The 144,179-nt window shown below is 32.8% G+C and overlaps 3 protein-coding genes across 4 annotated transcripts; 1 reads left to right on the plus strand and 2 right to left on the minus strand.

The window, feature by feature from the left end:
• Positions 1-8,879: 8,879 nt before the first annotated feature.
• Positions 8,880-42,032, minus strand: LOC132756160 (calpain-5-like). 2 transcript variants are annotated; one of them, XM_060747157.1, is made up of 12 exons: positions 42,008-42,032; positions 33,537-33,739; positions 32,264-32,598; positions 30,816-31,008; positions 29,896-30,089; positions 27,576-27,653; positions 25,471-25,651; positions 21,453-21,566; positions 17,305-17,507; positions 14,439-14,557; positions 13,386-13,525; positions 8,880-11,106 (listed from the first exon to the last, which is right to left on the minus strand). In XM_060747157.1, exons 2-12 carry the CDS (start codon positions 33,708-33,710, stop codon positions 10,924-10,926), a joined length of 1,914 nt encoding a protein of 637 aa, XP_060603140.1. In that variant the 5' UTR covers positions 33,711-33,739; positions 42,008-42,032; the 3' UTR covers positions 8,880-10,923. The 2 variants fall into 2 exon arrangements, with proteins under 2 accessions (XP_060603140.1, XP_060603139.1); XM_060747156.1 differs by having other exon boundaries at positions 41,932-42,027.
• Positions 42,033-48,875: 6,843 nt separating this feature from the next.
• On the plus strand, positions 48,876-80,068 carry LOC132756161 (von Willebrand factor D and EGF domain-containing protein-like). Its single transcript, XM_060747158.1, has 24 exons — positions 48,876-49,045; positions 49,721-49,861; positions 51,398-51,507; positions 53,193-53,322; positions 53,704-53,766; positions 54,556-54,791; positions 58,043-58,132; positions 60,095-60,230; positions 61,314-61,522; positions 62,242-62,333; positions 62,972-63,041; positions 63,659-63,856; positions 69,768-69,985; positions 70,405-70,555; positions 71,205-71,352; positions 72,590-72,759; positions 73,476-73,732; positions 74,013-74,130; positions 74,824-74,932; positions 75,410-75,540; positions 76,089-76,206; positions 77,382-77,454; positions 78,608-78,744; positions 79,690-80,068. Exons 1-24 carry the CDS (start codon positions 49,006-49,008, stop codon positions 79,908-79,910), a joined length of 3,366 nt encoding a protein of 1,121 aa, XP_060603141.1. The 5' UTR covers positions 48,876-49,005; the 3' UTR covers positions 79,911-80,068.
• Positions 80,069-132,283: 52,215 nt separating this feature from the next.
• Positions 132,284-137,889, minus strand: LOC132756148 (uncharacterized). The gene is made up of 4 exons (XM_060747143.1): positions 137,871-137,889; positions 136,741-137,448; positions 135,566-135,802; positions 132,284-132,417 (listed from the first exon to the last, which is right to left on the minus strand). The coding sequence occupies exons 1-4, from the start codon at positions 137,887-137,889 to the stop codon at positions 132,284-132,286; spliced, it is 1,098 nt and encodes a 365-aa protein (XP_060603126.1).
• Between the last annotated feature and the right edge of the window lie 6,290 nt (positions 137,890-144,179).

Below are 144,179 nucleotides of genomic sequence, written 5' to 3' on the forward strand. Positions count from 1 at the left end.
CCGTTTTCCGGGCGCTTTGATGGCGCCGTTTTCAGGACGCTTTGATGGCGGCGTTTTCAGGACGCTTTGATGGCGACGTTTTCGAGTAAGTAATCGTTGCGACTACTAACCGTTGAAACTTGATTTCTCAAGAATCCAATGTTCAAATGGCTTTTAGCTTTAGTATTATAACATTTTTGATAAGATCCATGTTTGAGTCATAAAATTTCAACATACGTTGCGTTTTATGAGCTGCGCCGCTGTGGCGGTATCATGACTATTTAAGACTGATTGTTCGTTACTTGACAACATGAAACAATTGAGACTTTACGCTTAAATAACTGGAACATTGAACCTACTGAGGGGACGACGTGAAAAGTATAAGAATAATAAACTAATTTCGGTTAAGTCCGGATCATCTCAATAACGACAAAATTGTTTAAATATAGTTTTTTATTATAGGCTCTTTATAGGTCTTAGTAAATCTAAGAGCATACTAGCACTTATTTCAATGGATCAATTGTATTAAACATATTAATTCGATTAGGTCTTTTAACTGAATGTATCATTTTCGTATTTTACAAATCAAATTTGTACTTTACCCTTTCATCTGAATAAATACCACTGGTGCAAACTAAAATGAAATTAAGGAAGTGACATTTTTCCTTACTTTAAAGTGAACACAAAGAAAGGTAAATACATTTTTGTACATTTGTATATATTGCAACATTTCACTCACTTTTCTGGTTAAAATAATAACAGGAAGCCCTTTTTAAATACCAGGATAAAAACAATGTTAAAGTACCAGTGGAGTGCGCTGCTTTCAGAATTTCAAAGATACACTTTAAGCATACTTAAGAGTATTTAATGATTTCCTTAATGCAATTGAATAAAGAAGCTGACAGATAAATGAGCCGTGTCACGAGAAAACCAACATAATGGGTTTGCGACCAGCATGGATCTAGACCAGCCTGCGCATCCGCGCAGTCTGATCAGGATCCAAGCTGTTCGCTTACAACTTTATAACAAGTAGAGAAACTGATAGCGAACAGCATGGATCCTGATCAGACTGCGTGGATGCGCAGGCTGGTCTGGATCCATGCTGGTCGCAAACCTATTATGTTGGTTTTGTCATGACGCGGCTCAAATTATCTTTAAGTACATATACGTGTACCTAAATGTCAGCCTGACCAGTTTAAGAAATTAGACATTATGTATTCAGGAAAAGAATTGAGGTATCCTTATACGCCTTCCTGCCTACTCGACCCACTCAATTTGACTGAAGTGGACAGCCAAAACAATTGGTGTTGCGAATTCAATGCTTAGTGGCTATTTAAAAAAGCACGTTAAAAAGGAAGATATTAAGTATGTACTTTTAATTTTATAGCAGCACGACTTCATATTCATGCAAAGTATCGAGCATATCTAAAAATACAATATTGTTAAGTGAACAATTTTCACATTGCAAATGGCACTTAAAATCCACGTTAGTTAAAATATGCGTTAGTCACGCAGTAGAAATAGTGTGATAAATACTTCAAAAACAACCATAAATCAAAAGTAACATGTAAGTTATTACTTGAATATTTTTACTTTTATTAAAAATTTTAGTACAAATTTCTCAAGTTCGATTTCCTTGAAATATTTTGGCTTGTCTGGAGGCATGAAGCTTTAAAGATCACATGTACATGTATATCGCGCGCTTTTAATTATTCCTTCTATTCAAAATACAATATTTATAGCTAAATTAGAAAGTAGCAAAGGCCAAATGTCGAGCTGGAGTTGAATTTTGGGCTAGCAAGATTCAACCTTTTGTAATGAATGGAGAACCATTAACCTTTTTGTTTATTTCAATACAAGTCCAATTAACCGGGAAACAATTAAACCATTTGTATATTTCAATACAAATACAATGAATTAGGAAACATTAACATCTGTCTATATCTTAATAGAAGTACAATGAATAGGGAGCCATCAACTTCTTTGAGCTTTTCTGTACAAGTGTAGTGAATAAGGGAACCATCAATCTTTGAGTGTACTTTTTACACATGTGCAATGATAGGGAATCTCAACGTGCAATGAATTTGAAATTATCAACATATAATTGTAATGTACAATCACGTGGAATTATTAACATCTTTCTGCATCTTAATAAAGGTACTATAAATGTGGGGACCATCAACCTCTTTCAGTTTTTAATACAAGTATAGGGAATGGGAGAAACACCAACCTCCTTGCATTTTACAGTACAAGTTCCTTTTAATGCGGAACCATCAACCTCTTTGTGTATTTTGATACAAGTGCAATGATCGGGGGAACAGTCAACGTCTTTGTACATATTAACACAAGTACATTGAATGGGGGAACAGTCAACGTCTTTGTACATATTAACACAAGTACATTGAATGGGGGGACCATCAACGTCTTTGTACATATTAACACAAGTACATTGAATGGGGAACCATCAACTTCTTTGTACATATTAACCCAACTACATTGAATGGGGAACCATCAACGTCTTTGTACATATTAACACAAGTACATTGAATGGGGAACCATCAACTTCTTTGTACATATTAACCCAACTACATTGAATGGGGAACCATCAACGTCTTTGTACATATTAACACAAGTACATTGAATGGGGGAACCATCAACGTCTTTGTACATATTAACACAAGTACATTGAATGGGGAACCATCAACTTCTTTGTACATATTAACCCAAGATACATTGAATGGGGGAACCATCAACGTCTTTGTACATATTAACACAAGTACATTGAATGGGGAACCATCAACTTCTTTGTACATATTAAACACAAGTACATTGAATGGGGGAAAACCATCAACGTCTTTGTACATATTAACACAAGTACATTGAATGGGAACCAAAAACGTCTTTGTACATATAACCACAAGTACAGTTGAATGGGGAACCATCAACGTCGAATGGGGAGAACCATCAACTTTCTTTGAACATATTAACACAAGTACATTGAATGGGGGACCATCAACTTCTTTGTACATATGAACACAAGTACATTGAATGGGGAACCATCAACTTCTTTGTACATATGAACACAAGTACATTGAATGGGGAACCATCAACTTCTTTGTACATATTAACACAAGTACATTGAATGGGGAACCATCAACGTCTTTGTACATATTAACACAAGTACATTGAATGGGGGAACCAGCAACGTCTTTGTACATATTAACACTAGTACACTGAATGGGGGAACCATCAACGTCTTTGTACATATTAACACAAGTACATTGAATGGGGGAACCATCAACGTCTGTGTACATATTAACACAAGTACATTGAATGAGGGAACGATCAACGTATTTGTACATATTAACACAAGTACATTGAATGGGGGAACGATCAACGTATTTGTACATATTAACACAAGTACATTGAATGGGGGAACCATCAACGTCTTTGTACATATTAACGGGAACCATCAACGTCTTTGTACATATTAACGGGAACCATCAACGTCTTTGTACATATTAACACAAGAACATTTAATGGGGGAACAATTAGTGTCATTGTACATATTAATACATTCAAGTAATTGTACACTGAATGTCAGCTTTTCACATTTCTTTCAAGATGATCACAATTTGCAAGTTTAAGGTTTCAATTGGTAGAGAAAATCTCCCCATCAGTTCATTATGTATTCAAAGGACTTGAAATATTTTGTTCTAAAATAAGAAATAACAATAGTTTGTTAACTGTAAGCAACTGTATTTATTTCATAAAATATATATAATGTGAACACATGAAATATGCTTTATATGCGATAAAATAACAAAATACAATGTAGTATCAATAGGTAGTTAAATATGGGACCTACATAAAAATAATATAAAAGCAGATAATGTGGTGTATTTTGTGCAATTATCCTACAGATAAAACATAACAGTGTGTGTTCAAACAATACAAAACAGTAGGATGACTTAGATTTAGTAAACTTAACCCTTTTGTCTCTGACATTTAAACAAACCACACCCATAAAGTTTGATTTAGATTAAATGTTTATATATATATATTTATCAAAAGATTTAAACTTTTTGTATTCTCTCTTAAGTTTGCTTTCTGTTTGTTTGTTTGTTTCATTTTACCCCTTTTCTCAACAGTATTTCATTCATATAGGCAGGTAGTTTCCTAACCATCGTTCCTGGAGAGTTACACCAGTAACTATCTTCCTCCGCGCTTAACTACCAAAGCATCTCCCAGGGATCGAACCCCCACCAGAGAGGTAACTGGATTAGAAGTCATCGACTCTAACCCATCGACCACAGAGGCGGTTAAGTTTGCTTCAAGTTTGCTTTCTGAAACAAACCATTAATGTCATTTTAAGGAAACATGGCCTTGACCCTTATATGGCTTGAAATCAGGATCCCTAGATTAACAGGTATACAATTTGGCCATAAGACCATCAAGATAAAGTTTCACCTATAAATAAGTTAGGTGATTTAAATATAAATCCCTCACATAAAATACCTATCTTTGAGTAGTCAACACTTAGTGTAAAGTTGTTCAGTTCCATTTGTAAATTTTTGCGTAATAAACTGTAGGTTACATAACAGAACCAACTTTAATCAATTATTTCCTCAATACCAAATATACAATAGTAACTTGTTTTTTTTCTTTCTTTCTTTTAAAAATACTGTCATTCAGTAGTCAATAAATATAATCATAACAAGAGCTGTCCGTAAGACAGCGCGCTCGACTTTTTTATTGCTTGCCAATAAAAAAAGTTTTTGCAGTAAAAGGCAATACAAGAATCTCTGTATTTTTAAAGTGAACAATGGCCATGAGCATTAAGATATTTAGTGAAGAATTATTTTACTGAATTGTGTAACTTGTCCACCAATCAAATAGGCGAGATAAAATGTGAAATATGCATATACTACTGATTTTAATTTCAAGTACAAAAAGAGAAAAATAACTAGTTGTTTGATACCCTTGAATATTACAGCAATGTTTATATGACATAATTTATGGTAAAGTGAACAAGTGGATAGGAATGAATTTTTTTAGATTTTTTAAGTTTTTCAGTGCTTGCCTATAATACAAAACATTGACAGTTAAGGGCCATAATTCAAATAAAATCTTTGACAGAATTACCTTCTCCTGGACATGTTTGGGAATCATGATTGTAAACAAGTATTCCAACTTTCAAATTAATATCTCAAACAGTTCAGTCAAAAAGTGGACTGGTACTAAAAACTTAACCAAGATTCTAAGTCGATAAAAGGCCTTAATTTTTAAAACAAATCCTTGACAGAGTTACCTTCTCTTGCGTACAGATGGGGGTAATGATGTGAAATAGCATTAAAAGTTTCAAAGCAATATCTCAAAGGGGTTAAGGCAATAAGTGGATTTTACCCATATTCAATGTATTTTCTAAGTCAAAAAGGGGCATAATTCTGTCAAAAACCTTGACAGAGTTATGTCCTCTTGTCTGTTGATGAAGGTCGTGATGGTAAACAAGTATGGTCAGTTTCAAAGCAATACCTCCAATGGTTTTGAAATAAAGTGAGGTGGTACAAAAAACTTAACCAAGCTCAATACACTTTCTAAGTCAAAAAAGGGCCATAATTCTGTCAAAAACCTTGACAGAGTTATGTACTCTTGTCTGTAGATGGAGGTTATGATGGTGAACAAGTATGGTAAGTTTCAAAGCCATACTTGTAATACTTCTGAAATAAAGTGGGGTGGTACGAAAAACTTAACCAAGGTGTGACGCCAACGCCGACGCCGGGGCGAGTAGGATAGCTCCCCTTTTCATAGAAAAGTCGAGCTAAAAACCCGATATCTGTATAGTTTTATAAAAAAAAATGGATTTATCAAGAAAAATGTACTATGAATAGCTTTAAAAAATAATCCCATGAAATAATTAAACCTTAATCTCTTCTCCAATTCCCTTTACACAATGACCATTATTGACTTGTTATCCCAAAAATATCATTAAAAAAAAAAGAAACTTTTCAGTTTCTTCAACTTGATATACATTTTCCTTGCATTTTATCACCTGTGACAAAGTTTTAACTGACATTTTCTAAAATTTCAATAAATTTGTAACAGCCTTACATATGGTTACATGAATAAATCATAATTGCAAAAAAATAAAAAATCTATGCAAAAGCATGAACAATAAAAAAAAAGCAAAAATAATATTAAAAAAATAAATTAGATAAAAAAAAAACACAAAAATATAAACCCTTAGTCAATAATTCAACACACAGTAATGACTCAGACATTGAAAACCCCAGCAAAATTCATATGGATAACAAAGATGATAATTACATAAGGTCATATCTTAATTAACCCTAACCCCACTAGTTATCTTAAATGGAATTCCCCACCTTCAAATCTGGATAAAAACCATTCATCTTTTTTAGGGAAAATTTCAAAAAACTGCAGACTGAATATACAATGAACAGTGCAGACCATGATCAGACTACATGAAGTGCTGGTTTAGGTTAGTCTGCACTTGTTTCATGTATATTTCATGCTTGTAGGATGAGGATTTATAAATATGAATTAACACTCCATCAACAATGAATATATCCTAAAAATCTCAAAATGGTAATGTCATAACTTTTTTCGGATTTTCTTTTTTTCAAAAATATCAAAGTACTTTTTTTCCATACATGTTCAGAGGGAACTTTTGTCCATTCATGCACAAAAAGTGCCTTGTGTCCATACATGTTTAATGCCTAATTTGGTTCAATTTAATTTTACAATTCATGGAAAAGCACATTCTTTGCATTGTACTGACACCACTGTAGTAAGCATGGTTAAAACATACTAATTTTCACCACATTGTTATGAAAGCTTGAAGTATTTTTGAAGCACTCTTGAGTATATTAAAAAGAACAAAGCAGTACTGGAGTCAGACGAGGAATCACGATCGTGACCCCGCTACAACTCAAACCAACAACACCCGTTGGCAAGCACCTTAACAACCAGACCTCCATTACCTGTTATCACTTATAATTTGTAGATGATATTGAGCAGTCTTGAACAATCACAGAAAAATGGAGAATATTGTCACCTTAGTGCAGTAACTGGTTAAGTCCTATTTAGTGTCAATAGTAGTTAACCCATTACTGCACTGAGGTGATGAGATATGCAATCAAATTTTCAAGTAGCACCATCAGGTCGGTCATGAAAATCTCTAACATGCCACTGAAGAAACATTGATAAAACAAACAAGGGCTGTCAAAAGGACAGCATACTCAACTATTCTCAGTGCTTGATAGTAAAACAAGAGCCTGAAAAATGTAGAATTTTCTAAGTTTAAAAAAGGGTTATAATTCTGTTGAAGTCTAAGTTAGTTAGTGTTATGGCTTTTCGCTAGTGACTTAATATATTTTTGAATAAGTGTGTGATGTTTTAACCCATTTCCTTTAGTATTTTTTGAGATAACAACTTGCACATAAAACTTTCACCAAAGTGTGACAGTGACACCCACATCCACCAATGCCAAATATGGGGTGTTCTTATTCCTTGAATATTCGCGGTAAAACATAAATTCTTATTTTCCCTTACATTCATATTACAATGCAGTCATTATAGATACTGAAATAGCTGGACATACTGGCCAAAATCTGGATTTAAATTTTTCAATGATGTGATTAACAATGCATTTTAATTTAAATGTATCAATCATGATAAATATTTGAAAATTAAGGCATAACATTTATATACAACAATTGCATTATAAATATACATTTCCATCAATCACTTCTTACTATCAAATGATAAAAAATCAGAACATTAGATCTATAACTGTTTCAGATCAATTTAAAAATTTCAATATAAAAATAATCTATAAATAATCATATATTTCTTATTCTTATTTTCCCGCCACAAATTGCAGCCATTTTACTTGTATTGTTACATCAACACAAACTTATTGTACAACTTACATTTATGACTAACTCAATATCAATGGACCTTTCCAGTGTTTACAGTTTTATGTAAATTGGTTAAATTGTTATCCGACTGCTATACTGAGATAATTCATAGTCACTAGTTGACCTGGTTTGCACAAAAGAACACATGGTTATGTTTGTGATACTGTTTGTGAGCAGTTGACAATGCAAGTAGAAGGGGTTAAAATTAAAGGATTTTGTTTTTAAGTTAAATAATTATCTTCTCAGATTTTGATGTACAAGTTGACTATCATAATCAATAAAGATACAAAATTCCATGGACGTAACAATGGACAGTAAATATGTGTTAAAATTTTAATTTATACCTGCTAAAATGTGACAAAAAAATTTACACAAAACAATAAAGAGGCAAATTTTGTGGCAATATACACATGTTTCTAGAGATGTCGGATTTGATTTCTTTATGTGTGAAAATCATTTCTTTATATATACAAAAAAATATTTGAAACAGTAGAAAACACATGACAGTAGAAAAATATCAGAAAGTTATAGGATTTTTGTGATGTTTATCAAAATAAAATGAGCTGCGTCACGACAAATCCAACATAGTGCGTTTGCGACCAGCATGGATCCAGACCAGTCTGATCAGGATCCATGCTGTTCGCTATCAGTTTCTCTACTTGTTATAGGGTTTGTAAGCAAACAGCACGGATCCTGATCAGACTGCGCTGATGCGCAGTCTGATCTGGATCCATGCTGGTCGCAAACGCACTATGTTGGTTTTGTCGTGGCGCGGCTCAAATTTCATGCAACATTAAACACCAACATTACTAAAAGCAAATAAAACAAAACACAACAAAGAAGGAGACAAACATCAAACTAAATGATTTGACATTACAAGCATAGTTCTTATGAAAATTTTATGTTTTCAATAAAAAAAATAATCAAATTAAATGATATGGTAATTTTCTTTATGATACCAAAAATATCACAACAAAAGTTTTATCTTATAATCAAAGACTTTATAACCAAAAATATCATAATAAAAGATTTTATGTTACTACAATCAAAAACTTTATTACCAAAGATATTGTAACAAAAGATTTTACCTTATAATCAAAGACTTTATGATCAAAGTTATTATAAAAGAAAGATTTTACATTATAATCAAAGTCTTTATAACCAAAGATGTTATAAGTTTTTTATTAACAAAAGATTTTACCTTATAATCAAAAACTTTACAAATAAAAATTGAACAGAAAAAATTGATTTCCTTCTAAGAAAGAAAATGCGCAAAAACTTAATAAAAGCAGTCAAATCACTAGTTCTGAGTATTAATAAATCACCAGTATCATCAACAACATTATCATCAACATAAAAAGTCTAAAGCTAGCAAATAAAGTAGTAAACCAAATTATACAGATAATGCATGAAGAATCAAAAACATGAACTTACCATATTATTAAATTAAGTGCTGATATATGAATGTTAAATTAATGAGGGAAGACTAGATTGAATAACAAACCAAGACTTGAATATGGAAGTAAAAAGGTTAAAACATTAGTTCCTTCTTTTTTCCATTGTTTAACTATTAAGTAATGTATGGATTTTTATATCAAAATTTTATTTTTCTCTAAATTGATATTTAGAGTCTTAAACAAAAATTGGAATTTCTTCTTTACATTAACAATAAATCTGAAAAAAAAACAACAGAAGAGTAATCCTGATGTACCAATCTATTAAAGAGTCACTGAATAACATCACTGCTTCTAAAATGGTTAAAAAAGTAAGTTTCAATAGCTAAAAATAATACAATTTAAAAAGACCATTAAACAACCCCAATAAAGAGCTATACAATTTCACCAAGTTTATGCTAACAGCATGCATATAAAATACATAATAATAAAAAATTAACAGTGTAATAAAGTGTTTACTTTACAATTACTTCCACCAACTATTGAATAACTAACTATACTAAATAAATACCTTACAAGAATGTGAATATCAATGTAAAAATACTAAGGCAAATATCAGCAGATTAAAGTATGTGAGTTTAATAATAAAATATCTTCATATGCCATCAAAAATGATGTAACCTTATGCATTAGTCATTTGTAGTAACTCAGTACACCTCATCCACTCCCTGTGAATCCCACTCACCTACCCTCTGAAAGGTTATGGGGATAATCAAAGGAAGTGATGACCTTTGCTTTTTACTTTTAACTTGTCCCTACAATGTTCTGGTTTTGTTGTTTTCAACCAAAAAGTAGTAGTGTAGTCTTACCTGCAGCGTGAATTATTACTACAGGGAATTTCATTTTATCTGATTTACTCTGCATGATTTAAATTTTCATCACTTTGGTAATTTCAAAGTGATGATTCCATTTTCTTTGGGGTTGAGCAGATGGGTAGGAGGGGCTCATGGTCTATGGTTACAAATGACTAATGCATTCAACAGTTTGCTAAAATTTTATAAATTCTATGAAAAGTGGATAATCAGAAAACTTTATATGTATGATATAATTACATTCATAACTTGTTTTTAAATAACTGCGGTATTTTTTTATTTTTTTTTTCATTGCACAAATTCATAAATCATTTGACATGAAACCTACATCTACCTTTATCTCATAATATTGATTATAAATATACACAAATCTTTATATATCAACTATATATAAATTTGATCTTTGTCTAAAAAAAACTTTATCAGATCTATATCTTATTGCATCATATCTAAAATTCTCTTATAGGTAGTAAAACTATATAAAAACACAATTATATCAAAACAATTCATTTATATTCCTAAACCCTTTAATTGATATCCAATTAACATCTTCAAGCAAAATGCTTTCATAACTAAATTTAATGATGTCAGATTTTTTTTATAAAAAAATATTTTCGATCCATTAACTTCTGTCTAAAGTATATTGTTATAGTATTCCTTGAATATTGAGAATTAAACAGCCTGTTGTCAAAAATGGCAAGCTACCTTTAAGATAAAACAACTTGATCATCGTGTCTATATGGCAGAGAGGTTTTTTGTCTGAGTAATCTCGACCACGAGTTTACCAGACCGTATCTGGTCCCCCTGCTTGCCACGCCCTACAAGTCCCACTGACTGGACCGACCTGGTACATTCATCAGCACTGATAAACAAATGTTTGCCCATGTATGAATCCCGTAATATGTTATTATTCCAGATCTGAAAATAGAATATAAAGTCAAATCTTAAAATACTGTGAAAAGTTCAGACCTAAAAAAAGAAAAAGAAACAAAAACATAGGGAAGTAAACAACATATTTCATAATCTATTTTTTGCTGATATTTATATCATTTTAAAAAAAAAAAAAAAAAAATAAAAAAATTCCCAAGTCCGTACCTTGTGTTCAAGACTATTCAACTTTCTGATATCTAAACAAGAGCTGTTGGTAGGACAGCACGCTCGACTAAATTCTTAGTGCTTGATAGTAAAAGAACCTTGATAATGAAAAATTCTAAGTTAACAGAAGGACAATTTTTTTTTCTTTAACTCCATGATACAGTTATAATCCTTGGGGAGAGAGTCCTATAATGCTTTCAAAGAAGTGTATAAAATTTTAACTTGTTTCAAAGCCAGATGTCAATGGAATATGAAAATATCAGAGGTGGTATGCAAACTTTAATGTAAATTCTAAGTCAAAAAGGGGCATTCTGTCAAATGCTTGATATATTTTCACCTCTGGTCTACAGATTGGGGGCATGATGGTGACCAAGTGTGCACAGTTTCAAAGCCATATGTAAATGGACTTTGAAAATATTTGAGGTATTACAAAAACTTTAACATAAATTCTAAGTTGAAAAAGAGGCATAATTCTGTCAAAATGCTTGATAGAGTTACCTTCTGCTGTCCACAGGTTGGGGTCATAATGGTGAATAAGTGTGCAAAGTTTCAAAGCCATATGTCCATGGTCAAAATATTTGAGGTGTCACAAATTTTTTAACATAAGTGGTTACGCCGACACTTGGGTGACTAAAATAGCTCTACTTATTCTTATTGAATAGTCAAGCTAATAAAAAGAACATTTTGGGGCAGTTTTTGTAAAAAAATATTTGAAGTCAACACAAACATATTAAAAAGTTTACCAAATTCAAAATGATCATCCTGGTCTGTCCTGCCACTAATTACTAGGTGACCATGTGCTTGTTTGTTTGAAAAAAAGTTAAAGCAGCATGCCTCCAGATTTATGCTTAATCTCATGAACATTTTGAAAATGTATTTGAAAGTAAAATATTGTGTAGTGAATAAAGAAATTAATTTACACCTTGCAAATTGCACTTACAATCCAAGTAATTTACTAAATAGAGGTCAAATTATGCAAAATCAGCCCTCAGTTAGTTGTGTAGTAAACATATGGTGATAAATTATTCAAAATCAGTTATTAATTGCACATAACATGTAAAATATCACTTAAATCTTTATTTTCCTTAAAAAAATTAAATTGTTAGCTAATCCAATAGACCATCACTATTCTTTAAATTGTCTTTATATAAGATCATTAACAAAAATGTCTTGAAAGTATATTTCTAAAATTAGAATTAAAAATTCATATTAAAAATGTAAACCTAGTCAAAATAATAATATTTCAAAACACAATATATTTGAGCTGCTAACAGTTTCTCTACTTGTTATAGGGTTTGTAAGCGAACAGCATGGATCCTGATCAGACTGTGCGGATGCGCAGGCTGGTCTGGATCCATGCTGGTCGCAAACCCATTATGTTGGTTTTGTCGTGACGCGGCTTATTTACAGCTTAATTGAAGTCCAAAAGTCTTAAAAAAAACATCAATATGAAATTTGTAATCAAAACGTTATGCAAAAAATGATAAAAAAGACAATCTTAGAACAAAATCAAAATCAATTTTTTATGCCATAATTTATCAGACTTTTCAATTTTCAATTTTGGGTCATTTTGCATAATTAATTAAAATTACTGTTCTGCAAAAACAGGAGTGAGCTAATGATCTGATATCCTGCATACAAGATATTGATCCAGACTTTCATAAAACGGTACAAAAATTCAGTCCCATCATATGATACAGGGATTTTTTTTTTTTGGGCTTATTTCATAGCCGTTATTGGGTCATATTCCCAATTGAAAATAGTATATCATTTTCCCAATTCACAGGAAAAAATTTCCAATTGAAAGTAACAAAATAAAAATATTGAATAAAAATTCTAAAATCTTTGCAAATAAGGGCTCCTTAACTGTAATAGTGCTTAAATATTTGAAGATGCCATCCTAGACAGTAATTGTTTGCATCCATTGAATCATGTTAAAATTTCAATCATGCATTTTTTCCAAATTTTTAACAAAACACCACTGAAATTCCCAATTCGATGGCCCCTTGGGTATGGGTCATGTTCCCAAAATCCTAAAAAAATTCCTGGATCATAATATCATAAAACTTCCATACTCAATGAAAGCACTGTAATATACAGACCTGAACTTTAATGGGATTTTTGAGGGGATTTTTTCTAAAGAAGATGGCTCCTTGTTTCCACTCCGGGTTACAGGTGTCAGTTTGAACATTTGTAGTCACTTTCTGTCCCTCACATGATATGATACAATATGGATCAGCACCTGAAATTTCAATATAAAAACATCATGTTTTCATACTGACAAGTGGGAAAACTTTTTTCAGTCATTTTTTTTAGCATAAATACATATATATCATGAAAATCTTTTTTTCTTCTTTTTTTTTATCGAGTTTTATGTTGCACAAACATAGTATATTTATTAAGTCATATAGCAACTTTCCAGTTTTACTGGTGGAGGAAGATTTTAGGTGCCCCTCTGTGCATTATTTCAGATATAGAAGGGCAATTGAGTAGAACTACCAAAATTCCATAAGCTAGCTGGATAGCTTTCTCACATGAAAAAATTGGAAGACGTTTTCGTGGCTTGAAACTTACAGCGGTGACTGGCAAGTGGTATCATCATAAAAATAAAATTCTAAAAGATCTTATATTTAATAGTGTGGGGTATAAAGTTCTTACAAGCACAGGCTTAGTACAATTTTGGAATAAAAATATATTTGTGTTAGGAAGCCAATTGACAATTTCATGTAATGGTCAGTAGATACAAATATATTTTCTTTTTATGGGGGGCTTTTATTTTGCACCAACACAGTATAGGTGATTTGGCAGATTTCCCTTCCAGTGCAAAACTGGCACCTGCATAGAACCTTCAAGGTTCCGTAAACTAGCTATATAGACACAAATAGATGACCATATGTATCTAAAATGAAATTATAAGGGACATTTCTCATCCAACAAAGCTGACATAATCCTATTAAATTTTAAATAATAGTTAACTGCAAAAGTAAATCATTCTACCCAGGGGCCCGTTTGTGCCTTGGAGGGGCACCGGAGGTCAGTAAAGCTGAATATTTGCCATATGGCCTCTACTGTGTTAGTGTGACATAAAACCAAACTGAAAAAAAAGAAAACAAAAACTAAGGAACTAAGATTTTAATCAGACTGAGTACACTTACCATCTCTCTCCTGCTTCTCAAGGCCTTCAGCTTTGAGGACTTTAATCTGAGTTAACATTACAGGTTGTTTAGCACAGCAGTTCCAGAAACTTCTCTGAGGCTTATCATGGTGCAGCTCCCTAAAGATAAACAAAACAAATATAGTATGCTCACAGTCGGAACTGATAAAACTTAAAATGATAGAAAATAACAAAAGCTGTTAGTAGGACAGTTTACTTGACTATTTTCAGTGCTTAAAAGTGAAACAAGAGTCTGAAGATGTAAAAATTTCTAAGTTAAAAAAAGGGCCATAATTCTGTCAAAATCCGTGTCAGAGTTATGGGGCAACAACAGTGACCTCATATTATACTCTCAAATAAGTGTAAGCAGTTTCCATCCATTCTCTTCAGTAGTTTTGGAGATACCAACTTGCAAGCAAAAACTTCACCAAAGTGTGACGGTGACACTGACGCCAATGCCAGGTGAGTACAATAGCTCTCCATATTCTTCGAATAATTGAGTAAAAAAAATAATGAGTTAAATATTTTTTCCTTACACTCCTGTTAAAATTATTCCTGCAATTATTCCTGACAAATAGAGATACTAACCAAATTCTAGATTTAAATTTTGCAAAAGTATGCAAAAACTTAACCAAAGTGTGACACGGGCGCCTAGGTGAGTTCAATAGCTCTCCCTATTCTCCTTATAGTTGAGCTAAAAAGCTGACAGTAAAAAAAAGTAATAACAAATTCACAAAACAAATTGTATTAATATTAAGGAAAGACAATAAGTATATTATATTCCTCAAAGTGTAAGAAATATCAGGATAATTAACTCCCTTTAGTACAGATTTTTGTATGAAGAAGAAGGAAAAATTATTTATTATAGTGACTTGCGATACATGTATATAGTACAAACAATATAATACAAATACAGAACATCAAACAAATCGCCCAGCCCCATGGACCTGTTAAGTCACTGTTAATAGAACAAGAGCTGTCCGTAAGACAGCGCGCTCGACTTTTTTATTGCTTGCCAATAAAAAAAGTTTTTGCAGTAAAAGGCAATACAAGAATCTCTGTATTTTTAAAGTGAACAATGGCCATGAGCATTAAGATATTTAGTGAAGAATTATTTTACTGAATTGTGTGATACCCTTGAACACTGCAGCAAAGTTTGAAATGTTTAAGTCAAAAGAGGGCTGGTAAGAAAAGAAAAAAAAACTTTTTTAGTGCTTGCCTATAATACAAAACATTGACAGTTAAGGGCCATAATTCAAATAAAATCTTTGACAGAATTACCTTCTCCTGGACATGTTTGGGAATCATGATTGTAAACAAGTATTCCAACTTTCAAATTAATATCTCAAAACAGTTCAGTCAAAAAGTGGACTGGTACTAAAAACTTAACCAAGATTCTAAGTCGATAAAAGGCCTTAATTTTTAAAACAAATCCTTGACAGAGTTACCTTCTCTTGCGTACAGATGGGGGTAATGATGTGAAATAGCATTAAAAGTTTAAAGCAATATCTCAAAGGGTTAAGGCAATAAGTGGATTTTACCCATATTCAATGTATTTTCTAAGTCAAAAAGGGGCATAATTCTGTCAAAAACCTTGACAGAGTTATGTCCTCTTGTCTGTTGATGAAGGTCGTGATGGTAAACAAGTATGGTCAGTTTCAAAGCAATACCTCCAATGGTTTTGAAATAAAGTGAGGTGGTACAAAAAACTTAACCAAGCTCAATACACTTTCTAAGTAAAAAAAGGGCCATAATTCTGTCAAAAACCTTGACAGAGTTATGTACTCTTGTCTGTAGATGGAGGTTATGATGGTGAACAAGTATGGTAAGTTTCAAAGCCATACTTGTAATACTTCTGAAATAAAGTGGGGTGGTACGAAAAACTTAACCAAGGTGTGACGCCAACGCTAACGCCGACGCCGACGCCGGGGCGAGTAGGATAGCTCCCCTTTTCATAGAAAAGTCGAGCTAAAAACTTCATTTATATAAACATAGACAATCGAGTTGATTTAACGTCTAAAGAATAAGTATATGTGAATGGTTTTAAATTTTTAAAACGTTACACCTGCCTAAACTTATCATTATTGTGTATATAGTTCGATCTTTGAATGGTGATGATAAGCTTTCCAGAAAATCCTGTGAGTTTGAATACTAATGAATATATAAGGACATATTTGGCAATGACACACTGGGTCGGGGGTCAATTTTGACCCTAGGGGTTTCATTTGAAGAAACTTGGTAGACATCCACTAGAAGATGTTTCATGCCAAATATCTAAGCTCTAGCTCTTTTGGATTTTCACAAAAAGAATTTTTAAGTTTTTACTTTATACATATTTGGAAAATCAATGACCCCTGGGGGGGGGGGCCAATTTTTACCCCAGGGCTTTTATTTCAACAAACTTGGTAAACATCCACTAGAAGATATTTCATGCCAAATCTCTAAGCTCTAGCTCTTTCCGTTTTTTACAGAAGACTTTTTGAGATTTTTTGTAAAAAAATATTTTGGTTGTTCATGTGAACAACTTTGGTAGAGCTTTATACAAGAAACATTCCTGCAAAGTTTCATCAAATTCGGTCATGTGGTTTAGGAGGAGAATTTCTTTAAAGAAATTGTTGACGCACGGACAGACGATGGACGACAGACAATGGGCCATCACAAAAGATCACCTTGAGGACATTGTCCTCAGGTGAGCTAAAAATTGTACTGTAAATTTTCAGCAAAAAACTTTTCTGTTTAATGCGAGCTGAATTTGTCAGAAAACATGACTACACATTTACAAACCAATCAAGTTAAGTAATTAATATTCAGAAGTACAAATGGTACAATAATTTTTACCTTACAAACTATATTACAATATTACTTACTTAAACTCATTAGCAGCCCCAGTGTAAATTCTAAACAAGAACCCTTGCTCAACACCTGCTTCGAAAGTACAAGCTAGAATCAGATACCGTCCTTTGTCCAGTTTAAGTTTCTGGAAGATTGAGCGACTATCTCGGAAGACAGTGTTCTTGATGACTTCTTGGTATGTGTAATCATGTATCCGATGATGACGATTTTCTTCAACCTGCAAAAATTACAAACTAAGATCATTACAGTTAATCCGTTTCACTGCCAGTTTTGTTTTTTAAACCGCATCAACACTGTTAAGGTCATATGGCAACTTTTCAGCTTGACAGGTGGAGGAAGACCTCAAATACTTTATTAAGCCATTAATTAAAGATGTTTGTTGTACCACCGATATAAGTCAGTTCGCCATGGCATGTTTAACAAACTGCTTTTATCTCATTTTCAATTGAAATACCAAAGTATTTCCAAACTTTGGAAGTAAATTTTGCTTGTGGAATTATATGTTGGTTCGACTCCTTTTCAACCTTTAAACCTAGTGTATACTATTCAGTGCACTCCGGATACAACAAGATTGTCCGGACTTCACATGATTCCTCGTTATAATCGGGTCTCATTATAACCAAGACAGAACAAATTGAGAAATCCCACACCGTCGAGCATCATTTATTTCTTCTTTTGCTATCACGTACATCCTTTTTGAAGAGTATAAAATGGGAGGTTACTCTTTTCACTCATAAGTTTTTGTTTTATTTAAATATACATGTATATAAATATATCTAGCTAAGTAGCTATCATAGAATTTATACAATAAATATGAAAACACATACTACATCCAACCACGTGGGTTTTTATTAATATGTAGATTTTGTTTTCAAAAGTCACGCAGTGTATTTCTCACAAACACCAAATAACACTGCAAGATATTAGCCGCTTCCTTTGTGCTAATCACTCAATAAAATTGTTTCGTTATGACATTTCGTCACCTACAGGACAATTTAGCCTGGAGCACTGACAAAACAAGGCTGACACATTTGATCGCAAATTGCTCAATTATTTTCACCCTTTATTGACCTTTGTTTTTGGTCACCATTGTTTATCTCAAGGTGACAAACTGATGCAGACGAAGTGCCAATGAAGTGACCTTGTTAAATTTAAAAAAAAAACGATGGGAGGGCAAATTTATGTATGTAACAAGCATTTGATAGTATTGCGGGCAATACAGTAGTCCCCTACCGGTCCCTCAAAAAGTTCTTTAATTGTCATACACTCCTGTGTATTGCCATTTATAATGAATTTGAGGATGAAGTCTGTATTTGAAAATATCAACCACAAAACATAATAAAATAAGTTTGTCTATATCACAGTAATGTGTTAAGTTTCCATGCTTAGTAAGGAAATTATGTTTATACAACCTTGTCATATTATTACGATGTGGGATTTTAAAGTAAATCCTATAAGGAATGAAGAAGTTGGAGTGAAAATACCAGTTTCTCGAAAAAAATCTAAGTTAAAGGGGGACATAATTCTGGAAATAGTCTTGCTAGAGTATTTAACCTTCTCAAAAATGTCGAGTGATAATAAGAAACATATATATGAAGTTTGAAGTAGATACATTAGGAAATAAAGAAGTTATTTAAAAAAGACAACATTTTTTCCCCTAAAAAATCTAAGTTCAAGGGAGGTAATACTGATATTTTTTGTGCTAGAGTTATAAACCTTGTCACATATGATGTGGTTGATGACCAGAAACTTATATTTAAAGTTTGAAGTAAACACCTTAAGAAATAAAGAACATATAGTGAAAAAGCTGAAAAATTTAAATCAGAAATCTTGAAATTCAGGCTATTTGTTGCCATAGCAACCAGAATTTTCAACATAGGAAGAAAAGAAAAAGATGTGCATAATCTCCAGACTGCCATCTACCCATATTTCAAGTTTCATAAAAATATTTTCAGTACTTTTTGAGTTATCACTGGATCCAGTTTATGTGTTAAATTTGCCATATTTTCAGACTATTTGTTAATATTTAAAAAAATCTAAGTTAAAGGGGGACATAATTCTGGAAATAGTCTTGCTAGAGTATTTAACCTTCTCAAAAATGTCGAGTGATAATAAGAAACATATATATGAAGTTTGAAGTAGATACATTAGGAAATAAAGAAGTTATTTAAAAAAGACAACATTTTTTCCCCTAAAAAATCTAAGTTCAAGGGAGGTAATACTGATATTTTTTGTGCTAGAGTTATAAACCTTGTCACATATGATGTGGTTGATGACCAGAAACTTATATTTAAAGTTTGAAGTAAACACCTTAAGAAATAAAGAACTTATAGTGAAAAAGCTGAAAAATTTAAATCAGAAATCTTGAAATTCAGGCTATTTGTTGCCATAGCAACCAGAATTTTCAACATAGGAAGAAAAGAAAAAGATGTGCATAATCTCCAGACTGCCATCTACCCATATTTCAAGTTTCATAAAAATATTTTCAGTACTTTTTGAGTTATCACTGGATCCAGTTTATGTGTTAAATTTGCCATATTTTCAGACTATTTGTTGCCATAGCAACCAGAATTTTCAACATAGGAAGAAAAAAAAAAGACGTGCATAATCTCCATACTGCCATCTATCCATATATCAAGTTTCATAAAAATATTTTCAGTACTTTTTGCGTTATCGCGGGATCCAGTTTTGTGGACGGACGGACTGACGGACTGACGGACAGACAGACAGACGGACAGACAGACGGACAGACAGACAGACGGACGGACGGAGGGTAAACCTAAAGTCCCCTCCGGTTAAACCGGTAGGGGACAAGTTATTTAAACAAGAGCTGTCCGTAAGACAGCGCGCTCGACTTTTTTATTGCTTGCCAATAAAAAAAGTTTTTGCAGTAAAAGGAAATACAAGAATCTCTGTATTTTTAAAGTGAACAATGGCCATGAGCATTAAGATATTTAGTGAAGAATTATTTTTATTATGACATAATTTATGGTAAAGTGAACAAGTGGATAGGAATGAATTTTTTTAGATTTTTTAAGTTTTTTAGTGCTTGCCTATAATACAAAACATTGACAGTTAAGGGCCATAATTCAAATAAAATCTTTGACAGAATTACCTTCTCCTGGACATGTTTGGGAATCATGATTGTAAACAAGTATTCCAACTTTCAAATTAATATCTCAAACAGTTCAGTCAAAAAGTGGACTGGTACTAAAAACTTAACCAAGATTCTAAGTCGATAAAAGGCCTTAATTTTTAAAACAAATCCTTGACAGAGTTACCTTCTCTTGCGTACAGATGGGGGTAATGATGTGAAATAGCATTAAAAGTTTCAAAGCAATATCTCAAAGGGTTAAGGCAATAAGTGGATTTTACCCATATTCAATGTATTTTCTAAGTCAAAAAGGGGCATAATTCTGTCAAAAACCTTGACAGAGTTATGTCCTCTTGTCTGTTGATGAAGGTCGTGATGGTAAACAAGTATGGTCAGTTTCAAAGCAATACCTCCAATGGTTTTGAAATAAAGTGAGGTGGTACAAAAAACTTAACCAAGCTCAATACACTTTCTAAGTCAAAAAAGGGCCATAATTCTGTCAAAAACCTTGACAGAGTTATGTACTCTTGTCTGTAGATGGAGGTTATGATGGTGAACAAGTATGGTAAGTTTCAAAGCCATACTTGTAATACTTCTGAAATAAAGTGGGGTGGTACGAAAAACTTAACCAAGGTGTGACGCCAACGCCGACGCCGGGGCGAGTAGGATAGCTCCCCTTTTCATAGAAAAGTCGAGCTAAAAAATGTAACCAGTATCTCGCTAAACCGATCTCGTTATAAGCAATATAAAATGAAAGGAAATAGAAGGAAAAAGGCCGGGACACAGTAGAATGTACGTTATAAGGGGTACCTTGTTAAAACGGATCTCGTTATAAGTGGAATAGACTGTATTTGCATATATGTTTAATGTAAACATGTTTTCAAAACTAATGTTCATGTTTTTATGGGTGTATTGATAACAAAAGATTTGTGGTTGGATTTGTGTATCATAACGGATGAATCGTGGATCGGATCGTCACTTATCCGACTATCCACACCCGTATTACATTTGGTTCCAGCAGGTTAAAGGTTGAAATCATAAATACCTAATAATTACACAATATTATACCTTCATAATTGTAAAACCTATGGTAGTATTTCCACTGCCTTGTTGACTTCTTACACTTTTCTGCATTAATTGCATCATACAATCTTCTTCATCCTCTGTGATCGAAAACACAAACTGTAAAAACACCAAAATATGGTTAAGATACAACCTATTATTTAATATTACCCATGAAATATGGTGCTATATCAGTCAAATATATTTCATATTTGTAACAAGAGGGCCATGATGGCCCTGAGGTTGCTCACCTGTATATAGCCCCCCCCCCCCCCCCCCGGGCCAATTTTTACCCAAGGGCTTTTATTTGAACAGACTTGGTAGACACCCATAAGAAGATGTTTCTTGCTAAACATCTAAGTTCTAGCTCATTGGTTTTTTAAAAGAAGATTTTTTAAGTTTTTACTATACACATATAGTTAAAAACAATGACACCCCTGGGGCAGGGCCAGTTTTGACCCCCGGGCTTTAATTTGAACAAACTTTGTAGATATTTACTTAAAGATGTTTCATGTATAATATCTAAACTCAAGCTATTTGGGTTTTTTCAAAGAAGATTTTTAAGTTTTTGCTAAACACATATAAGGAAAATCAATGACCCCCGGAGCGGGGCCAGTTTTGATCCCAGGGCTTTTATTTCAACATACTTGGTAGACACCCATTAGAACATGTTTCATGCTAAATATCTTAGCTCTAGCTCTTTGAGTTCTTTAAAAGAAGATTTTTTAAGTTTTTACTATATGCATATAGGGAAAATCAATGACCCCCTGGGGCGGGGCCAATTTTGACCCCAGGGCTTTTATTTGAACAAACTTGGTAGACACTCATTAGAAGATGTTTCATGCTAAATATCTTAGCTCTAGCTCTTTGGGTTCTTTAAAAGGAGATTTTTTAAGTTTTTACTATATGCATATAGGGAAAATCTATGACCCCCTGGGACGGGGCCAATTTTGACCCCAGGGCTTTTATTTGAACAAACTTGGTAGACATTTACTTAAAGATGTTTCATGCCAAATATCTAAGCTCTTGCTCTTAAGGGTTTCTACAAGATTTTTTTTTAAGTTTTTACTATACACATATAGGAAATAACAAAGACCCCCCCACCCTAGCCAGGGCCAAATTTGACCCCAGGGCTTTTATTTGAACAAATTTGGTAGACACTCACTAGAAGATATTTCATGTCAAATATCTTAGCTCTAGCTCTTTGAGTTCTTTAAAAGAAGATTTTTTAAGTTTTTACTATATGCATATAGGGAAAATCTATGACCCCCTGGGGCAGGGCCAATTTTGACCTCAGGGCTTTTATTTGAACAAAATTGGTAGACACTCATTAGAAAATGTTTCATGCTAAATATCTTAGCTCTAGCTCTTTGGGTTCTTTAAAAGAAGATTTTTTAAGTTTTTACTATATGCATATAGGGAAAATCAATGACCCCCTTGGGCGGGGCCAATTTTGACCCGAGAGCTTTTATTTGAACAAACTTGGTAGACATTCACTAGAAGATGTTTCATGCCAAATATCTAAGCTCTAGCTTTTACAGTTCTTTAAAAGGAGATTTTTTAAGTTTTTACTATCATGCATATAGGGAAAATCAATGACCCCCCGGGTCAGGGCCAATTTTGACCCCAGGGCTTTTATTTGAACAAACTTGGTAGACACTCACTAGAAGATGTTTCATGCCAAATATCTTAGCTCTAGCTCTTTGGGTTCTTTAAAAGAAGATTTTTTAAGTTTTTACTATATCCTTTTAGGGAAAATCAATGACCCCCTGGGGCGGGGCCATTTTTGACCCTAGGGCTTTTATTTGAACAAACTTGGTAGACACTCATTAGAAGATGCTTCATGCTTAAAATCTAAGCTCTAGCTCTTACGGTTCTTTAAAAGAAGATATTTAAAGATTTTTCTTTCGGTTGCCATGGCAACCAGAGTTCTGCATGAAATGGAATTCTTTGAACAATCTTGATAGAGCTTCATACAAAGAGTATTCCTGCCAAGTTTCATTAACATTGGCCTTGCGGTATCATAGAAGATGTCCTTAGAATATTTAAAATGTGGACGGACGACTGACGACGGACGCCATTTGGTTGGCCATCCTAAAAGCTCACCTGCACTTTGTGCAAGGTGAGCTAAAAAACAAATATGAAATATAAATATGAAAGTGGGCGGAGTCAAAATTCATAATTGTGTTAAGGGACTACTTTCGCCATTTTGTTTAAATTATCTGATAAATAAAAAACATTTTTTGTTGAATTTTGTTTTGAAAACTATCTAGAATGATAGAAAATGGTCTAAGACAATAAATCCGAACACCAATATCTTTATTCAGTCTGCCGACATTAACGCTGTACAGATGTTTAAAATGTTGTTTACGTGAGGTCACAATGCAGCGCCAAAAAAGCGTGCAAAACAAGACGCGTCTATAAATAAAAGATATATTATTGCGCGCTGTACAATTGCAGTTGCGTAGCAAGCAAAGGGATTTCTTAATAATTTATTATGATAATGATATCAAATAAAAAGTATATTTTTTCTTTTTTCATGAAATATGGTATATATTTTCACTCAACATGATAAAATGCCACATATTTTTATGGCCTTTTATCATGCTTTATGAAAATATATTCCATATTTCACTCAAAAAAATATCCTTTCTTAATATTTAAATTTATAATAAACACTTAAACACAGTAAAAACACATAAATACAGTCTAAATACACAGAAATATAAACACCGGAACACATACAATGAAAACACCTAAATACATAGTAAAATTATCAAAACACAGTCTAAATACACCCTTACATATAACAAACACCAAAACACACAAAACACCTAGAAGCACAGTTAAATTTCTCTAACATACAGTCAAACTACCATAAAGTGGTTACTGTAACTTCGCATTATTATCAGAAGAATGCAACAGTTATGTTGATTATAAAATACATTAATATGCTGTCAACATTAAATTTAAATACCGTAAAATTCCTATTAAACGCCCCAGGGGGCTAAACATTTTCCAAAAGGGGGGCTATCATTAAAATACATTTTTCCTAAATCCAAAAATCACTGTAAATACATTTAGTGTTAGCAAGTGTTGGTAATAACATTAAAAAGTATAAAGGTTTTATAGTTCATATTATACATATTTGTGTTTACTATAAAATAAAATGAATGATTTGAATAATATTATGTATTTAATTATGAGTTCAGCACTGATGAGTAGATTATTTTCATTATTAAAAGACCTGGGGTGCTTTATTAGGGGAGGGGCGTTTATTAGGAATTTAACGGTACCCATTAAACTGTACATGTTGAATACTGGCAATACTAGAAAACCAAAATATAACCTTTAAAAGTTTACATCAGGCACACGTATGGGCACAATAGTAAAACCTTTATCACATGTCACATGGGAAAATAAACCATTACTGTAGCACACAAACATATTAACAGCCCTAAATACACTATCTTTAGACAATACCTGTCAGTAGACAGCATACTCCACTTTCAGTGACGGACAGTTAATAAAGGCTTAATTCTGCAAAACTGAATTTTAGGATTATCTGCCCTTCTGTAATGGTATCACATTTTGATAGTGAACAAGAGAGCATGTATACCAAGTTTAAAGTGCATAAGCTTAACAGTCTGAACATGTATACCAAGTTTGAAGTGAATAATTTTAACAGTTTGAACACGAACACCAAGTTTGAAGTGAACAATTTTAACATGGACATTACCAAAAAGATTTACCAAGGCAAAAAGTTGAAAAAGGGGCATAACTTTTGCTAAAAATATTTTAGGATTAAGTACCTTTTTGAAATAGTGTCTATCTTTTTATGATAATTAATTAAGATGCACTGAATACCAAGTTTAAACCAAATAGCCTTTATAGTTCCTGAGAAAATGGATGCAAACCCAAATACCACTGCCAATAAGAGGGTCCTGACAACAGTTCAATTTATTGTTCTTCAAAAGTGGAGCTCAAAATAAAATATTAAGTGCTTTTATCTCATGCTACATACCTGGGGATTTTTAAGGAAGGTGTCTTTGTTGTTCAGGCAGCCGCCGGCAAGATCTGGTTTTTTCCAGGCACTATGTGCAATCCCTTCATGCCAGGTTTTAGATAAACTGAACATTGATGTGTTAACAACTCGACAGTAAGAAACATTAATGAAATGGTGACAGAAATCATCAAATGTCATCCTGAAAAAAAAAAAAAAATTAAATATAATTGAGCCATGTCATGACAAAACCAACGTAATGTGTTTGCGACCAGCATGGTTCCAGACCAGCCTGCGCATCCACGCAGTCTGATCAGGATCCATGCTATTCGCTATCAGTTTCTCTATTTGTAAAAGAGTTTGTAAGCGAACAGCATGGATCCTGATCAGACTGCGCAGAGGCGCAGGCAGGTCTGGATCCATGCCGATCGCAAACACATTATGTTGGTTTTGTCATGACGCGGCTCATATCATAATTTTTCTACAATTAAGATATCAGAATTCTTCTGCAAAAAAGATATAATAATTCTTCTACAATTAAAATATCAGAATTCTTCTACAAATAAGATAGCACACTTCTTTACAAACAAAATATCACATTTACTTTACATACAATATATTATACTTTCTATAACAACAGGATATTGTATATTCTACACGAACAAGATACAACAATTCCTCTACAAACAGGATATCTTACTATTTCTATAAACAATAAATTTTTTTGTGTATATCATATTTTCTCTGAAAACAAGATATAATAATTAATCAACACAGACATGCTGGCTAGCTGGGTGGCATAGGCCTGTTATTACCTGTAGTAACATTTTAAAAGGCCCATCAAGCCTAAATAATGCAAACATTTTTAGTTTTGGTTTAAACATATTTATTTAAGCTTGATTGCGAAACAAGTTCTTGCAACTTATATTAATCACTTGTGAGTCCGCTTCCTGGAACCAACCAGTACTGGTGTCATATGAATATACATGGTCGTAACCCGATTTGGGCCTCAAACCAATGACCCCTGGGTTGAGAGGCAGACACCTTAACCACAAGGCCACCGCTCCCCTTATAGTTTTAAAAAAATGTGTCATAGGTTGGTGCCCCACTTCTTAATAGTTGACTCTGGAAATATTTTTCTCATTGCCTAAACTTAGGCAAATAATTTTGCAGCTTCTTTTTTTTTCTCACATAAAGTTGTTTTTGGGAAATTTAAGATCTCTTTATAAATTAGTTGCATTCATAAAATTTGCTACCTTTATAGGAAAAAATCATTAACATTTCTGTAAATAAGTTTCGCAGCTAAAAATTCCATTTTTACAACCATAAAAACACGCTAAGGTTGTTCGACTTTATGTCTAAAAAAAGTCTCCCAGTTAAAGGAGGCGATACAAAATTTCTAGCATGTTAAGTGAAAAAATCCATACATAAGATGCTTTAGTAATTCTGTTAAATTTGGTCCATGAACAAATTCTTCCTTTACTACCAATCTACACATTAAGTTAGTCCCATAAGTTAAGCAAAATCTGCCAAAATTACCGGCGTTTGGGAAATTTTGCATTTCCAACAAAAATATCTACATTAGATCAAAAGTGAAAAAACTTAACCAAAAAGGGCCATAATTTGTTAAAAAAATTTGAGCAAGATTCCTTCTCTTGCGTTACACATAAGGGTTGATTGTCATTTAAGTTTAAGCAAAATCTCATAGGTTTAAGGAATTGGTTTCCCAAATTCAATGTACTAAGCATGACAAAAGGCAAGCAATTCCAATTGTGCAAAAACCTGTATATTTGGTCCTTTATGTTCAATGAATCGTTTAACATTTGCCTCAGTTAGCAATTTCTTCTTTTTTGTTTTTACAAAATTATACAATTGATAAGATTTTAAATAAACAAGTTTAATTTGTCAAAAACCTTTGACAGAGATGTATTTGCTGTAAGATGTTTCTTATGGTAAGTATCTAATTTTTTAAAGCCATTTTACAACATTATAAAATAAATATGTGCACTCTAACAAGGTGAAAAACTTTTTTTTGTTGGAGACAAATTATGCATTTAAGACTTGAAATCTCTGTCCAGCATATAACTACACTATAATAAACCATAACAAGACCATTCTTTAATTACCAAAACTCTCCGTCTTCTTCAAACACTATGCCAGCTTTTTCTCTTTCAGTTTGAGGAATCTTTTTCCATTCTGGATCACTGAAACAAAAAGTTAATTTTTTATTGTTTACCTATCTGTGACCACTGATAGAATATAAACAATAAAAAGTCAAGAATGTACAAGTAAAATTTTAAAATCTAAAAAAGAAATCTCTTAGTTTAAAGTAATACAGAATTTCTTTTAGTTTTTTTTGTGTAGGAAACTATCAGCTAACAGATAGTCATGCACTCTCAAACCTGTTCCTGTAACAAATAAGTACTATACCATTGAGTGTAAAGTTCTTCCGAGTGAAACAACGCCCGACTGAATCAACACAGCTAGCAAACCTTCCATTACTAGTCTAACATGTTAACTATTAGACTCTGCTTGCTTATATCTGCACCACTGCCTGACAATGTTTTAGTCATGTACAGAGTGACAGCTACTATAAAGTAGCTTTGATCTGTCACTTGTATTCAGATTTGGTATGTGGATATTTAAGCTCCCAGGGAATTTCCCCCTGTCTAGAAATGAATGAATGGACATTTGCCCCTAGCTTCATGATTTGCTTAATATATATCAAATGCACTGTCAAGCTTCTGTGTAAGTTATAATGCATTTATTTCAATAATAATGCATTTATTGTTGCATTTTTGTTGACACATAAGCTTAAGAATATACAGTCAAACTTGTATTAAGCGACCGCGCAAGGGAAACACCCAAAACAGTCGCTTAATGAAACGGTCTCTTAAGACAAAGCATGATATAATAAAAGTCAAAATTTATAAATGACATCTTTCTTATGCGGTGGGAATGTTTTTCAACTTCATTTTTATATAAATGTTAAATAATTAGTACGTTCCGATAATCTAAATGGATCCTAATATAAAAAATAAATTTACAAAACAGTTTTGATCCATTACGTACATGTTTGACATTTTTTTCAGAATTTTTTAACTTCACCGTTGTTTTTCCTTTACTCCAACATGAAAACCCTATTATAATGTAGTGAAGATACTTTTTGTTGTGCATTTTTTTCATTTGAAATAAACAAACTACATCTAATTGTTACGATTAATTTAATTGCTGATCAAGTTCAAGGTCAATTTAATGCAGTCTAAATGTCAACAAGCGAAACATATACACCATCTCAGTAGGGGCGGAGCGTTGCATTGTTTATTCGATATTATTGGATAATACACGTCACACATATACTAAACTTCATTTGCATACGCTAAAACGGTTTGGGAAATAGAGTTTTTCACACATTCATTTGTTGTGTTTGATTTTTGACACTTGTGACTTTACGAGGCGGCGTTCTCTAAAAACACAATTACTTGACAGGTAAAAGTGGTTGCTTAATGAAAAGATTGATCTCAATTAGGTGACTAATTAGCGGTCGCTGGTTGCGTTGAGCAAAAGTTGCTTAATACATTAAAGATATAGAGAGAAAATGATCGGGGGGAATTTAAAGTGGTCGTTTAAGACAAAAGTCGCTTAATACATGTGGTCGCATGGCCAAGTTAGACTGTACTTTAAGATATAGTAGAACTTCGGTAAGTTGAAGTTGAAGGGACTTGCATAAAAACTTCGACACATTGGGACTTCGACTCATGAATAGGTCTCACTTTGATGACAAAATTTTGAGCTGTTTATGTATACAAGCAAGTTACAAAAGGCGTAACAAAATGAAAGGGAGATCACTAACCCAGCTTATAGTAAATATATCCCCGTGTGATTATCACCCAACACCTGGTCACGGAAGTTCTCAAATGAAAGTAGTTCTTATTGTTTACTTTCAAATACCACTACAGCAATTTGAATGGTAACAATTAAAATATTTTATCACACATTTAAACGCAAACAAAGGCTGTTTGAACACAAGGCTATGTAATTAACACCTGTCATACAAGTTGATCGGAAATCATCTTCGCAGCTAGAAAAGGTGTGAAAAAAGTCTCGAGAATGGAGTTGTCAAAATAAGCGAAGGACTTTGACTTATTTGCGGTAAATTGTACTTTAATTATTCTATACGGACCTCTAAAAAAGTTCTACACATCGAAAAATTCGACACAATATTTCGACCATATAAAGGTTTTTATAAGGAATATATAGGGGGGAAAAAATGGGACTTTCATTTTACTTCGACAAATCAAAGTTCGACTCATAGAAGTTCTACTGTAATTGGTGAAGAGGGGGGGACGGGGTTCTATACTCTCAAAATTATACAAATAAGACATGTACTTCAAAGTCTGTAATTACTTTGTTGTAAAAAGGTCTAAAAAGAAAACCTGCACATACTTATCACTAAACGCTCCGGTCCATTCACCCTGTCCCCAGGGGTTTCTCAGACGAATCATCTGCAGCTTATTCTTGTTTAAGAAGTTGAACATTCCTGATTCCAGATTGATGCTTTTCACAGCTGTTATACCATAGGCATGACCTTTAACTAAACCCATAGCAGTGGACGCTTCCATTTCTTCACTGGACTCGGCCTGTAAAACAAAGCGACTTACATGTAAGTCTCGGTTAAAATTAAAAAGGAAAAAAGAGTCCAAATTATAGTCTCTATTTTACTCAAATTAACAGAATTTTTTTGTCAAAAATATAATGTTTCACTTATTAAAGGCATTACATGGCATGCATATAGATGTTTTTCACATAGCAATTTTTACCTCCCCTGGCTTCCATCCTAAAATCTCTCATAATTTATATATCATCATCTTCATGAAAACTGATAAAAAGCATATTGCTTCTATAGTAACATATAAGAGAATATGACAATTCAAGTAAATCAGCTGTTCACTATATATCGATTTGTTTCATATTTTGTCAATTATATTACATACATGTAGAATTTAGACCAACTTTTGGCAAAAGAGGTAAATATTTGTAAAATTTGGTAACTATTACTAACAGATACAGCAAATTTAATAACTTTCATGTGGGGAAGTGACTTTGCACTTTTCTTATTATCATTTTCTTATTTTGAACTTGGAAATTATTACTTTACACTGTAAAAGTATGATTTATTTGCCCTAAAGTCAGTTAATTTTAGGCAAAAGAAATACAGTTACATAAAAGCATGCCGTTATAGGTACTTAACACTGTAAAAATATTATTGACCTGTCCCAAATTCTAGGCAAAAGAAATACAGATACATAAATGCATGGGCGTATAGGTTACTTCACAAAACTCTAAAATTGAAGTTTACCACTCACAGGTATGGATGCAGCAAGTAAAGACTTTCGTTCAACCTCTTTCTTCAATCGGTCAAAAAATTTGTTCATTTCTTCCGCATTATCCACAACACCAATGTCTGCCATGTTCATCTGTTCAGATACTCCACCCGTAAAATCCTCGAGAGCTTCACCCAGATCTCCACCATCTAAACATTCATAGCAGCCAAACAGCCTATACACAGAAAAACAAGCTGTCAAAACTCTAAATACACTTTGCACCAAAACTAATGTGAGAAGTAGAATTCAAATTATGTGAAATGTGTCTTTCTTCAAATTAACTAAATTAAGTTTCTTATAAGAGGGGAAAATGGAAAAGTTAGAAACGGATAAAACTGCCTATTTTTTGTCAAATTGAGATATAATACCACAATTTTGATGTCCTACTCTGTCTCACTATTGTGTATAAACATAGATCACTAAATTTTTTATTTTTTTCACTTTTGGAGGGGATTTTTTTTTGCAGAAGTAGGGGAAAAAGGCTTACTTTCTGAGGAGGGGAATTGGGCTGAATTGCAGCCCTGAAATGGCCCTAAAAATTACTGGCAGAGATAAATGGACAGACTGATTGACAGTAAAAATCATCATTCTTTACAAGCTATAACTTATAGACTGCCTTCCAGAACAGCTTTTATTCAAGATTGAGGGTAGGAGAAAGGGTGTGGTCACTGAGTTTAGCAAGAAAATTGTTTCTGAAGTGAAATTTGCATAGTGGGTTACAACTTAGTTAACAAATATTTTCAACTTGCAAACATTACGATAAATCAAAGAGACTAAATGTCAAAATAATCAACAATTTATCATTCAATCAGACATAGAATAAGTATGACAATCCACTATTTTGTTTGGTTAGAAAAGCTAAAACATTTCCTACTTCAGTTTGTGTTCAACAGTATTAAAGGAGTCAATATTTGCCAGAAAGCAATAACAAATTAACCCTTACTAGTTCTTACAGATCTTGACATGTACATGTATGGGCAGTAAGCTGCACTCTCTTAATTGATCTAAATTATTGTTGATTAGAGGCCAAATGGATGCACCATTTAAAGGATTAGTGTCAACATTTCTTGTGTATTACTATACTGCCTGGGGACAATATTTTTGATATCAATTTCTTAAAATAATTAATAATAACATGCAAATAAGAAGGGATAAAATTGTAGTAAAGTTCACGCTATAAAATTTTTGTCCTGATAAAAATAGAGATAAAAACTATATTTATAGTATAAATATAGTTTTTATCTCTATTTTTATCAGGACAAAAATTTTGCCTGGGACAACTACATAACAGATGCCCAGATTTCTGGGACAATCCCTAGTGTCTGGGATGTTTGTTATCATTATGGCATGTATGCCTACCTATGTATCCACAAGGGGATAATTATGGGATAAAGAGGGAGAAAAAGGGTAAATAAATTATTTCAACTTACTTGGCATACGCTTTTTCAAGCAGGGCACTCCAGAATTCATTTTTTGACTGGGAGTGTATGAAAACCAGCTCTCCGTTTAAAGTTGGCAACTGATCGTCAATGACTACCTCCGTCCATTTCCCGTAACGCCATAACCTAAACCGAAAAATGCCACAATATTCGTCTGGCTTGTTCTCGTCCCATTCTTGATCGGAAGGAATAACTTGGTCACAAAGCTCCTTGTGTAACGCCAGGCATGAGGAAGCTGCTACGAACCAGCAGTTTCCAAGGCGACCCTGTGATACATCTCCCGAGCTAGTTCCTGCTACAAACAATTTTGGATTTTCGCAAATATCCTGAAAATTGTTATTAAAAATAAAAAAAAAAACATAAAATTTCAAGTGCAAGCAATAAAATACAGCACAGTTCCAGGAAATTTAAGTTTACCATGATTAATTTGAAAGAAAAAATCTTATCTGGTATTTTTTTCAATAAACAAAAAGTCAGAAAATTTGCTTTTAACTTGGGGAAAAAAAGTCAGTGGAAAAGGGACACTGGTCAGTAAAAACAAAATGGGTTGGTGAGTGGTGACTCAGTATTTATTATGGTTAACAAAATATCTATCTTTAATAATAATTTAAGTGGTTAATAAGATATGAAATTTCATGTACAACTCCGTGTTTTTTTTTACCTCTGCATCCTGAGTCCAGAACTCATTGAATTTGCTAAGGATGCAAAGTTTCAAATAATGTGCATCTTTTGGATGCATACTTTATCTGAGTAGGGAGTTTTGTCTGACAGGCATTTGGTAATACATGTAAATACCAAATTGTGTTCAAGTTATGTTAATCATATTCTATGTCTGCAAATCTTCTACAGATGAGAAATAATAATGTGCTATACTATAGATAAGCATAAAAATATTAAGGAAAATGAAGTTTTGATTAACCTCAAACTAAATAAATGGAAATAAACTTATTAAATTTATTTGACAGTTTTCAGAAGCATTGTAATTAATGTAGAAATCAAATTCATTTTTTCTTCATTCCATTGTTAATTTATACCTTTCATATCACTAAAGCAATATTAAGCCTTGTAACTTGGATTTGTCGGCTAAATTTTGGGACTCATAGATTTATAGCCCAGCGAGTCCTACGACTCACACTGATGAGTTTGTAAAAAAATCACTGGACAACTATCAACCAGGAAATATTTTGTTCAACTTCAGTTACTTCACATAGATCAAGGTAATATGCCAATGCAAACTAGTACAGTAGTTAAAAGCTCTTCATACCTTAGGCCTTTTCCATGTAACTCCAGCCAATTTTCCAGCAGTATAAAACAAAGCCTTATCTTGGGCAGGAAATTCTGGGTCAAAGAAAAGATCACCTTTTGACTGACAATCCTTCTTTAGTTTAGAATAGTCTTGATTTTTAAACTTAACCACATCTGTTCCGAAAATCCCCATCTTGTCTTCTGTATAGTATTATACTAATTCTAAAAGATAAAAAAATAGTACTACATTATTAACACTTACTACATGTAGGTAAAAGGAATTATTTTGATTTCTAACTGGTTCTGTTTATTAAGCATTTATATATGTTGAAGTGGAACACACACATCATTACATTGAGCTAAACTACCCTGATTGTGTTAATTTAGTTCGAAAAGAGGTGTGTCAAGATCATGAGACTGTTTATTGGAGGGTACCACTAAAATATGCAATGGAGAATATAAGATATTGAATAAAATTAAGGTTATTAAGGTTTTTTGAATAAATAAATAAATAAAATAAACCAGTATACAAGAGGGCCATGATGGCCCAAGATCGCTCACCTGACCCATCAAACTCATCCGAACAATTACCTAGGCAAGCATTCTGACCAAGTTTCATGACAGGTGAGTCAAAAATGTGACCACTACAGTGTTAACAAGGATTATCCATATTTGAGCAGTGTGACCTAGTTTTTTACCCAGGTGACCCATATTCAAACTTGACCTAGAAATCATCAAAACAAACTTTCAGACCAATTTCCAGGATACTTGGATTAAAACAGTAGCAACTAGAGTGTTAACAAGATTTTTCTATTTTTAGCTCCGGTGACCTAGTTTCACATGCGATTTCAAACTCATCCAAGCAATTACCTAGACAAGCATCCTGACCAAGTTTGATAATAATTGAGTCAAAAATGTGACCACTAGAGTGTTAACAAGGTTTTTCAATATAAGGGCGGTGTGACCTAGTTTTTCATCCGAGATGACCCATGTTCTAACTTGACTTAGAAATCATCAAAACAAAGTTTCAGACCAATTTACAGGATATTTGGATCATACCAGTAGCCACTAGAGTGTTAACAAGATTTTTCTAGCTCTTGTGACCTAGTTTTTCATCCGAGATGACCCATGTTCGAACTCATCCGAGCTATCACTTAGATAAGCATCCTGACCAAGTATGATGATGATTGAGGGAAAAATGCGACCGCTAGAGTGTTAACAACTAAATGTGGACGGACGACGGACAATCATCGATCCTAAAAGCTCACCCTGCGCATGCTCAGGTGAGCTAAAAAACCTGAATCGTATAAAAAAAAATCTGCAATTTTGATGATGTAAAGCAAATTGGACATTTTGTCTGTGCAACGGAGATTTTTAGTATACTTAAGTATATTTTTAGTATGTTTATAAATCACAATTAGTAAACTATAGTTAATGTAATTCTAATATTCAAATAGACAATTTTCGACTTATAATGTTTTAAAAAAATTTATCATGGCAAAATGGACTTATCCTCTGAGTGCCATTTTTTTTTCTCTTTTTTTTTTTTTTGGCGCAACGAAATAAAAAAAAATGTTTGTCCTTAATAAAAGTAATTTGAAGAATAAAATCATTAAAGATATTTACTGAACTTGAAGTGGTTTAATGAAAGTCTGTTTTATAATTAAACAAGAGGGCCATGATGGCCCTGAAGTCGCTCACCTGTATATAGGCCACCGGAGCGGGGCCAGTTTAAAACTCCAGGGCCTTTATTTGAACAAACTTGGTAGACACTCACTAGAAGATGTTTCATGCCAAATATCTAAGCTCTAGCTCTTTGAGTTCTTAAAAGAAGATTTTTTTAAGTTTTTACTATATGCATATAGGGAAAATCAATGACCCCCGGGGCGGGGCCAATTTTCACCCCAGGGCGTTTATTTGAACAAACTTGGTAGACACCCATTAGAACATGTTTTCATGCTAAATATCTTAGCTCTAGCTCTTTGGGTTCTTTAAAAGAAGATTTTTTAAGTTTTTACTATATGCATATAGGGAAAATCAATGACCCCCGGGCGGGGCCAATTTTGACCTCAGGGCTTTTATTTGAACAAACTTGGTAGACACTCACTAGAAGATGTTTCATGCCAAATATCTAAGCTCTAGCTCTTTGAGTTCTTTTAAAAGAAGATTTTTTAAGTTTTTACTATATGCATATAGGGGAAAATCAATGACCCCCCGGGGCGGGGCCAATTTTCACCCCAGGGCTTTTATTTGAACAAACTTGGTAGACACCCATTAGAACATGTTTCATGCTAAATATCTTAACTCTAGCTCTTTGGTTCTTTAAAAGAAGATTTTTAAGTTTTTACTATATGCATATAGGGAAATCAATGACCCCCTGGGGCGGGGCAATTTTGACCCCAGGGCTTTTATTTGAACAAACTTGGTAGACACTCACTAGAAGATGTTTCATGCCAAATATCTAAGCTCTAGCTCTTATGGTTTTTTAAAAGAAGATATTTAAAGTTTTTTCTTTCGGTTGCCATGGCAACCAGAGTTTTGCATGGAATTAAATTCTTTGAACAATTTTTAAAGGTGACCACCAAAGGAACATTCCTGTGAAGTTTGGATGAAATTGGCTTAGTGGTTTATGAGGAGATGTCATTTAAAGTAAAAGTTTACGGACGGACGGACGGACGACGGACGGACGACGGACGAAAAGCGATCACAAAAGCTCACCCTGTCACTTTGTGACAGGTGAGCTAAAAAAGTGGAATTAAATATTGTTTGAAAGATTATATGAAAATGGACTTATCCAAGGCCAACGGAGATACATGTATAATTTAAAGCAACGGAGATTTTTATAAAGGACACATCCTAAATTAAAACGTTGAAAAAAAAATTAAATAAATAAATGAAAGTTATTACAACAATACAATGAATGCTTATATTACAAAAATGCTTTTATTTGATTCTGTAATTTAAAAATATCACTTTATTTAGCATATATTAATACAAATTCAATATAAAAAAAAGAACATTGTTTGCTAGTTTTGAAAAAAAAACAAGATTGCATTTGAGAAAAAATGCTATGCCACTCAGCATTAATACAACACTAATAGTAGTGTAGTTTTTTGTTTCTATACAATTGAAGATTGTCATAACTGGCATATCTAAACTCTTATTATCAGATTAGTGTTTAAATCTACTTTAACTCAATAAAAGATCAAGAGTAGGAATATGTTCAATGCACTTGAGTCTAGTGAATGTTGGTGGGTGAAGGTCATATTTCACACAGCCTAAAATCTTCAATGACTGCAATCAAAGGACAACATGTAATACACTTTGTCAAAAATCTAGGTCAGCTGATATCAAAGTTCACTTTTAATTTTGACACTAGAGGCAAAATTTGAACAACTTTTGGTAGAGTACCTATACATGATATCATTTAACAAAATATTAAAGCTCTAAGCCTTGTACCTTCAGACAATAAGATTTTTTTTATTTTTTACTATATGTATATATTGAAAATCAATGACCCCAGGGCGGAGGTAATTTTGACCCCAGGGCTATTATTTGAACATTCTTGCTAGAGGTTCACTTCACAATGTTTAATGCAAAGTATCTAACCTCTAGCATTTGTCAATTGCTTGTAGAAATTTTTTTAAGGTTTTTACTATAAGTTTTTACTATGTAAATATGAGGAAAATCAATGACCCCCGGGGCTGGGCCGATTTTGACCCAAGGGCTATAATTTGAACAATCTGGGTAGAGGTCTATCAGACAATGCCTTATGCAAAATATCTAAGCTCTAGGCCTTTTGGGTCTTTACAAGAAGGTATTTTAAATATTTACTATATGTACATATAGTGAAAATCCATGACCCCGGGGCAGGGCCGATTTTGACCCCAGGGCTATAATTTGAACAATATTGGTAGAAGTCTACCAGACAATGCCTTATGCAAAATATCTAAGCTCTAGGCCTTTTGGGTCTTTACAAAAAGGTATTTTAAGTTTTTACTATATGTACATATAGTGAAAATCAATGACCGCTGGGGCGGGGCCGATTTTGACCCCAGGGCTATAATTTGAACAATCTTGGTAGAGGTCTACCATACAATGCCTTATGCAAAATATCTAAGCTCTAGGCCTTTTGGGTCTTTACAAGAAGATTTTTTTAATTTATTCTTATAATTTCTTTTGGTTGCCATGGCAACCAGATTTCTGCATGGAATTAAATTCTTTTAACAACTTTGGAAGCCCTTCACCCAAGGATCAATCCTGCCAAGTTTGGTTGAAATTGGACAAGTGGTTTTTCACAAGAAGATTTTTTAAGTTCACTATATAATCTATATAACACACACACACACAAACAAACAAACACACACACACACGCACACACAGGTGAATCGCTGTATGCCACCGCATCGCAGATGCTGCGGTGGCATAAAAAAAAATTATCTGTTGCGCAAAAGTTCATCAGTGCAACGGAGATATGAAAGGTATTACTACAATACAATGCTTATAATAAAGAAATTATTGCTTTTAATTGATTTCTATAGTTTCCAAATATTACTTTATTCAGCACAATCATGCTAATGCAAATTAAGAAAATGCATTGCTAATCTTATTTTATTGTTTTATTTAAGATTTTGCACTCTGTTGGGCCCGATGCGCCAAAATACCTCCATAGCATATTTCAGTGGTACCGTTTATTGGATGTTTACCCCTAAAGATAATTCTGTAAAATAATGATATTTTCTAAAAAATTCAAATCAAAGCAAGGATTTTCTTTCCTTTTCGCCCATATGGCTAGCCAAAAGTTCTAGCCATATGTGAGTCACATACAACTAGCCAGCACACACTGTATTGTCTAGCTGTACGGCACTTTTCAAAATTATATGAGAGTCAAAAATGCAAACGTTATTTTGTGACTTTAAACGAGGATTTTAACCAAGTCCCCGCATTTGTCCTTGTGTGTTCACTTTTATAAAGATGCTCTGTCATTTTGTAAAAAAATGAATTAAAGCAATGCAAGCATTGTTATCTCAATAAAAGTGTCAAAGTAGCATGTTATAAGTTATAAAATCATTTTTTATGCTTATGATTTGTTGTTTTATTTGTATGAAAGATGAATTATTAAATCATGTTTTTATAATTAAGCACATGGATCAAATAAATAATCATAACGGCAAAAGAAGCTTTTTTATAACGGCATGATTGGAGTATAAATAAATAAAAAAATATATATAAATAAATAAATAAATAAAAAGAACATTGAAAAAAAACGGTGAAAAGCAAAAACAATTGTATAATTTTTGAATACAGAAGATAAATATCTAACATAAAAGCACAATCAATTAATTAGCCTTAAGTAATTAAAGCCTATCCAGGTACTGACAGTAGAATTTTAGAATGCATTTCATGGAACATGCAAACTTTCAGTAATTGAAGCATGGGGACCGGTATACAATGTAGATGAATACCGAAAATAACCTATTTTCGCGAAAATAAGATCGCAGCTACCAAAACAAGATTTATTTTTGAAATAGTGCATTTAACTGTTTAAATAATTACGATATTTATGCATTCTTTTAATGAATTACAGCAAAATAAAATTTCAGAACCCAAAAAATATCTAAAAAAGTTTGAGCCGAAAATACATACATAAGAAAATAGCTTAAATTGCCGTGAAAAGCGAAAATAAGATCGGGTCTACGAAAATAAGATTTAATATTTCATTACAAAACATTTCATTCTTTATTATTTCATTCATACAAATCATTTAATAACAACAAAAATGCATTTTTAATACAATTATATCAAAAATGAATCTTATTTTCGTAGACACGATCTTATTATCGCTTTACACGGCAATTTGAGGTATTTTTGTATGATGGTATATATTTTCGGCTCAAACTTTTTAAAATATATCTATAATTTATCATTTCATTCATACAAATCATTTATCAACAACAAAAAAACATTTTTAATACATTATATCAAAAATGAATCTATTTTCTTAGACCCGATCTTTTTCTTACTGTCATACGATGGTATTTTCAGCTCAAACTTCACTTTTTAAAATATTTTTTTTGGTTCTGAAATTTAAATGTGCTGTTAAACCATTCAAAGAATGTAGAGGTGTCATCGATAAGGATTTTTGTATCGATATATCGGTAATGAATTATCGTCGATACAGCGATTTATCGATTGCCAGGCTAAATTTTAGCTTTCAAGTCTTTTTAAATGGTTCCTATGGACACTGACAAAGCAGAAATGCAAAAAAGATGAAAATTATGAAAACTGAACAATTTGTTTCTTTTTTTATCATATAGCTATAAATGAAAACTAATGACTAGTAACTATTAAGTTTAAAGCCTTTTCCATTTTACTTTTGTTGTTGCTATTACGTAGTTACTGATCATGCTAAATCCCGTCCTTGCCGTTCCAATTAAGCCGGTTTAATTGGCAAATTATAGTGTTTAGAACCTGAATAATTATTAAAGTTTAACATTTTGTAATCATAATTTTTACAAAGAAACACTGGCAAATTTTTCTTGACATTTTCCCTTTTTAAAATCTAAATTGAGAGGTCTTGACATCCACTTAGCAGACTTGCGAGATTACAACGAAATTAGGCAGCATTCGTTACAGACACTGGGAGGTAACTTTGGCATTGATTTCTGTTTTCATTTTAGAAAAAAATGTTTCTGGCTTCCATAACTTTATATGTCGCTTTTATTTTGACGTTTTGCGACAGTAAACAGGTCTATCATATAATCAGTTCTATAAAACCTGGTCGCTGAAGTCTCTTTAGCTAGAAATATATGTGCATTCGATAACCGATATTTAAAAAATGGAATCGATATCGAATCAGATAACAAAGATCGTTAATACACAAATATCGATTGAATCGATGACACCCCTAAAAGAATGCATAAATATATAACTAACATAATTATTTAAACAGATAAATGCACTATTTCAAAAGTAAATCTAATTTTTGTAGCCGCGATTTTACTTTCGTGAAAATAACTTATTTTCGGTATCCATCTATACCCCCATGGGGATTATTTTCAGGTCCTTTGTGCCTCCCTAGTAGTCCTTTGTGGCTCCTTAGCAGTGTTTAGTAGGACGGGGATTATACTCTCAAAAGTAAATATACAAAGACAACTGCTGTTTCTTTAATAGTTAAAATCCTTTTTTAATGACACAATTTAACACATTTAATTTCAACTTCCATATAATTTTGAAAAGTGCCGTACCGCCAGCCAACACAGTGTGTCTGGGCTAGCCATACGTGACTAATAGCGAGCTCGACGAGCTGGCCCGAAGGGCCTGCTCCCAAAGCGAGCTTTACGGTAACGCGAGTACCTGCTAAGTGATGGTTTTGAAAACTTTCGTCCGAAGTACCGAATTGGACACATCGCAACCTTTCGAATTTAAAGATAACGATAAAAACTGAGGAATTCTGACTGAAAACGAATGTGTAGACTGGTCACCCGCGCACGTCTATGGGAACCATAATTGGACAGGGAACCAGAATAACGGAAGCTGTGTATAAAAAATGAAAATCGAAGGCGCCATTTTATTTGAAATCTGTGATAAATAAAAACTTTTTTTTTTCGAATTTTGTTGTGAAAACTATCTAGAATGAAAGAAATGGTCTAACTAAGAAAATGAATCCGAACACCAATATCTTTTATTCAGTCGTTAACACTGTACAGACGTTTAAAGTATTGTTTACGTGACGTCACAATGTAGGGCCAAACAGCACGTGCAAAACAAACAAATCAAGTACGCTATTTTAATGTCGCAAACGTTTTAAGTTTTACATTTATTTCACTTTAAATAATCTTTATTTCGCTTGAAAAATTATAGAGTGAAATAAAATAAACAAAGTTTATCAACGTTTTCAAAACTCGTTATTCTTTTCACGACAGGGGCGGAGCCATATTTAACACAGTACGTGTGACGTCACACGCACTCGTTACTGCATTTGAAATAAAAATGAGCGATTATTTCATACTATTTCACGTAAAAAGTACATCGAGCTCGCTTTGATGCTTTGCCTTTTTCATATTATACAGTACCACTAGAACTTTTGGCTACAGCCACTAGTACAGGGCCATACGTTCCAAAATTACTGCATTATTTCCCTCAAACAAGACCTTCCTTAAACAAGTGAAAAATGCCTCGATTCAATTTAAAAACAAAGAACAGTAAACTTTCCGCTTAAGCTGTTAAGATATTGCTTTCTTTCGTTTAACGAGCTAAGAATTACTCAATTGGACAAAAAACATGGGTCGAATATTTAAGTTGCGAATCATTTAAACGTATCCGACGATTTTTGCCGAAAATCACAAGCAAGGCAGCTGAAAATAACAATTGCAAATAAACAATAAATATCTGCTTAACATTGACACTATTACCTTTAATCATACAATCAGATTTAAACTAGATTAAATCATGAAAATGGATAAAAACAAATGTTTTTTTGGACCCCACCTTGTGTTTCATAATAAAATACAACGGTGAGAATTGGTCAGATCAAATCCCTCTAAATCAATATATGGGGTTGAAAACTACTAAAAACAATTATTCGACTTTATACAAAAATTTTAATGTCTTATTGATATCCATATATGCATACTGTATACGATAGAAACTAATCTATACCGCGGATTTATATTAATGTATGCCCTATCCGTGTCTATATATAACAGCTGATCTGGGGTCAGTATCTCGAAGCATAACGACTGTCGTTACAAGCCTCTTTTCTTTTCACTGGTATCTCGAAACTCTCGTAATTAACGAAAAATCGTTAAAATGCCCAATTATTAACGGATGCGTTGAAGGTGTCGTATAGCTCTCGTAACTATCACTTTGGCACAAAAGGAAGAATACTTCGCTTTTAAAATACACAAAAAATGAGAATTATATCAACTTATTGATAAAAATGATGAACCTACATAAATATGATATTTTATTTCTTTTCTCACATATCAAACATATGTAAGAGCTCTTTTAGTTTACATAAAGATGTATATTTAAATGCAGATGAAATAAATCATATCATAACTGAAGCATCGAAAGAAATAAACTTTGTAATTAGGAAATAGATATCAATTTTGAGTGCATTGTTGTAGAATAATGCACGGTTTGAGTTCAAATGCGTAGTAATATAATCACGAAGGCCGATAGGCCTGAGTGATTAATTACAAAGCATTTGAACGAAAAACGTGCATTATTATACAATAATGCACGAAGAATTGATATCTATTTCCATTCTAACACGTCAAGAAAAAATATAATTATTATTATAACGTTGGACTTTTTGTTTGGTGGTTGAATTTGTTTTCGCCTAAGAGTTTCCAATAGAAACGTTCTTTAAAGGCCGTTCCAGTGGGTTGAAAAAAAACTGTCGTTAAATCTACCGTGTGTAGAAACATTTTGAAAATAACGAATTTTGAAAACGTTGATACAACTTTGTTTGTTTATTTATTTCAGTTTATAATTTTCCAAGCGAAATACAAATTTTTAAAAGTGAAATAAATGTAAAACTAAACTCGTTTGCGACATTAAAATAGCGTACTTGATTTGATTGTTTTGCACGTGCTGTTTGGCGCTACATTGTGACGTCACGTAAACAACACTTTAAACGTCTGTACAGCGTTAACGACTGAAAATTTTAAAGATATTGGTGTTCGGATTAATTTTCTTAGTTAGACCATTTTCTTTCATTCTAGATAGTTTTCACAACAAAATTCGACAAAAATTGTTTTAATTTATCAGATTTTTTAAACAAAATGGCGCCTTCAATGTGAAAATACACAGGGAGATAATAAGAACGGCGAGTGCATTGAACATTGTAGAATAATGCACGCTTCCGGCCTTCTTTGTCTTTATAGAAAAAATTCCGACAGTGTTAGAATTAGGAAATAGATATCAATTCTGAGTGCATTGTTGTAGAATAATGCACGGTTTGAGTTCAAATGCGTAGTAATATAATCACGAAGGCCGATAGGCCTGAGTGATTAATTACAAAGCATTTGAACGAAAAACGTGCATTATTATACAATAATGCACGAAGAATTAATATCTATTTCCATTCTAACACGTCAAGAAAAAATATAATTATTATTATAAAGTTGGACTTTATGTTTGGTGGTTAAATTTGTTTTCGCCTCAGAGTTTCCAATAGAAACGTTCTTTAAAGGCTGTTCCAGTGGGTTGAAAAAACTGTCGTTAAATCTACCGTGTGTAGAAACATTTTGAGAATAACGAATTTTGAAAACGTTGATAAAACTTTGTTTGTTTATTTTATTTCACTCTATAATTTTTCAAGCGAAATACAAATTATTAAAAGTGAAATAAATGTAAAACTTAACTCGTTTGCGACATTAAAATAGCGTACTTGATTTGATTGTTTTGCACGTGCTGTTTGGCGCTACATTGTGACGTCACGTAAACAACACTTTAAACGTCTGTACAGCGTTAACGACTGAATTAAAGATATTGGTGTTCGGATTCATTTTCTTAGTTAGACCATTTTCTATCATTCTAGATAGTTTTCACAAATGAATTCGACAAAAAATTGTTTTTATTTATCAGATTTTTAAACAAAATGGCGCCCTCAATGTGAAAATATACAGGGAGATAATAAGAACGGCGAGTGCATTGTTGTAGAATAATGCACGCTTCCGGCCTTCTTTGTCTATATAGGAAAATTTCCGATAGTGTTAGAATGTGTAATTTTGCACAAGACAATATAAATAAATATTTGCATGTAGCCATACATAATGTTAAAAATGTAACAAAATTCGTTACTTTTTACAGAATTATAGTTCGAAAAGTTATCTGTGATTTATTACATGTTTTGCAGTAGATTACTGAATTATAACGGTTAATTATATTCTGATAATTTCACAGTAATGATTACCAAATATAATTTCACAGTAGCCGAACTATATTTGGCGTAAAAATAAAATATTTATCATTAATGAATGTTTTTTTTCAGCGGAAATGTAGTCAATCATAATAAAAAATGTACGTGATAGCTGTAGTTCGTAAATATTTACGAACGTTGTGCTGAAAAACATCTAAAATCTAAAAATAATCATGGAATTATATTTTGCTTCAACATTGTGACGTCATTATTTGGTGACGTCATGAAGATAAGAGCATGACGTTACGCGGCAAAAATCAGTAGAATGGTGTAAAAATCGTTAAAAAATCATGAAATAAACAGAAAATTTGTTTGTTTTACATGTAAGATCAAATAATATTTCACTCGTGAACCCCAGCTATTATATTTTCACTCGTGGCTACGCCACTCGTGGAAAATATTGCATCTGGTGTTCACTCGGTGAAATATTTTTCGATCTTACACTGAAACAAACAAATATCCTCTATGTAATGATTTAATGACATGATGAAAAATACATAACGTTACGCTGCAAAAATCAGTACAACAGATAGGCATGAAATATATGGAAATTTTGTGTGTTTAACATAGCAGATTGAAATATTTTGCTCTTGCCAACACCAGCTGTTATATATATTTGACTTGCTTTATTTTAAGTTGTAATACATAATCCTTTCTTAATCCTTTGTTGAAGACAAAATGAAAATTTATCTATAAATTAACAGAAGATTATACAAGCTTAGTAATTATCCAATGAAAATAATATTTTTTCAATATAAGACAGGTTGCACGACCTTATATAAACGGTTAATTGTTTGTAAATATAACCCGAGCCGCCAGACGAGGTTTATATTGCAAACAACCGTTTATATACGGCCATATAACCTGTCAGGAATATTTATAACGAATTTATAAAGCTTCGAGCTTCCTTTTTAAAGAGTAAAAGTAAGATTTCCAGCTCGTGAAAAAATTTGGAAATTTATCATGTTTCGTGAAAATATTCTACATTTCACTCAAACGAAAAACATCTTAATATTTCTTTAAAACTAAACCCATCGGCGCTGTCGTCGTTGTATCATCAGCAGCATTATCATAGTAATAATCATTGTCACTGGTATATCATGATCGTTTTTTTAACTTACATAAGAAAAAAAGAATTCTAGATTATTTATGGTGAGACCATTTGCATATACGAGTATTTCTTACATGCTTTTCGGTGCTTTATAGAAATATATCAGTGAATTATAAAACTAATAATTTCATTGTTTGAAACAGTGAAATTATCAATTTGATAATTTCACTGTTTTGAATTTAAGCCCCTTACGTTGTTTCAGTGAAATACCAGCGTGCACAGTACTGGGAACCAACTTAATTACGCGACGTCGTAAATGACGTCACGTTGTATTATTATTTGGCGCGCTTTTCATTCAGTATTAGGTTTAATGTCTTTTTAAAACGTTTCTTTGCATATAATAAAAAGAAAATTTGTTAAGTTTAGTGTAAGATCGAAATATATTTCACCTTGTGAACACCAAAAGTTCATATTTCACTCGTGGCTGCGCCACTCGTGAAATATACATTTTGGTGCTCACTCGGTGAAATATATTCCGATCTTACACTGAACTAAACAAATATCCTCTATATAATCCATTTATTAAGCGTTTACATTGTATACTAAGCAAAGTTATGGACTAACTTGAATCTGAATTTATTGTCCTTATATGTGTTTAAATAAACAGACTACTAGTACTCAAAATAGATACTATGACGACTGAATCTTCGCTATTTACATTCATTTAGATATTTGCAATTTCAATATTTTATCCATGAAAGCAACATTTTCAAGTTTGAATCTTGAGAGTATACTTACACCCTGAAACAACACGTTGCTGTAGCTTGAAAAAATGAGGGAGGGTATTGAGAAAAAGCTCGGCCAGAATATTTGCTTTGACTTAGTAAAGTGTTTAAAATATCTGATTTCCACTTGCAACCTTTGTTGCACAATTGCTGTTCTATAAACAGTCGTTTTCCCTCAGTTACTAGTCTTGCAGTTTCTATTTTATGTTTTTACCTTTTAATAGTAATCACGTCAGTTTCATAGGAATTTTCTGCATTTGCAATTCTTCTTGTTACGACCATTTCTTCCTGCTTTAACATATTGTTCGCGGTTTTCAAATGATTACATAATTCAATCGTTTATAACTTACGAGTAAGGAACTAACGATTGCTTAAATATCGCTTTCGAGATACCCGCGCTAGTCTCTCATTCACCAACCTTCCGTCAATCGTTAGCACGTTCGTAAACGTAAATATAACGATAGAGCTCTTCGAGATACTAACCCCTGATTAACTTTTCAGCTCTAAAACCAAATTTAGCATCGTCTTCGATATTTTGATAAAAATAATAAGTGATCCCTCGGAAGCATTAATTAACTCGGTTTGATTGAGTCTGTACATGAGGGATAATGAAAACGTGCAACATCCCTCACGCCCGCTAGCACCGCTTGAAATAATGTAAGCCTTAAAGTTTTGAACGTTACTGTACTCCGCCGAAATTTTGACAAAATGGTTAACAACGGTGACATATACAGTATAGGCACTTGATGGCAAACACTTTGTTCATACTACTTAAAAGTAAATATCTATCAATTTTTTAAAAAAGTCATTTTGTCGGTAGATTTTTATTGATTTGACAAGTGTATGAATAAAAGATTTTATTACATGCTTTTCGGTGGTTTATAGAAATATATCAGTGAATTATAAAACTGATAATTTCACTGTTTGAAACAGTGAATGATTATTTCACTGTTTTGCATTGACGTTGTTTTAGTGTCATACCAGCGTGCACGGTACTGGGAACCAAATTAATGACGTGATGTCGTAAATGACGTCACGTTGTATTATTATTTGGCGCGCTTTTCATTTAGTATTAGATTAAATTTTCGTTGCTGCGCCACTCGTGAAATATACATTTTGGTGCTCACTCGGTGAAATATATTCCGATCTTACACCGAACTAAACAAATATCCTCTATATAATTTTCACGGCGGATAGTCAGTCACAACGTACGTAGTCAGGTTTTTTTTCAAATTTGTAGTAGATAAATAAAAATTTTATCATTAAGTGCCTGTGAACAGTGATAAGAGATTGACATTTCATTCGTGTTAAAGCTGCATGTCTCCAGATGAAAACACATTTTTCAATAAAATCAAACTTGAGAAAAATGTACTACGATTTTAGGTAAAGCAAAATGATTCAAGGTTCAAGTAATCTTTTACATGATATATGCGGTAAATGACTGATTTTTTCAGTATTTATGCACAACTATATTTCTACTGCATTTCTAACACAGTTAGTGCTATTTATGCATATTTAACCACTTTTTTGGTAATTTACGCCGATTGCAAGTGCCATTGATAATGTGTAAATTGCTTCCTTTTGGTTATTTCACAATATTATACATTTAAATACTTTTTCAAAATTTTCATGAAAATTAGGGTAAATCTGGAGGCATGCTGCTTTAAAAAAACATTAGAAACTGTGTCATTTTAAATAAGATAGTTAAGCTAAACTCAGTATATTTTTATCTTAAACGTTTTGACCTTGTCATACGCACTTAAATGAGGTGTTTTGAGTACAATGGCACCAAATTAAATAAGTTTACATCTGAGTAAAGTACATCTTTATTTCTATATCGGTGAGTTATCTTTAAGTTGTCATAGTGCAATAATTTCATAAAATCACTACAAAGCAAATTGTTCTCTTTTGCTATAGGTTTTCTAAAAAGATATACATGAATATTTCATATAATAATTCATTGCAATGCAGAAAGTTAATTAGTTTTTAAATGTATGTCTAATATGGTACATACGAATCGTTCACCCTATACTTTTATTAATCGACGACGAAGCTCATCATGATCAAGTATGCATATGGACAGGTGGACAGCGCTTTTTCCTTGCCTGTATGCTGGGTAATCTCAAAGTAAATGATACTTAAACAATTAAAGTGCTTGTATATAAGCTTCTGATCGTTTATTTATGCCATGTACATGTACTTCATCGTTGGTTTTACTCAGGTTCTCACTTGTGCCTGAAATAATAATGCATAAGGACAAATGAGGTCTCCCTCCACCATTATTAAGTTGAATATTTACTGCTATATTGATGCGACGTAAACCCTAACAAAAATAGTACTTTCAGAGACTGATTGTCCATGATTAAAAATAGGCAACTTGACACAGTTACAAATTCAGATTAAAATGGGTTGTTTGTGTCCCCGTAAAGAGACAATTTATATTTTAAATAAACTTAAAAAGTTAGATATGCATTTCAGAACTTGACCTGACGCAAACTTTACCCAGCAACGAGGAAATGTGACATCGTTGGTATCATATTGATAATCATATGATATGTCGTAAGACGCTAACAATTTTTAATCACCACTTCCTTCGAGACCGAAAAACTTCATTGAAACAAGTTCATACTTCTGTGACATACTTTGATAATGAGGATTTTGGCGTGAGACAACAAACATTGCCGCATAATAATCTATGGTCTATGGTGGCTGATATAACAAAATGTATTTGGGGTTACTTTTACTGACGCTGTTTTCTACAGGTTTGATTTTTTAGCTTATTAGATATTGATATATCTTTAACATTTTACTTGCGAGAAAATTTCTCTATTTTATGCAACTTTTCGTAATTCGATTAATATTCATCGCCCGTATAACAATGAAATATGCATGATGCCGAAAATTACTCCATTAAATTACATGCGCGGGTTTCCTTAACATATCTCTTAAGTGTAAAATTGCATTTTCCCCATCGGTTTATGTCTAATGGATTGAATGCGTAAACATTTTATTTATTTATTTATTTATTTATTTATTTATTTATTTATTTATTTATTTATTTATTTATTTATTTATTTATTTATACGTACGTACATACGTATTTCTTGCTTGTTTGTTTGTTTATTTATTTGTTTGTTTGTTTTATCTTGAATGTCATTCCATGTTATCTTGTGTAAATTTCATACAAACATTTAAACTGCTACGTTGTGCCGCAGTGCAAATGTTCTTTTTCACAGAAATGGCAACATGAATTATATGTATTTTAACAGACATGTTAAACCAATATGCGACCACCGGCGATCTATCAGTCAATACTGCAGTATCAGTATTGAATGAACAGTATGGATCCTGATCAGACTGCGCAGGCTGGTCTGGATTCATGCTGGCCGCAAACCCACTATGATGGTTTTGTCACGGCGCGGCTCATTCCATTTCAGGTTTCTCTGTGGATCCATGCACCCAGAATTCTGTTATAGACGAAAAATACCGCAGTGTAGACTATTTTGTCAAGGACAAGAACTATGAGCATTTGCTGTGTGATAGGACGCTAGCGAAGGGGTGGTATAAGTTTGCTGGAGGTAAATATGGAAACATATCCAATAGATCTTTTCACGACGCGGTCCCAGGTCTGTTGCTTTGAAAAATCAATGGGGTGTAGTATTTTCTCGCGCATGAGCATTTTTCGTAGGGCCGTACATAGTACATAGAATTGTACTAGATGTTAATAGACGTCCCGTAAAAAGTCTAAAATTATAATAAATAACGTTTAACAAAAAAGTAAAGATGGCATGATTGCTATAACAAGATATGGATAGAAAAGAAGATTTGTATTTTAAAGAATTTCCTTTTGTGACCACGTAGGACTTGAAAATCATTGAGATAATTGTTGTAAAAGTATGGTGGTACAGCCATAAGCGAAAAAGGGGGTGTTTTTAATTGTTCTTGAAGTGGTTTATAAAAAAAATGTTACAAATGCAATCAAAGTAAATACAGGTCAGAACATTTTATGAGCAGGGTTTTAGTTTTCATTTGATCTGATTTTATCCGGATCTTTCGTCTGATATGACTGTAATTCGATTAAACAGATCCTTTTAAAGTCATATAAGCATGTGTAAATAATTTTGCAAAATCTTGAGCATAACCGATTGGCAACGGAATAACACACATTATATCCAGTTTATCGTTGCTGTAAAATATGTAAATATACCTACACCACACTGTCACTCCACAGAATTAATTCTAAAAAATGTTCAAATAGGTATATGTAAAAGTTATTTTAAAGATATGCTATGGTTTTCCTTGAGTAAATCATTTTTCACAGAAAAAATTATTCTGAAATCGATGAAATTCTTACCGAATATGTTTAACTTGGAGAAAACTAAGTACGAGTATGTGAAGTTGCATTCTCTGTAAAAGGTCAAGTAAAGTTGATCTTTTCTTTAAAAAAATGCCAGTTTTTAATGACGCAATATATTCATTTTGTGACCATCTATATATAATATGTAGAGTTTACACATAACAAACCTATACTTTGTGTAAAGTTCAAACTTGTTTATTTCATATTTTCATAGAGTCTGTGTAACAATTATTAATATTTTCTGATATCAAAATTGAGCATAGTATATCTTTAAATTACGTTTATCATAATTAGATTATTATAAGGTTATCAACTATGTCATGAAATAATTAAATACTGATAAAATGTATTGTTTCGTAATAGTCTTATTTGCCGCAAATGCGAAATGCTTCTACCGTTTTTGTGTACATATAGTATTGTAAAAAGTTCTATAGAGGGGGTTCATGGAAAGCACTTTGACTTACTTTGCTAGTCACATAGCATATAGTGTATCTCTTACTGAAGAAAGACAATATATGCTTTTGAATCATTTTACAGCTTCTCCAGACACAAGCTTAGATATTTTAAGAATATGCTGAATTGCTGATACAGTAACACTATTACACATTCTATTACCTTATTAAATTCTAACGTGTTATAATACACAATTATTAAGAGAAGACTACATGTTTAAAAACACCATTATACACTTTTTTTAATGAATTAATACTCTAACTGTGATGTATTGTATATATTTATAATGTTTTAATTTTTACAGGCAAAGAAATGCACCATTCTTGCCTTGCGGCATACCACTGCGGAACTCATATCCCTTTGTGGTTAGTTGGGTCAAAGCCCAGTGTGGCTGATGGAATAGTCAGCAGAAAGGTTTAGTCTATTTTCTGAACTTATATTTTGAAAAATTGAGCCAAGCTTCTATATTTTCTTTACTCTGACAAAATGCACATCTGTAAACGTCAGGTAAAGAACATCTAAGCCCTGTATAGGTACCATAATCACGGGGTGGAACCCCATAAGTATCTCAAACATCGTTAAAAGTTATATGTGAATTTCCGCTGCACCAGGTGTGAAGAATAACACCAGATGTGACTCTAAAAATAGGTCAATAGCGGGGTAAGTGTTCATCTTTTTAAACATTTATATAAATTAAAAGAATATCAAAATGTGATTCTACCCTTCTGACTCTTTATTTCCCATATTTGTTTTGAATTTCAATGCAGTCTTCATCAAGATATTCTTTCCGTCGTGGGCTCTGGTGTGGTAAAAACCTGGGTGGCATCTCGGGTTTTCCTTACAGAGTACAGACAATGTTCTCGGCCCATATCCTGTAAAGAGAAACCTTCGATGTCGCACCAGGCCATGATATTTCTTCACATAACAGTCTGTCGCTATAACTATAACTTGTGGAATCTTAAAGTGATATTTTCATATATGTGGTCAATAGTTTTGGAGATGGTTTTTCTACATCACTTATGGATCTCTTCAGCATATATGGAGCTCAAATGCAATTTTGAGCAGCGATTCCCTTCGTTTGTAGCCAAATCTCAATAAAAGTTTAAATCAGGATTTGTCTGAATGTTAAGCATCGGTAGTAGTGAGATTTTGTAAAATCTCTGTTTCTTTAGTCCGTTTAGTGACATTTTCTTCATTCACATTGCATGTTTTGGACACACCAGAACCCACGACGGAAATAATATCTCGATGAAGACTGCATAGAACTCCAAAACAACAATGGGTAATATAGAGGAGAGTCAGGAGGGTAGAATTACATTTCGATTTTCTTATAAAAAAAGTATTGAATTTTATATAAATGTTTAAAAAGATGAAAACTTACCCTGCGATTGACCTATTTTTAGAGTCACATCTGGTGTTATGCTTCACATCTGGTGCAGCGGAAATTCAAATATAATTTTACCCCCGATGCTCATTTTTGAGATACAAATGGGGTCCCCCCGCCGTGATAATGTTCAGCCGGAATCGTACAAAGTTTTACATTGTCTAACTCTTCTGTAAAGGTATGCTTAACTTTCACTATAGTCACGCTTTAATATCAAGAAAAAAACCTTGTGATAAGACCACCTTGCTATGAATGATAACAAATTGTGGAGATATCATTCATTTTTATCCCACATTTTATCCTTTTTTTATTGTACACACGAATCCCACACTTACAAACCAACTCCCCTACATTTGAAATGTACAAAAGGTCACATCAGTTGTCGCTTATGACTGATGATTAAATCTAACAATTTGCAATTGATATTTCTCTCTGATTACACTGGCCATTATGGGATGAGAACCGGACGCTGCAACATCAAAAGTTATTGATAAGATTGTTTTGTACAACACATGGTACATGAAGAGGTAGTTATTTAAAAAATCTTCCTTCCCGTATAACGTTGAAAATCAAAAAGTGCATTAATTGGCCCATGGAACACCTGACATGTCGAACGTGACGTTAGCCCTCTGGTCACGTTAGAGAAAGAAAGGATGAAAAACAATGAAGAAGACATAGCAACAAATGATTAATTCCTTAATGTGAATTTTGTAAGGTTTGTGGAACAGATGGAAAGCATGTGGACTGCTGCCAATATACTGACACGATTAGAATGAAAAATTGTGGAACATTCTATGTGTACGAACTAAAGCCCACTAGAGGATGTTCCTACGCCTATTGTGCAGGTAAACCATGGAACAGGCTTTTGACAACTTGCATTAAGTCCACACAATAACAGAGCAAAGCCATTTTTCTGATAGTTTGCAATAACTCTGGTGTCAATGAGACGATTTTTAGAATAAGATGCCTTTTTTCTCCTTTATTATACACTGAATGTGCGTGCGCAGTTTTTATACAATACTATGTATTCATAGATATAACACCTTTTTACGGGATAGCCATACTTTTAAAAATAATTAAGTTTACAATATTGAAAATGTAACGAGCCAATCAAACGTTCACACTTTCCATCAAATGATTCTTTATTTACGCTTTCCATCAAATGATGCCTTATTTGTATTACTTGACTGAGAAACCACTATACATTGATACATTTTAATTCATAGGCACTGGTGTACCGTGTCCTCCGGACAAATGGTCAGCTACTGGGTATGAACCAGGTTGTAAAGGTGAGAAAATATTCAAAAATTTGAAGATATTTTTCGTCCTTGCAATTTCATTATTCTATCATACTAAATCGAACATTAAAGAAGTTCACTAAATTACAATTTGTTACTAAAATAAATACACCATATTATAAAATACAAACGAAACCCAGGCAAGGTTTGGAAACAATTGCCTATTATTATTATTATTTAGCTTTGTGGCATTTTACTTTAAAGCATACTCTCGACATTTATCTATTCAGACAGAAAAAGTAGATCGCATGCGCATTTGCTAAATGTGTCTGAAATTTACATTTTGTTTGTGTCAAAAGTGAGATACGCATTACCTTAATGACTAGATATCCCTTTATACATGTTTATATCAGAACCAGAACCAAAATATTTGTTTCCTAACTGAAAAAGCTCAGGGCATAATAGACAATGTCCATTGTTAATTAAATCACAGAAAACGATCGGAAATGTATACAACTTTCCTCATTTATCAGGACAAATAGACATGTAATTGTCCAAAATCTTTCCTACATGCACAACATAGAAATTTAACGGTTACCGCAAAGCCTTTAATGGTTTTAGCATAGGAACGATGATGTTTACAACTTAACCTACATTTCAGAATTATTGTTACGCCTTGGTCTTCACTTAAGGCTCAAGCATAGGAAGCATAGGAACGTTGTCCTAAGCCACATCAATGTATAGGTTACGTGTAACAATAAAAGGAAATTCAACTGTGTCTACATTTATTATCAAATTTCCTTAATAATCATTAAAAAATTATTGAATGACTATTTTCAGACATGTTTCCAAAGATGTTGAGCAACCCAACCCTTTCGAATCCTATTGTTAAACCTGACACTTTTGAGTTCAAATGTCACGTGAATTTCGACGCATCACGCAGCGACGTCGGATTTGACGTTGAGTGGATTTTTGACAATAAAACCGTCGCCAGTATTCCGAAAACACACCTGACTGGAACGTCACGAGATGCTGTTTTAGATCAGAAATACCTCGCCGGACACATGGGAGAAACGGTAACTGTCAAATACTTTTGCTATATTTGTACGCATGTCCGGTAGTTAAACGGACCTCTTGTATTGTTCACACCGTATTACCGGCGGCAGTGAAAGCTTTTTAGCAACATGCAGTTACAATACAAAAAGTGATGATTTAGTACGACAAAATTTTACTATAAATAGAGAAATGAACATGAAAAACTTCATTTTTCTATATTCATGCATGTGTGCTTGAACTGTTCATATGAATTGAAAGGTAAAAAAAGAGAAAAAGAATATAACAAATAAAAAAATTCTAGTTTTTTTCCTATAAATACAGGATTTATTTTTATCAAGTGATATGAATCATCGAAAGGTTCATCTTAATAAGTTGTCATGGTTACAACTAAAATGAATAAAAAAACATATAGTTAGATGGGAGCACGTGATGTTAGAACTGTTGTTAATAGTTTAGCATAGTAAATGTAATTCAAAGGCAAACTACAATTAACGCTATTACAGACATGAAAATTTAAAGAAATGAATCCACATTGTCGTGTTTTTCAAGAACTTGATAATATAGGAAAATATTTGAACTGTCAATAATATTATCTTTCCATTTTACATTAACATACATTGTTTTATGATACACTGATGCCAGTTGCGAGGTTAATAGTCTCCCCTTTATTACATCAATTTTATAATTTATAATCTGCGCCGATTAAGTAAATTTCAGCCTTTATTTGTCATAAAGCGATGAACATTATTACCTCGAGAAAATAATGTCATATGCTAGCAAATGAATATCCACTTAAAGAAATTACTTGCTGTAATATGCAATTGGCGTTATGTCTTAAAAAGGGAGTGCGCTGCTAAACTTAAGATACATATAGTATTGTATGCATGTAACTGACAGACACACATGCATGAATATAGAAAAATGAAGTTTTTCATGTTCATTTCTTTATAGTGAAATTTTGTGATACTAAATCATAACTTTTTGTATTGTAACTGCATGTTGCTAATAAGCTTTTTTTCGATGCACATACCGCATTAATGAAAAAAATCAAAATCTACAAAACAGCACTTTTTCTTCAAAATTATATGTGAGGCCTTGTTTTAACATGGAAAAACGCGTTTTTGGGTAATTTCGTTTTTTTTCATCAGTTTCTATTAACCCATTACCAGAGATATACGCCTTTCTACGCCTTTTTCACCCCCCCCTCCTTTTTTGCTTTCTCAAATGGTGAAAAAAATGCCTTATTTAGGCCCCAAAACACTTGTTTTTGTTTGATAAATGTTGTTTAAAAAATTGACCACTTTTTCGGCGCGACCACCCACCCCCATCCAAAAGATACATCAGGGGGTTGCCAGAAGGGGGATGTGCCCCCTTCTGTTTGGGAGGTTTGAAGGGGGGCTGAGTCCCCCTCATCGCCAAGAAAACTTTGGACTTGTGGGAAGCTAAAAATGGCCCCAGGTCGATCATAAGGTAACGTGTAACCAATGCTGAAAAGCCATTGACTCTATCTCAATCCATTGAGAAGTGGCAGCACTTTGAAATCAATTTTGATGGAAAAAATCAACTCAAAATAGTGATTTTTGGCAATTTTGAGATGTCCCCTAGTTGCTATGGTAACAGGAAATTTCAGACTGAACATGTTGTTACAAAGGCAATGGTCCAGTCAACATTTGTGCCAAGTTTGATTAGTATTGAAGCAGTTTTTATAGTTTTATAGCAACTTGAACTTGTAACGGGAGACCTTTCAATGAAAACAGCCATTTTTCACAAGATGCTCATGGGGTAATGGGTTAATAACTTTTCTATCTTGATAAAATATTAGAAATGATAGTTTAACGTCTCAATTCTGACTAAAAGGGCGCAAAGAAAAGAGGAATTGATAAAAGATTGAACTTGATTTTCTGTCAGAATGTTAGCCACTTTCATGGTATTTCTGCCATCGACGGCAGCATTTATAATATGTATCTGCCTACAACGGCAGCATTTTTTCTTCGACCGGACAAGATTGAGCGTCTGTAAAACTTTTAAGAAAAGACTCACGGGGTAGATATTTGGCTTGCGTGACCCCAATGGATGAACGTCTATATTGATAACAGGAAATCCTGCCATTTACTTAAAACTTGAGATATTTTGAACAGAAAACAGACATTTTCACGGATTTTTCTAAGGCTTTCACTTTTAACCTGCTCAAAATAGACTGAAACAGGAAAAAACGAGTCCAAAATTACCTTACAGTATCTCCATTCAATGGACAATAGTTTTATAGCAATGAAATGGGCCGTATTTGTGTCATATAATTAAACCAACCAAATTTATAACCTACCTGTATCGATCGGTAATTTGCAGATATCTGCCATCACTGCAGTGATCTGCCATCACTGCCGCCGGTAATACGGTGTGTTGTTCTATGTTAGGATATTTCTAATAGTTAGGCATAATTTCTCCATTTAAAGATCTTATTATAATTATTAAGCTTACTAGAAACCTATATACCTCAGTTTTCTTTTATTTACCTACATGTATTCCAAAGTGAGAATATAATTAATGTGTGTCTTTGTGGCATTAGGGAACACTTCATGTTTAGCATACTAGCGAACAACTTCATTTGTATCACAGGGAAAACTTCATTTGTTGCATAGACTAGGGAATACTTTATTTTAGTATAGGGAAAACTTTATTTGTTGCATAGGGAACACTTTATTTAAGCATAGGGAAATCTTCATTTATAGCATAGGCAAAATTTCATTTACGCATAGGGAACACTTCATTTTCAGCAAAGGGAACACTTCATTCTTAGCAAAACGACCAATTTATTATAGCATAAGGAATATTTAATGTCTGACACAGAGCACAGTTCATTTCTAGCAAAAAGAAACTTTTTTATTATACCATAAGGAACACTTAACTTGTAGCATAGGGAACACTTTATGTTTAAAAAAGGAACACTTTATTATAGCATTAAGAACACTGAAAATGTAGCATAGGGAAAGCTTCATTTTTAGCAAAGAGAACACTTTATTCATTATAGCAAAAGGAACACTTAATTTGTAGCATAGGGAAAACTTTGTTTGAAAATGGAACACTTTACTATAGAATAAGGAAAACTTAATTTGTAGCATATGGAAAACTTCAGTTGCCTCACAATAAGCATTTTATGATCATTGAAGTTGATACTTTTAGGAGTTACTAAATTTATTCAAACAAAAGTAAGGAAAATGCATATACATGTTTTCTAAAGAAATAAATTAGGTTATCATTACTTTCTTTTAAGCTGAGCTGTCGAGTTCGATCTTACTTCACTGCTACCCCGTTCAGGAAAGGACCGTTGTTACCTAGCAACGGGTACTGGTGCGGTATTAAGGTAATATATAAGCTGTGTTTGACACTGTTAAATTACTAAACAATCTTTCGGATGTGTTTTACATCGAGGTTCCGTGTATGAGCGCCTAAACACTTGGCATGCTAAATAACCAGGAGACGCCTTTGGTAAGGGAGCATCTTTCTGTATCTGTATCTTGCACGATGCTCCAAAATCTATTCTCCTGGAGGACACGCCCGTATTGGGAACCGTGAGGGAGTTACAAATAAACTGAAAAACATACACACATTCACATTGCTAATAAGGTGAGCACTATGTTGTAATTAAACTGTCAATGCAACATTAACCTCAACTTATTTTATTTTTATATCTCATTTCACAACGTAAATTACTTCAAATTACAAAATATCTCTATATTTACAGTTGCAGGTATGTTATTAAGAGGATATTTTTCGTTTGAGTGAAATATGGAATATATTTTCACGAAACATTATAAAATGCCACATATTTTCACGAGCCGGGACGGCGAGTGAAAATATGTGGCATTTTATCATGTTGAGTGAAAATATATACCATATTTCACGAAAAACGAAAAATAACCTTTTTATTTAATTTCATGTACAGCGCGCAGTTATATAATTATTGTCTTGTTTTGCACGTGATATTTAGCGCTACATTGTGACGTCACGTAAACAACTCTTTAAACGTCTGTACAGCGTTAATGACTGAATTAAAAATATTGGTGTTCGGATTTATTTTCTTACTTGGACCGTTTTCTATCATTCTAGATAGTTTACAAAACAAAATAAGACAAAAATTTGTTTTGAATTTTCAGATTTTTCAAACAAAATGGCGAAAGAAGTCCCGTAAAATAAATATGAGTTTTGACTCCTCCCACTTTCATATTTATATTTCATATTTATTTTTAAAAAATATGAAATATATTTGACTGATATAGCACCATATTTCATGTATAAATTAAATAAAGATTTATATTAGTAAATAACTTGCGTCACGACAAAACCAACATAATGGGTTTGCGACCAGCATCGATCCAGACCAGCCTGCGCATCCGCGCAGTCTGATCAGGATCCATACTGTTCGCTTGCAGACCCTATAACAAGTAGAGAAACTGATAGCGAGCAGCATGGATCCTGATCAGACTGCGCTGATGCGCAGGCTGGTCTGGATCCATGCTTGTTGCAAATGCATTGGTTAGTTTTGTCGTGACGCTGCTCAAATATTAAGAGTTATTAATTCAGCTTATTAATTGTTTTAAATATTCATATAAGAAGTTAGACGTGAAGATTTTATGCTATCAACTGCTGGTAAAGAAGTTCTTTCATCTTATGCAGATACCTCAAGAAACTGTGGTTTTCCATAAATATAGAACCTTATTTTTGACGAAAGCTCGTTTGTTGAACATGAAATAAATCATAGATGCACAGTTTGATAATTACAGAATTTATTTTAGCTCGATTGTGTAAGAAGCTATAAGCTTAAAGACACACTTTCGAATCCGTTCCTGGAACCAACCAGTACTGAGCAATGAGTGTAAAGTTTCTTGCTAAAGGACTTGCCCCTGACGGGGTTGGAACCCATGCGGCTGGCGATAATTAGATAACTAGTCCGACATGTTAACCACTCGGCCATGCCGCCACTAGTAGAAATGATAATTTTACTAATTTTACTAATTCTTGTTCCCAAGGATACTAAGCTGTCACAAAAAAGCAATTGAAGATATAATATGCTCATCTTTGAGGAAGATATTTTTAATGCTAAAATTAATTGAAATCTATAAAAAAAATCTTACGGAATATACGATTTATTTGAATAAAAGCATATAAATAAATCATGTAATGAAAGGTGCGTTCCTTATTACGGCTTTTTAAGTGTGTATTGTTTAAAACAAAACATAACTACGTTATATGTATATATTATAAGTCAAATTCAAATATCAAATGGAAGTTAGTATGTATACGTCGAGCATTTATCAAATTCCAGTTCGAACCAACTAGTTTGACCGTCACTTCAAAAGAACCGCCGAAAACTGTCAACATGGTGTCAACTGTACCACTTGTTTGTGACAAACTCGCGCAACCAACCTGCAAATTGGAGCTTTATCTCGATAATAATAACCGTAAGTACACGATTAACATCGGCTGTTTCCGTACTTTGTCGGAATTTACAAAGAACACTTTGTAAAATAGAAATATCTTTAAAGTGAATCGGTCTATCACGACAGGACTGCAATACTAGATCCTTACCCGAAATAACAACTGTATCTCTTGCCTCATTTAAACCTTAAAGGAGCTCCACGTAGGTGAAAATATATAAAGACATAACAACATATATATTTGCAATTCTTACAAAGGTCAAGATAATCACTTACATTGGAATATCCGCAAAACAATGAAATGGGAATATGTATACTCAGAATTAAATGAGCCGCTTCACGACAAAACCACATAATTCGTCTGCGACCAGGATGAATCCAGATCAGACTGCGCATCCGCGAAGTCTAATCAGGATACATGCTGTTCGCTTACCAACCCTATTGCAAGTAGCAAAACTGATAACGAACAGCATGGGTCCTGATCAGACTGGTCTGGATCCATGTTGGTCGCAAACACTGGTTTTGTTATGACGCGGCTCATATTGATTATTGAATTTTTATGCGAATCTTATCCAGCTTTAAGATCTTAGAATGATTTTGCTCAATTGAAAGTGATTTTTCTGGGGAACGGGATGAGGGAAAGATCTGGAAATTTGCACACAGTTTATTGGTCCATTCGACCATCGAATGGTACACACATATTTTTCCAGTCTTGTTATGTTTACAGAAACCTTTACAAATACCGTTTATTATTTAGGCGATTAAAAGTTCGTTGATAATCCGTTTATAATTTTTTAATAAATACACACAACTTACGATTGACAAAATTAAATGTTTAGCTATATTTGTTTTCCTAGAACTGTGATGACTTAATGTGACTGAGAAAAAAAATCATACTTGTTTCTTATATCTGTTGTAGTAGATTTCATTCACAGCTGGTTTGTAAAGAAGATAATAATTATATTCATAACATGCTTTTCGGTGGTTTATAGAAATATATCAGTAAAATATAAAACTGTTATTTCACTGTTTGAAACAGTGAACATATCAATTTGATATTTTTACTGTCGAATTTAAGCCTGTTACGTTGTTTTATTGGTATTCCAGACAACAGTCTAACGACAACTAACTGCACGAAAGTTTTAAAACCAACTGATTGGGATCCTAAAAAAAACCAGGCTGTTATCCCAATTCAAATTCTAGCACAGCGAGATCCTAAGAAAGACCATGATAAAAACCTGGCTTTACATTTCCAGCAGATATTTTCGGGCGATGCTCCTCCAATTTTCAATGGCTACAACATTCCATACCTACCGGTATATCTATTGTTTCTTGTTTTAATTAAATGTGATGATGATGGAAATTCTGCTGATGCAAATTATGATGATGATGTCGAGTTGTTGATATTTTTTGTGATGATGTGCCAGTGATGCAAAAAATGAGAGTAACGGATAACTAGCCAAAGATTTTACAAATGAGTATATTAATGTGGTAGTTTATAAAGATACCAAAAATCATCTAAGACTTAAGTCCCTTCCATTATAACGGGGTTGCGGCAGGTCACACGAAAAAAAGAGAAAAAGGAAAGCACAAAAAAACATTATGTGATAGTACATGTAGTAACATGATTTAATTTGATCAGTCGAAGATGAAACAGTAGCAGCCGTTCTGATTAGTTGTTTAATCGTCAAATTAAAAACATTCATATCGTCTTTACAATGAAGAAAATTTTGATTGCCTTGAACCTCCTGTGCGATAGCTTTTTCTCTACTTGGCATCCATCAAGTATTTAATACATTTTAATCAGACATAATTTCATAAATTTCTTAACAAGTGTATTGGATCAATTCAGTTACTGGTACAGGCAAACACACGTAAAGAACACATTTTATTCCAATTCTTCATTTCCATTGATATTTCTAACGTTTTATTTGGCTTTTGCGAAAATATGCGCCTTTAAAACAATATTAAACTGTGATACAATGAAATTACAAGTCTAAGATTTGCAATTCTTTTCATCTATAACACGATACAGATCCACAGTCAGGACAAGGACACCTCCACCTGTAGCTGTACTGGCGACCCCCATTGTATTACACTTGATACACATTTCACTAAAAAAGGAAGGTAAGTTAGTCATTATATAGTAACAGATGCTATCCATGCGGACTGTACAGTCAAAGATCATACTCATGGCACATTTGTTTACGTGCGTGATAACAGATAATAAAATTAAGTTTAATCATATTTTATTGCTAATATATATATATCATATAACAAATCAGCAGATAAAAATGTTCTAGAACAAAGTATTATTATTCATCAAATTAATGTTCATGTTATGCCACTTAGAACTTTAAAAACATTTTAGAAGCAATATTTAATTAGAATATTCAAATGGTATATTCCTATTATATTATTTTTTTTTTGAAAATGTGCAAATTGTTGACATATCCACTTTAATAATAGACACCGTAAGTAAAAACATATCTTAATGCGTCCCGTGTTCAAGATAATATAAAACATGAATATTATAATTATGATAACTTGTAAAGAGCCAAAACTGTAAGATATGTGAACAACTGTCATGAAAAGAGCCGCGTCACGACAAAACCAACATAGTGCGTTCAATGCTCTTCGCTATCAATTTCTCTACTTGTAATAGACTTGGTAAGCGAACAGCATGAATCCTGATCAGACTGCGCGGATGCGCACTATGTTGGTTTTGTCATGACGCGGCTCAAATGACTTTTCTGTCTGTTTAGTTATATAGATTACTACAAAGTTGGAGAGTTTACTATGTATGAGAGTACAGCAGCTAACCGATTGTTCCAAGTAAGAATTTTTACATACTCGTGTAAATGTAATCACATATGAGCTGCGTCACGACAATACCAACATAAAGCGTTTGCGACACGCATGGATCCAGACCAGCCTGCGCATCCGCACAGTCTGATCAGGATCCATGCTGTTCGCTTTCAGTTTCTCTACATGTAACAGAGTCGGTAAACGAACAGCATGAGGCGCAGGCTGGTCTGGATCCATGCTGGTCGCAAACCGACGATGTTGGTTTTGTAATGGCGCGGCTCATATTTAGTAACATACTTCTCATTTCGACAAAATTACAGAAAAGGAAAAGCCATGTCCTCTGCCTTATAACAATATATCAAACATTTTTTATATAATTTTATAAAAGCTAAAAAAACTCCATTGGTCTTAGGATTTATTTAGCAAAGATATATAATCAGTTTTAAGAGTTCATTTACATTTGAAAAAAAATGCAGTTTTGATGTTATAGTAATTAAAGTATTAATTTAAGACTGCTCATTTTGCTCAGTCTATATGAGCTGCCTACTAGTATAGGCTAAATATTGTTGGCTGAAGTAATTCATATTTCTTAACTATATTGTTAATTAAAAGAAACAATTTTTGACAAAATTTTAATCTAATAGGTTCAGGCTAGAACATGGAAATGTGGTCACGTAACATGTAATTGTGCAATAGCGGCACGTGAAGGTAATGATATAGTTATCATAGACATATGCCATGGTCACTATGGGAAATCATTCGCTCAAGTTATCATTCCGCACAAAGGAACGTTGACACAAGGGATGGTGGTCAGTAGGGATCCTGCAGGCAAACACTTTTTGGTATGTACATTTGATTAAAACAATAAATAAGTTTGTTTGTTTGATTGACTGGGTTAAATTACGTCACATCGACACATTATAGGTCATATGGCGACGTTCCAGCTTTACTGGTGGAGAAAGACCTTAGGTGCACTTTCGTGCAATAATTCAGGCACGAACGGGCACATGAGTAGAACCACCGACGTTCCGTAAGCTTGAATGTATACAATAAATAATTTTAGAATGACTGGTGTCTACAGCACTAAGAAGGTCATGTACATGTATCCTACAAACATTACGTGATTGGGTTAATTTGATTGTTATTGTACAGTAGAATCCCTACTAAAGACCACCTCGGATTTAAGACCACTCCGCTTTAAAGACCAGTTTTTAAAAGAACGGAATTTTCTGTTCTTTATGTCAATGGTTACATGATCCAGAATTAAGACCACCTCACTTATCCACTTTTAAGACCACCAAATTCAGTCCCAATTTATTATTTTGTTCTTTATTTGACCTCACTATTGAGACCACTGATATTAAAATCAACACCTTCCTAGATCTTAAATGTGTTGTTATACTCTGCTTGATTGCTCTTAGGCATAACACTTGATTACACAAGGTGTCAAAAACTGTTATTTATGGGATATTTAACGAAAAAGGTGAGAATTTTAATTTCATAGTGGTTTAATGTTGCTTTATGCACATTTGTTTTGTGACGAAATAATGTCTGATATGATATGTGAATTATAATAATTACTATTGAAATCAGAACAAAGAAAATTTGATTTAAAATTTCTTCAGAAATATGTTTTCTTCCCATCAGATGTAACATTATAACATACTTTCATGTTGTATTTGCAGGTTAAGATACTTATTGTTTGTTCATACAAAATGACCAAAATAGGCCCTGGTCATAACGTGTGTAAGCAATAATAAGAATATCCACAATTAAGACCACCCCGCAATAAAGACCACTTTGGTCCAGTCCCGATGGTGGTCTTAATTGAAGGTTTTTATTGTATTTAGATTATGACATTCTCAGGCTAATCTGTTATGTTGAAACTTTCCTAAAATAAATTTTGAACTCACTCGCTCCGTTACTCCAAGTGATATTTGATTGACATGTGCGGTTTCTTTAAAATCCTGGTATAGTCTTGTCTTTAAGCACTACTGTTTTATTTATTTTTTTTTATCTATTTATTTATTTATTTATTTTACGGTTAACATTATCCATTCTTTTTTCAGACTTGTTAATTTGATAAGTTTACATCCGTTCTATAATGTACACACAGGAAAATTTATCTAACTAGTTTTTCATGACTCTGAGGAAATAAGTACTATCTTTCTTTATTTTAATACCGACTTTTTCCCCTCCAAATATTCGGAACCATTTTTGATGAAGAATATGTGGTTCCTTCTGGACTCGAACACAATTCTTACATCAAGACATTTGTTTTGCGGGATCTTAAAATGCATTTACATGTGTCAGGTTGATTAAGAAACGCTCTTGTATGGAGGCTATTTGTTGCCAAAAATCCAGCCTTGTTGATCTGAGTTGAAGAGTTTGTTAATGGAAAAAAATACAATTGTATTTCTTTGTATGTAAACTCCAATGTTGCATTCTTGGATTGAGTTTGCCGATTTAACATTGTAAACATGCATTTAAACAGAATACATTTTGTTAAACGACAAAACATTAACTGAAAGTAGCAATACCAAGTGTTCGAATACTCATTGTTCGTGTATACGCCGACAAAACAGAAGTTACATTCTTAGCTTTACATTGTCGAACCATCATGATTCGGATCAGCATAATCTAGCTTTACACGTTTTTCAATAGGAGATAAAATAAGCTCCGCCCATTTTTCCGCCCACTACATCATCGTAAATAAACGTATTTATCCGCTCATTTTCGGTATTTACCGTCGGCGACAAGAAGCGGTGTAGTTTCCGTTTACCATACCTTTTAGGTGTTTAGTTATTCACCAAACATAATTCACTTGCAGGATTGCCATTCTATGCCTTTATACAATCAATATCAGCGGACTTTTAAAGATTATAGGTATATAAGTCACATTTCCTAAAAAAAGAAACTAAAAAAACCCCAAAAAACACACACACAAAAAAAAAACAACAAAAAAATAACACCAGGTTCCTTACTGTCTGAGGTTAAATAATTTTCAAGGAATTGAAAACTATTGATAAGACTATATTCAACGACAAAAAAAATTTACTGATGGTATTCCAATTTGCATGGGAATGAGTAACATTTACAGTTAAGCTGCTATCATACCACTTTCAAATTTTCAAGCCAACATCTGATAGAGATTTTGATACGACTAATTACTAATAAAGACCAAATTCTGGCTGTTGTCTTTCCTAGTAGTAGCATTTATTATTATATTAGTAACCTTAATTCTAGCGTATGACTTGACAAGAAAAAAACCCTTTAACAATAGTAAAATTATAACCAAAGTTGTATGTACCCTTTCGTACATAACTTTTAATTTTTACCATATATTTTCCCATTTTTCCCATTTTGTTTTTCAATAAGTAAAATTTAAATGAGTCCAAATGTATGTATGTTGATTATCAATGTATACCTTGTTTATTTTATCTCTTAGAAAGCCATCACTTACAAAACTTAATAAATATTCTGTGTAGTATTTCATGTACATAAAAACAGTTCTCTGCTTTTGATCATATAGACAGCGTTGGTAGGATACACTGAATATTTATTTCAACATTAAAATGAAAATGGGACAAAATCACAAGTTTTGGTTATACAACGGAATTATCGATAGTAAACTTTGAATTGTTTCGTGGTTATACACTTGGTCAAAATATGGGTTTTTCTACAACCCAACATAGTCCTTTAAAGAAAGAAGGCATAGGCTTACTGTTCAGTTCTCTTTATTCGTGTTGCCAAAAGTGCCTTACATGTATCGCATTCTAGTACTATTTGCTGAATGTAAAATATGCGTGCGAGTATTGCCGTGGCACACAAAGTCTATCATTCATATCTATGAATAGTGGTGTGTGTTATTATATATGGGAAACATTCCCTTATGTTAGTTCACCAACTTTAGTTTTTGCATATTATTATGCTCATTATCAGTATATACGTTGTTACATTGTTACATTATATCACAGGAACTTGAAATTCTATCAAAAAACCAATATTAATTATAATATCCAAATATACCCCCTTACGAAAGCCTAATAGTGTCAAATGAAATAAAAAATAAAAATACAAAGGCGTTATAACGCGAATAAAGGCGTTATTAAGCGAATCAAAAGGCGTAATAACGCGATTAAAGGCGTTATAACGCGAATCAAAAGGCGTAATTACGCAAATCAAAAGGCGTAATAACGCGAAAAAAGGCGTAGCAACGCAAATAAAGGCGAAGTAACGCGAATAGAGGCGTTATAACGCGAATCAAAAGGCGTAATAACGCGAATCAGAAGGCGTTATAACGCGAATAAAGGCGTAATAACGCGAATCAAAAGGCGTAATAACGCGAATAAAGGCGTTATAACGCGAATCAAAAGGCGTAATAACGCGAATCAAAAGGCGTAATAACGCGAATAAAGGCGTAATAACGCGAATTAAAAGGCGTAATAACGCGAATAAAGGCGTAATAACGCGAATAAAGGCGTAATAACGCGAATTAAAAGGCGTAATAACGCGAATAAAGGCGTCATGATAATTTGACAAGATAACATGGCATTTGCACAAGTCATCACGATACCTTGACAAGTTAACATGCTGTTTGCACTTGTCATCATGAAATTTGACAAGTTAACATGTCGCTTTCACAAGTCACCAAGATAGCATGTTGTTTGCACATGTTATCACGATGGTTTGACAAGTTAACATACTGTTTGCACATGTCATCATGAAATTTTGACAAGTTAATATGGCATTTGTATAAGTCATCATTACATTTGGACAAGTTAACATGTCGTTTGCACAAGTCATCATGATACTTGGACAAGTTAACATGCTGTATGCACATGTCATAACGATAATTTGACAAGTTAACATGCTGTTTACACATGCCATCATGGAATTTTGACATGTTAGCATGGTATTTGCACAAGTTATCATAATACTTTGACAAGTTAACAGTACGTTTTGACATGTCAGCATGATACAAGATAACAAGTCATTTGCACAAGTCATCACGATTCTTTGACAAGTTCACATGTTGTCTTCACAAGTCATCATGGTAATTTGACATGTTAACATGCTGTTTGCACAAGTCATCATGATACTTTGACAAGTTAACATGCTGTTTGCACATGTCATCACGATAATTCGACAAGTTAACATGTCGTTTGCACAAGTCATCATTATACTTTGACAAGTTAACATGGCGTTTGCACGAGTCATCATGACACTTTGTCAAGTTAACATACTGTTTGCACATGTCATCATGAAATTTTGACAAGTTAACATGGCATTTGCACAAGTCATCATTACACTTGGACAAGTTAACATGTCGTTTGCACAAGTCATCATGATACTTGGACAAGTTAACATGCTGTATGCACATATCATAACGATAATTTGACAAGTTAACATGCTGTTTACACATGTCATCATGGAATTTTGACATGTTAGCATGGTATTTGCACAAGTTATCATAATACTTTGACAAGTTAACAGTACGCTTTGACATGTCAGCATGATACAGATAACATGTCATTTGCACAAGTCATCACGATTCTTTGACAAGTTCACATGTTGTCTTCACAAGTCATCATGGTAATTTGACATGTTAACATGCTGTTTGCACAAGTCATCATGATACTTTGACAAGTAAACATACTGTTTGCACATGTCATCACGATAATTCGACAAGTTAACATGTCGTTTGCACAAGTCATCATTATACTTTGACAAGTTCACATGGCGTTTGCACAAGTCATCACGATTCTTTGACAAGTTAACATGCTGTTTGCACATGTCATCACAATAATTCGACAGGTTAACATGTCGTCTGCACAAGTCATCATTACATGTTGACAAGTTAACATGTTGTTTGCACAAGTCATCACGATACTTTGACAAGTTAGGATGTTGTCTGCACATGTCATCATAATCATTTGACAAGTTAAAATGTTGTTTGTACAAGTCAGCATGTTCCTTTGACAAGACATGATGTAAATTGCACATGTTAACCATCTCAAACGACAAAATAATATCATCGTTTCACAAAATAACAAAAACGTTGATTACATAAGACAGTCACGGCGTTCCATAGTTAAACGTATTGTGTACGTGCTATCGTTTACATTTCTACATGTCGCAAATTTGAAGTTATACATTTATAAATACAGTTTGCAATTTATCTTAAGTTGCATATTAACAGCTTTCATTTTATCAAATCGAGATAATCAAAATGCTTAATACCAGTGCAGTATGTAACTCTCGGCTCGACAATTAGATTTTTACTAATCTGTTTAGTAGAACCGATGTATGCATTGTCAAGTTTCAAAGGCTGGAATTTTGGCAACGAATAGCCTCTATACTTTTGATGTTTGTTTCCAATAAATAGATGTATAATTCTCAATTCTTAAAAATTCGGATAAAAATTGTAAAATGTAGATTTACTTTTCACGTACCTTTTTTTATGTTTAAATTGTAAAAAGTAAAACAATTAAAATGTACGCAATCATTAACATGCTGCATTTCTGAAAAACGTTACTTGACAACAAGTTTAATTATCTAAAAAATGACTAGTTCACCTCAGAGAGCTCCCTCACTCCGTTTTGATGCAAATAAATCAAAGCTAAACCAGACGCTTTTCTGGAATTATTTTGCAGGATCATGACCATGAACATTTCGTTATGATTCAACATTGAATTTTTAAAATTGATAAAATTTAATCCCTTCTCGAACTTATTTCTTATTTTTTGCCAGATTGATTTCCCATCTGGTGCACAAGTGAAAGTGGACGTTTATCTAAACCGCTTATTAAATGTTTGGATTACTGCGCCAGAGGACGACTTTGGAGCTACTCAAGGTCTATGTGGAACATTTGATGGCAATAGAGATAATGATTTAAAACATCCGGATGGAACCGTAGATAAGATTCAGACAGCACGTATGCAGGCTAATTCGTTTGTTGAATCATGGAGGTAAACATGCAAAAAAAAAAAAAAAAAAAAAAAAACAACACAAAAAGCAACGTTTTTTTTTGTTGCATTATTCATTTTCTTTTGGTAGACACTGCATCCTAATCATGAAAGAATAGAAAACAATTTTTATTATACAGTAGATAAACTTATCTTGCTAGTCTATAGAATTCAATGTGTACCCTGTATTGCGATTATATGCACTTGTTTCTTCCGATCTTTGGAGACCTAATATTTTAACCTATTCCTTTCTTGCGGTAGCAGGAAGTTGGCTCGTGAATATACTGTGTTTAAAAAAAAACACACATCTTTTCAATGAAATGCAAAAATGTGTTTCTTGTTTTGCGAGGAAAATGTTTTTATTCAGAAACTTATTAAAATTGAGCTAACAATTTTGTCAATTTGCCTTTTTATCTTTTCAGAATTCCAGTAGGTTCCTCAATGTTTGACCTAAAAGAAAATATTCCGATTGCACCGAAATGGAACAATGATATTTACTATTGTGAATGTACCCAGAAGAAAAGTCAGATTGACTGTTCCATAGATAATAAGAAGAACCTTCCAGCAGTGCACGTATGATTTATTTATTTTCTACCTTACCATTCTTTATAGGCATCAGACCAAGTAGCACGTATGATGCATTTATTTTTCTACGTTACATTTCTTTATAACCATCAAACGTGAGCACATATGATGTAGTTATTTTCCACGTTACCCTTCTTTATATCCATCAGTCCAGGTAGCACCTATGGTGTATTTATTTTCTACGTTACCATTCTTACAAACCATCTGACCCGATAACACGTATGGTGTATTTTTTCCAACTACCATTCTTAATAACCATCAGTCCCGTGGGCACATTTTATTTAATTTTTTTCAACGTTACCAATCTTAATATCCATCAGGATCGAGTGCAGGAATGATTTATTTATTTTCTACGTTACCTTTCTTTATAAACATCAGTTCAGGTAGCACGTACAAAGCATATAATTGTTATGTAGCTTGCAGAGGCCGGCATAAGATTACATTTGGCACGGATCACATTCTTTGTCAAACATGTGATGAGTAAAAACTCAATCGAAATAATTTTTCGAAGTACGACTTCCCAAATAATTTCAACCTACACTGACAACAACAAAACTTTTAATATCTCAAAGTATGATGCTTTTTAGAGGTATTACGGTTCCTGATTTGTATGTACATTTACTAAATTATATTCTAGACCCGTTGTGGTGCAGGATGTACTCCCTTCATACAGAATGGGCATATTGATCTAAATGCATTAAAAATTTCGGGACGTAGGAAACGTTCAACAGGTCAACTTGAAGAAGATAACGCTCCCGTTTACTACTACTTCGATTACGGGTTATGTAAGTGCAGATAAGATAATTATGATAAATAGGTCATCTTAAGGACATAAAAATATCAAAAAACAAAACAAAAAAACAGTGAAAATCAAAACATCTTTATGTTTGTTTAAGACTTTTAAAGCGGATCTCTCATGCCTTCTTACACATGCTAGAGCATCGTTCAATATTCAACGAATTAATTGTTCATTTTCATTTTCAACTTAAAATGAGAGATGATATTTCTGTAGTGATGCCGTATACCATAGGCGACAACCTATTATAATAAATTACTGACTTATTACAATGACTTTCCGGCTTATTAAAGTGAATTGCCGGTTTATTACAGTGAATTGGGCTTTTATTATTGTTAATTACTGTGAATTACCGGCTTATTGCTGTTTAATATTAGTTATTACAGTGAAATATTAGTTAATACAGTTTATTATAGTGACAGTTAATTACAGTGAATTATTAGTTAATTACAGTTTATTACAGTGATTTTTTAGTTAATCACAGTGAATTGTTAATAAATTACAGTGATTTTTTTAGTAAATTACAGTTGATTTCAGTGAATTGCTAGTTCATTACAATTTATTTCAGTTAATTGTTAGTTAATTACAGTAAATTTCAGTAAATTATTGGTTAATTACAGTGAATTGTTAGTTAATTACAGTTTATTACAATGAATTGTTAGTTAATTACAGTTAATTACAGTGAATTGTTAGTTAATTAAAATTTATTACAGTGAATTATTAGTTAATTACAGTTTTTAATACAGTGAATAGTTAGTTAATTACAGTGACTTGTTAGGTTATTACAGAAAATTGTTAGTTAATTACAGATAATGTCACTGAATTGTTAGTTAATTACAGTGAATTGTTAGTTAATTACAGTTAATTACAATTAATTGTTAGTAAATTACAATTAATTACAGTTTATTACATTGAATTAGTAGTTAATTACAGTTAATAACAGAGAATACTTAGTTAATCACAGTTAATTACATTAAATTGTTAGATAATTACAGTTTATTACAGTGAGTTGTTAGTTAATTACATTTAATTACAGTAAATTGTTAGTTATAACAGTGAAATATTAGTTTATTATGGTCAGTTTGTTACAGTGAATTGCTAATGAAGTATTATAAGGTTTTATGTACAGGGACATGCAAATGAAACAATGCACTTGTATTTGTCTGTTTTGCAAAATGAACCGTCATGCATACATAACTTACAAGTCTTGTTTCATGTAATTCCAGCAATTCAACCACAGATAAGAAATTTCCCAACAGAAAACGGCAAAACACAGGCAGATGCCGAGAAAGCGTGTAAGGATGCTTTCAACAAAAACACAATCCTAAGACAGTGCACGACATATATTGGGTTTGACTTTGGCATTCAAATTGACGAATGTGTAGAGGACTTCAAAGTAAGAAAAATTACAAACGAGTGTTGGAGCACCACACTAAATACCGTATTCCGGTATATACCGGACAAGGCGCCCAAATAATCAAATGCGAAAATCTAGCCTTTTCACCCGTCGAACGCAATTTATGACGTATAATTCATCCCTTTACGTACGAATATAGATGAAAAATGTAAAAATAGGCGGAAAAGGCGATATGTTCCTACTTTGTGATCATTATTTAATGCTCAAGCATCTTGAGGTACTGCACTAACACTGAAGTGAATTTAATCCATTACAATCCTCACCTAGTACGGTATAATTTGAGAGACAGACAGTATAAAATCCAAGCAAATTCGAATGATGTGCAGACTGAATTGACTTTAAACTGGCAGTGTACTATGTCATATTGTCATGTAGCATCGAAAGGCTTTTGATGATGGAGCTTATTTCGATCAATGACGGCTCGATTTACCGTGTAGTTCAACGATTGTTATGCCATTAGGTTTTGCCATTTAAGAAATAAGGCTGTAAAATATAACGATAAAGCTGAACTTAAGAATAGGAAGAAAGAAAAAAAGTACACTTAAACAATTTAATAAAGAAAGATAAAATGTTGACTGCAACTGTAATTTTGACATGTCAAGAAGTGTTAAAGACGCAAAGGCTTGTTAAAATAATCATAAATCAGCACTACTATCTGTTCTACTAAAGTATGAACATTCTAATTTTGATTTCAGTATTTCGACGATGGATCATTTATAAAAAGTGCTGTTGATTCTGCAATAACTTTCTGTGTACAAACAATGGCACGTAATGCTTCTAACTACGACATACATGGCGAACTTCCTGCTTTTGTTTCTACTGATCGGTGTCCAAGTGATTGCTCTGACCATGGCACGTGCGTTAAGGGCACGTGTCATTGTGACACGGGCTACGTAGGGGAAGGATGTGATATCGATTCCAGACGCCCGCCGGAAGTATACAGTATTATTGCGTACGTACCGTTTATGATTTCGTCACACCTGTGCCTCGCAGACTTCCAAACATTCTATCTATAGTATATCTTGGAAAGCCTGGTTATGAAATTAAAAAAAAGGTATTATGACAGAGGGAAATCGCGAAAAGTTTTGAGCTAAGGAAGAATTTGTTTAAGTAAACAGAGCTTAGATAAATAAACACATGTAAAGAGTGTTAAAAATTATTCTCATTTTGACACCAATAATGCCCTTTTGACAGAAATGATGATATTACATTGTATTTATAATGATTTACAGTTCCTACGAAGACACCGTTTTATGTGACGTCACAATGAGACCGTGCGAGACGGTGTACATGGCGGGAAACAACTTTTATCAGAACGCAAAATTATCGTGCCGACTGGAGGAACTCAAGGTAAGCTATTTCTCTAACTTTAATTAGTGTTTAATTCTAATGGTAATAGATATCTTGTCTGTTGTACATCACTCTAATAAATCAATTAATTTGTTTGTTGCATATTTATGAAAACACGACTTAATTAAGCTATATTTTCTCATTTACTTCATTTGTAAGCATAATGTACGGTTCACAAGTCTATACGAAATAAGCATACGTGTACATTGATTATCAAAACTTGTTTTGCTTTCATTTTTAAAATTTTAATTAAACATAACCATAACAAAATCTATTTAATTGATACTGAGTTGTAAATGAAGTATGTCTTTACATGGCCGTCTATGACATCCTTTCAAACAATTCGAGTTTTTTTAACTCTTGTTTGTGTAGATCATGGTAAAATGTTGTTAGTTTTCCACTTATTTAATGAAGTCTCTAATTTGTACATACGAAATAAACGACTGAATGACTGAATGAATGAAGGAATGATTGAATGAATGAATGAAATGAATGAATGCATCAATCAATCAATCAATCAATCAATCAATCAATCAATCAATCAATCAATCAATCAACCAATCAGTTTATCAGTTAATCAATACATTATGCAACGGTGATTTTTTTCGTTTCGTTTGAATAACAGCATTTTATGTAAGGTTCATGAGTACAGTGTGTACTGTCTCTTTTTTATTTGATTTTTTTATATATCAGTTTGATGGTACTGGATTTGTAGCCACTGGGAAACACTTCATGACAGCAGCTGTATATAACAGCATGTTCAATGTTGGGTGTAAACTTCCGCTCAAAAGTTCAGTCGGAGGTACATTTATCATTGTTGTTACTGTAATATGCTAGAATTGAAACGTTTATAAATGTATTATTTCATAGAAAGGGATTTTTTTTGGCGTTTTCAGGCTAAATTTTAAAAAAGAAAATAAATAACAACATTCTGTTGGCTCAGCCGCTAAAATGAAGTAAGTAGCACAGTTGACATCTGTGAATACTTTGAAATATTTTGTAGAAACTTTTTGTATATCTATTTAAAACATGTTTATGCCGTATTTTTGTTACTCTTTTAGATCTATGCTTAAGAAATACTGTTATTGGTTTTTGAAGAATCTGTTATTAAAAGTGAATCGTTTATGAAATTTTGATATTTACCTTATTAGCTTTTTGATGTTTTAGCTGTTTGTTGAAACAATATTTGACGCCGCTTCTTATCATAATTCCGCACAGAAAATATACCTTGACGTACAGCCGTTAATTTTTATAGTTTAAAACATTCACTTTGTTTCAGGTCACACGGTGATCGGGTATAATATGTCCGTAACGAATGATGCACATCACTATAGTAGTGAGGTCAAGGTCATTAGGACGGATTCAACGTGCCTAGATTGCAGAGATGATGGTATATCTTGCCAGATTATGGTAAACTGCAATATATTATTATTATATAAGTTTAAAGGGACACCGTTTAACTTATTTACATTCAGAGAGTGGATCGATAGATTCGATGTATCGAGGGGTTTCCTTATTGGTTATGTATTTTAACGGCGGCGAATTTCTGTTTCCACCTTTGACAATTAAAGTTAACGATTTATCTAAAAATAGCACGTTTAACATTTAGACAAGCTGAAGGCCGCATTGATATGCAGAAATATATCTTCTCTGTTGAATTTTTTGATGTGCAAGTCGTTCTGATGTCAACTTTTTCTCATTCAAACTAAAACAAATTTGTATCTAATTAAATACATATTTTTGCATTTACATTTGTTACTTTAATTTGGTCGGAACAGTAAGTACCATAAATACAATCATATGCTCATGAATTACATTACAACGCATTTAAACTTGAGAAGCCTTTATATGCATTTCTTTCTTTTTTATTTGTCAAGAAACTATAATATATGTCTATCTATACATTTTTCATTCTTCACAACGAGTTACAACTTAACCATGCTGTTTTTTATATGTAGTCGGGATATTGTGTGATAGATGGTAAATGCAGGAAACGCGATGAGTTAAATTCTGCCAACCATAATCTGAAATGTGACCCTGCCAAGAACAAGAACGCCTGGACATCAACATCAGCTTGTAAATAAAACTATTATATTTGAGCCGTTTCACGACAAAACCAACAAAGTGCGTTTGCGACCAGCATGGATCCAGACCAGCCTGCGCATCCGCGCAGTCTGATCAGGATCCATGCTGTTCGCTTACCAACTCTATTACAAGTAGAGAAACTGATAGCGAAAGCATAGATCCTGATCAGACTGCGCGGATGCGCAGGCTGGTCTGGATCCATGCTGGTCGCAAATGCACTATGTTGGTTTTGTCATGGCGCGGCTCATTTGTTTTAAAGATACATATCAAGAGTTGAAGTATTTTCACACCTTTTTTGGCGTTTTAGGCAAAAGCTGAATGTAAGAACTAGACGATAATTTGGTTTATTTAAACTTTTGTCTCAAGAAGCAATGCAAAACAATGTACAGTTAAACTTGTGAACCAAGGCTATCAAAGGGTGAAACCAAATATGGCTTTTATTGACAAGGGGAAGTCGTCATTTGAATGTTACTTTATTTAACTTAATTAAGAAAACGTTGTCTTAGAGTGGTCTTTATCTACAGGGTTTTCTTTATTTAGAGGTGACTTTTAATACAGGTTTGATTGTACTTTAGTCATTTATCCTTCATTTGAATGTTACTTTATTTAACTTAATTAAGAAAACGTTGTCTAAGAGTGGTCTTTATCTACAGGGTTTTCTTTATTTAGAGGTGACCTTTAATACAGGTTTGATTGTACTTTAGTCATTTATCCTTTCCTTTGATGGCAAGAGTTTTTTTATTCAATACAGTGCCAATCACCTTTTGAGGTCACACCTGATCAAAGAACAATGACACTATGTCTAATTAATGTTGTTTTGTCTACACTGCTGTTGATTTTTGAATGCTCTTTTATTACTTTTCATTTATTGCATACCTTACATATATCATCGAATTGAAATATAGTTTATAATTTCAAGTTATTATATTATTTACTTATGTGTGTTATCAAGCGTTTGAGTAGCTTAAATTAGCTATTTTACATGGTACGACGTAAATGAAAAATAAATACATGTAGAGGATATTGAATAAGTGTTAGTTTAATACTGAACTTATTGAACGAGTTGATTAAAATTATATCATGCAGTCTCCGTCATGTGATAACATGTTATAAAAGATAATAACTTTGTAAGTCAATTCAAAAATTATATCATATTTTCACTTCAGCCACTGGATTGAACTCAATGCCAACGGCTCCCCTTGGTGGAATTCGATACCAACGGTTCGATATTTGGACAAGGTAGTTATTATTTGTTAAATGACCATTACATTGTATGTCTCAGAAATTATTTAAGCCGCGTCATGACAAAACCAACATAATGGGTTTGCGACCAGCATGGATCCAGCCTGCGCATCTGGATCAGGATCCATACTGTTCGCTATCAGTTTCTCTACTTGTAAAAGAGAGTTATGTTGGTTTTGTCGTGACACGGCTCATTTAAATTTTCCTCCTGTAGAAAGGGCAATGTTTTTTATTATGTTGTTATAAGAGATAGAGAACACGAGGGATGCTTTCCTCCTGAAGAAATTAGTGCTGAAGGTGAAATAATGTGTGATAAAGGTAGCAAAATGTTAACAAAATGGTATTCTGACATCCATACGAAATACTAAATTAGTCTAACTGTACTTATTGACGAAACGCAAAATTAGCAAAAGATGGCTCAACTTTACGATAAATGATAAACTTTTAAGAAAATATAAAAATGCAATAAAAATTAAAAAGCTTTTGAGAAAAAAAATGAATGCATCTCTGAGGCTTATTGGGCTTTTAAGAACGTTAAAGGCAATCCAGTATCTATGTTGCAAGTACACGTGTATTATAATGTCACGTGTTTCATACTAAATTACATTTTATGCAGCTTCCGTTGAAATGTCAGATTGATTTCTAGTCAGATATTGTAAGGCAAAAAGAATATAGTATGTGTTTTCTTTCTTTTGCTTGTCTACTCTCAACATATTTGATGCCCACTTCTCCGCAAGTTGCATGTATTTTTGTGTGTTTTTTAAATCAAGAATTATACTCAAGTTAAATTGAAATTCGATTGCTGCACTATTTTATCAGGATTTGAGTGAAAGGCGGCGCAACTCTTTCTTTTTCATTTTTTCCTTATTTTGCTCGATAAAGATGTATACATGTAATTAGTTTGGACAAAAACAGATCGAGAAAAAGATTTGAAAATTTACATGCAAGTTATAAACCTAAACCTGCATCAAATAACAAGTCTTAAACATATTATAAGTTCCTTTATGTGAAAAAAATCGCAGTGGAATAAAAAGTATTTATTTTAATTATTTATTATATGCGAATTTACCGTAAAATATCTTTTCAATCTTTCATAACTTCCAAGTGAGTAAGTAGATTTGTATTTATTCGAGATTATTTATCTTAACAGTAATAAAACCGGCTGCCCATGTGCTTTGAACTCAAAGTCCAAGGATTGCGCCTGTTGCGACGACGGTGGGTGTCAATGCCCTTCACCAAACCAGCACCAGTGCACTCTTTGTGGATCAACAAAAAATTGCGGAACACGTTAGTATCTTTTTATTTTGATTGCGAATTTGCTTCCGTCTCTGGAAAGTCACTGACTCTGAACAATGTACCATAGCTTGTCTGAGTATCGCGAGATAACAATGCATTGTATCATAGTTTAGGGACCTTTCTGTTGAAAATGAGTGGAGTTAAATCATATATACATACATGCACAGTGCGTTAACTGGAGTGCAGGTATTAGTTACCCACACTCCAGAGCATACCAATCAATAACATTCGGATGCTCGTTCAATGGCTACATTTTCCGGGGTTTTATAATGTGACAACAGGGAACATGTTTTTAATACAACAGAGAAAGGACATCAAAACACTAAGCAATCTGATTTATTCTCGTGGGCTACGCCCCATTGTACAAATCAGATAGCCTCGTGTTTCGATGGTCTTTCTATTGCTAGAAGTTAACTTGTTATTAAATAAGAAGTCTTTTAGCTTTTATATATCGGATAAAATACATATGGCACCAAAACACAGACGGCATATGTATAATAAGATTCAAAAATCGGGTTCAACATATTCTAAAGGTTATCATTTTAAAGAACTTGTCGGACATTTATATACAATTTAATTCATATTTTCTCTTTCATGTCCGTAATTACATTATGACCAATCGACATTCACTTTACAAATTATTTAATCTCTTCGGAGAATCTTCACAAATACAGAAAAAGCCACAAAGTAAAATTGAACACATCATCAAATCAAAATAATAAAAGAGGAAATGACTGGAAATAAAGATGAGTATTATGGGGTTGTTGCTATAAACGAGAGTAATTATTTTATTATCAATATATCGACGGTGAACAAATAACAACAAAACAACAACAACGTAAAATGAATTGAAGATAAAATAAAAACAAATATTTGATGAACAAATCAAGCTGTGAACTAGTTATTCTCATCAAGTGAATATTTTCATTTATACAGCTCAACCAGGACCGGATATGGGCATAGACGGATATACACTCGCCCTCGCCGATTGTCAATGTAACTTTGATCAGATCAAGTACAACTGTGCATGTTGCCATTCGGAACTTAAGAGTTGCCAGTGTGGTCCTAAACACCGGAACCAGTGTGTAGCATGTGATCACATGGATCAGTGTGGGAACAAGCCCTGGATATTCGGACCGGCATTTCCAAGTCACTAGAAGCTTAATAAAACATGAATATTTCAAGTGTCGTGAATATCACGATTAATGCTTGTACAGATTTTTTTCCAGACGCGTGTGTCATTAAAAAAACATATAAAACGTACTTAAATTGATAAAAAGTAGAAGGTAATAAAAGATTTAATATTATAAAACTGCATTGTGTTTAAATTTATAATAAAAGTAGTATAATTGTACTATAAATAACAAAGTAAGTCATGATCGTAATGTCTTATCGATTAGTTGTTCTTGCGCTAATTTGATTATTGCACGATATCTTACAATAGTGTAGGATATCTGAGAATAATTCATTACTTTTATAGATTACCTTCAGATTTTTCTATATATCATTATTAATTAGCTTTACATATTAAATTATCCATGTGGAAACTGCTTTAAGGATACCCCGGTGACTTCTGGGAACACTTGCTTGATTTATAACAGTCATTTAAGGACATTGAACGTTTAATCAACTAATTTATCCACACAGAAGTCAATAATATCTCGTGTTTCTGCTTTGTAGAAATCATTTGTAGTTGCGTTTGTGATAAAAGAAATGTTTTTCTAAAGGCACAACAATGCCTCAGAAATCCATATATTTTTTAATTCTTAAGAAATATCAAATATGTGTTTAATGGTGTTTAAGTAATAAATAAAAATAGCGCTGATTGTAAAGGTAGAAAAACGTAAACAAAGTAGAATTTTTACCTCCATACAAAACACTTTCGTTTTCGTTCACATTCGTTATAATAATTATATTAATTGCCATCAAAGCTAAAGATGTAGAAGATACGTCATGTATATGACAAATGAGTATGCTTTTGAAAATTGTAACAATATACAAAAATAAACAGATTTTGAGAAATATAAATGGTGCCATTTCTGAGGCATAATATGCCTTTCAAAAAAAAAGGTGATGGTACAATGTCAAAAGTTCATTTGTTAAGCAGTATTTTCACCTGTTTAATAGAGATGTCATATAAATTAAACTGAAAAATATAAATTTATATGTAATATATACACAATATAAAAGGCCCATTCTTCATAAAAAATATAACATATTTCATAAGCAACAAGGAAAAATATCCTTTATTTTAATGAGCTGCGTCATGACAAAATCAACATAATGGGTTTTGCGACCAGCATGCATCCAGACCAGCCTGTGCATCCGCGCAGTCTGATCAGGATCCATGATGTTCGGTATCAGTTTCTCTACTTGTTATAGGGTTAGTAAGCGAACAGCATGGATCCTGACCAGAGTGCACGGATGTATAAACGTGAAATAACGACTGTAAGATGTTGAAACAACGATTATACGATAGTGAAAAAAAAGAAGACACGAAGATGAAAATGTGATGGTACGATGGTAAAAACACGATAGTATGGATGGTACGATGATGAAACTGTGATGGCATCATGATGAAAACGCTATATTATTTTCTCCATCGTGTCATCGCATCATCGTGATTTCATCATCGTGCCATCGTTGTTTCATCATCGTGACGTCGTGTTTTCATCATCGTACTATCACGCTTTTACCATATAGTTCCATCGTGTATAGCGGTTCAGAAAAGTGAAGGTTGTGAGATTATAAAACAGTATGATTTGTTTTTGTATAGTGCCACCAATGCTTTCCAGCATTTTAATTGTAGTAGATTGGTTATAAGACTAATTGCATCACTGATATCCAATCCAATGTTTATTTGACTTAAATAATTTGAAAAAGAAATGAGTTGCCTTAACTGGGATTTGAAATCCAGACTTCTCGCTTCCAAAGCAAGCGCGCAAACCCCTCGGCGGACACGGTGAATTTATATGTTAACGGCCTGGAGAAAACCATATTATTCTAAATTAGGGTTTGTAACGACGCTATCTGTTGTTTAACACTTGTGTGTAACACTTGTGTAAATAATCATGGCGCTTAGTATAAATAAGCACGTACATGTATATATATAAAGAATAAAGCAATATTAGAAAACTTCGACCATTCGGGAATTATTTTGCTTGAAAATTAATACGCCTGTCATGTGACCATATTTACGCAGTGATCTCCCCTGAATTTTTCGGCCTGAGTGTTACATATAAAGTGAAGTAACCGCTTTCTCGTTTGAGAAGCACAGACACGAAGCGATGTGCGATATTTTACTGAGACACGAAAAGCGAAACATGAAGCGAGACACGAAGTTCTACCGTGAAATCTCGTGGTACGGGATACTGTTGCGCGCTAGGGGAAGGCCTGTCAGGGTGGCTTATTTAGTGCGCAAACTGAAGTAAACACTAGGGGTTATGCAGGGCCTCTTGATGGCTTGAATTCTATTAAATACCTTGTTAGGATGGCTTGACATAAAGTTATACTCTTTTCCAGCTGATATACCTTCATGGGATGGCTTGACAAATAATAATACCCTTTTCCAGTTATTCAACACACAATAAACGCTTTAATAAACAGTTAATAAGTTTGATAAATAATAATTTCAGCACAGTTCATCATATAATTATCAGCAAATAATCATGTCACACATCAAACATATAGCATATATGTATCAGCTTTCAGAACTCTAATAATTCACAAGTGTACTTGAATGTATCTCAAATCAAACTATTCATAAGACTATTATTAACTCAGCTTGTTAAGCTTAGACTAATCATCAAAGTAGATTTTGTAGAAGTCCCAAAAATATGCACATCTCAGAGCAGTAAATATAAAGCTTGAAACAGTTCTGTTAATTCTTAAAGCGAGCTTCCTCTAAATAAAAAGTACTTCTAAACTTTTAAAATGTAGATCTGTATATAAAAATCCCTTAAAAATAGTTCATGTTGCTAACATTAATAGTGTAAAGAGCTTTTTCCATGTTAGCATCTGATGACAAGCAAAACAGGCTTATGGTACAGTTTCTAAACAGATTCTGACCAAGATTACCAAGATTCGGCCCTTTTATACTAAATCATGAAAAATGACCAACAAAAATGGTCAAAACAGGTCAATTTGGTCATTTACCAAAAAGAAATGGTCAGTGATCATTTTTGTCTGGTCACAGTGACCAAAATATTTGGTCACATTGATCAAGATACAGAAAATTGGTCACTGGGCCACTTTTACATGAAAAACTTTGCTATAATACAAAAAGAAAGATAAAACATTAAATTACGAAAATTTGTAGACGACAACGATATCGGCTGCTAAAGGTTACCATGTAAACATTCCCATAACGCATATCTACAAAATGCTTAGATAGCACTCCACAGTTAATTTCACGTTCCTGCCGTCAATGTCCTACAAGCAAAACGTCTAATAATTCTGATACCAAACTACACAACCTGTAAAAAAAAAACACATTTTGTTGAGAGTATATATGACATAAGATTGCAAATCTACAAAGAAATTATCCCATCTGCAATAGGCAGGCAGTCAAAAATTGTGCATTTCATTCCGTTGAAGCCCAAAATCTACAGTGGCCCGAGACCCAAAACAACACATTTCGTCCCCCTGGCAAAAATATCTGCAAATATACAGGCCAAAGGAACGCCGTCTCTGCTTTAGCAACTCCCTATACATGCAAAATATTACAAAGAAACAAGTCCTCAACCTTGTAGAATTTTTGCTACTGCTAAATGTTTGTATCCCCCTGTAAAATGACTTCTTTTTACCGTGCATGCTCTTTAAAAGCTATGTTTACAAAAATGGCGGCCTTGACATATATTATCAACAGCATGTGATTTCTAGCCATGTTTTCGAATTTGCCAGTGATCATATTAGATGTGACAGAAACAAATTTCATGCTGAAAATGCATTTTAAAGACAACCAGTCATTTAAATTCACTATATCCAAGAAATCATCCCTGGCCATTCGAAGCTGTGGCTAACATTACTGTGGTGTGCTACCCTACTTCCTTGCAGGAAGCGTGGTAATTTATTACAAATAATCGTAAATTGTGCAATATTCAGAAGGACTCACGTGCTGACAGCTATTTAAATCAAACAATAAAAATGTCTGGAGTAATTACATACAATAAATAACAACTCACAAAGACTTACATGCTAAAATCAGGACATCTGTATGAGGAACAGTTACCGGATATGCCGGATAAAAAACAGAACACGTTCGGATTAAAGTTAAACGAGCACGAAGCTGTATTATACGTGGTAGGTTGTTAAAACTATGTTGATCTACACGTATGTGTCACGTATGTGTACAATGTTATGTTTAGTTACTATCAACAATAAAGACAATGGGAAAGATTGGTTCGAATACAGCTCACATCACTATCATTGAACAAGTCGAGTTTACTGCTAATACAAGTACATTTAAATAAGGTAAGATTTTGTTACCCTGACCCTAATGCATTACAATACTTCGACATTTCGAGATCTTGTGTTACAATTTCGTGCCTCGCTTCGGTTGCCGTTGAAATGTCCCGTCTCGCCCAACTATGCGAGTCTCATATTCCATAATTATGGCATTACCCGGATTCTATTAGGAACTCATGCACGTTTTAAGAGTGCTTTTCATTGGCGGATCTGAAAGAAACAATTCTCAGAAAATGGCGATAATTTTATAATTTTAATATATACATTATAATTTTTGTGATGAAAATAAAATACACGTTTGATTGTCATTTTCTTCCTTATATCATTTAGGGGCCTATGTGGCCGAGTGATTTCAAAACACCATTTGATCCTAACCGCTGTAGGTTCGACACTCACTTGACGGTGGGGGGAGGGTGTAACGCAGTAACTATCCCTTTAGGACGTAATAGCTATCGTTTTATGAAGAATGTGAGACAAATGTGTTCCGAGTGTCCTTTCTATTGTGTGTCGAACACATCCGTCTCATTTTCCAATTTGTCGCAAAAATAAACGTTTAAGAGATCATCGGTCACACCCCGTGAGCTAAATGTGCTCAGAAAAAATTCGCACCTACACTGTTTAAAGGAAAAACCTTAAGAATAATGATAGGCATGATCTTTGGCCTGGATGCCGAGCTCTTTTAAAATGCAGGTTAATGAACTTGTTTATTTTATATGACATTTGAAAAACCATAAATAATACCAATTCATTTTTTCTTTGAAATAAATTGAAAGCTAATCTAATTAGAAAATATTTAGATATACGAAGAAGAGAAAATATAAATGACTTTCCTTTTTATATCATCACATTAAGTTATTGGCATGATTGATTAATTGATTTTTATTCCGGTTAAACTCTCGCATAAACATTTACCTAATTAAAATAAAAATAAATCCAATGGAAAGGACGAACTTACAAGTGAAATTCTTCAATCATCGTATGATATTATATCAGAATTTCTGTTAAAACTTTTTAATAGGCTATTCAATAATGGAGAATATCCGTTGATTTGGGGAGAAGGTATAATAACACCAATATTTAAAAAAGGAGATATAAACGATACACAAAATTATCGTGGAATTACTCTAGTAAACATATTGGCAAAAATTTATTCTCAAATTCTACTGAATAGACTTACTAAATGGGTAGAAAATAATGAAAAATTTGTAATAATCAGTTTGGTTTCCCAAAAGGAAAATCTGTAATAGATTGTATTTTCATTCTTCACACTGTAATATCAAAAGTCCTTGGATTCGGGTGAAAAACTTTACTGTGTCTTTATTGACTATGAGAAATGTTTCGATAAAGTAGACCGATCTTTCCTATGGCAGAAAACTACTTACTGAAAACGTTATTTCCAAATTAGTTAAAGCAATAAAATCAATGTATAACAAGGTTAAGTCATGTATAAGGTATAAATCTTCATTTTCAGACTTTTTCGAAACACACATAGGCTTGAAACAGGGGGACCTGAGCTACCTCTTCTCTTCATGCTGTTTTCGTAAATGATATAACGACTGTATAAATACAAATTTAAGTGATATTTTTTACCATAAATGAGCTCAAGGTTTTTCTAAATATTGTTTGCAGACGATCAGACGCTTTTTGCTAAGTCTCCGAAACATTACAGTTTATGTTAAATGATATTCAAAATAACTGTCAACTTTTGTGGGATGAAAATTAATACTTCTAAGACTAAAGCATGATTTTTGAAAAGGCAGACATTCCCAGTATGAATTCTTTATTTACAACACACGAATAGATATCGTCGAATCTTTTAAATATCATGGTATTACACTTTTCAAAAATGGTAACTGGTATAGAACACAAAAAAGAATCGCTCAACATGCGTCATATGCACTCTTTAACCTTATTACAGTTTTTAGACACATACAGCTACCAGTTTATCAGAAATGTAAACTATTCGATTCTTTAGTAGGTTCAATTTTAAATTTTAGTTCAGAAGTTTGGGGTTTACACGATGCACCAGATATCGAGCTAATTCATACAAAATTTTTGCGTAGAATCCTGGGTGTAAAAAAGTCAACGAATCTTGCAGCTCTTTATGGAGAATTAGGTTGAGTTCCGATACAAATCTTTCGTAAAGTAAATATTCTCCGATATTGGATAAAGATACTTAAACAGAATGACTCCTCAATTGTAAAACAATCATACCTTCTCCTCAAATCCGACACGGACTCCGGTCGTAATTATGGTGGAAAAAATTGGGCCTCTTATGTTAAAGATATTCTATCAAGTAACGGATTTAGGTATGTCTGGGATAACCAATTTGGTATTGAAATTCCAATTAACTCTATAAAACAAAGATTATTGGACACATATATGCAGAAATGGTATACCGAAATTAATAATTCTTCAAGATTACAAACTTATTGTCTATTTAAACACAATTTTGTCAGGGAATTATATTTAGACTCCATACATGAAAATAAATATAGTGTAGCACTTACTAGGTTTAGACCCTCTTCACACAATCTTTTTATTGAAACAGGAAGATATGATAATACCCTACGTGAAGATCGAATATGTAAATCATGTAACATGAGAAAAATTGAAAATGAATACCACTTTCTGCTTGTGTGTCCACACTATAGAGAGCTTAGAATAAATTTTTTTAAACCTATATATTGTCATTGGCCAAACATGTATAAATTTGATAATCTTTTATCATCTAGATCAAAGAGAACATTGTTGGCATTGTCTAAATTTTTGTATTTTGCAAATCAGAAACGTATTTCTTGATCACACATAACCATATAACAATATGGACGACATTTAGCAACTTAGGATGTATGAAAATCTAGAATTGTTTATTTTTCTGGCAACTATTAATACTCTCTGGAAAATTGTTCTGTTTCTCATTGTATGTATATGTTTATTTGTATTTCTATGGCTATAAACATTGTACTATGTTTTATGCTTAATAAAGTTCGTATTCGTATAAACATTTACCTAATAAATACATTTACATTTTATAATAAAAGTAAATATATAAAATTGTCCTTAATAAAGATACTATAGGTGGTTTGTTAAAAAATATATCTATCTTTTAAAAACAGAAAAGTAAGTAAATAAATAAATAAATAAATAAATAAATAAATATATATATATATATACTCGTAATGCGTTGTAGTAGATACATGTATTAAATTATTAAATACATACGTATCATGTAATGATGTCAGCAAAAGCATGTATAGAGTGTATTAACCATGAGAATCAGAAGGCTTATTGAATTTGAACAACCAGCCTGTTAAGCTAAAATATCATACCTACTAGTAAGGTCGTTTATAGTTTCTATGTGAGGAAATTTGAGAGCTTTATGTCCATTGTTAACATACTTTTATAGTCATAAATATTATATTAAACCAGATATGTTCAGATAGAAGTTGTCTGTATATATCACCGTTACTGGACGTTTGGGATAACTATCTTGCTTATTTGTTCGACACAACTTAATTATATTTCAGGGTTATAGAACGGAATGAAAAGGAATGTTCACCCTTGACAAGATAGAATTAATGAAGCCTCGGTTAACATGTACTTGTTTGGGTGATCAATCCATTCTACCATCTCCAGTTGGACGTGATATGAACATAGTACCCCTGTTTAAACTTTTCAAAATGATGTTGCGTTAGTAATAATGGAATTTTGTATATCGTGGTTATCATGATCATTTTATCATTTTATATTTTTACACGACACACTGTCGGGTCTCATATAAAACAATTCATCTGTTTTACAGTTAAAAACGGCTCCATGGTTCAATTTTTAAACGAAAAAAAACAATGTTCTCCATTTTTCAACTACATACAAAAAAATAACAAAATACAACAGTCCTAACGCACGAGAAATATACTTTTAGTCTAGTCAATCTGGCACGATGACTAGACTATTCCATTAAAAGAGTTTAAGCTTACCTATTACTTTCTATTACTTTTCTTATACCGGATCTAGCGTATTTCACCAGCATTACTTTTTAGAAGAATAAAATGCATGTAAACGCTCCCAAAGGTGGAAATTGTCCTCTAATGATCTCATGCTGCACTTAATTACACAAGAACTCCTCGAGAATCCAACAAAAGTAAGATATTGTTTTTATGTCGCAGTAATTGCCGTCATTGCGGCCTTTTTCACACGGTTAGGTCATTGCGTATAATTAGTATAACTATACTTCCTACACTTTTCTTTTTTTGTTTTCCATCATAATATCGGCAATTTCAGTAATGGAACCCTTTAAAAGATTATGCCAATTATGTCAGTGCTATGAGGTTGGAGATGAATATCATTTTATTCTTAGATGAAATGCTTTTCATTATTTAAAATCCAATTATTTACCGATTTTAACTATAATCCCTCTATCGTTTTATGGAAGAATGTGAGACAAATGTGTTCCGAGTGTCCTTTCTATTGTGTGTCGAACACATCCGTCTCATTTTCCAATTTGTCGCAAAAATAAACGTTTAAGAGATCATCGGTCACACCCCGTGAGCTAAATGTGCTCAGAAAAAATTCGCACCTACACTGTTTAAAGGAAAAACCTTAAGAATAATGATAGGCATGATCTTTGGCCTGGATGCCGAGCTCTTTTAAAATGCAGGTTAATGAACTTGTTTTATTTTATATGACATTTGAAAAACCATAAATAATACCAATTCATTTTTTCTTTGAAATAAATTGAAAGCTAATCTAATTAGAAAATATTTAGATATACGAAGAAGAGAAAATATAAATGACTTTTCCTTTTTATATCATCACAATTAAGTTATTGGCATGATTGATTAATTGATTTTTATTCCGGTTAAACTCTCGCATAAACATTTACCTAATTAAAATAAAAATAAATCCAATGGAAAGGACGAACTTACAAGTGAAATTCTTCAATCATCGTATGATATTATATCAGAATTTCTGTTAAAACTTTTTAATAGGCTATTCAATAATGGAGAATATCCGTTGATTTGGGGAGAAGGTATAATAACACCAATATTTAAAAAAGGAGATATAAACGATACACAAAATTATCGTGGAATTACTCTAGTAAACATATTGGCAAAAATTTATTCTCAAATTCTACTGAATAGACTTACTAAATGGGTAGAAAATAATGAAAAATTTGTAATAATCAGTTTGGTTTCCCAAAAGGAAAATCTGTAATAGATTGTATTTTCATTCTTCACACTGTAATATCAAAAGTCCTTGATTCGGGTGAAAAACTTTACTGTGTCTTTATTGACTATGAGAAATGTTTCGATAAAGTAGACCGATCTTTCCTATGGCAGAAACTACTTACTGAAAACGTTATTTCCAAATTAGTTAAAGCAATAAAATCAATGTATAACAAGGTTAAGTCATGTATAAGGTATAAATCTTCATTTTCAGACTTTTTCGAAACACACATAGGCTTGAAACAGGGGGACCTGAGCTCACCTCTTCTCTTCATGCTGTTCGTAAATGATATAAACGACTGTATAAATACAAATTTAAGTGATATTTTTACCATAAATGAGCTCAAGGTTTTTCTAATATTGTTTGCAGACGATCAGACGCTTTTTGCTAAGTCTCCCGAAACATTACAGTTTATGTTAAATGATATTCAAAATAACTGTCAACTTTGTGGGATGAAAATTAATACTTCTAAGACTAAAGCCATGATTTTTGAAAAGGCAGACATTCCCAGTATGAATTCTTTATTTACAACACACGAATAGATATCGTCGAATCTTTTAAATATCATGGTATTACACTTTTCAAAAATGGTAACTGGTATAGAACACAAAAAAGAATCGCTCAACATGCGTCATATGCACTCTTTAACCTTTTTACAGTTTTTAGACACATACAGCTACCAGTTTATCAGAAATGTAAACTATTCGATTCTTTAGTAGGTTCAATTTTAAATTTTAGTTCAGAAGTTTGGGGTTTACACGATGCACCAGATATCGAGCTAATTCATACAAAATTTTTGCGTAGAATCCTGGGTGTAAAAAAGTCAACGAATCTTGCAGCTCTTTATGGAGAATTAGGGTTGAGTTCCGATACAAATCTTTCGTAAAGTAAATATTCTCCGATATTGGATAAAGATACTTAAACAGAATGACTCCTCAATTGTAAAACAATCATAACCTTCTCCTCAAATCCGACACGGACTCCGGTCGTAATTATGGTGGAAAAAATTGGGCCTCTTATGTTTAAAGATATTCTATCAAGTAACGGATTTAGGTATGTCTGGGATAACCAATTTGGTATTGAAATTCCAATTAACTCTATAAAACAAAGATTATTGGACACATATATGCAGAAATGGTATACCGAAATTAATAATTCTTCAAGATTACAAACTTATTGTCTATTTAAACACAATTTTGTCAGGGAATTATATTTAGACTCCATACATGAAAATAAATATAGTGTAGCACTTACTAGGTTTAGACCCTCTTCACACAATCTTTTTATTGAAACAGGAAGATATGATAAATACCCTACGTGAAGATCGAATATGTAAATCATGTAACATGAGAAAAATTGAAAATGAATACCACTTTTCTGCTTGTGTGTCACACTATAGAGAGCTTAGAATAAATTTTTTTAAACCATATATTGTCATTGGCCAAACATGTATAAATTTGATAATCTTTTATCATCTAGATCAAAGAGAACATTGTTGGCATTGTCTAAATTTTTGTATTTTGCAAATCAGAAAACGTATTTCTTGATCACACATAACCATATAACAATATGGACGACATTTAGCAAACTTAGGATGTATGAAAATCTAGAATTGTTTATTTTTTTTGGCAACTATTAATACTCTCCTGGAAAATTGTTCTGTTTCTCATTGTATGTATATGTTTATTTGTATTTCTATGGCTATAAACATTGTACTATGTTTTAATGCTTAATAAAGTTCGTATTCGTATAAACTTTTTAACCTAATAAATACATTTACATTTTATAATAAAAGTAAATATATAAAATTGTCCTTAATAAAGATACTATAGGTGGTTTTTAAAAAATATATATCTATCTTTTAAAAACAGAAAAAGTAAGTAAATAAATAAATAAATAAATAAATAAATAAATATATATATATATACTCGTAATGCGTTGTAGTAGATACATGTATTAAATTATTAAATACATACGTATCATGTAATGATGTCAGCAAAAGCATGTATAGAGTGTATTAACCATGCGAATCAGAAGGCTTATTGAATTTGAACAACCAGCCTGTTAAGCTAAAAAATATCATACCTACTAGTAAGGTCGTTTATAGTTTCTATGTGAGGAAATTTGAGAGCTTTATGTCCATTGTTAACATACTTTTATAGTCATAAATATTATATTAAACCAGATATGTTCAGATAGAAGTTGTCTGTATATATCACCGTTACTGGACGTTTGGGATAACTATCTTGCTTATTTGTTCGACACAACTTAATTATATTTCAGGGTTATAGAACGGAATGAAAAAGGAATGTTCACCCTTGACAAGATAGAAATTAATGAAGCCTCGGTTAACATGTACTTGTTTGGGTGATCAATCCATTCTACCATCTCCAGTTGGACGTGATATGAACATAGTACCCTGTTTAAACTTTTCAAAAATGATGTTGCGTTAGTAATAATGGAATTTTGTATATCGTGGTTATCATGATCATTTTATCATTTTATATTTTTACACGACACACTGTCGGGTCTCATATAAAACAATTCATCTGTTTTACAGTTAAAAACGGCTCCATGGTTCAATTTTTAAACGAAAAAAAAACAATGTTCTCCATTTTTCAACTACATACAATAAAAGTACAACAGTCCTAACGCACGAGAATTACACTTCCATTTCAAAAGAGTTTAAGCTTACCTATTACTTTCTATTACTTTTCTTATACCGGATCTAGCGTATTTCATCAGCATTACTTTTTAGAAGAATAAAATGCATGTAAACGCTCACAAAGGAGGAAATTGTCCTCTAATTATCTCATGCTGCACTTAATTACGCGAGAACTCCTCGAGAATCCAACAAAAGTAAGATTTCTTTTCATGTCGCAGTAATTCCCGTCATTCCGGCCTTTTTCACACGTTTAGGTCATTGCGTATAATTAGTATAACTATACTTCCTACACTTTTCTTTTTCTGTTTTCCATCATAATATCGGAAATTTCAGTAATAGAATCCTTAAAAAGATTATGCCAATTATGTCAGTACTAAGAGGTTGGAGATGAATATCATTTTATTCTTAGATGTAATGCTTACCATTATCTAAAATCCAATTATTTAGTGATTTAGTTTAGTCTTGTTTGCACAAATTAATGAGTATGCTCAAAATATGATAAACAAGATCACCAAGGAAAGGCGGCGTTCAAGTCAAACAACAGATCAAATTTATATATTTAGCCAATAAGAAAAGGTATGACCTATTGAAATTATATCCTAAGCTATACTAATGTTCATTATATTCAATATAAGATGCAAATGTACATAATTAGTGAAAGAGTTGCAGTAACTTCTAGTCAATATCTAATTTCATAACACGTAAAGCTTATTCACATTTAAACTGAATGATTTAATATTTTGTTCAATTTAATACCAACTGTGTCAAAAAGTTTGCTATTTACAACTTGTAGACCTTCAAGACCTATCATCGTCCAACTTTCATGTACTGCTTGCAAAGCACAATGAAAAAACAGCGTATTACTAATATTCAGAAGTGTGAAACCAGTAAAATTATGTAACTAATAGTTAACTAATGTAACAAATTTTAATATTTTCTGAGTTTTTTCTCGAAAAATGTAGTTGTTAAGATATTTAACATAATTTATGTTTTGTTCATCAAATCTGCTTTGTACCAAGGTTTATAGATTTGACGCAAGGACAGCTAATTCACTATAACTTTCATGCAAACCTACTTCAGTAAATTTTCATTTTTACGACACTTTTTTGTCCATTAAGTCGTAGAAAATTTTGCATATTATCAATCGTTTGTTTATAAGCAATTGTAACACAATCCCAAAAACTACAGTCAAAAATGTGTAAAAGACCACCTCCGATATAAAGACCGATCTGTAGATGAAAACTACTCATTTAAAAAACTTCACTATAAAAACACAACAGAGTTAACTCTGAATATTGATCATTTGTCTAAAAAGACCTCTACTTAAGATGACCTGTTTTTACAGGTTTGCATGTAACTTGAATTAAATATGATTGTGTCTTTGTAATACATCTACGATATCACAATATCTATTTTTTTTTAATTTATTGAGGGTGCCATTTATTGTGTGTCACTTAACAACAGACATTTTATATCCTCATGTAAAGAAAAAAATATTAACTTGCTCTGGACGGCGTAAAATGAACATTACTAATTGGGCGGATTACACGTAAAAGCCCTCAATTATAATCCTGTATAATAAAGTAAGATGTAGATCACATCGGGATGTACATGTAAAAAGGTCAACGCAGGTAAAAAAAGAAGTATCTTTAAATCACATAACCGGCCGAAGTGAGCATAATGTTATTTCTAAGTATTCGAAACAGATAGAAGTCCAAATAATGCTTGCATAACAATGACATAATTATTCAAAACAACAACATAGAAACCGAATTATAAGCAAACTGATATAAATGTCTCTTTAAAGTAGGACAACTCCTACTTTACTGTATTTATTAAGGTGTCCCTAATACGTTTTATACATTTGACTTTATATTGATTTGTAATCATATGCAATAATGACTGTATTAATGAAAGAGTTGGAAAAGAGAATAAATGGTAATGAATAGTTTAAAATCAAAATCAACAATTTGGCATACAGCTATGATAAAAAAGAAAGGTTTAAATCAAAAGCTTTGTTAACCAGCCTGAACCGGTTACCACCGATTTAACTTGAACGTTTAAGAACTAGACTATCGTTTTTATTTTATAACAATCCTTTACATTTGCTATCATAATGGCAAAGCTATCCATTACTTTTTATTCTAGAATGTCCAATGAGGTTTCTTGATTTAAGTTTGTAATTTTAAAATAACTAATGAAAATTATTCTAATATTCTGTTCTTATCTGTAAATTTTACAGAAAGTCAAACTGCAAAAACTGTATGTTTATCTATATGTTTAGCTTCTTTATCATTCAATGGACATGATTGAAAATACAAAATCTCATAAAAATGAGAACACAAATCAACAAAACAAGGCAACGTTCATAGACACAACCATGCAACACCACTCGGCGCCAAAGAGGCTCCAAACCAGAAACGGGTGAGGACACAATGGCGGTGAAAGGAGGAGAGGGACATGTATGTATCAAGTGAAATGACCGCCAAGAGAGGATAAAATACTGATTTATATTGACATTCAGTCAATATTAACTACACGCACAATTTATTGATACATTTGCAAATTCGGTATGTTTAAATTATTCCAACAATTGTATCTCAGTGACCTAAGCAGTCAAAAATTGCTGACACTTACTTGCTAAAAAACTTAAAACATTCCATGTTTATTAAAGCAGTAAGACTTCGCAACATGTCCAAACTAAGCATGTGAAAAACTCATATGCAAGTACAAAAAATAGTGAGAAATGTGGCAATATATTTTGTAATATCTGGTATAAGTCTGTCAATATAATGTAAAATTTAAAGATGTAAATATCGCAATATTGAAAGATACAAGCAACTTTTCTTTATGTCGGTTCAGCTATAAGCTATAAGCTATTTTACGGAAAACATGTTTGTTGTCTTTGTTTATTAGGTATTTTATACGCCGAGTTTACACATTTTTGGCATCTCTCTGCGGTCTGTCCACTTAACTGTCTTTCCTGGATATTTTACCTGTAACTACCAATTTCTCAGCAAGTGACTGACTACTCATAATTTTGAATCAGCGGTAACAGACAAATGACGAGTAGTATAAATGTCCGAGATCAATTGCCATGGAAACATTTGTCAAAAAGAATACTTCAAATTTAAAATGCCTGCATAAATCTTAATATTTCAAATACAGTACATGAAATAGACTGATTTAAAAGTATACAAATATACGCTTTCTCCAAACAAACTGAGTAATGGAAAAATACATAACGTACAAAAACGTAATATTATAGTATATAGTATGTGATAAATCTGAAGTAGCGTAGCGTAAAGCCCCAGTCACATTAGAGCTTACGACCACACAAGACCAGTTAACGATCACCAGTCAACTCTGGTCGCGGACAATCTTTAAAACGTCTTACGAGGGTCATTGGTGATCTTCGACAGTCGCAGGTTATCTTATTTAGGTCCAACGACCAATTGTAGTCGCAGAGAGTTTTTTTGAGTTTGAGCTTGCTCAAAAACCTATCTGCGATAAAACAGGTCGCTAGGATTCTTATAAGGTCTCAGGCTGTCGCACAATCGTCGTTCGAAAGCCTCTAATAATCTTCAACTGGTCACCGCCGATGACCTTGTCACTCGGTCGCAGGTAGTCTTTCCAAAGTAGTCAAAGCATTGTGCGATTACTGGCGACCTGTCTTACGATCACCCACGATTACAAATGACAACTAGCGACTTCGTTACGATTAGTAGCAAACGTCGAAGGATCGTCAGAAACTAGTTTAAGATTTCCTATGACCAGACACAGACCACGTGATCTAACATTATATAAAGCAGGCACTTTACGGTTCATTCCTCATATGTCCTTTAAAGGAAAAGTCAAGAAAATGACCAAACACTACTCTGACTCGCAAAAATGTCATGCATCAATCTTACGACATTCTTTAAAAATTGCCACAAGTCACTGATAGTCTTTAGTAGTCTTTAGTAGTTGTGCGATGGGCGTACGACAAGTTGTGGGTGATCGCATGACTGGCCACGGGTAGTCTAAAGTAATCCCAGAAATCTTGAAACACTCGTTCGTTTCCTGATGACCTGTCGGGTGATTTTCAATGACTGGTCGTACGTTAATCGCGGAAGTAAATTTATCTGTACAAAACTGAAACTGAAACTGTTTTATTTGCTTAAACGCCTATTTCTACATATAATACATATTCAATGGCGTTGTACAATATCACATCAGAACATTAAAAGTAATAAATAAATGTAGTTTAAGAATAATAAAACAATTAATTCTGAATCTAAAATCTAAAACATGGTATCACAAATAAAAGAAAGTAATGTTATTTAAAATAATTAAAAATATGGCTATATTATTAAAGGACATGGTAAAAGACATGCAAATGTTACTTTGCGTCGGTTTTACACGTCGCCGGTAGTCGCAAAAATCATAAGCTCTAGTGTGACTTGGGTTTAAGAAGCGCAGCATAATATGTAAGCAAATTGGAGAAAATCAAGCACATTATGCATCAGAGAGGAAACCTAAAGTAATAGCAAGGACATCGAAACACGAGGCTATGTGATTTGTAAGAGGTGAGCGTTCACCCCGAATACAATTCAAACTGCCAAATATTCTTAATGTTCTTTTCCTTTTGTGTCAAAGACAAAGAAAGAAACACGTTCTCTGTCGTCATTATATGACACCCTAGAGAAAAATAACCAACGAAAAAAGATCTGAATATGGCTTTGCTATCGTTACCCCTTTCACTGTGGACACAATAAGTACTGTACTTACCCCGGATAAAATTAGTGTTAAAACTGTCATAATTTTATGCAAGGAACGTTCATATACGAGAATGTCTCCCATGATGCTTTATCTAAATTAATGGGATTAGTTCTTCATTATTTATTCCATTAGATATCAAGGTTATAAATTTATATCTCAGTTAAGTTAAGCGTCAAAATTAAGCTGCAATTTTACCTAAATTTTTTTTGAAAATTATATTAAAAAATAACCATCACATTTTATCTGTACCAATTTCGTGCAAGTGAAAATAGTGAGTGTATTGTCGCTGTGGGGATTTTCTAAATGTATATGGAGTGTTGCTATTAATCATCCATGATTTCTTTTGGCAAGGGTACAGCACCAAATATACATGCATAAGTAAGAAACTTTCCGACGTGATTTCTAGATCTTATATCTTGTTAAAGCTAAACAAAAAGATAAAGAACTGCATTGTTTTAATTTTTATTTAACCTAAGAACAATACATTAGGTAATAAATGAATTAATTTGCAATCGACTAATTTATTTATATCTTTGTCTGGCCCAGGTTTTATCTAAGACCTTTTTCATTTTCAGCAGCAGATGTCGCGTCGGATGTAATAGTTACTTCCGGTAGCAGGTACAAGGTGCACTGAGTAGTCCGAATCATATATTTTACATTCTACTGTCACTTTATTCAATGTGTATGTCCAACATAGCTCGGTCCTCACACATAAATCTGCACATCTCATTCTCGACGAGGTGGTTGTCGCATTTATTGGTGATACAGAATTATCTATCTCGACATTCTGTTGCTTAATCTGAAAATAGCCTTTAAGTTCGGTACAGGTTTCAGTCACTGGAACTGTTGAATAAAGATAAGTTCAATTTTTTTCAAATCATTTTTAATAAGATCATGACACCCACGAGAATATTATCGTAGGATTTTTAAATGCTGACGATAACATTTTCCTGAGCATATTACAAATATACAAATATTGTTTGGGTATCGGATATTTAAACAATGTGTCTGATTCAATTACTCTTAAAACAAATATAATGACTTTCCCTAATAAAATGTAAAGCCTTTGACAGTTGTGAACCTCTTTTTCTATTGGTAAATTCGTGATTAATCTCCTTTATTTTCATTTGAAATTTTTGTCTTTACATATGTTCAATTTCTAAAGTTTTTAAAGATTATTTTCTTTCCCATTTTCGTATTTAGTGTAATGATGTATGCCCATTTTAAGTGCAAAATAAAGAGAATATTATGAATTAAATATATGCTGCAACTTTTGACAAAGCTGGTTGACTGTATGTGAAATTGTGGCGACAAGTATATCTATTTCTAAACAAGTTAACATTTTAAAGAAGAAGAAATCATTACTATAAAACAGAATAGACTGAAAAGAAAAATCGATATGAAGCTTTTGTAAAAGTACACCAGGAACAGTGGGCTTCCATTATAATAAATATTTCTTTGAAAAAATTATTGTGATTGTACTTTCGTGAACAATATTAGCACAAGTAATGTACGTAAATCATGATATACCAAACCCGCATTAAGAAAATCACGTCTTTTTTATAAAATGATATTTTTAACAGCATCAATACATGTCATATACATTTAGTACTTACATTTTGTTATATCGGCACACACAAACGTTTTTTTTTTTAAATATTTTTAATAACAGCACACTTTAAAGGGTTCTGTTATTATTTCAATTTTTTGTTGCCAAGATAAAATATTTGAATAAATTCTATACAGCAATAAGCCATGTTCAAGCTATAAATGTATGCAAAAATGAGTACTGACACATGAAAACTTTTGACACATTGGATGTACATGATAGATTTACCTATGGGCAGTTGCCAGGCTCCCCCACTGCACTCAACTAACGAATCATCTAAATGGCAATCTTTTGAGTCATACATGTTAGCGCAAATAATATTTCCGAAGAAAGGTGGCCGTTCTGGGAAGAAAGAGGAGCCAAATCTCAGCATAGCTGGTTGTTCTATTTTGGCATCTATTAAAGCTTCTGTGTCAATGTCAATACCCGTATTAGTGATGATCCGTGTCTTCTTATCCCCATCATGACTTACACATATTCCTATCCAATTTTGAACCAGTGTTGCAGCGTCTAATGCTGCCGTTGTGAAGCCATATTGTTCATCATTTGGCCCAAACGTTTCCACAATCAAATGTGTTTCATCGTTAGTTAGAATTACATCTTTGATTTGTTTAATGGTGGTGTCAACGGCGGCTGCATCCACTCTGTAATGAAAAATAGTTCCGACACCGGAGAGACTTTGCCTCTTAACGTATATTGTTATTGCAAAATCATCTATACTATGCGCATTCCCTATTGTTACGTCAATGTAAGAGTAAGAACTTCCCGACATGTAAATGCCATTGTAATTAAGTGTATCATACAATAATCCTTGCTGATAAGAACAGCCTGTTTGTCCCTCGGTAACATTCGCCCTCTTCTCGAGTAGAGGGTTCACAGTGTCTAGAGGCCATGTATACTTTGGGTCACCATGGCATGTGTATATCTGTAATATTGCTGAAAATAGAACGAAAAGTTACCAAGACTGTTTTTCCGTATTTGTTTCTGTACTATATATTCTAATATACTTTGATATTAACCATGAAGTCACATATATAATAATTAAGCTCTTGTGTTATTAGGACATTCTGGATAGAACTGGCAACTAGGGAACATAAAATGTTGTAGTAAAACTTCGATATCGTAAATATCTAAATGCTTTCATACAAACAAGGAACGCCATTGATGTCTAAAAAAACCTAAAACAATTAAAAACTCAAAGTTTTACACAGATAACCTTCGGCACATAGTAGAAAAATATGCAAAAGATCAATTGAAATATACTCGAAAATAAACTGAAAATCGTGCAATTGAGACATTTAGGCTGATTTTGCAGAATCTTACTTACATATTTTCATATATTTTTATATACCTTGATATCGCACGTTTAAAACTATTTAAGACGGTGCTAAATGAAAGAAATGTCTATGTGGTTTTCACAAGTAATACGACATTGTCACTGGTATAATTTATGATGTTTAATTGAAATCATCCAAGTTAATTATGTAAATGTAATGTTTAAAGTAATGTACATTAAATCTACAATTTGTCCAGATTAATCGGTAAAACAGTAAAATGAATGTGGTGTCCTTTATAAGTTGTCTTTAAATACACAATATACTATGAGCGTATTTTACGTACATCGTCCATGTATTTGAAAATAATTTTGAACTGCTATTGTGTTTAATTATTGAGAAATGTATTGGGCCTGGTTTTTTAATGCCTTGATTAAAATATCTTCTATGTTTATACTATAAGTAACACATGCAATTGTATAAAAAAAATGTATTAACCTACTTATGAATATATAAATTTGATTGATTGATTGATTAAACGAGTTCATGAAATTGTTAGGAATACATACTGGCAAGTTTAATAATATTCATAAGGAGCTTCATATACAATTGTTAAGGCCGCCCGCGCCTTGGTGATATTATATTATCGTCAAGATAAAAACAGTTATTTGTTTTAATTCTAGAAAGAATGAATGAAATAGGCAAAATATAATATAATTTATAAATGTCAAATATTAAAAAAACATATCCATCAATTTTCATTTGCTAATGCGCATTTCGTATCTCATCTTAACGGAATGGTTTATAAGCGGTCACTAATAATCGTTGTAACTGTAATGTGAACGTTATAATAACTTGTCTTATACTAAGTTTTAAAACTTCTGATAGCATGTTATACGAGGGGTTATCCAAAAATTTGTGGACTTTTTAAATATCCTATGAACGTCAACGTATATTGTAATACAATTTCATCAGCATACTTTGTAGAATATTATTAACACATTTTGAAAGGAACAGTTAACTTAGTCAATAATTAATTTTTTAATATTGCTTTTAAATAAGCATATACACAGCACCCGGCGCCAGTAGAAAAGCGCAGTAAGTCATCGTATATTTCTTGCTAAAAAACTAAAAACGTAGAAAAAACACGCTAAACATGGCATATTTCTTTTATGATGGCATTTAAGCAATTCTTTAAAACAATGGACGTCATTTTCGTTAATTTTTGTTGAAATCACTAGAAACGCCAGACGCCGATATTATAAAATTTTGTTGTAATTTGGGAATGAAACCTGCAAAAACATTTGATAAAAATCAGCAGACGAACAGAGGAAATAAAATTTCACAAACATAAGTATTTAAGTGACATAAGAAATTTAGTGACGGACATTACTTTGAGAAGCTGTAACCGTCACTGACTGCGTAACGTTGAAGCACAATTTGTACGTTATTATGACGTTAACGTCAATAACTTTTTGGAGTGCGCCGCTGCCGCCTATATGTGTTTATGTAAAATTAAATATTGTTGTAATATAAGAAGCTACTAATATGAATTTTTCTGTGTTTATTTGTTATTAATTCTTCTAAGCAGTGTAAGAATTTCAAATTACATGTTATATCAAAAATATATTTTACGCAACAAAGAAAGTCCACGAATTTTTGGATAAACCCTCGTACAAATAAATTAATAAATAAATAATTAAAAATTAATAAATAAATAATTAAAATTGATCAATCATTATGCATAATTCGATAATACATTTATTTATATCAATGTGACATTGTGTTCTAGAAAAACTGTTTATTTTTTACAATATTGAGTATCATTTTTGTTGTTATATTTGTAAAATCAAGAGGATTCATTTCCTTTAAAAGTATTAACAAGTTACCTATAAACAATGCTAGTATCCACATCCTTTTAAAAATTTTTATGTCTGTTCTTATATTTTTATCCCGCCTGAAAAATAGTTCCCTTTATCACCAATAAGAGAAAAAAGTTCCATATATATCTGCCATAAATGTCACGCCTCATTAGACAATGGCCTTACAATTTCAAGGAAGCTCGGAGGATTTCCTGTGTATTTATTAAATAAAAGCAGCTTTTAAAAGCATGTATTAATCTGCTCACTTTAGAAATCAAAACTAAATTAATGAAGATATGTTAGAAAAAACTGATATAAAAACTTAACACACTAATCAATTGTGCCCTTTCAATAAATTCATAATTTTCGGCTGCAAATAGATAAATAGAGAATATAAAGTCTTATATGACTTTGAATACGACGCATGCTTTACCGTGGAATGACACGATTTATTGTGCGTCAATAAAAAACAATAACATAATAGGACAAATTAAACATATTATTTGTTTACTTGATTTTTAAGAATCAAAATAAAACTTATTAGCACATGTACAACATGACATTAATGTTTTAATAACTGCTCCTACCATGGGCCAAAAACGAAGCATTCCATAGGAGACGACGCAAAAAACCTTGATATACATCAGCTTTCCATTTCATGACCTATTTCAAATTTCTTGCTATGTTGCATAATATTTTTAATTTACATTCTCATTAATGGAAAAGGCAAGGTATCCTTATCTCCTCAATATACAAAATAATGGTAACTTGCACTTTCCAGTACCGTCCATGAACAGGCTCAATCAAACCGAGCCTGCAACATTTTCAATTTTGCTGTGTTGGGCTTTCTTTAGGGATTCTGTATTTCTCTATTTTCTGATTTCATGTAATGAGCATAGTTTACTCAGACTTGTTATCATGGAAGCAGGCTAAAATTAAATCATGCGTAAACAATTTGTCTTCACCACCTAAAGGGGAACTGGTTCGCATTTGGACAAAAACAAATCGGTGTATGAGGAGCTGTTGTATCAAAACATCTGAATTTTTTATGCTATCTATATGTTTACATTTAGAAACAAGAAAACAAATGGTTTTAAAGAAATGCTCAAATGTGATGCTTTAGTGTTGGTCATTTGCTCATTAAAAATTCATAAATCGTTTAATAAATAAATAAATGAATACATGAATAAATAAATAAATGAATACATGAATAAATAAATAAGTAAATAAATAAATAAATTAATTAATTAAGTAAGTAATTAATTAATAATGGATCCGTCTGGTTAGCTCACTAGGAAGAGCTTTGATCTGAGAATAGGAGAGTTTGGGTTCCAATCCTGGGCGGTGCATGTCCTTTCAGTGTGACTGATCATGAAATCCTTTCTACTGTCCTTTGCACTGTACCTCTACTCTGGCATGTACAAAAGTTCCTTGCGAAAGTGAATGCAACTAGTACAAGTACACAACTTAAGACCCTGCCCAGGAACGATGCGGAGACTGAACTGTGCTCTGGTAAATTCAATATGGCTTACTGCCATGATCCGGAGTGCAAACTACCAACATCCCCACTACCGGACGTAATCGAATTTTTGCGACTAATGCTTCCCCTTAAAACATATCGAAACTGATATTAGTCTAAGTAGCAATTAATTTTGCTCTCCTAAAAGTATGCAGTGCGCCCCTGACCATTCCTTCGCCGGTATTTCATGCGTGCATAAAACCTTGCTTGTTTCTTTAATTATGAATTTTAAAACATTGTTGATCTAACACATTACTCTTCTGATTATGCTTTTTATCTTTAACTTCTTTGAAACTAAGATTGCATTGCATTTTGTATGTTAATTTCCAAAGCGGATAAACATAATCAATGTATAGTATGATTTTATTGACCTGTCAATTATGAATACATTATAGGACTCATTTAAATATTCTATCCCTCTTCGGTTTTCTCCGTTTAGTTTACGAGAATTAATGTGGAGTATATCAGTCATGGATTGAAAGTCACGCCATCTTAATGTGAGGGTTTTCGTTAATTCACGATAGGACAGTCGGTAAAGAGAATTCCTGATAATTGAGAGGTATGTGGTTCGGACTATTTCTTTATTTTTGCAGTATATTTTAATGGAACAGATTTGTAGTGTGTTTTAGTTCCTTATAAGTTACTTATTATGTATTCTGATGTAGTGGTTTGCCTGCCCGTGCTCTGCCTTGTGCCCTGTCCTGTTTTTCTTTGGGGTCCTCGTGGGCTCCTTGCCGCTGGCGCTTGTTGCTGGGTCGGGTGGGGGCTGCGTTCATTGAATGCCGCCTTTCCTTGTCGATCTTGTTTGTCATATTTTACGGCATTGAAAATACATTATTGATTTTAATCAGTTTTAATTTTTAACATGAGTTCCTCAAGAACATGTAATTTAAAAAGAGTATATACCTAACAATTCAGTAAAACATAATGAAAACAAGAGGGCCATGATGACCCTGAGGTCGCTCACCTGTATATAGGCCCCGGAGCGGGGCCAGTTTAAACCCCAGTGCTTTTATTTGTACAAACTTGGAAGTCACCCATTAGAAGATGTTTCATGTTGTAAGTTTTACTACACACATATGATGAAAAACAATGACCTTTGCCCCCCCCCCAGCAGGGAAAATTTTTACCTATGTGCTTTTATTTGAACAAACTTGGTAGACACCCACAAGATAAATTTTTTACTATACACATATAGATAAATACACTGACACCTCTGAGGCGGGGCCAGTTTTAACCCCAGGGCTTTTAATTGAACATTCTTTGTAGACACTTACTAGAAGATGTTTCATGCTTAATATCTTAACTTTAGCTATTTGGGTTTTTTCAAAGAAGTTTATTCAGTTTTTGCCATAAATATATAAGGAAAATCAATTACACCCGGGGCGGGGCCAATTTTGACCCCAGGGCTTTGATTTGAAAATAATTTGTAGGCACTCGCTAGAAGATGTTTCATGCTACATATCTCAACTCTAGCTATTTGGGTTTTTTCAAAGATGATTTTTTAAGTTTTTGCTATACACATAAGGATATTCAATGACGCCCGGGGCGGGGTCAATTTTGACCCCTGGGCTTTTATTTGAACAAACTTTGTAGACACCCATTAGAATATGTTTCATGTTAAATATCTTAGCTCTAGCTATTTGGATTCTTTAAAAAGAGATTTTTTAAGTTTTTACAATATGCATATTTGGAAAATCAATGACCCCCTGGGGCGGGGCCAATTTTGACCCCAGGGCTTTTATTTGAACAAACTTGGTAGACACTCATTAGAAGATGTTTCATGCTAAATATCATAGCTCTAGCTCTTTGGGTTCTTTAAAAGAAGATTTTTTAAGATTTTTATATGCATATAGGACGAATCAATGACACCCTGGGGCGGGGCCAATTTTGACCCTAGGGCTTTTATTTGACCAAACTTGGTAGACACTCATTAGAAGATGTTTCATGCCAAATATCTAAGCTCTAGCTCTTTTGGAGTTTTAAAAGCAGATATTTAAAGGTTTTCCTATTGGTTGCCATGGCAACCAGAGTTCTGCATAGAATTAAATTCTTTGAACAACTTTGTTAAGGCTTCACACAAGGAACATCCCTGTGAAGTTTCATTATGATCTGCCTTATGGTTTCAGAAGAGATGTCGTTTTAAAAGTGTGAACGGACAACGGACGACGTACAACGGACGACAGAAGACAGACGAAGAGTGATCGTAATGGCTCACCCTGAGCATATGCTCAGGTGAGCTAGAAACGAACAACATCAAATAATCCTATATAGATTCAATAATGTTGAAATCATTATTAAGAAAAAAACATTGACCAACACGGCCTCGAACTTAAAACACGTGTGGCACTTAGATTATAAACCTGTGATTTACCCTATTGCGCTATAACGCTGAGTACACTAAGTTTAGAGATACAAATTAAATTAAATTTCATCGTACAGCGTACATCTCACGGAACTTACCGAACTTATACCGAAGATTACTGTTTGCATCGACCGTGTAATCAGTATGTAATTGACAGGTTAACAAGTAAAATGGTTTCCTAAGGTGAACATTTTAATGATATAAAGATATTTCATTTAACTATTTTCAACATTGTTTGGGGGGGGGGGGTAAACAAACTTTTGTAACAGGAACATAGTTGACAATAATCGAACAATATAGAAGATGGTCTTTGGAAACTGTATGTGACCGTTGAAGACCGGAGAAGGTCGAACATAAAACAATTATTTCTTTTTAAGAAAATGATTAAATAGGCCTACCATTTTATGAATAATTCCGAGCAAAAAATAAATGAAGTAAACACACAAATTTACGCAAAAAATATCTCTATTTATTATGGCAGTTGCCACTACGAATATTTTTATTTTGATATTTTCAGTATAAACAATTTATTGTTTTAAAATTTGATATATATTTTGAAGAAACATTGATAATTTTCAAAGACATCATTCAAGTGTTTCCACCTTAAACGGTAAAATAATTATAGAAAATTAGAAATATCACATAATATATTTTTGTTCTTAATTAGTAGGTGTAATTCGGACTAATTCCCTAAGGTAAATCCGTAACGTACCGGCAAACGGTATTTAGCTGGGTTTTCGAAAAGGTCAATTAACCAATCATATACGGTTTACAGATCACATGCTCCTCCATGTACCGAAAACAGGTCACGTGCAACTCCATGCCTCAAAAGTTAAACGCGTACCAATACCCTGCGGTCTGGAGACATAAAACCAAACAATACAAAGTTAAGCAAGCCTATTAAATCATTGTGTAGCAAATGGTGCGATCACTACCTCACATCTCGGTAAGCACACGCCGTGGAGAGGAACAGGATATCGGCAGATGAATAAGGATCCACTACAACGTGTAAAATAGCAAGTTTGATTGCGTCCGACAGCTCGGGTATACATATAAGGCGGCATAACTTAACTGAAGTTTGAAACCGGTGGTGAGGGGTGGGCGAGTTGCCCTACAAATTAAGCAGATAAGCCGAGGAATGGTACATATACTAAGGTTCCAACGTACGAGGAGACGACTTAACGCCGGTAAACAACAGCCCTTATCAGGCCTTGCCTCCTTTTTTATTGTCACATGTTACTTTACGTTTAAGTGACCTTCTTTGGCCCATTCATTTCTTTGGTATCTACTCTGTCGACATTGCACAGTGTCTTTCAAAATGAACTGTTTTAGGGCATGGCTAGTGGCACGTTCGGGGTTCGTACTCGAGAGCAAAAGCTGTTTTTTGTTTCTGAATGGGCGGATGAACTCTGCTATTTTTGATCATTGGTCCATTCTTCCAAACCTTCACATTTAAGCATGTTCATTTCATGCCCATGTATACAATGTGAATCTCATACACAATTATCTTTAAAACCAACTCTTTTGTAGCTAAGGGAATACTTTTACCTTTTCCCTTATATAAGCGTGTTTCGACGGTTTTTTGCCCCCCCCCTTTTGATGCCTCAAACAGTGACAAAAAATGCCCTATATAGGCCCCAAACAGTTTTTCATTTGAGAAATGTTGTTAAAAAAGTGATCACTTTTTCGGCCCCGTCCCTCATTCAAATGTTACATCAGGGGGATGTGCCCCCTTCTGTTTAGGGGGTTTCAAGGGGGCAGTAGTCCCCCTTATCGCCAAGAAAATTTTGGACATTTGACAGGCTAAATATGATATCAGGTCGATTTCAGGGTAAGTAGTAACCGACGCTTACAAGCCTTTTACACTATCTCAATTTATTGAGAAGTTGCAGCGCTTTGAAATCAGTTTTGATAGAAAAAAAACAATGCAAAATAGTGATTAGTCCCCTCGTTGTCACGGTAACAGAACATAAACGATTGAGCATGCTGTTACAGAGGATATGGTGTAGTCAACAATTGTGCCAAGTTTTACCAGTATTGGTGCATTTTTCATAGTTTCATAGCAGTTTGAACTTGTTACAGAAGGCTTTTCAATGAAAACGGCCACTTTTCGCAATATGCTCATGGGGTAAAAGCTTAAGGCCTGCGCTTTCATTGCGTTTGCACAGCGTTGATAATTTTTTTAACCGGGTCCTTATGACGATCATGGCGATGCTTCGAGGCTCCAACAGGGTTTTACTTTTCGATTTTATGCGTCTTGACTGCGCTGTTTTGCGTATTTTGCGCTTGCACCGCGCTTTTACGGCGCTCTCGTGGCGCTCACACTTTAAGAAGCACAGACACAAAGACACGATATTTTACACGAAAAGCGAAACATAAAGCGAGGCTTGAAATCTCGTGGCATGGGATACTTCGACATTGCGAGATCTTGTATTATATTTTCGTACCTCGCTTCGGGTGCCGTTGAATTGTCTCGTCTCGCCCGACTCTTGCAAGACTGATATTCCATAATAATGGCATTCCCCGGATTCTTTTAGGCACTCATGCTCGTTGTAAAAGTGCGTGGGATGGTCATTTTCATATTTAGATCTTTTAGAGACTTCCATGTCTGAGAGATTAAAAAAAACACTTAACCCTGACCACTGTAGTTCGACACTCACTTTTCAGAATTTTATGGAAGAATGTGAGACAAATGTGTTCCAAGTGTCCTTCTATTGTGTGTCGAACACATCTGTCTCATTTCAAATTTGTCAAATTTCAAATGTGCTCAGAGACAAATGTGTACCTACATTGCTTTAAAGGAAAAACCTTAATAATAATGATAGGCATGTTCTTTGTCCTGGATGCCGAGCAAAATGCAGGTTCATGAACTTGTTATTTTATATGACATTAGAAAAACCTAGATTAAACGATTTTATTAATGATTTCTTAGAAATAAATCGAAAGCTAATCTAATTAGAAAATATTTAGATATACAAAGAAGAGAAAATATGAATGGACTTTTCTTTTTTATATCATTGCATTAAGTTATAAAAATGATTGATTGATTTATTTTATTCCGTTTATACACTCACACAAAGATGTAGCTAATAAATACATTAAAACATTGTTATGCCCCCACCATATAATGGCCGGGGCATATAGTGTTATCCTGTTCCTTCATTCCGTCCTTCCGTCATTCGGTCATTCCGTCATCATCAGTTTCCGTTCATTATCTTAGTAATCGTTTGTCGTGGTTTGATGATTTTTTGCAGAGTTATGCCCCTTTAACTTTGAAAAAAGGAAGTTTTCAGTTCCCATTCATTATCTCCCCAACAGTTGTACATATTCAACTCAAAGATAAGAATGCACTGGCAAATTTTGAATTTGGTCAGGGTTTGATGATAGCTGACAGAGTTATCCCTCTTGAACTTTAAAAAAAATAAGAAATTTTAATTTTCCGTTCATTATCTCCACAATGTCCCCAATGGTTGTACACATTCAACCCAGTTTAACATATAAATACACCTTAGGACACATTTATTGTTTTATAAGACCATTACAGCCCAAGAATGAATATATATGAAAGAAAGAAAGACATGAGCGAGAATGAATAACACCAGCCTGTAAAGCTAAAATATCATACATACTAGTAAGGTCGTTAATGGTTTGCCATTTTCAACTATAAACAATAAAAAATGAAACAATACAAACGCACGAGAATTACATTTCCCTTTCAAAAGAATTTTAGCTTAGTTGTTACTTTCTATTACTCTTCTTTACCGGATCTAGTGTATTTTACCATTCTTGAATTATTTGCATGTCTTTTGAGAAGAATAAAAATGCAAGTAAATACCCATAAGTGAGGAAATTGTCCTCTAATTATCTCATGCTGCACTTAATTAGCAAGACCTCCTCGACAATGAAACAAAAATAAGATCTTTTTTTTCATGTCGCAGTTATTCCCGTCATTGAAGCCTTTCTGACACGTTTAGGTGATATGAACATAGTACCCCTGTTTATACTTTTCAAAATGATGTTGCGTTAGTAATAATGGAATTTTGTATATCGTGGTTATCATGATCATTTTATCATTTTATATTTTTACACGACACACTGTCGGGTCTCATATAAAAAAAATCATCTTTTTTACAGTTAAAAACGGCTCCATGGTTCAATTTTTAAACGAAAAAACAATGTTCTCCATTTTTCAACTACATACAATTAAAGTACAACAGTCCTAACGCACGAGAATTACACTTCCATTTCAAAAGAGTTTTAGCTTACCTATTACTTATATTACTTTTCTTATACCGGATCTAGCGTATTTCATCATCATTACTTTTTAGAAGAATGAAATGCATGTAAACGCTCACAAAGGAGGAAATTGTCCTCTAATTATCTCATGCTGCACTAAATTACGCGAGAACTCCTCGAGAATCCAACAAAAGTAAGATTTCTTTTCATGTCGCAGTAATTCCCGTCATTCTGGCCTTTTTCACGCGTTTAGGTCATTGCGTATAATTAGTAAAACTACACCTCCGACACTTTTCTTTTTCTGTTTTCCATCATAATATCGGCATTTTCAGTATAAGATCCTTTAAAGGATAATGCCAATTTTGTCAATGCTATGAGGTTGGAGATGAATATCATTTTGGTCTTAGATTAAATGCTTACAATTATTTAAAAATCTAATAAATTAAACGTCATTGTAATTTCCGATCGCAGATCAGGAAGTACAATGCTGACATTCAACCCCTGATACAGAAATTCACGACAAAGCTAACAACAAGTAGTTCTCAAAACAGCTTAAAACTAGCGATGTAAAAGTAAGAAATATTTTTTTATTTTGCTACAAGTTTCCAACAATTTACAAAACATTCAAAGTTTAAAAGTAGTGTTGGCTTAAAGAATTGTCAGTAAATGCACAATCATAAATTACCCGGATAAATATAATTTTAATCAAAGAAAATGCAATTTTTTATTCGATGTCGATTACCAGCGTAGTACACAAATTAATCTGACTGTCGAGTAGTGGATTATATAAATTTCGGGGTGTTTTGGCGAGAAAATTTCCGCTAAATCATTTTCATCAATGTTTTACAACAGTTTTATCGTGAACAGAATACGAAATAATAAGTATTACAAACCCCGAAATGGAAATTCTAAACTTAGAATTATTTGATTTTATTCTGGCTTTTTCGTGGAACCCGGTGGTTACGCGCTCGTTTTGTGTATTAGAGGTGCAAAGCCATGTCGAGACATTTTTTAAGTGTCTTTTTTTAAGGAAAATCAGAAAATAATACAGAGCTTGCAGCCCTTTGATTTTTATAAGAGAGTGAACCAGTTTGGTCTAGTTTGCACAAAATAATGGATAGGCTTAAGATATAATAAACCAAGGTAAAACAACATATCGATTCAAAACAATCTTAGCAAATTTTTCTATTTAGCCAATGTGGAAAGGTTTGACGCATTGAATTCATATTCTTGGCTTTAAAAATGTGCATTATATTCACTGTAAGATGTAAATGTACTTTATTAGTGAACGAGTTACAGTAAATTCTAATTATTATCTAATTTCATAAGTCATTAGAAGGAAAGCTTATTCTCCAATTATATACATGTAAACTGAATGATTTAATGTTTTGTTCTATTTTATACCAACTGTGTCAAAATGTTTGCTATTTAAAAGTAGTAGTTTTATGTATAAAGAGAAACATTCAAAGTTTTAAGTTAAATATAATTTAATTCCTTTCCTTCTTCCTCCTCTTCTTCTAATTCTTCTTCTTCTTATTTTCCTTCTTCTTCTCAAAAAATATTTCAAGACATATCCCCACCAAAGTTGTTTTGTCCTGCTTGCAAGTACGGCAGTGTAAAACAGCGTATCACTATATATTCATAAGTGTGAAACAGTAAAATCATGTAAATAATAGTTAACTAATGTAACACATATTTTCTGATTTTCTCGAAAACTGTAGGTGTTAAGATATTTTAACATATTTTTGTTCATTAAATATGCTGTGTATCAAGATGTATAGATTTAACTCAAGGACAGCTAATGCACTTTATTTTCATGCAAACCTACCTCAAAATATCAATGATCGATTTTATCCAATTTGTTTGATTAGTTCATTTTGATAACGACATGATAACGAAGTGAATATTCATTTTCACGACAAATCTTTTGTCCTTTAAGTCGTAAGTCTTTTAATGTTTTGCATTACCAATCGCTTGTTCATAAGCAATTGTAACACAATTCCAAAAACTACAGTCAATCACATGTGAAAGACCATCTCCGATATAAAGACCGATCTGTAAATGAAAACTCCGAATATAGATCATTTGTCTAAAAAGACCTTTCCTTAATAAGGAGACCTTTAACAGGATTGTGTCTTTGAAATATATCTACGATATCACAATATCTATTTTTTTTAGATTTATTGATGGTGTCATTTATTGTGTGTCACTAATCAATAGATATTTTGTATCCTTTTGTAAAGAGGAATGTTAACTTATCTGGCGGCGTAAAATGAACATCGCTGATTGGGCGGATTACACGTAAAATCCGTCAATGATAATCCGGTATAATGAAGTAAAATGTAGATCACATCGGAATGTAAAACGTCACGCAGGTAAAACTAGAAGTATCTTTAAAACACATACCTGGCCGAAGTGAAACTGGTTAACTTGCATTATGTTATTTCTAAGTATTTGAAACATAAAGCAATCTTAGTAATGCTCGCATATCAATGACATGATAATTCATTACAGTTAAGGAAAAAACACCAAGTTGAACATAGAAACTATATTATAAGCATATTGACATTGATGTCTCTTAAAAGTAGGATAACTCCTATTTTACTGTATTTATTGAAGTGGCCCTAATACTTTTTATACATGATAATGACTTAACATTTTTTTTATAATCATATGCAATATTGATAGTGTTATTGAAAGAATAACATACGAAATGAGAATAAATGATAATGCACAGTTTAAATCAACATATTAGTTATGAACGCTTTATCTTTAATTTCATGCAAACAGCTATGATGAAAAAGAAAAGTATAATTTGAAAACAAAAGCTTTGTTAACAAGCCTTACCTGGTTAACCAGCTATTTAACTTGAAAGTTTAAGGACTAGACTATCAATCTTATATTAGAACGATCCTTTACAGTTGCTTTCATAATGGAAAAAATATCCATTACATTTAATTCTTGAATGTCCAATAAGATTTCCTGATTTCAGTTTGCAATTTTAAAATGACCAATGAAAATTATTCTAGTATTCTGTTCTTATCTGTAAATTTTACAGGAAGTCAAACTGATATTAGACGGCATTAAGCCGAAAAATAAACTATATGTTTATCTATATGTTTAGCTTTTTTATCATTCAATGGGCATGACTGAAAATACAAAACTACGTAAACAATGAGAACAAAGATCAACAAGACAAGGCAACGTTCACCGACACGACAGAGAGACGCCACAGGGCACCAAACCAGAAACGGGTGAGGACATAAGGGAGGTGAAAGGAGGAGAGGGACTTGTGCTCACACCAAGAGAGGATAAAATACTGATTTACATTGACATTCCGTCAATATTAACTACACATTCACAATTTATCGATACATTTGTAAATTCGGTATGTTTAAATAATTCTACAATTGTATCTCAGTTACATTGAACCAGTCAAATATTGCCGTCACTTATTTGCTAAAAGGCTTGAAACATTCCATGTGCATCAAAGCAATGCCGATTGTTTACAGTAAGGCTTCGCTACATGTGCAAATATAAGCATGTAAAATGCATGTTCTGAGAAATAGTGAGAATTGTGGAAATATATATATTGTAATATCTTGTATAAGTCTTTATATTAATGTAAAATTCAAAGATATAAATATCGCAATATTTAAAGATACAAGCAACTTTTTTTGATGTCGGTTCAGCTATAAGCTTAAAGCAAGCCATTTTCCGGCAAACATGTTTTCGTTTGTCAGGTTTTTACGCCCATTTTAGACATTTTTGGTATCTCTCTGCAGTCTGTCCACTTCATTGTCTTTCCTAGACAACTTACCAGTGATTACCAATTTCTCAGCAAGTGACTGACTACTCATCAAACATGATTGTAGGAGACAAATGACGATAAGTCTAAATGCCCGAAATGAATTGTCATGGAAAATTTGTTAAAAAGAATACTTCAAATTTAAGATGCCTTCATAAATCTTGATATTTCAAATTCAGTACATAAAATAAACTGATTAGATGTGCATCAACGAAGTCAATATACCTTTTGAATTTGAAAAACGATAAAAAATCGGTGTCAAATCTTGATTAACATAAAAATAGAAAGATGGTTCCTTGAATATTATTATAAACAGTGGGACAAAAATATTTCCTGGGATTCTTTCATAGTTACATTTAAATAAAACACAAAATATTTAGTTTAATAACTCGCTTATTCATTTTTGATAAACGTTTATCCACACCATTAACAGATCACGTAAACATTAAAGTTCAATGTTTGTTCAGCGCAATTGGATTCTGATTACTAAACAATGTTAACGATGCCATTGTAAATCATAGCAATCTTTAATATCATTAACAGGGATTGAAAGAATAAACTTTAAGAACACAAAGACTCAGATTTTCGTTCAGGAAAACTTGAATCGCATAATATAATATTGTATATAAGGAATATAAGCACTATACATAAAATTATTGTAACAACTTAATAATTGCGCTAAGAACTTTTATATACGAGAATGTCTCCTATGATCTTTTAAATAAATTAATGCCATTACTTCTTTATTATTTATCACGGTTATAAATTCATATATCACATAAGTTAAGCATAAAAATTAAGCTGCTATTTTATTTAAAAATTGTTTGATAAAGATATCTAAAAAATAACCATCACAACTTATTTGTACCAATTTCGTGCAATTAAAAATAGTCTATATTCTTACATGTTCAAAAGTACATTCAAAAGACGAAAAGGTTTATTTAAATATTGTCTTTTATCCTTCTATTCTCCTTTCTATTATTATTATTATTATTATTATTATTATCATTATTATTATTATTATTATTATTATTTAACTTAGTACTAAAGATGGGAGTAACTGTTGCCTCTGACACCTGTGCATAGAGCTTATCGTGATGTCGGGGGTACTCCTGGATCCCGACCACAACGTGAGGGTCGAGGTTCAGAAGTACACCTAGCACGAACTGGGACGCGTGTCGACACTGGAAGACCTTATTGGAGCTTCTAGGTCCCAGTTCGAGCTCAGGTTGAGTTCAGGTACACGAGAAAGCAGTCAGGGGCAACTGTTTTCAACCGATCTGAATTATAGTTTTGCAAAATAATTTTCTTTCATTATGGTAATAATGCACTTGAGTATGCATGCAGACGCTTTAAATAACAAGTCATATATATGAACTTGAAATGTTAATTGAATATGGAATCTGGATTATCTTGTTTATCTATGTGTTTAAGATACTTTGTAATAAACTCACACGGTATTACGCAAGTAAGGTCGATCTTCATTTCGTTTTGTAAGAGTTACATTATCTTGCTTCCATAGATTTAATTTTGATACAGGCATTGTATTACACACTTGACATTTTCAGCTCCTCTTTTTAATCCTTTACAAGTAGTAGGTATTTATTATCTTCTTGTAATATATGGAAGGAATTAAATGCAGGTACAATGAACTTTTGCCATGTCATGTTGTTACTAAAATAAATTGTAGATATGTTTTTTTACAGGAGAGAGTTTCATATAAGCTCCAAGCTTTCTACTCAATCCTAAATGAAATTTATATATTGTAATATTGTCTGTAAATATTGATGAAGAAATGAATATTGTTTAAACAAAAACGAAAAAAAATGAGTCCATTGTCGCCGTGGAATTGTTTTTAAAAATATATATACTGTGTTGTTACTTATCATCCATAATTTCCTTTGGCAAGGGTTCAGAGACAAATATACATGCATAAGTAAGAAACTTTTCTACGTGATTTCTAGATCTAATATTTCATCAAAGCTATACAAAAAGATAAAGAACTTTATCGTTTTCATTTTTATTTAATCTACGTACACTACATTTAATAATGAACGAATTAATTTGCAATGGACTAGCTAATTTATATCTTTCTGGTCCAGGTTTTATTCATTGTCAGCAACAGATGTCGCGTCGGATGTAATAGTTACTTCCGGTAGCAGGTACAAGGTACACTGAGTAGTCCGAATCATATATTTTACATTCTACTGTTACTTTATTCAATGTGTATGTCCAACATAGCTCGGTCCTCATACATAAATCTGCACATTTCATTCTGGACGAGGTGGTTGTCGTATTTATTGGTGATACAGTATTATCTATCACGGCATTCTGTTGCTTAATCTGAAAGTAGCCTTTAAGTTCGGTACATGTTTCAGTCACTGGAACTGTTAAAAAAAGAAGTTTAAGTATTTTTTAAATCATTTAATAAGACCATAACTGACACCCATGAGAGTATTATCGTAGGGTGTTGAAATGATGTTGAAATGTTGCTGTTATCATTTTCCTGGGCAGATTGAAAACACTGTACTGGGACAAATATACAAATATTGTTTGTGTTTCGGAAATTAAAACAAGGTGTCTGATTTTTTTTACTTTTAAACAAATATGATAACTTTTCCTATTAAAATGTAGAGCCTTTACTTTGATAGTTTTCTACTGGTAAAATTCGTGATAAATCTCCTATATTTTGATTAGAAATGTATGCAAATATATATGCATTATAAAGTTTTGAAAGATTATTTTCTTTCTTGTTTTCGTTATTTAGTGTAATGATGTATGCCCATTTCAAGTTCATTTCCAGAAAACCAACGAGCAAATATATGCTTCATAGTTGACTGTAGGTGAAATAGTGACGATAAGTATAGCTATTTCTCAAATTGTTAACATTTTACAGAACAAGAAATCATTACATTAAAACAGAATAGACTGATAAAGAAACTTAATATGATGCATTTTGAACAAGCACATCAGGGACAGTAGGCTTCCATTATAATAAAGATTTTTCTTTGAAGAGATTATTCTGATTGTATTTTCGTGAACGATTACACGCAAACGTTATTGGCACAAGTATTGTAATGCACGTCCTTTTGTGTCATGATATTTTCATAAATAACCGTCACGCATCAACAGATATCAAATACATGTAGTAAACATCAAACATTTTTTTCTAATGGGTACTGAAACATGAAAACTTTTGACACATTGGAACTACATAATAAATAGATACCTATGGGCAGTTGCCATGATCCCCCTGTGCACTCAACCAAAGAATCATCTAAATGGCAATCTTTTGAGCCGTACATGTTAGCGCAAATAATATTCCCGAAGAAAGGTGGCCGTTCTGGGTAGAAAGAGGAGCCGAATCTCAGCATAGCCGTTTGTTCTATTTCGGCATCCATTGCGGTTTCTGTTAGAAAGTCAATACCCGTATTAGTGATGATCCGTGTCTTCTTCTTCCCATCATGACTTACACATATTCCTGTCCAATTTTGAACCATTGTTACAGCGTCCAATGCTGCCGCTGTGAAGCCATATAGTTCATCATTTGGCCCAAACGTTTCCGCAATCAAATGCGTCTCATTGTTACTTAGAATCACATCTTTGATTTGTACAATGGTGTTGTCAACGGCGGCTGCATCCACTCTGTAATGAAAAATAGTTCCGACACCGGAGAGACTTTGCCTCTTAACGTATATTGTTATTGCAAAATCATCTATACTATGCGCATTCCCTATTGTTACGTCAATGTAAGAGTAAGAACTTCCCGACATGTAAATGCCATTGTAATTAAGTGTATCATACAATAATCCTTGCTGATAAGAACAGCCCGGTTGTCCCTCGGTTATATTCGCCCTCGTCTCGAGTAGAGGGTTCTTAGTGTCTAAAGGCCATGTATACTTTGGGGCGCCACTGCATGTATATACCTGCAATAATGCTGAAAATAGAACAAAAAGTTACAAAGACTGTTTTTTTTATATTTATTTATGTTTCTGCACCATATAATCTGATTCTAATATACTTTGATATTTAATCATGAAGGCACATATATAATATTTTTGGTCTTGAGTTATTAGGAAATTCTGGATAGAAATGGCAACTATGGAAATAAAAATGTTATAGTAAAACTACGATATCGTAAATATCTAAATCATTAACTCCAATGAGGTCTCAAAACCTAAAATTATTACTTAGATAAGGTGGTGCATATAAAATAGAAAAAATGTTTAAAAGATCATTTGAAATATACTCGAAAATAAACTGAAAACCGGGCAATTGAGACTTTCTTAGCGTAATTGGAGCGGTCTAATTTTGCAGAAACCTAGTTACTTACAAACATAAGTACATTTCAGCTGCTTCACGACAAAACCAACATAATGGATTTGCGACCAGCATGGATCCAGACCAGCCTGCGCATCCGCGCAGTCTGATCAGGATCCATGCTGTTCGCTTACAAACCCAATAACAAGTAGAGAAACTGACAGGGACCAGCATGGAACCATGATCAGACTGCGCGGATGCTGGTCGCAAATCCATTATGTTGGTTTTGTCGTGACGCGGCTCATTTTATATTCCTTGAAATTGCATATTTAAAACAATTTAAGACGGTGCTGAATAAAAAAATTGTCTATGTGGTTTTCAAAAGTAATATAACATTGACACTTGTATATGATGTTAAATTGAAATCATCCACCCAATTATGTACTGAATTTACTGTTTAAAACGATGATATAAATTTAATGTTAAGGGTCATGTACATAAAATGTACAATTTGTGCAGGTTAATCGTACGTTTCTTGATAAAACAATAAAATAAAGGTGGTGTTCTTCATAAGTTGTCTTTACATGCACTAATATCTATATACTATGAGCGTAATTTATGTACATCGTCCATGTATTTGAAATGCTATTGTGTTCAATATTTGAGAACTGTTTAAAGATACACCATTAAATTGGACAGTGACTTATAGCTCCATGGGGCCGGGTGTTTTAATACATTTGAATAAAATATCTGTATATGTTGATATTGTAAGTAACACTTGCCACTTTATTATACAATTTACTTAGCTACTTAAAAATATTGAGATTTGATTGATTGATTAAACGAGTTCAGGACATTTATGACCAGAATGCATACTGGCAATATTCCAACAAGCTGCATAGACTTTTAAGTCCGTAATATTATCGTCATTATAAAAACAACAGTTATTTATTATAATTGATTTAAAACAACAAAATGTTTGAAATACACGCACAATTAACGAAAATAAAAAAAAATATGAAAAAAAAAATAGAAAAAGAAACAAACAAATTAAGAATGAAAAAAGACAAAATATAATAAATGTCAAATAATGAAAAATTATCGAACCCATCGATTTTCATTGGTTCATTTTATCGTAACGAACTCTTATATAAGCGACAATTCATTAACATGGTAAACGTAATGTAATGGTTATAGGAACGAATGAATTCCAATGTATACATAAGCTAAAGTTAAATTAAGTTTGAAAACTTTTAACCGCATGTTAAATATATAAATTAATAAATTCAATTATTAAAAAGCTTACTTTAAATATAATTTAATTTGATATTATTGTTCTATGTTTTTTGTTGTTGTTTTTTTTTCTCATTTTTGTCTGTTATATGATATTGATGTATTCCTTTTTATCAATTGATATTTTTTTATTTCTTACAATTTTGAGTAGCATTTTTGTTTGTTTTATTTGTAAATCAAGACGATACTTTTCCTGTAAAAAATATTAACAAATTACCTGTAAACAATGCTTGTATCCACATCCTTTTGAATTTCATATGTCTGTTCTTACATTATTTCATCCCGCTTATTTGAACGAAAAATAGTTCCCGTTATCACCACTTAGAGAAACTAGTTCCATATATCTGCCATAAATGCCAAGCCTCATTAAACAATTGCCTTACAATTTCAAAAAAGCTCGGAGGATTTCCTGTGTATTGAATAAAAGGTTTTAAAGATACGTGTTCATCTGCTCACTGTAGAAATCCAACTAATGAAGATATGTTAAGGAAAAAATGATATAAGAAATTAATACACTATTCAATTGTGCTCATTCAGGAAATTCATAATCTGTTATCGATGTTTTTTTCGGCTGCAAAGTCTCATATGATTTTGAATAATACGCACGTTTTACTGCGGAATGAAACGATTTATTATGTGTCAGTTAAAATACAATTACATAATAGGACAAAATACAACAGATTTGTTTATTTGATTTATAAGAATAAAAAAACTTTATTAACACAACATGACATTAACTGCTAATAATCGCAGCTCCTACCATGGGTGAAAACAAAGCATTCAATAGGGGACGACGCAAAAAAAACCTTCACATACATCAGCTTTACATTTCATGACCTATTTCAAATTTCTTGCTTTGTTGCAAACTTTTTCTATTGACATTTTTGAAATGGAAATACAAAGTCTTCTTATCTTCTTGTACAAATAATGGACTTCTGATTTCATGTAATGAGCATAGTTACTGAAACTTTTTATCATGGAAGCAGGCTAAAATTAAATCATGCGTAAATACTTTGTCTCCATCACCTTAATGGGAACTGTTTCGCATTTCGACAAAAATAATTCGGTGTATAAGCTGTTGTATTAAACCATCTGAATTTGTCAAGCTATCCATTTGTTACTTTTTGAAACTAGGAAACAAATTTAAGAAATGCTCAAATGTGATGTTTTAGTGTGGATCATTTGCTTATTAAAATTTGTAAATCGTTTAATCGTTTTAATTAATTATTATATTTATTCATTTTTTAATTAATATGGAACCGTCTGGTTAGCTCACCAAGTAGAGCTTTAATTTGCGAATCGGTGGGTTTGGGTTCCATTCTACTCTCCTGCGCATCGGTCGAATGTTCCACTATCGCTCACTTCTTAACGGGAGTGTATTCAATAAGCTCCGAAGGGAGCGTAGTTCCATTCCTGGTTGGTGCATGTCCTTTTATTGTGATTGATCATGAAATCCTTTCTACTGTCTTTCGCATTGTACCTCTACTCTGGCATGTACAAAAAATTCCTTGCAAAAGTGAAGGCAACTAGTACTGGTAAACAGCTTGAGACCCTGCCCAGGAACGATATCGAAACTAAACTGTGCTCTGGTCAATTCAATATGGCCTTCTGCCAGGATCCAGAGTGCAAACTGCCAACACCAAGTAACAGAATATTCGCGACAAATGCTTCCCGTTTTAAGCATATCTAAACTGATATTCGTCTAGGTAGCAATAAATCCTGCTCTCCTGAAGGTATGCAGTGCGCCGATGACCATTCCTTTTACGAGTGCATAAAACCTTGCTAGTTTCTTTAATTATGAATTTTGAAACATTGTTGATATAACACATTACTCTTCTGATTATGCTTTTTATATTAAAATTCTTTGAAAATTTAAAGATCTGCCAAATTAATGATGTTAAGATTGCATAGTATTTTGGTATGCTAATTTCCAAAGCGGATAAACATAATAGATGTACCATGTTATGCAAGCCTATAGAATTCCCTGTGTAGCAATGATGTGATAATTCCCTCACATCTCGGTAAGCACATGCCTAGAGAGGAACAGTACATCGGCGGATGAATGAAGATCCACTACAAAGTGTAAAACGGCAAGTCGGCTTGCGTCCGAATACTCGAGTATACGTTTAAGGCGGCATAACTTAGCTGAAATTTGAAACCGGAGGTGATGTTGGGGAGTAGCCCTAAAATTAAGCAAATACACCATGGAATAGCACTAAGGTGCCAACGTACGAAGAGACGGCTTGAACACCCTTGCTGTTAACAACAGCCCTTTTAAGGACTTGCCTCCTTTTATATTGTCACATGTTACTGTACGTTTATGTGACCTTCTTTGGCTCATTCATTTCTTTGGCATCAACTCTGTCGACATTGCATCGTGTCTTTCAAAATCAACTCTTTTAAGGCATGGCGAGTGACAAGCCTGGGGTCCGTACTCGACTGTTAAAGCTGCTTTTTGTTCCTGAATGGTCGGATGGATCCTGCTTTTATGATCATTGTTCCATTCTTTGAAACCTGTATATTTAAGCATGTTCATTTCTTGATCGTGTATCCAATGTTAATTTCACATGCAGTTACCTTTAAAACCCACTCTTTGTAGCTGAAGGGTTGCTTTAACTGTTTGGGCATCATAATTGCATTTACTGTTTATCGCTGGGTGATCAAATGGCTTCTAATATCTAGAGTGTATGCATCCCTTAGCTCCAGCAGGTGAGGTGGTTTTAACACCTGATGTGGCATTGATGTTTGTAACACTCGAGAGGCTAGCCAAAATTATCTTTCTTGTTCGACACCACATGACCTCAATTGTGTTGATGCGCTGTAAAACCAAACAATACAATCAAACAAAATATGGAAAATAGAGAAAATAAGAATTCCTAAAGAAAGCCCAACGCGGCAAAATTGAAAATGTTGCAGGCTCGGTTTGATTGAGCCTGTTCATGAACGATACTGGAAAGTGCTAGTTACCGTCCACGCCCCCTAGCACCAGCTTAAGCAGAATTCAACATTCACATGACCTGGTACAATTAAAAAATTTGAAACATCCACAGATGTGTCCATATGGCGGTTATCATGGAATCTTCAATGTAAAACGTAAGTGCAATTCCATGAAAAGCGGCATATGGTACCCAAGTAAAAAATGCGTGAGCCCTAAACGAGAAAAACAATGGGCGAAACTAAATAAAATGGAATTTTTGAAGGGGATCAGTGGTTATGAAGCCTGCATTTCACAGATAAGACGTCAAAGGACAAATTTAAAAAGCAGGCCACATATCCTAAGGGTGATTCAACAGTATTCAAGTGCGGAATACTGAAACCACCTAACACGAAAAAAAAGCCAAATAGAAAGAACTAAAATACCACAAGCACAACCATAGTGTCGTGCTGAACGATCTTTAAGGATCGGAAATATACAATAACACTGTAAAACACATACTGTAATTCATTATAAAAATTATTATAAATACTAATGTGATATGAATTCGAAATGTAATACTCGTAGTTACCATGTACAATATTGACGGTATAGTAACCATTTTCTTTAAACCCAGCTAAAAAGAAACAATGATTTTTTTCATTGAAATAACCTTCTTATCTTTCATTAAGAATCATACATTAGCTTGCATTAGGTTGAATACCTTAAAACACATTACAAGAAAAATTGTATAAAAATTTCTTGGTACCAATTAAGGTAAACAATGGGTAATGCATTATCTCCACTTTGAAGAGTATTCAAATAGGCTAGAATCACTGGCCAACTACATTGAAATTGAGGGGCGTGGGTTCAACACCAGAAGGGACAACTTTTTTCTTTGTTTTTTTTCTTTTTAACATTATTTATGTATCTCTCTGATCCTTTATGGAAGTAAAAAGGGGTTTGATTGAAATTATATAATTATTGTAGGTATTTATTTGCTAAATATTGCCAAAATTTATGGTAAATATGATACCAGATATTTTCAAAGTTTAATAAAATAAAAACTACACGGTAAAAGTATTTTATAATTTGCATGATCAATCAATATACCTTTAAGAAAATTTGGGCAAGCTTTGAAAAACAGTCCCTCATTATGGTAAATTTAAGGGATATTTTGAATAATGCATTTTAGATAGGGAAATGGTAAAATTAGTGTTTAAAGTGGGTGAACAAAAAAACATTTTGCTTGTGTAATTTGTTACCTAAATGTTTTTATTTGTTCCTCAACAATGAGCAATAAAAAAACATTTCTTATAATGATGATATTACAGATTATTTAGAGTATCCCCATTTCTGAAAATAAGCCCTCCTAATGGCAAAGTCTTAGTTATGAAATATAAACCACACGGTAAATTGTATTTAAATTTTGCATACAGGTGACCTTGAAGACATATAACTGTCCTATGTTGTCAATTTTACAGTTCCTTATGGTGTCCCTTACCCATGGTCTACCTTAAGTACATTACTCTCATATTAAATCTAATAGATACTTATTCTACAACCCTTAATTAATTTTTGTGTATCTTTATCCTACAATTTTTATGTTTAAATGTTTTGCTTAGACCACTTGCATTGCATTTTCCAATACTGTCCACGAACTGGCTCAATCTAATCAAGCCTGCAATATATTTCAATTTTTTGTTTTTTGGTGATGAAATTTATAAAAAAAATCGACCTTAACATAAAAATATCATTTTTTATCTTATCAATATTTATACATTTTTGTAACTCTTTTGTAACTCTTGAACAATGTTATTGAAATATTAAAATTGATATAAAAACAAATAATAATATAACTAACAACAACAACAACAAACTGGTAACTTTTCTTAAAATGTCGAGCAATAAGATATTGATGTAGTTTTGACTTACCATCTTATCTTCTGTTAATGATTGTATCGTGTCGCCTCAATGAATATCGTTTGACAGGACGCGGTTTTCAACTATTTGGGACATAGTTCTCATTTCACAGTACATGTTATTAAGAAAAGATGTTAAACCCAACAAAACCGACAAACAAATTGTTTTGTTGATTGTTCTTTGTTTTAATGCATTCATATGATCGTGTCACAGTTCAAGATTTCACAAAAAACGTGCGTTCAATTGATCAGCGAAAAATTAAACATATAACAAAGAAACAACATTTACTTAAATAACGGTTTAATGTCCTAAAATGTTAATGTTTTTTTCAATAGTTAAGGGCAAATGACATTATTTCAGCGCCTATCCGCAAAACAGCTTAATGCAAGTCAAACTTTGCTTTTGTTTATGGCTATTATAAATTTTCCTGTTTTATATATATGCTGAAAAGGATATTTCTCTTTTGATGTGCGGATCACTACTTAATTCATGAAGCATTAAATTACGATTGACCTTGGCATTCTTGCAGTAGAAAGAGATTTTTATCCATGCATTATCAACATGAAACATGTCGTAACTGTGCATGGTGCCCTTTTCTTGTTCATTAAAGTTGTTTGCATGCCTATAAACTAAGTATTAACGTTTTGTAGGCAATAATAAACAAGTCAGTATAGCTTATATTTAGACATTTAGACTGCATGTAAACAAAGGTTGGCTGCTTTTCTTCCAATAGTTAATTAAAACAATTACGTTTTGAAATATTTATAATTTACCTGTATATAAATAAAAAATGGCTGCAAGTTTATGTTGGAAGTTTTGATGCATTTACCAGTATAGCCATCATGATAAATTGTGTTAAAATGTGAGGAGTGAAGAAAGCCAATTTCTTAAAACACATCTAAAACACTACTTGCATTAACTACAAGGACCAGTTTACCTCAGAACAACGATTTAATATCTGCATATTTTTTTTTTAATTTTAAACTTTGTTATTACCTTACATGCATCACCAATATTGTGTCGACCCAATAAACTCAGCAGGGAGTGCATTGAATAAGGAATTCATTGGTGATTTGTTCAATCCTAGGATTTATCTTGACAATTGATACCTAGCATTAGTCGGTTAGTCGGTTGTGTTTCACACCGCTTATTCTGGAATCATATAGGATGAGTAGCCGGTCACTTTACGTCGAAATAGGATCAAATATACATTGTATGTTAAAATCTAAAAGTTCTTGATAACGTGAATATGCTCTGTTTCCAATTTTGTAGTAAAGCAATTTAATCGAAACAGTTTATGATGCTTGTTAGTTGTTTTGTTCAGGTCTATCAAATATGACTTTATGGTATTAATTTTAATTTTACCTTAAACAAATGTTTAAACGAAAGCACCAATCCAGGTTTTGACTTGTTGTGCATTGATTCGTGAGTAAAGTCAAAAGGAATACTATTAGATTCATTTGTTAAAGAAGGTCCGTTAAGATCAAAAAGTCTGAAACCATAAAATATAATCATAATAATGTACATGATGTCATTGTCTGACATTCGTTGACATCAATATAATTAATCTTAGAGTCCAGTTCACTACACTTTAAGTTCAAAGTGTAATAGGTCAGTGAACATAGAAAAATCAAAATTACTTGACATTCGGCCATTATTGGGTTCAATTTTATTTTATACTATGAAAAAGTAATTAATAATAATCCACGTGACTAATGAAAATATTTTTGCATACCGTTCAGAATGTAAATATTAAGAAATGCGTAAAACACGAATGGGTATAGTATAATTAAGGTATTTTATATTGTATCATAAGCATTTTTCATTATCAATTATTGGTCAATAACCATTATAGTTGTTAATGTTTTTAAATATATTACTAATTCAACTCAATTTGACAGTAAAGTAATGAACATAATGTCACTTTTAGTGCAAGAACTGTGCAAATATTGACCTAGAATTAAATGTCATTCGTGTGAGAAGATTATTAATTTAATCCAATTTAATCATAACTTCCTGTTTTGGGAGTAACAAGTCATTATTTTGATGAGATAATCATATTATATTAAGTATTACATCGTATCATATTAAGATTTTTCTAAATCATGTGTAATGATTAAATGTAGAATGCTAGTTTACCCAATTGAATATCAAAATAAGCACTTCAAACATACGCAAACACATTTATTTGAACTTGTACTTGAATAATATATAAAAAGTGTATTCAGACCATTGCGTTCTTGTGTATTTACTTTAAATGGACAATGACATGGTTTATACTTTTTATGTTTGTATTGCAGGAACACAATTTAATATATTGTGTTTGGTTATATAATTAGTAAATTGCAAGATTATAAATGGATTACATCTTTGTAAAATGGATCTTTTTAACCCTTGTATGGACATTTCTTGTGAATTTATGTTACTGATCTTATGAAAAACATGGTAAAGAAATGATGGTAATATACATTTATTGTTTCGCAAATTATGAAGCCATAAAGCTCACTAATGTGGTAGTTTAATTGAGAAGGGCTTTGTAAACATGGATGAATGGGTCACCTCACATCTGCAGCGCTTAATGTGTTTTTATTTTGTTTTTGCTTTTTTCCCTTTTTTTGGATAGAATGAAACGTCGCACCGAAACAATATAGGTCGAATGGCTACTTTCCAGCTTTTACTGGTTGTTGGAAGACCCGAGGTGCCCCTCTAAGTTATTTCATGGGCATCTGAGAAGAACCACCGCTGTTCCCCGTAAGCTAGCTAAATGTAAACAATTTAAGTAAACTTTAAGATACAAACGTTATGCTCTAACTGGTGTATTTGAAACATTGTTGTGAACTTTAGTGTGTCATTATTTTAACACAATTTTAAAGCAATCCACCATAACTGAAATAGTCAATATACCAGTAAATATCATATTTATATCACTACGATACACATGCTACGTGGAACACTTTGAGAAGACATTATCAAATCCGTTATTTTTACAATCAATAAATTTGATATTTTCCTAAAAACACTGAATGGTATTTGATTTAAAAGTCTATATTTATTCCATAATTGGAAGTGATTTTGAAGAATAAAGAAATCAGAAACGGCTTTAGATCAGTAATATGGTACATATAAACAAACTAAATATTATTTTGAACAATGAAATATATAGAAATATAAATACTAAGTTTTCTAGCGGTTAAAATATAAGAATTAGATAAAACACTAGCGATGTGGAATTTTATCGTAAAATCATGCATATCCAAAAAATTCTTGTAATTTAATGCGACTGAAAGTTAATTGTTCTGATTTATGATTGGTTTATACACTATATTATGTTCTGGCGAATGCCATTCATTTTACTGTCAATATTTACGCATCACTTGTACTCAAGTGCAGTCAACTAGACCTTTAAATTAATAACGGTGCTGTCAATGCATGTTAGCTTATGTCATAAACACAATGTAAATCGGAAAAAAAGTTGCTACAACAAGAGCGGGAACGGTACAACTAACGAATCGGTATTATAGCAAGCAGAAAAATACAACATTACTTTATTTATGTACACACTTATTTATTTGAAAATGTGAAAGTGTGTCATATTTCATTTAATAAAGATTGCATGTTAGTATTGCCTCGAAGAACAGTCAGATATTTCAATATAACGGTGAAAAAGAAGACAATGTAAAGCATAGAGACCACTAGAGAAATTGCTATGATTTGTTTTTTTCTTCTTCATGCAGCGGTATACCTCTATCTTAGTTTCACAAAACTTAAAGTGGCGGCGTGGCCAACTGGTTAACTCGTCGGCCTTATAATCTAGACATTGCTGGTCGCGTGGGTTCAAACCCCGTCCGTCTAGGACAAGCCGCTGTTTCTGTGAACATTACAGTCATTGCTTAAGGCCTGCGCTTGCATTGCGTTTGCACAGCGTTGTTAAATCTAACAAAGCGCCGCGAGATTGCAATAAAAATGAGAATATTTTGATGACATGGAGACTTCACGGCGTTTTCACCGGGTCCTTATGACGATCATATAGATGCTTCGGAGCTCCCACAGCGTTTTAATTTGCGATAGTATGCGTTTGGACTGCGCTTATATTGCGTATTGCTTCCACTGCGCTTTTACGGTGCTCAAACGGCGCTCTCGCGGTGCTCACACTTTGAGAAGCACAGACACGAAGACACGATATTTTACACGAAAAGCGAAACATAAAGTGAGGCACGAGATTCTACCGTGAAATCTTGAGGTATGGGATACTTCGACATTGTAATATCTTGTATTATAATTTCGTGCCTCGCTTCGGTTGCCGTTGAATTGTCTCGTCTCGCCCGACTCTGCAAGTCTGATATTCCATAATTATGGCATTACCCGGATTCTTTAAGGAACTCATGCTCATTGTAAAAGTGCATTTTCAATGTCGGATCTGAAAGCAATAATTCTCGGAAAATGACGATATTTTATATATATACGGAGGGCTCTAAATGATCTAAGAAAGCATTATCTAAGAAAGATCATTTAGAGCCCTCCGTGGCCGAGTGATTTAAAAAGCCACTTGACCCCAACTGCTGTAGGTTCGACACTCACAAGCGGGAGGAGTTACGCTGTAACTTTCCCTTTAGGACGTAATAGTTATCGCGTGCGCATAAATATTTCCATTTTAGAATTTCATTGAAGAATGTGAAACCAATGTGTTACGAGGTGTCCTTCTATTGTGTGTCGAAAACATTTGTCTCATTTCCAATTTGTCGCAAAAATGAATGTTTAAGAGCACATCGGTCAGACCCCTTGAGACAAATGTGCTCAGAGAGACAAAGTGTACCTACACTGTTTAAAGGAAATACCTTGACAATAATGATAGGCATGTTCTTTGGCCTGGATGCCGAGCTCTTTCAAAATGCAGGTTAATGAACTTGTTATTTTATATGACATTTGAAAAACCTAGATAAAACGATTTTAATGTTTTCTTAGAAATAAATCGAAAGCTAATCTAATTAAAAAATATTTAGATATACCACAGGAGATTGACATTCTATCAATAATTGAAAAATATAAGCAAATAATTTGAAAATAACGACAAATATACCCCTCTATACTATAAATAAACACAAGGAATGCAACGCCTTTTGCACGTCAGCGCAATTGAGCGCCAGACAAAATTATTTGTTGACTTTTGAGTAAATATTGCAATTTATTTTTATGCAATCCTTTGATTTAAAATATCAGCGGTTGTAAGAGATATAATTTTGTATTTTTTATCGACATTGCTAAACTAGTTTGTTGTTTGTGTAATTAGATAAAATGTGTGTCGAGTGTGAAAAGGGCGTTGCATTCCTTGTGTTTATTTATAGTATTGAGAGGTATATTTGCCGTTATTTTTTAATCATTTGCTTACAGAATGTCAATTTCCTGTGGATATACGAAGAAAAGAAAATATGAATGGACTTTGCTTTTTTTTATATCATCACATTAAGTTATTAACATGATTGATTGATTGATTTTATTCCGGTAAAACACTCACATAAACATATACCTAATAAATTCAATTACATTTTATAATAAAAGTAAATATATAAAATTGTCCTTAACAAAGATACTTTAGGTAGTTTGTTAAAAATATCTGTATCATGTAAAAACAGAAAAGTAAATAAATAAATAAATAAAAAATGAATGATTAAATAAATAAATTAATTAATTAATACAACCAGACTAAAATTAAATATAATTTGGATTGGACTAGATATAAGATTGTAAAATACATACGTATCATGTAATTATATCAGCAAAAGCATGTAGAGAGTGTACTGACAATGAAAGCCAGAAGGCTTATTTCCATTGGGGTCTTTGGACATATACTTACCAAAATGAGAAAGAGAATTAAACAAACATAAATACAATTAAATCAATAACTTAGTATAGTATTGTCCAACAACATTGACCTGGCCCTCTTACATTTGACATTGTAGTCGGTATATTCCGTAAACGTTACGATCTACTTGACAATCAATATGAATGTTAATATCCAATTGTTAAAATGGTGTAAATTAAAATTCCCTCTTAGCGCAGTTGGAAAAAAGTTTTCACTTGAAGAATGAAGAAGAAGACTGGTAGGTTCGATTCCTATTTCAGCGATTAACTTTTTATTTTAATTTTGAAATTGCAATTCTCTTTAAACTTTAGTACTGTGTGTACTATCTATGTAGAATTTTAAATACCTGCCTGTTTAGCATATATGCGCTTAAGCATATACGATTGCGTACTGTCACAAAAAGAACCGTTGAAAGATACTGTAATGAAATAAAAGACATAATTGTCCATAAAGACACCACTCAAAAGGTATTCTTAAACCAGTTGTAGTAAAACGATTTCAAATTAATTCTTGCAATTAAATTTAAAAAAAATCATAATGTTAGGTATCGAACCAGAGACCTTCAGATCGGTAGTCCGGCATCTATACCAATATCTATACCAATACACCACGCCACAATGACGAGTGAAGTTAGCAAATATATCGATATATTCGAAAGGTAATGGTCAATGTTTATTCATATGACATTTCCGAAAATTAATGAAGTGCCAGGTCAATATTGTTGGACAATACGGTATTCTTCCAACAAAGAGTTCTCGGGTTATCAATCGTTTGGGTTATTAAGATCACCGGGTCATAGTTATAACAATATTTTTCAAACCTTACAGTTTCCTTTGTTTACCGTTCATGAGATCAATGCCGAAAATATGTAGAAAAAAAGACGCCACTTTTATAAACGTGCGGATATTCAGAGTAGTTCAAATTCTAATGACACACTGCGCATGTAACATTAAAATTCGAGGCATCTGTCATTTGTTAGGGACGAGGGCAATTCAGTTCTTATTATGTTATATCATTATATTAGACTAAATGAAACGAATAACACCAGTCTGTAATTAAAAGCTGAAACATCATACATACTAGCAAGGTCGTTTATGGTTTACATGTGACAGAATTTAAGAATTTTAATTATATCCATTTCAAGACATATTTCTACAGTTATAAATATTATAAAGGTAGAATTTGTCAAATCTTGTTAACTGTATCGGACGATTTCGGATGACTATCTTGGTACAACTTAAATAATAACTCACACATTATACTGAGTGTCATATAACCGAATTTTCAACCTTGACAAGATACACTTAATGAAGCCTCAGTTCACATTGACTTGTCTTGTGTGAACATTCAATTCTACCATCATCAGTTGGACGTGATATGAATATAGTACCCCTATTAATACATTTCAAAATCATGTTGCGTGAGTAATAATGGAATTTTGTATATGTTGTTTATGTCATCTATTTTAAGGTAATAATCACATCTTTTTATTTTTAACAAGTGAAACACTGACGGGTCTCACATAAAACAAAGAATCTGTTTAACAGACAATAACGGCATCATGGTTCCATTTCTTAACGAACTTTTTTTTTCTATTTTCCAACTATAAGCAATAAAAATACAACAGTACAAACCCGCGAGAATTACATTTCCATTTCAAAAGAATTTTAGCTTACTTATTGCTTTCTTTTACTTTTTTATATCGGATCTAGCGTATTTCACAATTTTTGAATTACTTGTTTTACATTTTAGAAGAATAAAATGCAAGTTAACACCCACATAAGCGGACATTTTCCTCTAATTATCTCATGCTGCACTTAATTACGCGAGAACTCCTCGAAAATTCAACAAAAGTAAAATCTTTTTTTTTATATGTCGCAGTAATTGCCGTCATTGCGACTTTTTTTCACACGGTTAGGTCATTGCGTATAATTAGTATAACTATACCTCCGACACTTTTCTTTTTCTGTTTTCCATCATAATATCGGCAATTTCAATAATATAATCCTTTAAAAGATTATGCCAATTATGTCAGTGCTATGAGGTTCGAGATGAATATCATTTTATTCTTAGATGTAATGCTTACCAATATTTAAGAATCCAATTAATTAAACGTCATTTTAATTAGAGAGTGATCTAGTTTGGTCTTGTTTGAACTAAATAATGAATATGCTCAAAATATAATAATAAGATCGACAAGGAAAGGCGGCGTTCAAGTCAAACAACAGATCGGTTCAAAACAATCTTAGCTAATTTATATATACTAGGATATAATAATGCTCATTATACTGTAAGTTGCAAATGTATTTTATTAGTGAAAAAAGTTACCGCAACTTCTAGTCAATATCTAATTTCATAATAAGTAAAGCTTATTCTCCGGAATATATACATATATACTGAACGATTAAATATTTTGTTCTTTTTAATACCAACTGTGTAAAACAATTGCTATTTACAACTAGTAGTTTTATGTATAAAGTTATAAGTTAAATAGAATTTAATTCCTTTGCTTCTTCCTCCTCTACTTCTAATTCTTCTTTTTTCTTCCTCTCCTTCTTCGTTTTTTCCTTCTTCTTCGTTAAAAATCTTTCAAGACCTATCCTGGCCAAACTTTCATGTACTGCTTGCAAAGCAAAATTCATGTACGACAGTGAAAATACAGCGTATTACCACTGTTGTACAGCGTCCACCTGATATAGCCTCTCAAAACTCCGAAAACGAAAGTAAAATGTTTACGTAGAGTTCACCCAAGGTAGTGTTTCAACTAATTTCTTTATCATAACTTCATCGATTTTTCCAAACTAAACAATTTTGTGAAGCTAAATATGAAAAAATTTATCAAGGTATATAGATTTAACGCAAGGGCAGCTAATTAACTACAATTTCCATGCAAACCTACCTCAAAATATCAATGTTTTTTTCAATTTCATCCAGGTTTAATTGGTTTGATTAGTTCATTTTGATAGCGACATAATAACAAAGTAAATATTCATTTTTACGACACCGTTTTTGTCCCTAAAGTCTTGGAATGTTAAGCATTACCAATCGCTTGTTTATAAACAATTGCAACACAATCCCAAAAACTACAGTCAAACACGTGTAAAAGACCACCTCCGATATAAAGACCGCCCTGTAAATGAATACCGCTCTTCACTTCACTATAAAAAAACAACAGATCATTTGTCAATAAAGAACTCTGTTTAAGATTACCTTTAATTAAGCAGGATTGTGTCTTTGAAATACATCTACGATGTCACAAAATATATATTGTTTTAAATTTATTGAAGGTGTCATTTATTGTGGGTCACTTACATTGTATCAATATATATTTTGTATCCTACAGTAAAGAAAAAATGTTAACTCGCTCTGAACGGCGTTGAATGAACATCGCTAATTTGGCGGATTACAGTAAAAGCCATCAGTTATAATCCGGTATAATGAAGTAAAATGTAGATCACGTCGGCATGTAAATAGGTCAACGCAGGTAAAACAAGAAGTATCTTTAAAACACACAGAAACTGAATTATAAGCATACTGAAATTGATGTCTCTTAAAAATAGGACTACTTCTATTTAACTGTATCTATTTAGGTGTCACTAATACTTTTTATACATTTGACTTTACATTTTTTGTAATCATATGCAGAATCACATACGAAATGTGGCAAATGGGAATGAATTATAATGAACAGTTTAAAATCAGCAAACTAGTTACTAATGCATTATTTTTTATTTAATGCAAATAGCTATGATAAAAAAAAGAAAAGTATAACACAAAAGCTTTGTTAACCAGCCTTAACTGGTTGACCAGCGCTTTAACTAAAGGGTTAAAGGACTAATCAATCATTTTTATTTTATCCTTTACATTTGCTTTCATAATGGCAAAAACGATCAATTACATGTTATTCTAGAATGTCCAATGAGATTTCAGTTTGAAATTTTAAAATTACCAATGAAAATTATTCTAGTATTCTGTTCTTATCTGTAAATTTTACAGGAAGTCAAACTGATATAAGATGGCCTTCAGCCGACAAAAACACTATATTTTAATCTATATGTTTAGCTTCAAAGAGAGGATGATATACTTATTTATATTTACATTCAATCATTATTAACTACATTAATTACTTATTTGCTAAAAAACTTCAAACATTCCATTTGTATTAAAGCAATGCCGATTGTTTACGGTAAGGCTTCGCTACATGTGCAAAATAAGCATGTGAAAAGGCAATATGCAAGTTCTAAGAAATAGTGAGAATTGTGGAAACATAATTTGTAATATCTTATATAAGTCTGTCTACATGATATAAACGGATACTTTCTATCTACGTTTCAATATAAATATGAATATGAATAGATTGAACGATCTAAAAATGCACCTTTTTTTCTTAAAACGTGACTTGATTAGTGTCAGTAATCACACCGCACTCGATAAAACGGTACAACACTTCAAGTTATTCACTACGACGTGGTAGTATATACATTAAACACGAAATCGGTTGAGATACAATGCCATGTAATTACATGTACATGTATATATTCTGGCAACCAAATAAAGATTTTCAAAATTAACTTAACAATGTCCTGCTGATGAATTGATAGCCCTGTTATCGCTTGATTTACCTTGTAAGTGAATTTAAAAAAATAATCATTTTTTCAATGTCGATGTTTCATGAAACGTCCAAGTAAGTTTACGCATGTTTTTACATCGATTTAAACATTCTATCTCAAATTGACACACTAAAGTCTGTCCATCATCCAAGTTGATATCTCTTTTGGAATCTGAATGACGATAAAAAATCGGTGGCAAGTCTTGTAAAAGACGAGAATAGAACAAAGTATTTCCTGGGATTCTTTTGTAGTTATAAATATAAATATAACTCAAAATAGTTCGTTGAATATCTCGCTTATTCGATTTTACTAAACATTTAGCCACACCATTAACAAATCACGTTAACACTTATTTTGATAGTATACAGCTTGTTCAGGCAATTTAATTCTAATTGCCGGACAGTGTTGCAATTGTAAATCAAAGCAAACTTAAATCTCATTTACAGGGATTGAAAGAATAAACTTTAAAAACATAAAGACTCGGATTTTCGTTTAAATATATATTTCAGGAAATTTTGAATCGCATATATTGTGTATAAGGAATATAAGCACTATACATAAAATTAGTGTTTAAAACTGTCATAATTTCGTGAAAAGAACGTTCATATACAAGAATGTCTCCGATGATTCTTTATCTTAATTTATGCCATTAGTTCTTCATTATTTATTCAAATTAATATTCCGGTTATAAATTTATATCTCACGTAAGTTAGCGTTAAAATTAAGCTGTGATTTTATCTAAAATTTGTTTGAAAAAGATATTTGAAAAATAACCATCGCATATTATCTGTACCAATTTCGTGCAAGTAAAAATAGTCAAGTCTATTGTCGCAGCGAAGTTTTTTTTTACTATATATACGGTGTTGTTATAAATCATCTATAATTTACTTTTGGCAAGGGTACAGAACCAAATATACATGTACATGCAAAGTAAGAAACTTTATGGCGTGATTTCTAGATATAATATCTCATCAAAGCTAAACAAAAAGATAAAGAACTGTATCGTTTTCATTTTTATTTATTCTAAGTACACTACATTATATGATGAACGAATTTACTCGCAAACGACTAACTTATTTATATCTCTTTCTGGCCCAGGTTTTATCTAAGACCTTTTTCGTTTTCAGCAGCAGATGTCGCGTCGGATGTAATAGTTACTTCCGGTAGCAGGTTGAAGGTGCACTGAGTAGTCAGAATCATATATTTTACATTCTACTGTTACTTTATTCAATGTGTATGTCCAACATAACTCGTTCCGCACACATAAATCTGCACATTTCATTCTGGACGAGGTGGTTGTCGTATTTAATGGTGATACAGAATTATCTATCACAGCATTCTGTTGCTTTATCTTAAAGTAGCCTTTAAGTTCGGCACAGGTTTCTGTCACTGGAACTGTTGAATGAAAAGAAGTTTAAATAATTTTATATCATTTAAGATTCATTACTTAAACACACGAGAATGTTATCTTAAGATGTTTAAATGCTGATGATATCATTTTCCTAAGCATATTGATAACATTCTGGGACAAATATACAAATATTGTTTGTGTCTCGGAAATTAAAACACTGTGTCTGATTTTTTTACTCTTAAATAAATATAATAATTTTCCCTAATAAAGTGTAAAGCCTTTACTTTGATAATTGTGAACTTCTTTCCATTGGATAATTCGTGATTAATCTCCTATATTTTCATAAGAATTTATGCCTTCATATATGTTCAATTTATAAAGTTTTCAAAGATTATATTTTCTTTCTTGTTTTCGTTATTTAGTGTAATGATGTATGCCCATTTTTAGCTCCAAATAAAGACAATATTTCAAGAAAACCCAAAATTAAATAAATGCTACAACGTATGACAAAGCTGGTTGACTGTATGTGAAATAGTGGCGACAAGTAAAGCTATTTCTAAAATAGTTAACATTTAACATTAAAACAGAACAGACTGAAAAGAAAATCAATATGAGGCTTTTGTACAAGTATACAAGGAACAGTAAGCTGCCATTATAATAAAGATTTCTCTTTGCAGAAATTGTTCTGATTGTACTTTCGTGAACGATTACACGCAAAAGTTATTTAAGCACAAGTAATGTACGTGAATAATGATATACGACCAAACCTACATTAAGAAAATAACGTCTTTTTGTGTCATGATATTTTCATAAACAGCCGTCACATATCAATACATGTCATATACATAAATATAGAATTTTTTTCTTGTTGCCAAGATAAAATATTTGAAAGCAAGCCATGTTCAAGCTATAAATGTATGCAAAAATGGGTACTGAAATATAAAAACTTTTGACACATTTGAACTACATGATAAATTTATACCTAGGGGCAGTTGCCAGGCTCCCCCTGTGCACTCATCTAACGAATCATCTAAATGGCAATCTTTTGAGCCATACATGTTAGCGCAAATAATATTCCCGAAGAAAGGTGGTCGTTCAGGGTAGAAAGAGGAGCCGAATCTCAGCATAGCTGGTTGTTCTATTTCGGCATCCATTGCGGTTTCTGTTAGAAAGTCAATACCCATATTGGTAATGATCCGTGTCTTCTTCTTCCCATCATGACTTACACATATTCCTGTCCAATTTTGAACCAGTATTACAGCGTCTAATGCCACCGCTGTGAAGCCATATTGTTCATCATTTGGCCCAAACGTTTCCGCAATCAAATGCGTCTCATTGTTACTTAGAATCACATCTTTGATTTGTATAATGTTGGTGTCAACGGCGGCTGAATCCACTCTGTAATGAAATATAGTTCCGACACCGGAGAGACTTTGCCTCTTAACGTATATAGTTATTGCAAAATCATCTATGCTATGCGCATTCCCTATTGTTACGTCAATGTAAGAGTAAGAACTTCCCGACATGTAAATGCCATTGTAATTAAGTGTATCATACAATAATCCTTGTTGATGAGAACAGCCTGTTTGTCCCTCGGTAACATTCGCCCTCTTCTCGAGTAGAGGGTTCACAGTGTCTAGAGGCCATGTATACTTTGGGTCACCATGGCATGTGTATACCTGCAATAATGCTGAAAACAGAACGAAAAGTTACCAAGACTGTCTTTTCGTATTTATTTATGTTTCTGCACTTTATATTCTAATCTACTTTGATATTTAATCATGCAATTACATATATAATAATTATGCTCTTGAGTTATTAGGAAATTCTGAATAGAATTGGCAACTAGGAAATTAAAAATGTTATAGTAAAACTGCGATATTGTAAATATCTAAATGCTTTCATATAAACATTAAGTTAAAGGTACTCCACTGAAATCTAAAAGCCTTAAACTATTATAAATTCAAATTTTTACACAGATAAGTTGGGGCATATAAAATAGAAAAATATGCAAAAGATCATTTACAATTTACTCGAAAATAAACTAAAAACCGTACAATTGAGACATTCTTAGCCTAATTGAGTGGTCTGATTTTGCAAAAACCTACTTACTTACATGCAGATAGTACATTTTATATTCCTTGAAATTGCATGTTTAAAACAACTTTAAGACGGTGCTGAATAAAACAGAATGTCTATGTGGTTTTCACAAGTAATATGACATAGTCACTTGTATATGATGTATAGTTGAAATCATCCATCCAATTATGTACTGAATTTAGCTGTTTTAAACGATGATTAAAATGTAATGTTTAAAGTCATGTACATAAAATCTACAATTTGTGCAGGTAAATCGTACGTTACTTGATAAAACAATAAAAATAAAGGTGTTGTCCTTCATAAGTTGTCTTTAAATACACAATATACTATGAAGGTGTTTTATGTACATCGTCCATGTATTTGAAATTAATTCTGACTGTATAAAGATACTACATTAAATTGGACAGTGACTTATAGCCCCATAGGCCATGTAGGCCGGGTGTTTTAATAACTTGATTAAAATATTTGTATATGTTTATTTTGTAAGTAACACATGCCACTTTATTAAACAATTTACTTACCTACTTATAATATTTTAAGGTAGCTCGCTACTTTCCGACCGAAATTTGACAATATCTCAGATCTTGATGATTTTTGGTATACATAAATATAGATATGTAAGCTTCACTTCTGCAGCATTATTTTACAAATAAACAGCGTTACTATGACGTCAAAGCGCCGTCTATCGATGGCGGCGAAATTGCGTCTTTTTTTATCAATAAACCGGTCTGTTCTTACTAATTTTCATCCGATTTCCTTCGTTTTAATTTTATAATGTTCAGTAAATGTATGTCTTTGAAATAATGTCTTTCTTTAACATTTGCTTAATACTCTGCGATTCTACGTCATTTTTCTCTACATTCTGACGTCCATTTATGATACAAATATCGCGCGATATCGCAATAAAGATTGTAAAATAACAAAAAAATCAACACGGTGAATTTTGCTATAATTTTTTTAACATGTAGTGAAGCCATGAAAGAAAATATTTATGCAATAAAAATATAGGGTCAACTCGTAAGATATTTTGCTATTACTATTTTAATATAAGATAAAGGATGAGTAAAACGTAATGATTTCTCAAGGAAATTGTCACGACTTTTCCGATGAATAGTATACTGACTGGAATTAAAATGTGTGAAAACCATTAACAACAATTGTATTTAGACATATTTCGTAAAATGTTCTTTTAAAAGTCCTGTCAGGTGCCCGCATTTCGATGAACAACTTCAATTATATACATGTACAACAAATCAGGGTATGACTGTCTGCAAAAGTTTGTATCAATCTCTAAAAAACTGAAACGAATGGTTATAAATACCTCGAGGACTGAAAGACAATTCAGAATATTGAAAGATATAATTAAAATGTTCGTGAAGTTGGCAGCCTAGCAGCCCAGCAGCCTGAAGTTGGCAGCCTAACAGCCTGACAGCCTAGCAGCCTGGCAGCCTAGCAGCCTAAATAAAACTAAGAAAAGTACAAACATGAAATCGTCGGATATGAATCGGAAGCACATACTTAGACCATTGCACGTCTTATTTCAGTATCGCGATCTTTATTTTTTTAAATATTGAACTTTGTTTTTTTTTTATTTTGACGCTTCGAAATTTGTGAAGTTAGCAGCCTAGCAGCCTAGCAGCCTGGCAGCCTAGCAGCCTAGCAGCCTTAAGAGAACTAAGGACAATACAAACATGTAAACCGTCGGAAATGAGTCGGTAGCACATACTTGGACTATTCCACGTCTTTTTTCAGTATCGCGAACTTTATTTTTTTAAATATTGAACTTGGTTTGTTTGTTGTTTTTTTGACACTTCGAAATTTGTGAAGTTAGCAGCCTAGCAGCCTAGCAGCCTAGCAGGCTGGCAGCCTGGCAGCCTAGCAGCCTAGCAGCCTAAAGAAAACTAAGGACAATACAAACATGTAAACCGTCGGAAATGAGTCGGTAGCACATTCTTAGACTATTCCACGTCTTTTTTCAATATCGCGAACTTTATTTTTTTTATAATGAACTTTGTTTTTTTTTACTCCTCGAAATTTGTGAAGTTAGCTGCCTAACAGCCTGGCAGCCTAGCAGCCTGGCAGCCTAGCAGCCTAACAGCCTAAAGAAAACTAAGGATAATACAAACGAAATGAGTCGGTAGCACACACTTAGACCATTCCACGTTTTATTTCAGTATCGCGATCTTTATTTTTTTAAATATTGAATTTTATTTTATTTTTCATTCTGACTATTTCCGACGGTTTTCATGTTTGTATTATCCTTTGTTTTCTTTAGGCTGCTAGGCTGCCTGGCTGTTAGGCTGCTAACTTGCCTGGTTTAATGAAAGTCATAAACCTGAGAATTGAAACTAGAATAAATAGTTGTTATTAGTCCCCTTCTGTTATCACCAAGAGGGGACTAATAACAACAATTTATTCTAGTTTCAATTCTCAGGTTTATTACTTTTCATTAAACCAGGCAAGCTAAGATACATGTTATAACTTATGAAGTATGCTAGCTCTGAATGTATTTACACAACATTGCTAAACATTACACAATATTTTAATAAATTTTGGAATGTGCAGTCATATGTTACACAAGTCCCAGGAGCTTCAATTCATGGAAACTTTTGGGGAAAACAGTCAAAATATCACATTTAATTTATCACTGCTGGGTAAGTGTCATGGTTTTGTTTGAAGCTTAAACAACTAGATTTAACATTTTCCTTCAACACAATGTTCTTGACAGATGTTCGTGAAGTTGGCAGCCTAGCAGCCTGAAGTTGGCAGCCTAGCAGCCGAGCAGCCTGGCAGCCTAGCAGCCTAAAGAAAACTAAGAATAGTACAAACATGAAAACCGTCGGAAATACATTAGTAGCACTTCTTTAGATCATTCCACGCCTTTTTCAATATCGTGATCTTTATTTTTTAAGATGTTGAACTTTATCGTAACATAATTTTTTCATTCTGACGCTTCGAAATTTGTGAAGTTAGCAGCCTTGCAGGATAGTACAAACATGAAAACTGTCGGAAATGAATCGGTAGAAAATACTTAGACCATTCCACGTCTCATTTCAGTATCGCGTACTTTATGTTTTTTTAAATAATTAACTTTTTTATTTTGACACTTCGAAATTTGTGAAGTTAGCAGCCTAGCAGGATAGTACAAACATGAAAACCGTCGGAAATGAGTCTGTAGCACATACTTAGACTATTCCACGTCTTTTTTTCAGTATCGCGAACTTTATTTTTTTAAATATTGAAATATTGAACTTTGTTCTCTTTTTTTTTTTTTTTTTTTTTGAGACACTTCGAAATTTGTGAAGTTAGCAGCCTAACAGCCTAGCAGCCTGGCAGCCTAGCAGCCTAAAGAAAACAAAGGATAATACAAACATGAAAACCGTCGGAAATGAGTCGGTAGCACATGTACTTAGACTATTCCACGTCTTTTTTCAGTATCGCGATCTTTATTTTTTTGTAATTAATATTGAACTTTGTTGTTTTTTTCTGTTTTTTTTTTTTTTTTTTTTTTTTTTTGACGCTTCGAAATTTGTGAAGTTAGCAGCCTAGCAGCCTGGCAGCCTGGCAGCCTAGCAGCCAAAAGAAAACAAAGGATAATACAAACATGAAAACCGTCGGAAATTAGTCGGTAGCACATACTTAGACTATTCCACGTCTTTTTTCAGTATCGCGGCTATTGATCAAATGGGTATTGTTCTTAAGTTCAGATAATCTTTATGTTCATTAATGTGTTCGTTTAAACATATGCATTGTATATCTCTTTACATTTCAACCGATTTATCTTTACAGACCTAAAATAAATATGCGTTGAACATCGTCAACTTCATTATAAACATATACATACAAAATAGCATATCATAAATAAGTCACATGACGTCGCTTATTGTCCATAGACAGCGACATTATTAGCCGTTAAATGTTAAGATTAAGACTACTTCCAACGTTATTCGAAAACATGTTTAATCCCGAAGCGTCAGAATGAAAAATAAAATAAAATTCAATATTTAAAAAAATGAAGATCGCGATAACGTGGAATGGTCTAAGTATGTGCTACCGACTTATTTCGTTTGTATTATCCTTAGTTTTCTTAAGGCTGTTAGGTTGTCAGGCTGTTAGGCTGCTAACTTCACAAATTTCGGAGAGTAAAAAAAACAAACAAAGTTCAATATTAAAAAAAATAAAGATCGCGATACTGAAAAAAAGACGTGGATAAGTCTAAGTATGTGCTACTGACTCATTTCCGACGGTTTACATGTTTGTATTGTCCTTAGTTTTCTTTAGGCTGCTAGGCTGCTAGGCTGCCAAGCTGCTAGGCTGCTACCCTGCCAGGCTGCTAGGCTGCTTACTTCACAAATTTCGAAGTGTCAAAAAAAAAAAAAAAAAAAAAGTTCAATATTTAAAAAAATAAAGTTCGCGATACTGAAAAAAGACGTGGAATAGTCTAAGTATGTGCTACCGACTCATTTCCGACGGTTTACATGTTTGTATTATCCTTAGTTTTCTTTAGGCTGCCAGGCTGCTAGGCTGCTAACTTAAGAAATTTCGAAACGTCAAAAAAAAACAAAAAAAAAAACAAAGTTCAATATTTAAAAAAATAAAGATCGCGATACTGAAATAAGACGTGCAATGGTCTAAGTATGTGCTTCCGATTCATTTCCGACGGTTTACATGTTTGTATTGTCCTTAGTTTTCTTAAGGCTGCTAGGCTGCCAGGCTGCTAGGCTGCTAGGCTGCCAGGCTGCTTACTTCGAAGTAAGTAGTTTTCTTGAAGCTGCCAGGCTGCTAACTTCACAAATTTCGAAGCGTCAAAATAAAAATTAAAAAAAAACAAAGTTCAATATTTAAAAAAATAAAGATCGCGATACTGAAATAAGACGTGCAATGGTCTAAGTATGTGCTTCCGATTCATATCCGACGATTTCATGTTTGTAATATTCTTAAACTGGTTTTCTTTAGGCTGCTAGGCTGCTAGGCTGCCAGGCTGCTAGGCTGCCAGGCTGCTAGGCTGCCAACTTCAGGCTGCTGGGCTGCTAGGCTGCTAGGCTGCTAGGCTGCCAACTTCACGAACATATAATTAAAAGGAAATAATACAAACATAAATTTTGCATAGAATGTCAGACAAAAAGAATGAAAAGGCTTGTGCAGTCGCGGTGTCATCATGTTATGTGTATCTCGGTACTATATAAACTTCCATGTTATCATACGTATGTAACAATTTCGAATTGTATATATCAGTTAGTAGGAAATGAATCAAATTTACGTTTTAAAAATGTATGATCAACTCGAAGTAACAACGATTTGTAGGTAAGTCATGTTTCACTGGTAGTCTTAATTATATAAATCTAGCAGACATTTATTTTAAAACTTTTCTACTCGTATAAAAATTTATTTGAGCCGCGTCACGACAAAACCAACATAGTGCGTTTGCGACCAGCATGGATCCAGACCAGCCAGCGCATCCGCGCAGTCTGATCAGGATCCATTCTGTTCGCTATCAGTTTCTCTACTTATTAAAATGTTTAAAAGCGAACAGTATGGATCCTGATCAGACTGCGCGGATGCGCAGGCTGGTCTGGATCCATGCTGGTCGCAAACCCATTATGTTGGTTTTGTCGTGACACGGCTCATTTATTAACAGCCATCAGTTATTCTATTTTCTCTCGCAGCTAAATACTAGTAAATAATATCCCTGCACTAAGCGTGAGACTCAGATTTAAAGGAGGAATCACGTTCTCATGCTATGGCTTGAATTTCTCACGCATTTCACATAATTACAGATATTCTTATTTATTTAAAACTCCTGACTCGCGGTATGCGTTTACTAGCGCATCTTTGAGGCGACCTGAAGCCGCGATCATTTCTCGATTCGAGGCAAAAGATCCGTTGATTTATATTGTATGTTCATAAGCGGATAATTTTGCATATTAAAATTAATACAGATTCCCTTGTATTGAAGACGATCATGTAGGCCTCAATTTGTGTGAATATGGTTTCGGAGAAGCTCGTTTTTGTCTGCACATAATACAGTGCTATGTAGAGCCTATGAAAATAATGAACTATGCATTTTATGTTTTATATCTTCTTATTTTTTAATATTGGGTTTAACGCCGCTTTCAACAGTATTTCAATTATAGCTGAGGGAATTTAACAAAACCAGTGTTTCTCACAGTATCAACTTCTCTACGGAAATAAATGACAGGAGTCCGAGGTGGACCTTGAAACATTTCATACACAGTAAACAATTCTAAAGGATAATCTATTAGTACAATACGCAATCGTGTCTCTAATTCATGCCCTCCGAATTCAGCGTAAGACCACTTT

This window comes from Ruditapes philippinarum, unplaced genomic scaffold (assembly GCF_026571515.1).
Source record: "Ruditapes philippinarum isolate M1 unplaced genomic scaffold, ASM2657151v2 ctg452_1_1_1_1, whole genome shotgun sequence".
Lineage (NCBI taxonomy): Eukaryota > Metazoa > Mollusca > Bivalvia > Venerida > Veneridae > Ruditapes > Ruditapes philippinarum.

Bases quoted from the DNA above. Each gene is read 5' to 3' on its own strand.
- LOC132756160 (XM_060747157.1), bottom strand. From the start codon at position 33,710: ATGGGGATTTTCGGAACAGATGTGGTTAAGTTTAAAAATCAAGACTAT. The intron at 25,652-27,575 runs GTAATTAAAGAA...TTTTTTTTTCAG, and splicing joins GAAGAAGACGGAGAGTTTTG to GATGACATTTGATGATTTCT. The intron at 21,567-25,470 runs GTATGTAGCATG...GTGTTTTTACAG, and splicing joins CCTTCCTTAAAAATCCCCAG to TTTGTGTTTTCGATCACAGA.
- LOC132756148 (XM_060747143.1), bottom strand. The intron at 135,803-136,740 runs GTATAAATTTAT...TTCATTCAACAG, and splicing joins AGCCTGGCAACTGCCCCTAG to TTCCAGTGACAGAAACCTGT. The intron at 132,418-135,565 runs GTAACTATTACA...CTTTGCAAGCAG, and splicing joins CCTTCAACCTGCTACCGGAA to TACATGAAAGTTTGGCCAGG.
- LOC132756161 (XM_060747158.1), top strand. From the start codon at position 49,006: ATGTATTTGGGGTTACTTTTACTGACGCTGTTTTCTACAG. The intron at 53,767-54,555 runs GTGAGAAAATAT...GACTATTTTCAG, and splicing joins GTATGAACCAGGTTGTAAAG to ACATGTTTCCAAAGATGTTG. The intron at 78,745-79,689 runs GTTAGTATCTTT...TCATTTATACAG, and splicing joins AACAAAAAATTGCGGAACAC to CTCAACCAGGACCGGATATG.